Below are 144179 nucleotides of genomic sequence, written 5' to 3' on the forward strand. Positions count from 1 at the left end.
TAAAACAGATGTCACATATTTATTATATTAATATCCCTTATTAACATATATTTATATTTATTTTAACATTAGCACTCATTCCTTGTGAGTTTCATTGTAAAAATAAGTGTTTCGAATTATTGCTATTTGACTCGGATCCGTTAAGTTGAGGTATTTCGAATTATTTGTTGATACAGACAAAATAAAGGAAACCTCTAAAATGATTTCAATATTGGACCTGGAATCATTTATTCATCTTTATTCTTTATATTCAAAATTTATTTTTTTTATAAATCTGCTCATTAATAGAGTTTAAAGAATTAAACGTTGTTAATATGTTACGTTGGATGTTATAATACTCATTCACATTGATTATAATACCATTTGAATGTTATAATACTCACACATTAGCGTCAAATGTAATGCTCCTAGAGTGCATGAAGTTTAGATATACCATATAGGAATAAGATCTTTAATTTATGGATCATATATACTAGATATACAAAAGAAATATATATAGATGAAGTTTACGAGTAAACATTTCAATTTATGAATTCTTCGAAAATATAGATAGAAGAAGGATTCATGTAAAAATGAAAAAAAAAATATTTGAGAAGAAATATAATGAATCTTCAAAGAAAATTACATTTGTAGAGACTCTCATTTGTTTTTCTTTTCAATCATGATATTTAACTAATTTGGCTTCGTACTTACTACAAACTAAAAGGAAGAACAAAGCAAATAACTAATTTAATGGGAAGAATTTGTTCATTAGCAACACAGATCTTGTTGCCTCAGTTAAGTGTTATTCACTATATATTAAAGGCGTAAATGAATCAAACATTTACAAACAAATTTAAACACTACTAAGCTTGTTTTGTTAATCTTCATAACTAAAGTCTATGCACAAATTAAATATATAAAATTAAAATAGAGTAATTTTTTATAATATTAAATTGTTCATAATACATTAAAAATTAAAAAAATTATATAAGTTTTTTGGATTTATAAAGACAATAAAGCTGTTAGTTGAGCTTGATATATACAAGGCTTGATTTCGAATTGGATAAGCTTTTTAATATAAACAAGTTCAAACTTGATGAGATTTAATTTCTTTATTATCAAGTCTGAATCGATAAACATGTAGTTGGAGAAGCTGGAATCCATAAGTGACCTAGAAACAATCTTCAACTTGGCTGTGGAATATCAAAGGCATGTTTATATCAACATTATCACACGAAGTGCATCTTTTCATCATAGCACTAATTAAGCAGCTAACACTACGGATTATTAGTGCCTTCCAAGACGATCGCATTAATTTTAACTTTATAAGTTGGATGAGAAGGGAATTTTCTTCTACTTGATTATCCGTCTCTATAATTTGAGATTAGCCAGATACAATTCTACTCGCTACTAATTAATCTGCTCTGAAATGGAGAAAATGCAAATTAGCAGCTTTTACTCTTCCCTGCTCCTGCTCCTCGTGCTGCTTCATCTTGCTGCAGAAGTGAGACCTCAACTGAGCTCCGATTTCTACGCGCAGAGCTGCCCCAACGTGCTCAAGGTGGTGCGACGCCAAGTGTTGAATGCGGTGAAGACAGAGATGAGGATGACGGCTTCGTTGCTCAGGCTCCACTTCCATGATTGCTTCGTCAATGTCTGCCTCAAATGAACTCCCTTGTTTCTCTTGCACGTCTTCAACTGCTTCAGATAGAGGTTCTTCTCACTGTGCAGGGCTGCGATGGTTCCATTCTTCTCGACGGCAGCGACGGCGAGAAGTTCGCCTTCCCCAACATAAACTCTGCTCGGGGATTCGAGGTCGTCGACGCCATCAAGGCCGCCGTCGAAGACGAGTGCAGTGGAGTCGTCTCTTGCGCGGATATACTCGCCATTGCTGCCAGAGATGCTGTTCTTTTGGTGCCTACTCGATCCTCTGTTTCTGTTCATTTAATTGTGTCTGGTTTTGGTTAATTTGGGGCGTAGCAGAGTGGTGGGCCCTCGTGGAGAGTCCTCCTCGGCCGGAGAGATGGCCTCGTCGCTAACCAATCCGGAGCCAACTCCAACCTTCCGGCTCCGTTCGAAAGCGTCGCCTCCATCGCCCAGAAATTTAAGGACGTCGGCCTCGATTCCATCACCGACGTCGTCGCTTTATCAGGTTAACTATTTCAAGAAGTTGGTGGATTTTAACATGAATCGACTTTATAATTCACTACCGCGTACGTGTTTGTGTTCAGGTGGGCACACGATCGGGCTGGCGCGATGTTTCTTGTTCAGAAACAGGTTCTCCGGCGACGACATGCCGCTGGAATCGAACATGGCGTCGGAGCTGCAGAGCCTCTGCGCACAGAGCAGCGACGGCAACGCGACGGCGGCGCTCGACCGGAACTCGGTGGACGTGTTCGACAAGCATTACTTCACGAATTTGAAAAGAGAAAGGGGGCTGCTGTCGTCGGACCAGCGGCTGTACTCCGGCGATGACGCCACGACCAAGGCGCTGGTGGAGATCTACAGCGACAACGTGGCGCTTTTCTTCGCCGACTTCGCCAACTCCATGATCAGGATGGGGAACTCGAGCCCGCTCACTGGGAGCGCCGGAGAAATACGAAAGAATTGCAGGGTTGTGAACTAAGGCTATGTTGGACGTAATCTGGTAAATGTAATAAATAATGTAATGTAATTATTACATTACTATATTTGGTAATTACATTACTATATTCGGTAAAGGACTTTCGCTTGAGAAAGAGTAATGCATTCAACTCACTGTGTAGCCTTCGTTAGTCACTTAACATATACCAGCTCCGGCTGAGAATAACTCGACACGATTAACTTTTGAGATAACTTGTCCAACTTATCTGGTTGATTGAAATCTTCTTATGCTAACACAAATTCAAATAAAAAAGTCATTATTACCTTTTATCAGCAATTCAGTCTGACTTAATAAAATTTCAATTAACTCAAATCATGTCCGGTTGGCTAAACTCCGTGTTCAAAAATTCAAACCCAACATAGTTTACCCTATTTGTGAGTAGAGAGTTTGCAACTGATTCAACACCTCAATTAACTGGATCAACCCAATTGACTCAGTCTGCTTGAAGATTCCAACTTATTTTGCGTCCGTGCTTAGGTCAAAATCTTTCTACAAGCAATGTTTACACTTATCTAAAAGATGTGAACCTTGAAATTATAATCTTATAATCTCATTGAAAGCTTACTCTCTTCTAGACTTCATCAATTTGCCCGATAATCCATATCTTCAGTACTCCCTACAGAAGCTGCACTTTCATGTCTACCAAGGTTGCACATTAAGAGTCCCTCTGTTTGCCCCCAAAACCATGCTTCACATCTGACGTGGCGGCTATGGGGTTTCGCAGACACTTAGTCAAAAGTCAAGTTGAGTTATAAGCTAAAGAGATCAGCTTAGGTCAAGACAGATATGAGTTGAGGTTAGATTCACCCTGTTCGATCTCACCCAACTTCTCCATCTCAGTCTCATCCAACTCCTCTAGCTCGGTCTCAACCGATTCCTCTAGCTCGGTCTCACTTGATTCTTCCAGCTCGGTTTCACCCGACTCTTCAGCTCAGCCATTCCTAGCTCCCTCAGCTTGGCCCATGCCAAAATCATCCGGATGAAAGTGGGGAACATGTACGCTGAGATACGAGAAGCATGGGGAGTGACCGGGGTAGGGATAAGGGAGCGGGGGTTTTATGTGGTAGCCCCACAACTCGAACGTGGGGTTCGTGCCCCTCAGGCTAGGAGAGGATATAAGAGAAAGCCCGCTTTGGCGGGTGCAAGTACATACACATAAGACACAAACACTCTACTACTTTATAGGGTTTTCTCCTAACCAGCCCTCTTCAAATTTGACGGGGAGTCTTGGCGCAACGATAAAATTATTGCTTTGTGACCAAAAGATCACGAGTTTGAATCTTGGAAATAGCCTTTTGCAAAAAACAGCATAAGATTGCGTACAATGGATCCTTCCCCGAGACGGCCTGACACTGAGACACATGAAAGTTTTCTTACTACATGTCGTGCCTTGAGTTCCACAAGGGATCTTATCGGAACAGCAATACCTGTGCGTTCGCCCATGGCGTGTTTGAGAGTTGTCTATGTTGGAACCCCAAGGTCGTTTTGGTGTGATCAACAAGTTAAGTTAGGTTCTGTGTGTTTCTAATCTTCTGTCTAAGTGTGCAGGACCTTAGGAGCACAGATACTCGAGCGGAAGACGCAGCTAGCGAGAAGGACGGCACGCGGTGCGTCCGAGGGACGAGGTGCTGTGGAAGAGTACCCCAGTGGACGAGAAGGAAACGTGCGGTGGTTCCGAGGGATGAAAGCCGGAGCGGAAGATTGCTCGGGGAGCAAGAGACGCAGCTAGCGAGAAAGTCGGCACGGGGTGCGACTGAGGGACGAAGACTGCGGATGAGTACGCTGGTGGACGAGAAGGAAACACGCAGCGATTCTGAGGGACGAGAAGCTGGAGCGGAAGGCTGCTCGAGAAGACCGGAAGTTGGGTTCGGGTGAGCTCTTTTCCGGATGGCAGAGATCACCCAAGCGAATGGATCCGGAGTAGAAGACTCGGACCGAGGCGAACTGAACCGGAACAGCGGGCCCCGGATGAAAAAGTCAACACCGATTGACTTTAGGCTCCGGGGTGCCCGGACCTGGTTTGTTGACCAGATCGCGTCAAACGCGATCTGAACATTAGGGATAAAGTTTTATCCTCCCAGGGCGCTCGGAACCCCTTCCAGGCGATCCGACCAAGGCTATAAATATAGCCTTGGTCCAGAAGCTTTTCATCAACTCAGTGCATTTTATTTCCAACACTTGTACGCTACTGTTCTAGATTAGCTTCTCTATTTTACGCTTTCACTGCTGTAAGAGGCTTCTCCGCCTAAAGGAGTTTTTAGTGTTTTATCTTCCTTGGATTAATAACCACATCGGTTGTAACCAAGTAAATACTCGTGCCTCTTCCTTTATGCTTTTATTCTACTACTTTGCTTTTATTATGCAAGTGTTAGCTTAAAAAGTTCGAGAAGGGTTGTTTGCTTTTGATTTTGCAGGACTATCCAACAACCCTCCTTCCAGCCGGCCGCAATGGTCCTACAAGTGGTATCAGAGCCAAGACGCCTCAGAAGAACTAACCGTCGTCTGAAGCAACCAAACGATGGCCGGAGCTAGCTAATATCCACCAGCATTCGAGGGGATGTTTTCATCATGGAAGAAACAAATGGAGGTATATCTTAATTCTGATTTTCGTATCTCTTTAATATTGAAATGTGGCTATAAAGAACCAAAGACAACGGATGGAGAAGAACTCGATCTACGTCTCTGGAACAAGAAGCAACGTGACGAATCGATGGCAAACAGACGGGCAGAATTTCATCTTCTAACCATAATACCAAATGAAGATCTAGACAGAATCGGCGAATACAAAAGCGCAAAAGAATTTTGAGAAAAGTTCTTAAAGCTCTACGAAGAACCTTTGAAAGCCGACGACTCAATAGACACCGAGCCACTGACAGAACCAACAGCCGAAGTACATCTCGAGAACACAGAAAACCCTTCTTCACTAAGCATCGATGAATGGGGAGAATCTTCGGATGAAAACAATTCAGCAGGGGAAGAACCAACGACCGACGAGGTAAGTAAGGTACGGCCTCTACCCTCTGAACAATTAGTTCAATTAATCGAAAAATCATCGAAAAAATTTTGCGAATTAAAAATTAAATCATCGAAAGAATTTTTCGGATTAGAAAATCAACTGTCGAACATTTCTTGAAAATTAGAAATATTATCGAAAGAGTTTCTCGAATTGCAAAAAGTTTTGACGAAAGATTTTTGCAAATTACAAAATATTTTGACAAAAGAATTTTGTGTATTGCAAAACTTTTTTTCGAAAGAATTATGCAAACTAGAAATATTGTCGATAACTCTCTTCGAATATTTTTTTGAATTACAAATTACTTTCTCGAAAGAGTTTTGCGAATTAAAAACTAAAAAATCATTAAGTAATAATGAGTTGAAAGAATTTCGAACAATAGCTTGTCGATTGAAGATTCTCAACAAACTAATAATAGAATTGAACATGATACAATTTTCTACATATTTAATACTGTCTGCTTTAAATCTGAAAAATTGTGATCTAAAAAATAATGAAAGATTGAAATGGAAATTTAGATATCTGGTAGTGTCTTGAGAATGAATTTTGTTTAAATAAAAAAATATAATAATAAGTCAAAAGTTGTTTAAGTTAGAAATTTCTGCTTTAAATTGCTTAAATCTTCAAAAGTAATTTTTTAGAAATTTCTCAAATTTTTGTGAAAAATTACTTAACATTTTTTCTAATATTTTTGCTTCTGTGAAAATTATTGTAAAATTTTCAAAGTTCTTAAATTTCTTTAACCCTTAGATTTTTTCTTGAAAACCCCATTTTTTGTGATCAAAGGGGGAGAGAAAAAGTATAAGTCTAGGAGGAGGTAGAAAATTGAAAATTGAATTTTTTAAAAAAAAAAATTAATTTTTTCTATCTTGTTGTCTGTTATGTAATTGTTTAATTTTCATACCTATTATTGACCCTAGCTTAACTTGGGTGATCACATCAAAAAGGGCGAGATTGTTGGAACCCCAAGGTCGTTTTGGTGTGATCAACAAGTTAAGTTAGGTCATGTGTGTTTCTAACCTTTTGTCTAAGTGTGCAGGAGCTTAAGAGCACAGGTACTCGAGCGGAAGACGCAGCTAGCAAGAAGGACGACACGCAGTGCGTCCGAGGGACGAGGTGCTGCGGAAGAGTACCCCGGTGGACGAGAAGGAAGCGTGCGGTGGTTCCGAGGGACGAAAACCGGAGCGGAAGATTGCTCAGGGAGCAAGAGACGCAGCTAGCGAGAAGGTCGGCATGGGGTGCGACTGAGGGACGAAGACTGGGGATGAGTACGCTGGTGGACGAGAAGGAAACACGCAGCGATTCCGAGGGACGAGAAGCCGGAGCGGAAGGCTGCTCGAGAAGACCGGATGTTGGTTTCGGGTGAGCCATTTTCCGGATGGCAGAGATCACCCAAGCGAACGGATCCGGAATAGAAGACCCGGACCGAGGCGAACTGAACCGGAGTAGTAGTCCCCGGATAAAAAAAGTCAACATCGGTTGACTTTAGGCTCCGGGGCGCTCGGAGCAGCCCGGGGCGCCCGGAACCCTTCCGGGCGCCCAGACCTGGTTTGTTGACTAGATAGCGTCAAACGCGATCTGAATGTTGGAGATAAAGTTTTATCCCCCCAGGGCGCCCGGAACCCCTTTTAGGCGCCCCGATCAAGGCTATAAATATAGTCTTGGTCCAGAAGCTTTTTATCAACTCAGTGCATTCCATTTCCAACACTTGTACGCTACTGTTCTAGATTAGCTTCTCTATTTTACTCTTTCACTGCTGTAAGAGGCTTCTCCGCCCGAAGGAGATAATAGTGCTACATTCCTTGGATTAACAACCTCCTTAGTTGTAACCAAGTAAAAACCCTCTGCCTCTTTCTTTCTGCTTTTATTTACTGCTTTAATTTTATACAAGTGTATTGTTGAGAGTTCGAGAAAGGGTTGTCTTATTTTTGCAGGCTATCCAACCCCCCTTCTAGCCGGCCGCAACGGTCCAACAGTCTCCACTCGACACAATATCAAACTCGATTGTGCAAGGATGCAACCGGTTGTAATCGTCGGGGTTGCTTCTTCACCCACAAACCATAAGAAGTACTTCTTACCATGAATCCCTAAGCAACATCAGTTGTCGGGATAGTGCTGCCCTTGCCGCGTTCGTCATCCTCAGGATGCTGGTTATTATATCACGTCTCGAGGGTAAGGTTATCAGACGAAAATTGGACAGCACATACCCTGTAACAATGACAATTGAAATATGGATACATAGTCATAAGATAATACAAGAATAATATATATAGCCCACACTGCTAGATTAACCATACAACGGAAAAAAAAAAAACTAAAAATGTCTAACCTGGACAATAGAGGGATCTACTTGATCCACTCTAGATGTGAAAACAACATAGACTGCCAGATGGCCCGGCTTGACACAACAACCATAAAACTAAACAAAAGACCAACACAAGACAAAAATCCGCACTCAAGTTGATTATTACATGAATATGTTCGAAAAACTAAAATATGAGTAAAAGCAACATCAGAAATAAAACTCTCGATGGGACATGAGATTGGCAGGCTAGATCCTTCAAGCAACTCCTTACAAATATCATCTACCTACTACCTGAAGAAAGAACAAAAATACAACAGGTAGTGAGTCTAAATGAACTCCGCTGGTAATAGAAGATAGTGCATGATAATAACATAAGGAGAGCAAAGGTATACAGGATCAAGAAAATACTTACTACAAAAGTAAATGTGTCACTATAATCGTCTGCTAACTAAAGTATAACTAACAATAATAATTCTCCACTAACTTGCTCAACTAGGTGTGATCAATAAATCAGAAGTACCTACAGTACATCTCAACCTGCATGAACAAATACATGACTAACATTTAACAAGTATATAACAAGCATTGACTGCAAGAAAATGCTCTACCATCAATGGTCTTGTGAGCAGTCAGGGTAAATAAATAGTCACTATTTGTAGGCAAACTCGCTACTACAAATGGTCTTGTGGGCAAATAGGGTAAGTAAGCAATCACTATTTGTGGGCAAACTCGTTATCACGAATGGTCTCGTGGGCAGACATGATATATATACATAGTTGTCTAGCTACGGACCGCACGCGAACTCGCTACCACGAATGGTTTCGTGGGCATTCATATATATATCATGATCGCTGACGACTCTCTCAATTACAAGTGAGAGATAATGGTCAACAGGATATACTAACGGTCGCTAACAACCTTCTCAACCAAGAGTGGGACACAATGGTCGATACAATATAACAACGATTGCGGATGACTCTTTCTCAACTATGAATGAGAGACAATGGTCGGCATGGTATAACAATATAACTATACGTAGAAAGGTCTAACCTCACTAGTGTTTAGGCATGAGTCTAAATAACAAACAAGGTTAAGTAGAATACTCGAGATCCTACACTACGGTATGATCTTACAAATACATAAGTATGAATAAATATCAAACTGGTAACTTAGTTCAATATTCTACAGCTATGCTACGGTATAATATCGCTGGCATAATAGTACGAGCAATAATGGTCATAAAAAGCATGAATAACAATGAAACTGCATGGATATAAAAAAAAAAATCAATATACAAGATTAAGAAATAAAAGATCAAGCTCAAGAAGTAAGAACGAATATAATCAAGGTAAATATAACAACTATCTAAACATAAATCATGCACTAAGATCAAAGTACGAAAGAAACAAGGCAAAAAGTACCTGCCTTTATCTGCAATTCGTATTGCAATAAATCTCACATCAAGATACCCGTTTCAAGATCAGAGTCCCTATTATCTCCAATGGTGGCGGTAATAACCCGTGCCCGCGGATGAAACATCTCAAGGCCAGTGATAAGATGACAGCGTTAGATTTGCGATGTCGCGGACTTGTCTTCGCACTGAGGAGATTGCTGTGAAGGAGGCCACCACTGTCGGCGGCCATAGCCTGTTCTCGTGGAAGAGTCATCGGCGATTAGTATAGGAAGCTGTCAGGTGGTGGTGGCATGGATCGAGGAAACATGAGGCGATCAAGGTGGCGATGAAGGCGACGATCAGCGGTCGGCGACGCCGGTGCCATCGGGTGGTGGAATTAGGAGCCAAGGCACGGCTGAAAAGGGAGCTTGGGTGTTGGTGGAGGTGCATTGGGAGAGGGTGGTGGTGAAGGGTGGATCGGGAGAGGAGAAGGGACATCGATGCTTGCAGCAATTCGGTGGTGCGATGTGGCGTGGTTTGTGGTGTCGAGTTGAGGGAGGATGAGGGAATCAGGTGTGGAATGAGAGAAATTGCACTTTTATATATATAGGTCCTAGTAATTAAACCTTAGGTTAATATTCTCAATCAACTCTCACTAAATAGATATACCAAACAGATTTTCTCCTAAATCAATATATCCGTCTCCTTAAAACGTGTCATATGGATTCCGTTTAAATACAAAAAAAATTCTAGAAAATTTTGTAAAGTTATTTCTCTCGTAACACTTATTAGTTAATTTACCATATCTTACATATTATCTCTAATTAGTGGATTTAATTATAAGTTGTGCATATGAGTGCAAACCAAATCCATTAATTAAAGTGATCTAACTTAAGCTTATTGAATTTCAGGTTATTGTATGTGAGTTCAATGTATAGAACCCTTTAGCTTGATTCGTTATCATCTATGGGCTGATAACGGATTGGTTGCCTATATAAGGGGAGGTTTTCAAGAGTTTAGGGGATCATATCTTGACCTATCTTCTTGTTCCTCATTGACAAGAAACTTCTCGACGCTGTCACCCTAAGCCCCTTGGATGCTCTTTCTAGTTTACATTCATTTCTTCTTCTTCCTCCTCATAATCTTCCAGACAATGTAAAAGATAAGGAGAATAACTCTTCAATCAGGTTCCTTGTCATTTTTTTTTATGCTTATATATTATGTTATGTTTTTGATGAAACTAGATCATGTCTTGTATTTTCTTGATTTGAATTCTTATTTCATTCCTAGAATTCATACAGCTAGTAGAAAATTCAAGTTTTATCAATTGGTATCAGAGTCACGGTTTTATTTCTTTGAATTCCATGGATTAAAGTTAGGATTTTTTTTGTCAATCTTTTATTTTAGCAATTTGATCATCAAATTACTATAATAGAAAACCTAAGAAAAGCTTGGGTTTTCGAGTTTTTTTGCATTTTCATGAAGAACACAAAGAACAGCGAGCGAACCACCACTTCTTCGTCAAAATCGCAACGTTTGATCTAATTTTAGGTCAAAAGCGATGGTGTAATCGATTATCTTGGTCGAGCAATTGATTATCGAGCCTAAAATTGCAAACAGAATCATCGGAAATCGATTGACTTCAGACTTAATTGACTTAATCGATCAGTTGACCCTAATCGATTACGTTAGTTTAGTAATCGATTGGAATGACTGGATTAAATACAGGATTGATTTTAATTGATCAATTTAATCGATTCGATGTACCAATCGATTAATAGCTCAGAATTACAATAAAATAACTTGGAATTGATAAATTTAATCAATTGATATGAATTCAATCAATTAAGATTAAAGTTTAATTGATTAACGGTTGAAAATTGTAATAAAATCGATTGAAATTGATCAATCCTGATTGATGAATCGAATAGAATTAAAGTCCAATCAATTAAAGAGCTATCAATCTTTAATCAACTAATTTCTTTTTAATCGATTGGGATTATTTTTTAATCGATTCAGTTTCCTTATAATCGATTAAACGATTTCTTCGTGAAATAGTAACTTACTGTTACTTCATGTATGTGAATGTATAAAAAACCGATTAACGTTGTTTCAACGTGAGACAGTGCACAAGAAAAAAACAACATGCATTAAATATTTATTTATTTATTTTTAATATAAGAATAATTAAATAGTATTAAATAATACTATTTAATTATAAAACTTAAAAAAATTATAGCATGAACATGTAGTATAAAATAGATTTTCAGATCGATTAGGATAATAGATTAGATCATACCAATCAATTATTATAAGATATCAATTGATTAGTAAGTTTAATTTTAGATTGTTAAAATTAATTAAGTAATTTCTGTTCTAATAAAGTTCCTAAAATTTTCTTGGATCCATCGACACAACGTGTCATTAAGTTGAACTAATATGTTGGCTCAAATGAAAATACCTTAAGTAAGTTTAGTGCATTTTATGTTGATGGACATATATCTATGCTAAAAGTAATCATCTCAAAGGAAGATTACTTTTATACCAAATATATATACAAGGTAGCTTACAACTATGGAACAAAAATATTATTTTGTTTAGATCATATACAAAATATGTCAGCCCAAAGGAACACATTATGTGGCTGATTAATGACATATATGTTGGAACCTTGACGTCCGCTAGAGGGGGGTGAATAGCGGCTCACCCAAATCGTTCGCTTCCTACGTTGTTAGCTTGCGCAGCGGAATAATACAAAAATAAACAAGCTAAACAAAATACAAGACAAGAAAGAATGCAAACCAAGCTACACGATCATTTACGTGGTTCGGAGATAAAGCTCCTACTCCACGGCGTGTCCGTAAGGTGGACGATCCCTATCCGTCGGTGGATTACTCCCCGGAAGACCTCCGGCTAGCTCAAACTGCTTGTGGGTGGAGAAACCTCACCACAAACTAACCAAGACCTCTTGGACACAAGGAAAACTCTTGAGCACTTGTAGACTACTAATTAGACCTTAACCAAGTCTAATTTCATCAACTCAAACCAAGCTCCCAAGCTTTGGTTTTATAGCCCGCGGGTTGAAAACCCCGCCTACCGATCATTGCTAAAACATGCGATCGACCTGTGGAAATTCGGCCACACCTCAACGGCTCGATTTCACACATTCTCGCCGATCGATCGCACCGATCGCTAAAACATGCGATCACATGATCGCTACGAACGCTTGATGGCGCTACAAGATCGCTACGACCTAATTCTTATATTTTACTCCGAGTACAATCTCTCAGCACTCGTTCCTGCCCGACCAACCTAGACCTAGCTTTCTAGCCTCCTCCATCAGCCTTGCGTCCCTCGGATGCCTCCCCATCCTTTACGTCTTGCCTTTTGGAGCTTCCATCGGCCTTGTCATTGTTGTCGGGTCTTCCTTTGCCAAGAGGTCGCGCCTCCGAGACTTCATCCATTGCCAAGTTACACTTGGACTTACGTTGCCAAGACTACATGCTTGGACTTACACCGCCAAGACTCATCCTTGGACTTTCCTCCTTTGCCAAGATCACACTTGGACTTCCTTGTTGTACCTGTATCCTGCACACTCACACTGCATATCAAATACAACAATAAACCTAACTTAAACCTTTGCCCAAACATCAAAACCTAGGGTCACTAGATTGCTCCAACACAACGTGTCATTAAGTTGAACTAATATGTTGGCTCAAATGAAAACACCTTAAGTAAGTTTAGTGCATTTTATGTTGATGGACATATATCTATGCTAAAAGTAATCATCTCAAAGGAAGATTACTTTTATACCAAATATATATACAAGGTAGCTTACAACTATGGAACAAAAATATTATTTTGTTTAGATCATATACAAAATATGTCAGCCCAAAGGAACACATTATGTGGCTGATTAATGACATATAGACCAAAATATAACTTATATAAAGTATTATATTATGCGCACAATGGATCAATTCAAAGAAAGACACATTGTGTGGTCAATTAAAGTTTGAGTTATATCATATAATACCACTAATAAATTATATTTTAATCCACTGAATAAAATGCAATGTTGTATTTGTTATCTCATAAAGAGCACATTTATATGTATTTAAAATTTTATTTTATTTGCATAATTTTATATTATACAGGTTCTTGACTTTAATTAAATTGTGAGTTTAAATAAATTTCTCTCTTTAATTTCAGTGTAATCTGTAGCTGCCAGTATTAATAACATCCCAACATTAATTAGTTTGAATTTTGTTGAATAGAAATAATACGTGATTATAGTTTTAGGCTGCATGGATTTAAACTATGTATTAAGGAACGATCACCCCACATCTTTGACTAGTGAGCAAAGTGTTGAATTTCAGCTGTGGGAGAAATCAAATCGCATGTGTCTGAGTATCATGAGACTTTCTATACCGACACCAATAAAGGGCTCAATAACAAAGGGAAGAGATGCTAGAAGTTTTCTTTACCAACTAGCAGATTGATTCACCACAAATGAAAAGGTTGAGATTATCATACTTCTTACGAAGTTGGTAACCATACGGTACAATTGTAAAGGAAACATAAGGGAATACAAAATGGAGATATCTAATATAACAAAAAAAATCCAAAAGCACTAAAACTCGATATGTCTGAGAATATGTTAGTATATTTCGTCTTAATGTCTCTACTTACACGACTTGCTCTTTTTAAGATATCATATAATACTCAAAAGGAAAAGTAGACATTGAATGAGCTTATTCCTCAATGTGTACAAAAGGAGAGAAGACTAAAGATTGAGACATCTAAGAGTGCTCACTTAGCATCCAGTTCTCAAAGTGCGAGCAAGAAGTGAAAGAAGATCAATAATAAAGAAAAAGAAAAATAAACTCTAGATTCTGGAGGCAATGGTCATAAGGAACACAAGAAGTAGGATAATGAATTTACTTTTTTCCTTTTGCAAGAAGAAATGTCATATGAAGAAATACTGCCTCAAGTAAGCCAATTGACGTATAAAAAAAGGTAAATTTCTCAACTTTGTTAATTAGGAAGTCAATTTAGCGATTGTATCCACTGATACTTTGTGGATAGATACCAATACTACTGCTCACATAAGTATCACTAAATAGGATTGTCTTAAGAGCTAACTTTCTCTTGATAATGAAAGATATATCTATACAGGGAATGGAAAGAAAGCTAAAGTCAAGTCAATTGATGTTTTTAGACTTTGTTTAGAACTAATGTCTTTCTGGATTTAGAAAAATATATTTATTGTATCATTTTTTAGATGAAATTTAATTTCAATTTCTTGTTTAGACAAATCAGGTTATTCTTATTCATTTAGAAATGAAATCTTCGGTATTTTCTTTAAGTTAGTGTTGGTTGGCAATGGTTCTTTGGTTGATAAGTTTTATAAATTGAATACCTTTACTCCTACGGTTGACAACATAATAATACATAATATAGATATGAAATACAAATTGAACGATGAGAATTCTTCTTTGTTGTGGTATAAGCGTTTACGACATATATATCCAAACAACATCTAGAAAGGTTAATGTCATATGGAATTCTCGATTTTCTTGATATGTCAGACTTTGATGTCTGCATAGAGTGTGTTAAGGGGAAGACCACTAACAAAAGGAATAAGAGGCTAGCTGTTGTAGTGACATTTTAGAACTATTACATACGGATATTTGTGGACCATTGCTTAAGGCATCTTAGAATGAACACATATATTGTATTAGCTTCATAGATGACTATTCTAAATTTGACTATTTGTACCTTATTCATAAGAAGTCGCAATCTTTGGACATGTTTAAAATTTTCAAATCCGAAATTGAACTTCAACTAGGAAAGAAAATTAAAGTCATCCAATCCGACCGCGGAGGTGAATATTATGGTCAATATGATGGATCAGGTGAACAACATCCAAGACCTTTTGTGAACTACTTTGTTGAGTGTGGAATTGTGCCTCAATATATTATACCTGGTACACCTAGTCAGAATAGTGTATCTGAGTGTCACAATCGAATCTTGAAAGACATGGTGAGAAGTATGATGACCTTCACTTTTCTATCAAAATCTTTATGGGGTGAGGCACTCAAGACTATAGTTTACTAACTTAATAGAGTACCTAGTAAGATAGTAACTAAAACCTCATTCAAGATGTGGATGGGTAAACAATCTAGCATTAGGTATTTACATGTCTAGGGTTGTCTATATGAGGCTAGACCTAACAAACCTAATAAAAAGAAACTAGACTCAGGAATAGTTAGTTATAATTTTATAGATTACTCTAGGAAATTAAGGGATATAAATTTTATGATCTATCTAATAGACCAGTCTTTAAAATGAGAAACGCCAAATTCATTGAAAACAGTGGGAGTGATAAGGTCAGGGAAGTATATATCTTTTAAGGAATACGTTAGCGATCATCCTATGGTCACTACTAGTGCGATCAGTAGTGATGTGGTTACCATAGCGCACACTATAGGTATCACACATCCAGTGAGTATAGTGAACCAAGATATTCCTGTAACATCTCCAATGTAATTGGAAGAATCTATTACTCAAAGTGAGATATTGCCTTATATTGATGAGCAAAAACTTTAATCACCTCAGATACAAGTGCCTTTAAGCCTTGGTCGAATGTCTCTTTTAATTTATAAGGGATGAAAGACACTTTCCATAGGCAAACTTTTATCTTGACAAATTTACTCCTTATCGTCGATGAAGCCTTATGTGTTATCCAATTGAAAGCGTCTTCCAAGCTCCCGAATGTGCTTTCTATGAACAGTACTCAAAGCACTTCAGGTAATGTTCGTCTGAGACATTTTGTGATCTTTTGTCCTACAAAATGTGTCAGTCCAACATAAACAAAATATACCCTGTAAGATAAAGTTATCACAATAAAAATAAACAGTAATAATTAGTTTCTGTCCTTCTAAGACTAGAAACTAGTCAAAACCTCAATTTAGATTTTTTAAATGGACATAAATTGGACTGACGTCTACTGTCCCTCAATCGGGACGCGTCCTCATTGAATCACTCTCCTCCAGTAACTTACCTTCACTTATCGAGTGTTACCTCCTTGATGTCCAATCTGACCCACTAGGTCTTCTTGCTAGAATCGCACATCCGAATTTCACCTATCGGGAATCGAACATCCTGATCTCCTGTCGGAATCGCACATCCAGACTTTGACCCATCGAGAATTGAACATCCCGACCTCCTGCCAGAATCTCATATCTGGATTTCACCAATCAGGAATCACACATCCCGACTGGACTTCCTGCTTAGTTTCTGATCCTCTTGACCCGTTAAATTAGTCAACCCTGTGCACTCAATAATAAGATTAGATCAACAATATATCTGACTTTAATTTACTTATTATTCATCAAAATCTAAGATTTGATTATTAAAGTCAATTGTACCAACACTTGTAAATCCATCGCTGCTAACTCTGTTGCAGGGCATTCCATAAGGTGAACAACTACTCAATTCCAATCCCCTCCTGGTTTCCAGAAGCACCGGTTGCAACATCTCTCGGGATTCAGTGGCGGCCTATCTTCATCCCTGCCCGTGAATGCAACATCATCCTTTGACTATGACCGAGGGGATATTGAGGGGGCGATCTCCGTTCTTGAATCCTACTGGCAAGATGTTGAAGATGCTGATAGCGATGCAAACTTTGCACACTTGCCCAGGCCAATGCACGAGATCACCATTTCAACTAATGATAGACCAAAGCTTTTGAGTTTTCTGACTTCATTACTTGGTGAACTTGGCCTTAATATTAAAGAAACACGTGCATTAATTCTCAACAAATGATGGTCATTCCTTGGATGTGTTTGTTTGTTGAGGGTTGGCCTTGTGAGGAAACTGAGCAAAAGGATTTGTTACAGAAGGACATTTACATGATGGGGAGATAAATTTGGTCAAAGTCTCATGCAAGGTCTCTTCAAATACAGAGTCCACAGCATGAAGGATATTTTTTTTTGTATTCAGATATCAATAGATAGAATTGATGTGTGCTAAATTGATTTTTAATTTGTTAAGTTTAGAAATAAAGTTGCAATCTTGAAAATTCCTAAACTCCAGTAGCTATTAGTATATTTTACCCAACTAATACTAAATGATCTTTCTCTTAAGTTATCATCTAACACTATTCTAATACAATCTTGAAAATGAGTTCTTTTCAATCTGGAGCACTGATGTAGGAGGATTCGTTTGTTTTTTTTTATTATTTTAGATAAATTATTATTTTTATAATTTTTATGTTTTTTTTAATATTTTAGTTATTTCTTATAATTTCTATTGTTTATAATTTTAGATTTTAAGTCCATTTAATGATTTTAAGATTGTATGTCTGTTATAAATTTTTTTTCCAGTTAGTATTTTTCCATTTAATCTTCTCCTCAATTCTTCTTCTCGTCAGTGAGCAAGATAATCATTATCCTCACATCATATCCATAATAGTTATAAAGCTTGAACACTTATATGAAGTTGAGGGATAAGATCTACGTGATCAACATATTGTTTGATGGTGGTGGCGATATATATTTTATAGTATAATGAAGGGGATAAGACCGAGATAATCTCCAACAACAAGAAATTATACTGCTTGATGATCATCGTGGAAAGGAATCACCACGACGATTGAGATGAGTGCGCTTCCAGAAGGTTACAGTTTATTCACAGAGATCTATATCCCAGTTGGTCACATCCTGCTTCCTTGGACTGTTGCAGTGGTGTATCCTGCATGCTACTGCCTCCTTGACACTTGGGTCCATTATTTATCGCCAGTCCGCCAGCCATTTTTGCTGATATCGGGTGGAATTGCTGGTTGCTTACTAGAGCAGACTTTTAAACAAGTGTATGCAAATGAGTTTCCACTTATGTTGCATACAGATGGCAATTGCTCACAGATAGGGACAGCTACCGTCCCCTTTACATTTTAGTATCTTCATTCCCACTGTTTTCGTCACTGTTGATACTGAGCCTACTGTTATGAATGGTGGTGGAGATTACAGATGCCTTTACTATGCTATTCCTGTAGCAGTTTTTATTATTCGTACGTAGTGTCCTGAACGAGCGAGAAAGTTGTCTATTTAGAGCAAGTGAATCCTCACTCTTTCCAGCTTCCCCCGCCTAAACAGGGTCTCGATCCAGTGCTTCAAGACCTCAACTAGTACCGTTAATTCAGAGAGCTCGTCGAGTGTAAGATTGTAATTTCGAAAGTTCAGTGGGAATTAAGAGGAACATTTTATCCTGAAAATTAACTCTACATGTCTACAAAGATATTAATTGATTGTTTTTGTCCCATACTGGCATGCCAGGGCTTATATAAACGCAGCCATGTTTCTTTTTGGAAGTTGTTATGATTACGCATAAGATGAATCCAAAGGCGTTCACAAGACCAATATCATCAATTTGCTTAATGAGTTGTACATCATCTGCGACGACAGACTGCGACCTAAAAGATGATGGAGCTTCGCTGAACCCTTCAATGGCCGGCACGCTCGTCAGTTGAGCACTGAAAAAACAGAGCGAGAGAAAAAGCTAACGGCGACCGAGCTGATCATGCATGAAAAACGAACTTTCTGCAGGGTTTTACTTTTACCATGAGGTGAATAGCTAGAAACTTGTCTTGTTTCCGGTGATGCCATTACTTTGGCTCATGTGGTGTGGCTCGGGACAGGCAACGGGCGAGCAGCAGCAGCAGGTCTGCACAGTTTGATACACCGACGTTGACGTGATGCGTTTGTCTTGGCATGGGCGAGAGAGGTTCCCTCCTCTCGCCCAGTCCCTTGTCTGCATCAGTGTCAGTGTCATTAATTTATACTAACGCAAGGCGTCAGGAAAACAGAGGGAAGGAGGAGGGAGGTGTCTCTTTCCGGATTCTGCTGGAACGTTGTGGCACTGAAAATGTGGCCATGCTCGATTCATGATGGCTGCCCACTGGAGCGGATACGGTCAACAGATTGCCGTACGCGTTGTCATGAAAACAAGGGGAAAAGAATGCTGTCTGAGTCTCTGTCTTCCCCTAGTCATTTTAAATTTCAGCGTGGCCTCTTTCAGTCACGGAGTTTCTTGGATAATCATTTTTATAAGAAACAGAATTTTCTTAGACCATTTTTATAAATTTATTATTATTATTATTATAATGAAATTATATTTTGGCTTCAAATGTCTACTTTTGTTTTAAGTTGCTGTAAATATCAATGATTTTTACTAATTATTAACTGAATAATTGAAGAGAAGTTTAATTTAAATTAATGTTATTTTATGGGATGTTTATAGATAAAGAAGGATATATATGTAATATTAAATTTTATGATCGAACTATGCTATTTTAAAATTTCATTATTTTCGAAAGGGTATACATGCATGTATTTGCCCCCAAATATTTATTTTTTATTTACAAAAGCCTCCAAGAAATTTTTAATTTTGTCAAAATACCTTTCAAATGTTATAGACCCTAGAAATTGTCTAAGTCATCACATCTAAGATTTTGTAAAGTATTATTTAATAAACAATATATATAAACTCTAGGAACATTGCCATGTATTTTGCAAACGAAAGATAAACAGAATGCATTTTGACAACAAACGCAAGTTTTAGAGGAAAATAAATTCTTTCAAAAAGTAAATTATCTCGTAGTCTCCTTTCCCATAATAAAATTAAACAGTTTATTGTCAATTTATCATATCACTACCATTTTTCTATATCATGTAACAATTCAATTGCACTAACCATATTCCATTACTAGCTAATGCATATTGCTAAAGAGTATTACGTCAAGTTTAGAGATGATTTAAATATAATTAGGCTTTGGCATAGAGGACTTCACGTAATTAAACCTAATTAAAAACAAAGTTTATTTTGTCACTATAGTCAATTTGCCTTCAAGGAATATCAACATCGAAGGAGATTGAAAGACTATATATTTCGAGTGTTTTAGGTTTCAAAACTTCAAGGAGTATGAAAAGCTCTATCAAAGATCCATTTAAGGAGTGCCAAATGGACATTAGGAGTTATATCTTGTGAATTGAGGAAAGTTTGAAATTTTCACTTTTCAATGTTTACTTGTTGGTGTTGTTTTGAAGAATGCATTAGAATTACATTGGACTAACTATCATTTCTCTACCTTTTCAATTTGTATATGTGCCTTAGAATTGCATGCTAATCCCATCTCACCTAAATGTCTTAACATACCCTATGATGACATTCATGCATGGGTATCAAATTAGGGTTCATTATGGAGACTTTAGGACTCATAATTAATAAGACCTTCAAGTCTTAAATCATATATGCTTATATAGACTCCTCCGTGCCACTTGTCTTTTCAGTCATCTTGATTTACCTTCTCTTTATTGGTTTTGAGATGGTTAGCAGGGGTGAGCATATTCACTTTTTTTTTTTTGTCACATGTATACTTATATAGACACACCACACAAATAGTATTGATTAATAATTTTATATCTATATATAGAATGATTTTTGAGCCCATGATCATATAATTGAAAAACACCATTAAAGTAATAAAAATACACAAACCAATAACTTTACCAGTCGACACTTACCATTCCACTTGATTAATAGATGGAAGAAGATTGTCGAATTCAGTTCATCCAGTCAATCAATCAATTAGTGTCGTGATTGGAGCTCGTGGACGGAGATAGTTTGGACGGCGACTGCTTCCTACAAGAATGGCACGTGATTTGGAGAAGCACCGATGCGATCCGCTTCTTCGCACGCTCCCTCAACACGTAGGCGTTCTCCAGCTCCGCCCGCGCCTGCTGCCGGATCCGTTTCGCGTCGGCGAACTCCTTCTCCGCCGCTTCTTCGTCGTCTCTCGCTTCCGCCGCCGCATTAGTGACTCCCGGAGGCCCGATCGATAGCTGCAGCTCCGTGGAGGTCGCCGCTTCTTCGTCGGGCGGGATGGAGACGCGAAGTTCTCGGCGGAGGAAGCTGTTGTAGGAGGTGGCGGGGAGCAGCTGGAGCTCGAGGTTGTGGTGGCGGCGCACGCGGTGGTCGTTCGGAATAATTATTGGCTGCGGCGGCGGCGGCCGCATGAACATCGGAAGAAATGGCGGCGCTGCTGCTGCTTCGTTTGGAGCCACTACGGCGGCGGCGGCGGTGGAGGCGGCGGCGATGGAGAGGGAGAGTGGAGGCCGTGCTGGCGATTGGCTGCTCGGCCGTCCTGCTCGGTTGGCGTCGCACGAATCTTGGTGCTCTATGAAACTCTCTACTCTGCATGCAGTAAATGCATGTGTATTAAGAATCAAAGATCTACCTTTCAATGTTTTGATTAATAACATATGTAAATTCCTGTTTGATCACAACAATATCTTTAAAATCAGAATATTACTTGATTCAATCGATCAAATAAGGAACTGAAAGTAATCATTTCATATATATATAATAGATACTGAAACTTTGATATAAACTAGCTAGTAAAAAAAATGGAAAAGTGTTCTTGTTTCAATTTTCCTTTTAAACTAAGATTTATCAATGATTATATGTCATCTAAAATAACAAAATAGTATATATTAATGTATATTAATTAGTGTCTTGATATTAATATACATGTTATTTTGGAGTTTGTATAATACTTTGGGATTGGAGAAAGGATAGTGGGAAAAAGGGTCTCCAATTAAATTCTGGGATTAATGTGGGCATTTAATGGCATTGCAGAAAATTTTAAGCATGAAAGGAACCAATGAGTATAATTAGAATTGGGAATTGTGTAGCTTGTGGGTGCACATGATCAAATTAATTTGTCAGAATAAATTCATTAATAATGATCTCCATTACAAACTCCATCTGGAAATCTTGACTAGATCTTCCAAAAATCTAGTTAGCATGCCTTCGGTAAGAGACATCCTGTTAAATTAGATCTAGCTTCTTCATATGGGGAATGCATGCATCTATCTTTAATCAAGGATCTAGATCTTCCGTTTTAGTTTTCAAATTGTTTATTGAAAAGGTTGGGAAAAAAATGACTGATTTGGAACGTTTAGAGTGCTCCAAAGAAGAGCAAGATGATGTAGGATTTGCCAGAAATAGAAAGAGAAAAAGATAGATTTTGATTTTGATTTTGATTTTGTTTTTGGAGATTTGAGTGATTAAGAAGGATTGTAAAATGAATAATTAAATGAGTGGCCGGCGTTACTTGTACCTGGAGAAGACGCGGCCGCAGTCGCAGGAGTGGCCGCGGGTGCCGCAGGTCTTGAGGTGGGCCTTGTAGTCGGAGTGGACGGCGTAGGCCTTGCCGCACCGGTCGCAGGCCCACTGTCGGTGGTTGCTGTGCTTCCGGCGGAAGTGCTTCTTGATGCCGACGAGGTCGCCGAGCGCGTGCCGGGGGTCGTGGTGCAGGCAGCTCGCCTCGGGGCACACGAACACCCGCTTGGTATTCCTCCCCGACGCCTCGCCTCCCTGCTGGCGCCGCACCAGCTTCCACGGCACCTTGTGCCGCCGCCGGTGCATCTGCAGGTTCTGCTCCCTCTGGAACCCCTGCCCGCAGATCTCGCACACGTACCGGTCCGCCTCCAGCAGCGTCCGCGGCGACAGCGACACCACCTCCGCGTCCGGATCTGCACTAGTACTCAAACCCCACGTCAGTAACCTGTTCGACGAAATGCCCCTGTGAGTTTTTCCAATTTTTTATGCTATAAGATTCTCATATCCATACCTGGAGTTCCCGCAGGCCTTCTCTTTCTCTTCCCTCCATTGATCTGATCCATAGAAGCTATCGTAGTACTGTTCTTGGGAGGAAGGGCAGCAAACTTGGCAGGGTTGGAAGAGCTTAGCATTTGTGCGCTCTATATTTGGAATTCGGATAATAGATACAAATCCAATGCGTGTTAGAAATTCGGAAATGGGCGAGATATTAAAAAACAGTTGTAGTGGACTAGTGGTGAGGGAATAATAGAAAAGGACTGAGACAGCGGGCGGAGAAAGAGAAAAGAGTTGAGCAAATAAATAGAGTTATGGACAGCAGTTACACAGAGATGGTCTTCCCTTAGGTGAGGTGAGTGAACCAGTCTCAAACACCTAAAGCAGAAGCCTGAAGGCAGCTTTCCAGGGCGTAGCACAGATGGGGAGTGCATGGTTCTGTGACTGAAAGGTCCAAGGGTCGATTCCCGGGGTGTCACTGCCTGGGGTTAACGTCTCCGCTATACACTTTCCACCTGTGTACCTGCATTTACCTCCCTCCATATCCGTGGGACCGGCTCTAGGGGGGCCGCTGATGTGGCGGTTCCACATTTTTCTGAAGGCAGCTTTCCAAAAGCTAGCTCGTCTTCTGCGCCCGTCAATTCGTTCCAGGATTAACAAGAAAGATATAAGTGAATGGAGGATGAGTTATAGGAAGTATAAGGAATTACACCCTGCCAACCTCGCGATTCAACCCACCAATCTCAAGTGATAAATCATCATCCAATTACCATCTCAGTTGAATCCGTGGGGGCTAAAGTTAGAGTGTGAGTGGCAAAAGGCGAAACCCTCGCCCTCAGGGCCCCCGCCGCACCCTGCCCAGGGTCATCACGAGGGAGGTAAATCACGGTAGCTCGGTGGCAAGTACGCAGTGGGCCGAGACTTTTTTGCACAGGGATAGGGAATAAATCCCCGTTGCCCTGCGGACTCGAACCCATGTTCTCAGTGGTAAACTTCCACGCCTTTACCAGCCGAGATAACCCCGTGGGGCGAAAAAAAGTTAGAGTGTGAGTGGCTGTGTGTGGGGAAGAGAGAGAGAGAGAGAGTAAGAGAGGGAGAGAGTGGTCACACAAAGCTTGAAACTTGAGCCCACCAATATCAGAGTTGGGTGGTGGTGACAGCAACATACTCGGCAAGGAAACAAAAACACATACATATAATTTCGTCTCATTATTACTCTGCCCATCAGTTTTAATTATGTTCATGAATAAATATCTGTACTTGGAATTCCAAAGCCATTGAATCCTGCAGCTCAAATTAATCTTACTGGTGTTACTGAGCTAGCTGTTATCAGGCATGGCCCGAGAATCACTACAAGAACAAAATGACAATGGAAACAATCCATCAACACATTGATATATGTTCTGGTTCGGTAAACTTAGAATCTTGTTTAAGGTTATTTTGCAGTATTATTTATTTAGAAAAAGCTGCACAATGACTCACTACGGCAACCAAAATATGGCTGGATTATCTTAACCTTGAGCACTGTTATTTCTCAGCAGAGTTAATAGGACCAGTTGAGAAGCTTTTGGCAGTGATGATTACTGGTAAATACTAGTCGTAGTAGCTTAGTGAAGACTGAAAGGTGGTCCTAATCATTGTTTAGTTAAGAGAACAGGTGACTGGATTAATTAACCCTAGCCAGATACATAGCTGACACAAAAGTTTTCAGCGCACAACATACAATTTGACATCTTTTAATATAAGGAGAATCATGTGGGTGTTTTAGTGATACATTCATTTGCCCCAGTTGAAATCTTGGAGATTCCATTTTGAAGGAAAAGGAAAGAAAATTAGTCGATTCAAGCGGCTTGGTTTTGTACCTAAAATCAAAGTATTCCCCCTAATTAAACAATATCATCTCTAGCAGGTCTCCAGTTCTTCGAATGAGAGGTCTCTTTGAATCATGTTGTTGTTATTATTGTCATTATTATTATTTTCTTATAATTTTCGGTTGAAGCATTTGAGAAAGTTCTGAAGTGTATTTTAGTAATAAAAGAGTTGTATTTAAATACGATAAGGCTTGAAGATAAATTGTAAATTGATTTATCCAACATTAACTTTTGTATTATACTGATTACTCAACTATAAAGTTTGATCTTTTAGAGGCTTAATTTTTGTCCTCTCACTCTCATTTGGAGTCTATCATTCAATGTAGTTGATTTAAGGCTTTGAATGCAATGAGCTGTTGTTGTTTTTGTTTTTTGTTTTTTATTTTTTGTTTACATCTAGAGAAATCATTTTTGAGAGGATTGAAGATACAAAACAACCTAAGAAGTGGAGACTCTTAGCATTGATATCTTTTATTTCATTACATGAAGATCATGCAATTAAATTGAAAAAAAAAATTCACACGTCTTTCCACACTTCAGATGCAATGCTATTTGGTTGTTGTATTTAATAATCAGTCTAATAGTGATCATTTTTGTTGTTGTACATGGATAATTTAATTTCGGATGAAAGTTTCACATATTAAGGATCCTTTAAAACATATTAAGGATCCTTTAATATCAAATATGCATGCCAGTGATTCAATTATAGAGAAGTTTGTCTACACAAATTTTTTTACTTAGTTTAGAAAGTTTATTTTACAGTCAATCAATCCAAATCTAGCAAATGCTCCTTTTTTGCATGATATACATAAAAACTATAAATTAAATAAAGGGATCTATTTACGCTAAATGAAAGTAGCCTGTTAAAATAAATAAAGAAATTAAAAATTATAAGTTAAATAAATGTAAATAAAGATATCTACTAAAATTAATTAAGCGAAAACATATGTAGTTTAATGTGAAAATACATATAAAATAGTTGCACATAACTAAATGGAAAAACCTAATTGAACTAAATGAAGGTGTCACCTATAAACTAATAAAAATTTATATAGAAATATTATTTTAATTAAATTGCTTGAAGTCTTAAGCCTAATATTCACTAGAATTAACTAGAATACAAAGGGTTTCATTCTAGGGGAAATTATAAAAGCCGCTTTATGAATTATCAAAATACATGATAAAATGATGCCATTGGACCTGATTATGGGTGTGATTAGTCTCCTATAGCCATGAACTTTACAAAATATACATAAAAAATTTATTCTCGTTGAAAATGAAGTAGAATTATGACTAATAATCTCAAAATATCTGAATTTTCACCATGTGCTACAATGAATTTTGATTCACTTAATCTTCAAAATCATATGAGATGTGAAGTTTTTATATGTGTTTTATGTCATTGAGCACCGAAAAGCAACAAAATTATGGCTTAACCGGAAGGCATAAAATTATGGTTTAACGAATTATGATGATATGCCATTCAAGTACCCCCAAATGATCTAAAATCACATGAACACAATGATACAATGAGAAATAAAGTCACTTTATAATTTTAAGATCTCTTAGCCATTTGGAAAGCACATAATTATGGCACTAGAAAGAGATGTCGTCATCACAAGTGTTATCAAAATGTACCAGCAATGCACAAGAGAGTGGGAAATAATTAATGGAATATATTGACCCTCACAATATTTAGAACATGATAGATCTGACAAATTAAGGACTCGAACATAAATATAATCCATCTCTCAATCAACAGACATAATTCATGTGTTAAATTCCTTATCTTTCTATCCTTATAAACTAATAATACAAATATTTATTAACATATGTTTATGTTAGTCTTTTGAATTTACTCATTTAATTATTAGACAGTTCTTATTGAACAAACTAGACTTGCAACAGAATTAATCCAATCTGTGTGTAAACAAGAATGTATCAACAATGCAGTCAATTAAAAATTATTTTCAGGGATAAAAGAAATTTAATTAGTGAAATAAACAAATTGCAGGGGATAAAAATTGAATCACACGTGCGAGGCTACTTAGAATTCCATGATTGCTGCACCAAGTGGCCACCCACAATCTCTCCATAATAATATATATCATATATATGCTTTTGCAACTTTCAGATTGCCTTTACGAGTACGAAGTACAAATCCCATGGTATAAAATCAAATCTCATGATGATGCCACAGGATTCGATCCTAATGCATAGACTATTTGTTCAAAGTTTGGTGAGTCGAATGTTAAATGTGGCTTGTGTTACTCGAATGAAAAATAGATAGATAAATAAATAAAATACTATCTTCATGTTAAGACATAGAAACCATGACAAAGTAAGTTGGAGTTAGTGTTCGTATACTAGCAATAGCTGTCACTCAGCATCGTCATATTATAAAGGTGGATCATAATGTAAAAGCAGTGAGTAATGTAAAGAAACATTTCACATCAAACAACTGATGGAGACTGGACTCAGGAGGATAGTTATCGAATTGTTTCTTGAGCCAAACAAAGGAATAAAGCCATCAGCATTTTCCATCAAATGCTCGAGCTTGGATCCCACTTGAGCTCGAGTACTGTTTACTCCACAATGATTCGTTAGGACAGGTCAACAACAAGGTCAAAAGGCAGCTGAAACCATGGCATGGGGATAGTCACTGCCGATGATGCTTCAGTTCCTCTTCCTTTCTCCCTTGGCTATGCCTTTGGTGCTCTCCGGGCTTTACTTTTTGGCTGACAAGTCACTTTAGCTCGAGGGGAAGAGGAACCCTCATTCCATGTGCTCCCATCCCTCTCTCCCCACCCTCTTGGTGCTGCATCACATCACATGAAAGACAAAAAAAAAATGGAACAAAAAGTGATACGAGTTATTCATGCACTCAAAGGTAAAGCAAGTGTGTCAGTAACACTGGAAAGAAATAACTGACTAGAAGAAAAAGTGCCACAAACAGCACAAAAGCAAGTCCATGCTCAGCAAAGACAAGCAAAGGTGCTCTGGAGGAAAATCATAAAGATAAGAGAAGGATCTAAAAAGGATATGTGTCTTTTTGTGGTACATGGTTTCACATAATAATGGTTTCTCTCCTTCACCCACTTTAAGCAAAGGTAAGCCAAATCATTCAAATTGGCATAAAGCTTATGGGGGGTGGGGGCTTTGTTGTCTTGCTTTATGGTTAAGGCCACTTAGAAAAAGGCACAAAAGGAACCAAAACAGCCCATGTGACCCCTGCATGATGTTAAATGCAAAAAGTCAAGACCATGGAATCTTTGCCACGGTTACCACACCCCCCTGTAAATGCCAAGCTGTTAAACTCCTTTTTAGCTTGCAGCAAAGATTTTTAGATACAGAAAGTGAGCACAGGCTGCCTCTTTAAGTAGATTCATTAGTCACATCACAACGAATTGGAATTTGTGCAGTGCAAGCTGCTTCAGATAGCTTTTGCTCATGTTACTTCCAGAAATGTTTAGCCATTGGCCAAGTTGGCGCATGCTTCACATACTTCATCTTAGGATGGAATCTTGTGGCTTTCAAAATGAGTTGCATGTTGAGGCTTGAGAGCTTCTGAAGTGGAACTGAGGATGTGCACTAAATCAAGTTGAGATTGAAGTAATTCAAATCAAGTTAAGAGCTTCATGTTTGTTAATTCCAAGGCTCCGGGGCATGCCAAGTTATCTTAACAGTTAAGGAGAGAATAGCTGCAAAAGTAGGGAGAGAAGGGAAATTATATTCACAATTTCGTCTCTAATTGTCTCTGAATTTAAGAACAAGTGATCAGAAAAGAAGGGGAAAGAAGAGGATTTGTATCATCCCCTGGACAGCAATGAGGTTATCATGAATGCACTTTCATGGAAAAAAGATAGTGGTATGGTGAGATTCTCTCACATAAACTTCTAAGATATTTGATACGGTGATAAAAAGATGCCCGTCCGATATAGGTTAATTGTCTAGGTGAAAGTCAAAGTCAAGGTGGTCAATATCAGGATGTCAAAAGTCTCGTCTACGGAGGTCGAGGGGAGGTCAACTACTAGGGTCGGTCAGACAAACAATGTCTAATCGGCAACAGGCTTAGTCGAGCTGATTGCCCATCTAGCTCGGAACAGTATGATAAAATAGCAAGACGCTCAGTACGGAGCGGCAGAACATCAGGAGACCAGAGCGCTTGTCCGATCAGGAGGCGGCAATCTACTATACCCAATCGCCGTAAAGAAGAACAACCAAGGCCGACTGAGCAGAGGAGTCCCCAACCGAGTGGCTACCCCGCTCGGTCGAGTAGCGGGATCATCATCATATCTCTCAATATCTTTTTGAGAGATAGTGTCGTTGACACAAGGCATTGTCAATAGGCAGATCGTACGACGAAAACTTTTACTATCTTGTCAGGGATATGCACGCCCTGTTAAGGTATGGTGTCAGATACACTTTCCTGACAGATCCTTTCAGAGGGCACATTAGAGAATGTGTCCACGCATCAAGGAGCATGCACGTCGTCCATCAGGACTCTATATAAAGGGGGGTCCATACACCGGCCGAGGTACGCGTTATTTACTATTTGTGCTTGTGCTACTGTTGCTCCATTTTCTTCTACAGTTCCAGTGACTGACTTGGGCATTGGAGAGTCAACACCAGAGATCCCTTCCTTGGCTCGGCACTGACGTTGCTTATTTTGTAGAGTGGGCGCGTTCTATATCCAGTCAACGCAGTAGTCATATCCCCAACCAGTCATCTTTCCATTTTCAGACATGATCAATGTTCATGAAAGAAGAACTTATGCCAACCACTTTCCTACATGAATTTAATGGTGCTCATGTAAACACACAAGAGATAAAAGAAAATGGGTTTGGACAATCCATTAGTGTACCGGGCTGCAGACAAGTTTTGAACAATGGTCGAGATTAGAAGCTTCACAAAAATGTCATCAATGATAAGCCATAAGCAATATGGTGGTTGTCTTCTTGAGATCATTTTCCTTATCCAAAAGGTATATGAATATGAAGCTTCCATGGACATAACCGAGTTGGTATTTAGATAGTATATTGCCATATAAAAGTAGAGATCGAATCCCTAAAGGAACAATCTCTTGGATAATAAAATTCCTCCCATCTAGAAAGACGGCTCAGTCAGCATAATTTATTCCCTTCTTCTAACTGTGGGACCGGTGGTGAAAGACGGTTGCGGTGAGCAAGTCATCTTTCACCGCATGGTACATGAATATGACTATCCATGACAGAACACTGACCAAAGGATGTTTTGCCTGACAGTGCAAGTGTCCTTAACTGAGTAAGCTCTAAACAATACATCTTATACTGATTCAGAGTATGCCAAACCTTTGCACAAGAACCTCCGAGTTGTAAAATTGTTTCTCAAATCAACTTCAGATGTTGATGAACACTACTAAAAAAATGTACCAATATTCAAAACTCGTTTACTCCAAAACATAGCAAGTAGCTTAACCAAAATTTTGTTTTTTTTTATAAAAATAAGATTATGTAGTAGTTCCAACCTGATCTGCTTCACATTATGAACTTTCTAGTTCCTAAACTATTTCTCAGGTCAAATTGGAAATAAAGGAGTAATCCCATTCTAGCACAGCAGGAGCATCCCATTAGAACAAAATAAGATTCTATTTGAGGCTTCGATGAGTAATTAACAATAATTTGTAGCTATATGGATTCCTGTTCTGCCAAGCTCTTTGTTAGAGGACACAAATAACCTTAACAGATGAAAGGTTGAGCTTGATAGAAAGAGTGATGTCAAGGCTGCAGCTCAACTGTAAATACCAATTGATGGTTTTGAAACAGCCATAATCACACTGTACATTGATTGGCAATGTTCTTAGCAGTCAATACTTGAGCAAAACCCAACTGAAGCATACTCATTGCTATTGAATAAACCTCTTCAGATGTTGATTCTTCCTTTGCATACTTTACAGCATCAAGATAGAGTTCACTATATCATACACACTCATCCAATACAAGGCCATTATTGGCATCTTTGGTCCATCTCTTCGATATGTTAACAGTCTAGAAGGGAGCAGACATGAACTGTTAAGTAATAATATCCTCATTGTTGGTGACATTAAACTTGCAGATAACACCATCTTCTATTTTATCAACAAAATAACCGAGTGATTCCACAAATTCCTCCTGAAATACATCAAATATTGTTCTTGTATAAACATCCGCCACTTGTTTCAGCATGTTTGATGGTGCACTCAGAATTGGCCTAGTATATGATGAAGCTAGATCTTCTAATGCCTCCCTTTCATGCAAACCTGCCATAGCTGTTCAAGCAAAGAAGCAAGCGGTGGCAAGGATGTTTTTGTATTGAACTACTCAAAAAATTTGATGAGGCTTTCAGGTTTATGGGTTCCTGAAACTTCTGCAGTAATGCATCTTTTGTCTAATGTCCAACAGAAGTTGCAGTCATGAATTTTCACCAAGGTCGTACTACTTGATTAATGTCAACCAACATGACTCAAATTTATCAGTTGTTCCAGATTCATTGACACCCTTTTCAAATTATTGTTTGAAAGTATTTCGAGACGTATAAATATGAGACAACCTTTCATTGCACTTATGTTAAAGAAAAATTCGATCTTGTCGTAACTCAAGTTAGGTGGACCCTACTGATCCCGGGTGATTGGGCGGGCCCCACTGACCCAGGTGAATCCCACTGATCTCTTTGAGTCACCTTAGGATACTGTCTATACAGGCAGGATTGAATCTTCCTTATTTAAGATTACAAATCATAGCCAAGAAGCCAAACAAATGAAGCTTCCGACTCATCTGTAACTCTATATCTCATTAATAATAATATACTGCCAAAAAACAAACTGTGTCAAAATTAGGAACGTTATTAAATAAAGGATGCTTCAAACAAACGCACATTTCTATGGTATAAAATTATGTTTAACTTAAAATATAATTATGTATTAAAAAATATCTTTTTATTTTTACATTTAGATATAATTGTAATATTTCTTCTTTATATACACACTCTATTCACATAAAAAACACACATTTCCCAATATCTGATTCCTAGTGAACATGCATTTAGATCTTCCGACAATGAATATGCACTAGTTGCATTTCCTTGATATCTGAATTTTGAGTTCTCAGAGTTGGCGTGTTGCCATCAATTTTAAGTTGTTGAACTATGAAAGACGAGACTTGTTTTCTCTCTCCAATTTCTACAAGTCCGTTTTGTTCTGTCAGTGAGAAACTACAGGCATTTCTCATTACCATCCAAGATTGTCACTGAGAAAGATAGAGAGCATCAAAAAGGAAAAAGATTTTCACACTTACCTTTCGATTTCATTTGCAGATAAACAGTTCCAATTTGTCTTCTTAGCTTGGAGAAAAGAAAAGAAAGCACCTTACCTCTATGGAACACTGGTTCTACCTCACAGAACAAATGGATCTTATGGTCACTAGAAATCATTGAGTAAGATGGCCAGAAATGAATATGGTATTAACTTGAAACAAAATAACAGAAACAAGAAGGCTCACTAGAAGATGGCATTGCATTTGTTTTGATTGACATTAATGCCTCTTGGAATAATATTGAACGTCCAAAATAATCAACAAAAGTAGAAGACAAAACATATGTGTATACATAGCACTATGTTTAATCCAAGAAGACAGAGTCCACAACTCTTTATATAATGTCAAGGCACGCACTTTAGGAAGGTAAAATGCAAAAACTAGACAAGCTAAAGTACTCGGAAGCCAGTACCTAACTGAAGACTAGCATAATGTGTACATAGTATGAAAAAGATATATTTCTCCTCAAGTTAGAAAACCTGTCCAGCATAAGATAGCTAAACTAACGATTCTGTTATCATCATAAGTAAATTGATATGTAAAAGCTTCTTTGCTTGAGGATTCTTGACCATTGTTCAAACACTAAAATTGTCTTGCCCATACTGCTAAGGAAAAACCATTCCACAAATAATCCTAAGGGGTGGATACAGTTTTCCTCCATCCTTTCAAGTGTGCAGTGGAAACTACAGAATCCTAATACCTCCCAGCCTTCCAGGCTCCACATTGGAATCCCTCGATCCAAAATTCAAAAATGCCACAAAGTTTCCCTCTTAGAGCTTTTATTATCTGTGCAGCTACAGCACATGAACATATTTTCACTAACAGATTAATGGGGCACTACAATAAAGTTTTGCATGTAGCTGCAAATTAGCAAAACCTTAATAAAGCAGTGTGCAGGTGCAAACCATATATTCATTCTATCCCTTCTAGAGGGGAAAAAAGCTTCTTTAGAACTGTCTTAAAAACCTACTCCCTCCCTCCAGGCAACACATCCAAATCCCTCAATTGAAAATTCAAAAACGCCCCATAGCTTCCTTCTCAGAGCTTTATCCTATGCAGTTATTGCACATGAGCATATTTTCACTAATAGATTCATGAAGCAATACTATAAAGTTTTAAATGAATTCAACAAATTAGCAAAACCTTAATCAAGCTGTGTGCAAGTGCAAACCAGATAATGATTCTGTCCTTTCTAGAGAGAAGAGAAGAAGAAGAAGAAGAAATCTTTAGAATTGTATTAGATGTTCAGTATCCTAGCTATTTATTGAATCTTTATCAAAATAACAGAGCTTCATAGGTAAATAGGAACATTGTTTGCAAAGACAGTAAAGTCCAAAGAGATCATGCAATAATACATATTACCAAGATCTTGAGCAACAATGGGGCTCATAGAATAAAAGACAATTGCTAATCCGAAATGACAAAATAAATGTCATATTCCCAAGGCTTTAAATTTTGATTGGGAAAGAATTTACATTCCTGGTTTAACCAAGATTTCTCTACAAGACCACAATGTGTTCCAACCAAAAACTAAAACCAGCAAACTTAGTCATGATGCATAGTGCCTTCCTCCACATCAACTTGATTAAGAGCCAAAACCACAATTTCATTTAGAAATTGTCAATCCTGGTGCAATAATACAGTTGCAAATAGTGTAAACTCTCACTATATTTATCAAATGGGAGACATCTATGATCTGCCTTAGAAACAATTTCTATTACATGGAGAAAGTTAAGCAATTATACAACCGTATAAAAAAAAAGAAAATAAGGCATAATCACCTACTTCAAAACAAGCAAGTGATTTTACATTATTTGTCATTTTCCATAAACTAGATGCTGCCAGTAGCAAGTGCACAAAGTAAAGACTACCTGCACTTCATAGCAAACATAACTATTATAACTATCATCACGTGGCTACAGGTCAAACAGCAGAAAACACACATATAACAAGAGATATCACAAAGAGGAAGAAGAAAGAGAACTGTTATGCATTAGATGAAAAAGTCATTTAATTAAGACAACATTCTTTTGATTGAAACTACAAGTTTTGTTGAGAAGGAAAGAAACTAAGGTACCCATAACCTGAGTGTTGGAACCCCAATAAACATTTCAGGTTGCTAAAACAGAAACAACGCTCTAGCTATTCCAAAGTACCTTTGCATTGAACAGACAAACATCCACCAAGGAAAGATCCAATGCAAAGGACTGATGAAGCCACCCAACCTTTTAACCGTTACCTGATAGTGACAAACTTATTGGTACCATGTTTGGCCCAAAATGTCCTTAAGTCGATGGGATTAGAAAGGTTGTATCCTTCTCCAGCAAGCTTCTCCAGGACCTTCTTAAATGCACCCTGACTCATTTTTCGACCAGCTATTCGTGCTCCACGCCTCTTGGTATTCATGGGGAGGGGGTGCATTGAAATGCTAGTGGTGCAGCAAGCTGATTGCCACCCTCCAACACCCCACCGGTAGCACTGTTGTGGCTTTCCAGTGCAAGAGCAAACTGGGGTTGGAATCCTTGAAATATCAAAATCAATTCCATTAATGACCATTCCTGTGTTCTTCTTTGCAGCCTTCCCATGTGAAAGTGAGCCATTTGGAACCTCATTGTTTGGCACTGTGACTTTTTTAGGCTTCTTTGATTTTGGAGATTTAGGTTGGCGACCCCTTGACCTTTTCTTTGTAGGAGACTCATTTCTACTACAAATGATCCCCTTAACTGCTGAAACCCTATCATCCTTTGGCTGAGGATCTTGATGCTGAAGCATTTGAAGATTGTGCATGGTGGGAGGTTCAGGAGCGAAGCCAAAAGTAGGGTGGTGCAGGTGACTCATTGGCAAAATGTGAAAGTTTTTGCCATTATCATTACCTTGGTGAAACCATCCATCTCTGACAACATCGTTCTTGCTAACTTCACTGCCATGAGGATTCCATCCGTCTCTCAAAAGTTCGTTCTTGCTAATGTCGCAGCTATGATGATTCCATCCATCTCTCAGAATGTCATTCTTACCGTTGTCAAAATTATGATAATTCCATCCATCTCTCACAAAATCCATTTGGAGTGATGGCTCAGGAGTGGCGCAGTGCCGACGAATAAACCCACTATTTCCCATAAGGGGCTTCACATCGCGCTCCACCACCGAAGGCATGAGCCGAAGACCAAGATTTCCCTTTAAAGAAGGTTCATAGTAGCCCCAATTCCGGATGCCTAATCCATCTTCGTCGTCCATTTGAGCCGATAGAAATGACCAAGGAGGAAGGAGAATGTTAAAAAGGCAGGCCTTTTATAACTTTTTTCGATCAGACATCCGATACATTGCCATCATCTCACGAATGTCATCTTCTGTATAAATCAAACAAAATAGAAATGACCGCTGCCCGGTGAACTAACAATAAGCAAACAAAAAAGCGGCATCTTTGAAGAAACCCACTCGTTGAAACCCGATCGAAAAACATCAAAAAGATTAAAAGATCGATCAGATCCCGACGCAAACAAATCCCAGCCCTGTTCATCCACATGCATACGGAAAGCTTGAAGTTTTAGGTTCCCAAGCCGAGATCTCGCAATGAAGATGCTGAAGCTAGGCAAAATCTAAAATGCAATGGAGGAAAAACAAAAGAGAGAGAGAGAGAGAGAGAAAATGCAGCATAAAGTTTGAGAAAAAAAAACAGTGCAGAAGAGGCGAAAAATTCAAAAACTCACCTGAGATTCAAGAGAGAGAAGACAGGACCGCCCTTGCAACTAGAGAATCTAGGGTTCCTTGCGTGCGGAAAAAATGGGAAAAGGGGCGGAGATGGATTTTTGACGGGTGCTTCCTGGATAAATGGATAATAATGAAGGAAGGAAAGACATTTGAATAGACATAACAGCAAGACAAGTTATACACGTGATTTCATGAGAGAGCCAAAATCAAACAGAAGTTCAAAGGACACTTTTAATTTTCAAAAGTCTCCTGCCATAATACTTACTAATTACAATAGTCTGTTTAATATTCAAGTTATATATATTATAATAATTTTAATTGAAATTAATACCAATTAAATAATCTGTTTACTGAGTAAAAATGTAATCATAATTTAAAAGTATTTATGCACTTATGGGTTGCTATAGATGGTATTTAGTATTTACTCCAATAAATTCTAAGATGAATTCTCCGGGTGTAAAATATTTATATCATTTGTTCTAATAATTTAAAAGCATTTATAATAAAGCATTTTTGTCTTCTTTTAAAATTATAAAATACATTTTTAATATCTTAAAGAAAAAGACAATTGAGAGGAGGGTGACTTTTACGCTAATCTAATTTCTTCTTTTTTTTTTAAGAAATAATTTTTAAATCATATACAGAATAATTATTGTAAATTAAAACTATGGACTATTTGTTATTTATTGCAAGAGTTGAATTTATAAATATAATTTGTATATCTAAGTTTTAGAATAAACTTAATAACTATAAATTATTAATGACGAGATTATTGATAAAGATTTATTTTTATCATTTCTATCCTAAAAAATATATATCTCACAATACACCACGGCGGTTAAAGATAAGAAAATTTATATAAACCATATTTATAAAAAAAGATTAATTAGCTTACTTTAACTTACTGTTATTGTGTTACATTATATTAAAAATTAACATATTAAAAGAAAAAATCATTAATTAAATAGTTGTCCTACTTTGTGCACTGCCACGATATAAAACTTGAAATAAATTTTATTTTATTAATAAATAAAATAAATTTGAGCCTTCACCAATACTTTCCAATTTATCCGATTAGCTGATAGAAATTTTTTATAATTGTGAATCAATTATCGCCTAAGATTAATTGGTCATATAACAAAATAAATTTTATAGTGCTCTTAAAAATATCACATTTGAAAATGACAAATATAAATGTTATTATAAAAAAATGTCAATATCAAATGATATTTTTAATTACCACCATAAAAGCCATTTTAAAAATGAGATACGTCACATTACTGACAAAGGGCACGGAACTGACTCATCTAATAAATTAAATACTTAATATTTAAATTATAATCACAGATTAATTTATAATCAAAAAACACCTGCACATTTGATGTTAACTACAAAATATGATATAATAACATCCAACAAGATAAAACTCTGTGGTTTTTATAGAATAGAACTTATCAATTATTGAATGAGTGTTGATTTTTACGGTAAATTATCTTTTAATATAAATAATCATAGAATCTGTTAATAACTTTTCTTCCATCTTATTTCGAAGAGAAATTTCGTAGCTAAAAATGATCATTCCTTTGTTACAATAGAAACAAGAAGTATTAAAACAAGACGAATCAGATTATCAATTAAATGATAGTACTTTACCTTTTCGATCTACATAATTCAAAAATGATAGAAATATTTTAAAATTTTTCATGATAAATTATATTCAACTTATAATGCTCCAACTGACTTCTCAAATAATTAATTCTTGCTCATTGAAATCACTGGGATAAAATTTCTTTGTAAGATTTCAAATACCATCAACATTAAACAACTTAAAGTTGTCTCGAGATTTCAAAGCAACACTAAGTCTAAGAAGTTTTATAGTCCCATCATTGAATCTGTTATTTAGCTCTTCCACTTGAAAATCTATTATAGCATTAAATATAGTAATGGTGCTCAAATATAATAAAATCTTTTTGCTGACACAAACGTCCTGTAATAAATATATAACAAGGTGGCAAAAGGTGAATATGCTCGTCCTCAGCGCCCTCGCTAACCCGTCCTAGGGCCAACACGGAGGAGGTAAATCACGGGCGGCTACTAGTCTTTGGAATAGTGACTAGCACGTAAGGAAGACATTTACCTCGGCTTTTCCAAGATTCGAACTCCAGACCTCATGGTGACAACACCTCATGCGCTAACCACTAGACCCATCCGAGAGGTCGTAGTAAATGTATAACAAGCATTTATATTTGGTATCTCAATACCATTATTTTCATAAACTAATTGCACAATCATTAAAAGAATATCATTAACCTTCTGCTTTCAAACAATGAAGTAAAGCTTTTGTAGTTGAGATAGGATCCATTGTATTTAATATGTCTAAAGAATTTTCATACAAAGTTCGACAAAACAAATATGTTATCCCCATAATCTTATGCATCAAATATAAAATAAATATGGAATCAAATGATCTGAGCACAATTAAAGAACCAGTAGCTTCCCCACGTATAGAATTCGAAGATGCTTCCTCCACCATGTGCTCCAGCACAACAAACACTGATTTATACATATCAATCGTACTATAAATCAACTCAAAATGAGAACTCCAATGCGTCTTACCAGTTCGCAGCAAAGTACCAATCTGATTAAGGTTAGTACTGTTAGATCGTAAAGTTCGTTAGAGGAGAAGGAGAGGGGGAGGGGGTGAATAGCGATCTTCAAAAATTCATTAGTAATTCGAGTAAGCAACGAAAAATAATAAGCACAATGCTAACAAAACCAATTTTGCTTGGTTCAGAGCCTTTGTCGACTCCTACTCCAAGTCTCGCACGTGAGAGTGCTAACCCAGGAAGACTATATTATGGATGTAAGTATCATGGATGGTTAAAGTGTGTGAGGTCTGATACTGAACTAAATGAAGACACTAATGATATACATTTTAGGAAGTTGCCAAGAGTGGAGTCAAGGGTGGGAAGTGAACACATTGCTTATCCTGGACATAATATGGGAAATTGGAATATACCGTTTATGGTCTGGATATTAGTGATAGTGAACTTAATTCTTTTGTCTATGTACTTATTTTGTTTGTTGGTTGACCTAGTTAAGTAATACTAGTGTTGTAATGTGATAAAGAAATGTAATTATGGATGATGTCGACATTTGTTTTTTTTATTTATGGATGGATATTAGTTTTGTGTTATGCTTATTACTAAACTTGTTGAAGAGATGAAATAGAACCAAGGTCTATCCTTTAAACTTGTGAGGGATTAAACCATAAGAAGAATTAGGCCAAAAATTAGGATACATTTTGGGGAAAATGAAACTTCCATGGAAGAGAAACAAATGAAACACTTTCATAAAAATACACTTTCATAGTTACCAAATTGATTTGTTCATGCAATCAAGTTGATTGATAAACACCAACTTTGAATTTATGAAAACTGATTAGTTTTCAAAAAATGATAGCTAAACAATGTTTTGGATGCACCTTATCAGCGAGACCTTTTGCAGCAAGATCTTGCAGTGTGGTCTCAACATCACCTGGATGTCTTGGTCCACATGGCAACCACATACCCTCACTGGTCATGTAGAAATGTGTGGCATCCTGAGCTTTCCGAACTGGCAACCACATACCTTGTTTACTATCTTCTCAAGTAAACAAAATTTTAAGAGTTTTATTTAATCTTCTTTTGATATTTATCTTCCTTTAACTTTCTTTCTTCTCTTGTGAACAAGCCCTTAGGTAGACTTAGGTGTTAGAGTGTATACTAAAAGCCTAGCTTTTGGTATAAACATTTATCTAGAAATAAGAATCACATTGGTCAAATGTCTACATTTATGATAAATGTAGTTGTTCAATTAATTTATATTGTAGATAACATGGTGTGTGGTGTCACACACAAAGGATCATGTTATCAGTACCTTATAAATTATAAACAGTAGCTCACGACCATAATGGAAAGGAACAAACCATTGGAAGGTCGTAGTGTAATTAGGTATTAGTTTATCTTAACTATATAATTACACTAGTACACTTAGAGTGTATTGAGTAGGACCATTAGAGGTCGTTTCTTTTATACTGACTTTATAAAGAAACAAAGACCTCAGTTATTATGGAAGTGTGTGCTCTTAATCCTAATATAATAACAAGCACATATATTTGATATTTATTTCTTTAATTTATCAATGGGTGAGATTTAGTTCGATGAATCAATAAGCCCGATAAGTTGGGAAATGATATCACTTATAGTGTGTTTTGTTGACTGTAGAAGGAAACTGTGTCCTAGTGATCTAGGTTGAGAATGTCCCCAAGAGGAGCTCATAAGGATTGTCATGTTAAACCCTGCAGGTGGACTTAGTCCGACATGACGATGAAGTTGAGTGGTACTACTCTTGGAGCTAGATATTAATTAAGTGAGTTGTCAGTAACTTACTTAATTAGTGGACATTTGTTATCTTAAACATAGGGAGACTAACACACTCATAATAAGAAGGAGCCCAAAATGTAATTTGGGATTGGTGCGGTAGTTCAATAATAGTTCTTTAGTAGAATGAATTATTATTGATGAAATTAAGTTATGTGTTCGGGGCGAACACGGGATGCTTAATTTCATCGGGAGACCAAAACCAATTCCTCCTCTCGGTCCCTATCGTAGCCTCTTATTTATAGAGTACTATACCCACCTATACCCACTTTCTATACCCACCCAATAGGGGCCGGCCAAGCTAGCTTGGGAACCAAGATTGGGTGGCCGGCCCTAGCTTGAACCCAAGCTAGTGGGGGCCGACCAAATTAAATTAAAAAAGAATTTTAATTTTAATTTTAATTTTTATTATGTGGAATAAATAATTTATTAAAGAGAATTAAAATTAAAATATCTCTCTTGTAAAAGATTTACAAAAGATTAAAGAAAGAGATTAGATCTCTTTCCTTATTTGTAGATTGGTGAGATATTTTATTTTCTCTTTAAAATTATCCACATGTTGATAAAATTAAAATTATAGAAATTTCTTTTTATCAACCATGAAGAGATTTTTAAAGAGAAATTTTATTTTTAAAATTTCTAGAAACAAATTAGGAAGTTTTAATTGTTGATTAAAACTTGTCTAATTTATTTCTTTTGATGTGGCCGACCATTAGAGATTAATTGGGGAAATTTTATTTTATTTTTCTCAATTAAATCATGTCAAGGGAATTAAGGAAATTTTATTGTAATTAAATTTCCTAATTTACCTAGGCCAAGGAATATAAAAGAAGGGGTGAGGGTGCCTTCATGGGTGACAACCTCTATTATTTCTCTCCCTCTTTTATTCCTTGAAGTGGCCGACCATCCTCTTCCTCTCTCCCTCTTTGTGGTGGCCGAAACTCTCAAAGGCTTGGAGCTCTTGTGGCGGCCGGATACTACTTGGAGAAGAAGAAGAAGAAGAAGAAGAAGAAGAAGAAGGAGAGAAAGCTAGCATCTCTTGGAGCTTGGTTGGTGTTCTTCATCCTTGGTAAAGCTTTTTGTGGCCGAACCTAGCTAGGAGGAGAAGAAGGTGGTTGGTGGTTTCTCATCTCGGAAGATCGTTGCCCACACAACGTCCGAGGTTAGAAGAGGAATACGGTAGAAGATCAAGAGGTCTTTCTAGAAGGTATAACTAGTAGTTTTTCCTTTTCCGCATCATACTAGTTATTTATGGAAATAATACCAAATACAAGAGGCTTACGTTCCAGTATTTCGAATATGTTTTTCGAAGTTGTGTTCTTTTGTTTTATTTTTTCCTTGTGATTTGATTGTTCTTTTCGGTTAACCTAAAGTTATTTTAGGAAATTAAATATTAGATTTCTATAAAAGGTTTTGTCTAGTCGGTGGTGGTTGCTCCCATATCCAAGAAGGTCATGTGCCTCGCCACGTCAGTACTGGAAACCAATTATGGAAATTAATATTTAATGGAATTAATAACTTAAGGCGATTTGGGTCGAACGTGTTAAGTTCCGCAGGAGACCCAAGTCAAAACCTAAAAGAACAAATAGATTAAGTTTTGGATCAAACGTGTTAAGTTCCGCAGGCGATCCAAAATTTAATTTAAAAGAACACATGATAGCTAGGAAAAGGTTCAGACCTTTGTACAAAATTTTTATACAGTGGAACCTCTAGGTTTTCCGAGTAGCAACCAATAATTGGTATCAGAGCTAGGGTTTTGCCTCTGTGTATTTGGTATTAGTTTAATTATGCACATGTCATACATAATTTAGGCAGTATAATAGTAGGATGTGCTAACTTTGTGGATGCATGATCCAACTATTATGGCTTTTAGTTATTATGTGTGTGATTGGACCCTTGGACATGTCAAGGGCATTTATATGTGTGTGCATGATTGTATTATAAAATACAGCAGGAGCCTGTATTTAGTTTTATTAGGATTTTATTTTTGATCTAGATACATGTACATTCCTTTTATGGAATATAGGATCAAAAATGTAAAATTCTATTTATGTCGCGGATCGAATCTTGCAAAGCGTGGAACCTTCTAAGGACCAGAGGCGCAATAGGAGCAAGATGGATGCGACAGCTAGACCCGGTGGCGGTGGCCAAATATGGCAGCAGCTTGGGATGACAACACACGGAGGACAACTAAAGATAAAAGTCATAATAGTTGAAAATTAGATTTTCTATTTATTACTTTTATATTATACTGTGTGTGCATGTTGGTTTACATATTTAGTAGGCTAGCATAGTTAAAATTCCTCATTTATAAATAACTAAGTGGGAGAGGGATTTTTAAGTAAATCCCATGGTCTCCATTACTGGTTTGTAAGTGATGCAAACAAGCTTGCGCGTTGGCTCTGAGTGCCTTCCTCCATAACGGATGAGCTTGTTTGCGGATCACTAGAACAGACTTCCATTTTTGGATGACTATAGGAAGTTAATTAAGAGCGTGTGATCTTCCCCAACGGAAGGGGCATAATCTTATTAATGGACTTAGTGTCAAGTAATGGTATACACTTAGACACATTTAATAGTATCCTCCCCAACGGAGTCACTACTATCGCTTGTGTGACCAAAGGGAAACCAACTATTGATTTGTCATAAAACTAGATTGGCAATATAATAAAATTAATAAACCCCTCTTACAAATGTTTGAATTTGTATACGTCCACACTAACGTGGCATACAAGATTCATGGTGTTTGAGGTAATTTTATTTGTCAAAAAGTTATATTGACAAGATAGTCAATGGGTAAAACCCTCCTCTTACAAATGATGAATTTGTATACGTCCACACTAACGTGGCATACAAAATTCATGGTGTTTGAGGTGTTGGTGAATTTAAATAAAATTGTTTGAGGAATCAATGTTATTTTAAATTCAAAGAGTTTTGACCAAATATTTGATCAAAGACATATCAACTATTAATTTTATTCGTCATAAAGTAAAGTAGACGAGATAATAAAATTAATGAATAAAATCTCCTCTTCGATTTTGTATACACAAAATTCATGGAGATTTTAAGGAGTTGATCTTGACCAAATATTTTTGTGATTCTTAGGATGTTTGTCAATCCCTAATAGTCATACTATAGAAAAAGACTTAGTAGTTCCAATTGTAATGATTGAAAATAGGACTTGGACATTAAGGTAGACTGTCTTCTTAGAACTAAGAACAATTTAGGTGTATTTAATTCATTAGTTGAAACATGTCTAGTGGTGTTTGTTGGTGCAATCTTAGGTCAAGGTTGACCTGGTTGACCTGACTCGAGTTGACCTGACTCGAGTTGACCTGACTCGAGTTGTGTTTGATGTTTGACGATGTTTGACGAGAAGAGAGTTGTATTCTTGATGTTTGACGAGAATAGGTGTTTAGGAGATTGTAGGTGCAACCTTAGGTCAAGGTTGACCTGGTTGACCTGATTCGGGAAAAGTCCAAGCAGGGAGCTTGGCACGCGAAAAGTCCAAGTATGGAGACTTGGCACGGGGAAAGTCCAAGTACGGAGACTTGGCACGGGGAAAAGACCAAGCAGGTAGCTTGGCACGCGAAAAGTCCGAGTATGGAAACTTGGCACTGGAAAAGTCCAAGTACGGAGACTTGGCACGGGGAAAAGACCAAGCAGATAGCTTGGCACGCGGAAAGTCCAAGTATGGAGACTTGGCACGGGGAAAGTCCAAGTATGGAGACTTGGCACGGAGAAGTCCAAGCAGGGAGCTTGGCACGAGGGAAAGTCCTAACTGGGATGTTAGGCAGGTGGAAAGTCCTGGTGAGTGAAACCAGCCAGTGGGAAAGTCCTAACTGGGATGTTAGGCAGTGTGGAAAGTCCTGGTGAGTGAAGCCAGGCAGTGGGAAAGTCCTAACTGGGATGTTAGGCAGTTTGGAAGTCCTGGTGAGTTAAGCCGGGCAAGGGAAAATCCAGATGGATCAAGGGTGATCGGACGTCTGGTGTTGGGAAGTCCAAGTAAATCAAGGGAGTGATCGGATACTTGGCACGAAGAGGAAAGTCCAAGTGGGTCAAAGGGATTGACCGGACACTTGGTGGGGAGTCTTAGCAGGTCAAGGGAGTGACCGGATGCTAAGCATGATGTACCAATAGGTCAAGGTTGACCGGATATTGGTTTGGAAGGTTTGGGACTTGGTTTGGGCAAAAACCAAGCTCTGGATCGGTCTGCAGACCGATCCAGTGATACGTTTGTGTATCTGATCGATCTGGTGACCGATCAGATAACAAACAGAAGGCATGCGCAGTTGAGCTTACTGATCGGTCCGGGGACCGATCAGCATGGAGCCTGATCGGTCCGCAAGACCGATCGAGGATCTGACCGATCAGTGACACGACCAGATCTGATCGGTCCGCCGACCGATCGGTGACGATCTTGAGGAGCGAGAACCGCACTCAATAAGCCTGATCGGTCGCCAGATCGATCAGCCTGATCGGTCCCCACGACCGATCAGAGCATGATCAGTAGCTAGCGGAGTTCGGGAGAAAGCGCTGATCGATCTGTGGACCGATCAGGCACACTCCTGATCGGTCTGTGGACCGATCAGGGCACTAGCCGTTGCGACGCAACGGCTAGTTTCTTCGCTGTCTTCTTCGCAGGTATAAAGGGGTCGAGGGCTGCTGCTGCACTTACTTCTTCTTCTTTTCTAGAACTTCTGTTCTTCTGCTGCTGAAGCTTCTGCTTCAACTGAGCTTTGATTGAGCTCGCCTCCGAAGCTTCGCGTGAGCTTCCAGTCGTCGACCAGCTGCTGCGTTTGGGTTGTGAAGTTGCTGCTTCACCTCCAGTCGACAAGAAAGCAAGCAATTGGTAGAGTGCTATTGTATTCATATTGTATTGCTTTTCTTACTGTTCTTGTACTCTTTGTTTGCTGTTGCAAACGTTTGTGGCGAGGTTTCTCCACCCACAAGGAGTATATTGTATTAGCCGGTTCTCCGGGGACTCATCCACCGACGGATTGACTGGACTCGTCCACCTTACGGACACGCCGAGGAGTAGGAGCCCTAATCTCCGAACCTCGTTACATCCTTGTGTTAAGGTTTGGTTTTTCTTCCCTTTCATTTCTGTGTTTATTTTCCGCTGCGCTAACACGTTTTGTAGAAAGAAACGACGATTTGGGGTCGGCTATTCACACCCCCCTCTCTAGCCTCCGTACGAAGGATCCTAACAGTGTTATCTACCAGAACCTGGAGTGTAGATACAAGATGTCATTAATCATGTCTGCAATTCATTGCAGGGTTCCAGGAAACCCGGCAACTAAATGAAAATTAAAACACTGTCCACATGGGCACTATTGTAAAAATGGTAGCTGTTGCAGTGGGAGATGTTTATCTTTTGATAAGAATAAAACATGAATTTTTGAGTAATTGTCTTTACGCACCAAGTTTAGAAAGAACTAGTTTTCAGTTTCTAAACTATTCAAAGAACTTGATATTCTGCCTCTTTTAATAACAAAGTTGTTATTAAGAAAAAGAGGGAAGTTATCTGTTCTGGTACGTTGGTTGGCAATTTATAAATCCAATAACTCTCACGATGCAACAAATGAAAATTAGTAACATATCTTCTAATTTTAAGAGAAAGCAACCTTCGGAAATGAACCATTAATATCTTTGACATCTAAGGCTAGGTTATATTAACTTGAGTAGGATTCATCGGTAGTTGATGAACTTTTGGGTTCATTAGTAGTGGAAATCTTTCCAACCTGCGAGTCTTACTTGGAAGGAAAAATAACCAAGAAGCTTTTAAGTCTAAGGGGTATGGAGTCAAAGATATGTTGAAATTGGTTCATTCTGATTTGTGTGATTCTATGACTATCCAGACAAGAGGTAGTATTGAATATTTCGTCTATTTTATAGACAACTATTCAAGATACAAATAAATTTACTTAATGTACCGTAAGACTAAGTACTTTGATTAGTTCAAATAGTACAAGGCTGATGCGGAGAAATGTTAAAGTAAAAGTCACTATGGTAAGAACGTAGTGGCAAGTACCTCTTGGGAGAATTTAGGAGTCACTTATCAGAAGTAGGGATTCAATCCAAACTAATTGCACCTGGTACACCTCTACAGAATGGTGTAGTAGAAAGAAGGTATAGGACTATTATGGAAATAAGTAGATTGATGATGAGTTATTTTACCAAATTTGTTTTAAGGATATGCTCTAGAAACGGAAGTGAACGTAGTACCTTCCAAAGTCATAACTCTCTACTCATATAGAATTGCTGAATAGGTGTAAGCCTATTTTGAAGCATATTCGGATTCGGGCAATCCAGCACATATGTTAAAGAGAGATAATGATAAGTTGGATAGAAGTTCACTTGTTTGTAAGTTATCCTAGATAAACAAAAAGTAGGTTTATAGTCTTAAAAATCAGAAGGTCATTGTTAGCATCAATGACTGATTTTAAAAGGACTATATAATGAACCACGTGCTCATAAGTAAATTTGTTCTTAAGGAAATAATAAGAGACATGTCTAATCTAGTACCAACTGTACAAGATGAGATACCACAAGAAAACTACAACACGTATCACAAATGATACACAATTGCAGAAAATGTCTTGTCGTAGTGGGAGGGTTGTTAAGCAACCTTAAAAGATTCATGTTTTGGGAGAGTTTTTTGAACTCGATCCCTGAAGGACATGAACTTGATCTCCGGATATATGACGAAGCACTCCAAGATGAATATGCAGCATCTTGGCAAAGAGTAATGAATAATAGAATTAGAATATATGTATTCTAATAAAATCTGGAAGCTTGTAGAACCACCAAGTGGTGTAAAAGCCTTTGGGTGTAAAAGGTCTATAATAGGAAAAGAGGGATAGACAGGAAGGTAGAAACCTTCAAAGCAAGACTTGATGAAAAAGGAAACTTTTTTCACTGGTAGCCATGCTTAATTCTATCCGGATTCTTTTATCTATTTGGCAAGTGGATGTCAAGACAACATTCCTTAATGGAAGTCTTGAAGAAAGCATCCATATAAAGCAACCAGAAGGGTTCATTGCAAAGGGCTAAGAGCATCTTGTGTAAAGCTCAATCAGTCTATGGACTGAGGCAAAGCTTCAAGGTCTTGGAACATCCGGTTTATCAAAGTAATTCAGACCTATGGATTTATTTAGTAACCGGATAAGTCTTGTGTATACAAAAGGTGTGATGGAAGCGTGGTGGTATTTCTTGTACTATACGTAGATAACATTTTTGGTAGTTGGAAACAATATCAAAATGTTGTCAGAAGTAAGGGTATGGTTGTCCAAATAATTCGATATAAATGACTTGGGAGAATGAATATATTCTTGAGATCAAAGTAATAAGGGATCGCAAGAAAAGAATATTTTACTTATCCCAAGCTTCATACAACGGAAAAATCCTTGCTCGTTTTAAAGCATGCAAAACTCCAAGAAAGGTTTCTTACCTTTTCAGGATGGAGTAACTTTATCTAAAGATATGTCTCTGTAGACATCAAAGGAGATAAAGGAAATAAAGGCAGTTCTTTATGCTTCGGCTGTCGGAAGCCTAATGAATACTATGCACGAGATAAGAAATCTGTTTTGCCAAGGGTATAGTTGGCAGATATCAAAGTAACTCTGGACAAGGACAGTGGACTGCAGTAAAGCATATATTGAAGTACCTTAGAGGCACTAGAGATTATATGCTAGCTTACAAGGCAATTAATTTGGTCCTTGTGAGTTGCATGGATTTTGACTTCCAATCGGATAGGGACAATAATAAGTCAACCTCGGGGTTTTGTGTTTACTTTAGGAGCTAAAGTCATAACTATGGAAGAGTGATAAGCATAGGTGTTTTTCTGGACTCCACCATAGAAGCTTAGTATATGGCAAGCCTCTGAGGTAGCTATAAAAGCTGAATGACTCAATAACCTCAAGATAGACTTAGATATGATTTCTGGTTTGTCCAAAGATTATTACAATTTATTGTAATAATATTGGTGCAGTAGCAAACTTGAAGAACCCATAAGTCTATAAAGGCAAGTAAACACAATAGAGCGCAAGTACCACCCAATATGAGAAATCGTATAAATGAGGAGAAGTTGTTGCTGCCTAGAATGCATCAGATGATGACCTATAGATCTTTTCACTAAGGTCCTTAAGGCGAGAGCTTTTGATGGACATGTTGAAGGGTTGAGAATCAGATGTATGACAGCAGATATGGCAGCTTAGTCTTTTAGTATAAGTGGGAGATTGTTAGAGTGTATACTAAAAGCCTAGCTTTTGGTATAAACATTTATCTAGAAATAAGAATCACATTGGTCAAATGTCTACATTTATGATAAATGTAGTTGTTCAATTAATTTATATTGTAGATAACATGGTGTGTGGTGTCATACACAAAGGATCATGTTATCAGTACCTTATAAACAGGAGCTCACGACCATAATGGAAAGGAACAAACCATTGGAAGGTCGTAGTGTAATTAGGTATTAGTTTATCTTAACTATATAATTACACTAGTACACTTAGAGTGTATTGAGTAGGACCATTAGAGGTCGTTTCTTTTATACTGACTTTATAAAGAAACAAAGACCTCAGTTATTATGGAAGTGTGTGCTCTTAATTCTAATATAATAACAAGCACATATATTTGATATTTATTTCTTTAATTTATCAATGGGTGAGATTTAGTTCGATGAATCAATAAGCCCGATAAGTTGGGAAATGATATCATTTATAGTGTGTGTTGTTGATTATAAAAGGAAACTGTGTCCTAGTGATCTAGGTTGAGAATGTCCCCAAGAGGAGCTCATAAGGATTGTCATGTTAAACCCTGCAGGTGGACTTAGTCCGACATGACGATGAAGCTGAGTGGTACTACTCTTGGAGCTAGATATTAATTAAGTGAGTTGTCAGTAACTTACTTAATTAGTGGACATTTGTTATCTTAAACACAGGGAGACTAACACACTCATAATAAGAAGGAGCCCAAAATGTAATTTGGGATTGGTGCGGTAGTTCAATAATTGTTCTTTAGTGGAATGAATTATTATTGATGAAATTAAGTTGTGTGTTCGGGGCGAACACGGGATGCTTAATTTCATCGGGAGACCAAAACCAATTCCTCCTCTCGGTCCCTATCGTAGCATCTTATTTATAGAGTACTATACCCACCTATACCCACTTTCTATACCCACCCAATAGGGGTCGGCCAAGCCCTAAACCAAGCTAGGGCCGGCCTAGGTATAAATTGGGGTGGCCGGCCCTAGCTTGAACCCAAGCTAGTGGGGGCCGACCAAATTAAATTAAAAAAGAATTTTTATTTTTATTTTTATTATGTGGAAGAAATAATTTATTAAAGAGAATTAAAATTAAAATATCTCTCTTGTAAAAGATTTACAAAAGATTAAAGAAAGAGATTAGATCTCTTTCCTTATTTGTAGATTGGTGAGATATTTTATTTTCTCTTTAAAATTATCCACATGTTGATAAAATTAAAATTATAGAAATTTTTTTTTATCAACCATGAAGAGATTTTTAAAGAGAAATTTTATTTTTAAAATTTCTAGAAACAAATTAGGAAGTTTTAATTGTTGATTAAAACTTGTCTAATTTATTTCTTTTGATGTGGCCGACCATTAGAGATTAATTGGGGAAATTTTATTTTATTTTTCTCAATTAAATCATGTCAAGGGAATTAAGGAAATTTTATTGTAATTAAATTTCCTAATTTACCTAGGCCAAGGAATATAAAAGAAGGGGTGAGGGTGCCTTCATGGGTGACAACCTCTATTATTTCTCTCCCTCTTTTATTCCTTGGAGTGGCCGGCCATCCTCTTCCTCTCTCCCTCTTTGTGGTGGCCGAAACTCTCAAAGGCTTGGAGCTCTTGTGGCGGCCAGATACTACTTGGAGAAGAAGAAGAAGAAGAAGAAGGAGAGAAAGCTAGCATCTCTTGGAGATTGGTTGGTGTTCTTCATCCTTGGTAAAGCTTTTTGTGGCCGAACCTAGCTAGGAGGAGAAGAAGGTGGTTGGTGGTTTCTCATCTCGGAAGATCGTTGCCCACACAACGTCCGAGGTTAGAAGAGGAATACGGTAGAAGATCAAGAGGTCTTTCTAGAAGGTATAACTAGTAGTTTTTCCTTTTCCGCATCATACTAGTTATTTATGGAAATAATACCAAATACAAGAGGCTTACGTTCTAGTATTTCGAATATGTTTTTCGAAGTTGTGTTCTTTTGTTTTATTTTTTCCTTGTGATTTGATTGTTCTTTTCGGATTTGATTGTTCTTTTCGGTTAACCTAAAGTTATTTTAGGAAATTAAATATTAGATTTCTATAAAAGGTTTTGTCTAGTCGGTGGTGGTTGCTCCCATATCCAAGAAGGTCATGTGTCTCGCCACGTCAGTACTGGGAACCAATTATGGAAATTAATATTTAATGGAATTAATAACTTAAGGCGATTTGGGTCGAACGTGTTAAGTTCCGCAGGAGACCCAAGTCAAAACCTAAAAGAACAAATAAATTAAGTTTTGGATCAAACGTGTTAAGTTCCACAGGCGATCCAAAATTTAATTTAAAAGAACACATGGTAGCTAGAAAAAGGTTCAGACCTTTGTACAAAATTTTTATACAACGGAACCTCTAGGTTTTCCGAGTAGCAACCAACATTAGGCCAATACACCAAATGTTTAATACATCTCAAAATGAAATCAGACATCTATTTTTTTTTACTATATAAAGATAGATGAGCTTTTTTATAAGTTCTTAAGAAATCAGGAACACTGTCCTAATATGCTAGATAGCATAACTTACCAACAAACCAGATGTACATTAAAATAGAAAATGGGGAACAAAATTACACTACGTAAGTGTAAAAAAAATGAAATAAACAATGAGAAACAAATAAGCAGATTTTTTAAAATGGAAAACAAATATCCTTAGTCTGACCTCTAATGTACTTAAACTGATTAATCCAAAAGGTTCAGACTATGGAATAGATTTGCAATAAGGGTTAGCATAAACCAAAGTCCAAATTCTAAATTCAAGAGGGTGGAAGATAAACTGCATCATTAGAAATCTGTGTCTATGCTCCAGCACATGCTGTCAATATACAATGCAAAAGGCGTTTCCATGCTTACAGTAGTCGTTTCCATGCTCCAGTAGCCATTTCAATCACAGCTTACAGTAGTCGTTTCAATCACAGCTTTTGAAGATGTGAAAACATAATAAACTCTCACAAGCACTATGCCACCTTGCACATATTAAACTCTCTCACAAGCACTAAATAACCATGATATTACACTAACAATTATCTCAACAAATAAAATAACTCAATTACATCTACTAAATCCAACTAAAATACATGGTATCAATTAACAACCACAGCCTCCAAATTGTGACTGCGACTGATACGAGTGTGCATTGGTTGCTCTTAAATTAACATGCATCGACCATGTCATCCTGCTTTTCTGAAGAAAGGTTTTCCACCCCGGGCAAGACAGTTGCAATCTTCCAAAAGAGAGCCTGAAAAAGTATGCATTCTGAAACAGTATGCATTAGAAGTATGCATTCTATACCAAATTCTTTAGAAGTATGCATTAAATACAAAAAAATGCACTAAACCAATTAAACATACAAATAAAGGAACTAGATGAATACTAACCATAGATAATTACATCCTAGCGCATGTTACTAGAATCTGTAACAATAAAGATAATTTATTAATCTCATTTTCTCAATAAACAACAAACCACTATAATTTAACAAATTAAAAATTTGATAGTACCCGCAATAGATCCCAAATCAAGTTCATATGTGTCGTCAAGACTGATATGATTATTATCTTCAATTGATCTGATAATTTACACATTGTCATATACAAAATATAATAAAAATTAACAAATATAATAAAAATGGAAAAATGAATCGACACAAACCCTTGTTGCAAATTGGGACAGTTACGCTTGTCATGTGATACTCCTCGTTGTCCGCATCCACGACAAAGTCTAGAATTTGTTGTAGATTTCTCCTTTGATGATTTTAATCTCTTCCCACATCCCTTAGTTCTTACTACAGAAGGATCAATAATACCAAGGCTCTCATCAATAGATTTTTTTTTTGACTTCTATCACTGCATGTTGTACTAATAGACGTCTCTTGAATTTTATTGTAGATACAATCGAATTGTTCATCCAAGAAGGTTGTCCTTTCATTACTCAAAGATGCATCATCAACTAACACGGGAGCTTTATAGGACAACCTCGAATGTCTTGACATCAAATACCTTTCTGAATCTGGATCATCAATGGCATTTTGCTCCCCTAAAGTATATATTGCTCTAACTTTTACATTTCGTGTCCATCGTTTGAGTATATACGTATCAGGCAAATGAAGCATTTGATTGATATGAAAAAAAAGCTAAAATATGTCTACATGGAATGCCCTCAAACTCAAATTTTGAGCAGCTATACGATATGTAATCCCTCTGTTTATCATGCGTGAGCACTCTTGATTTTGAGGAAGAAGAACTTTAAAATTTCATCACGTGGTAAACCACTGAGGCAACTCCTGTAAATGTCTGTTGCACATAATAACTATGACTCTCGGTGATTTTACTTTGAAACTCCAGCCATTTCTTTTTGGTGTACAGCTTAACCATTTGAGTTTCCATTGGCTAGATTGTATTAACCCTGGGTTGCTCATTCATATCAATATGCTTTGCAACTAACTCATTGTGTCTTTGATGTCTCAATGCTCTATTAAAACGTGTGATAAAATCCATTAATGAGTTCTTATTTGAGACATATTTCTTGAAAAATGCATGTGAGCCTTCAGATCTTTGGCTACTTGACATTCCTGCAGAAAATACATGACTAAAATATGTCGACACCCATCTGTGTCTCAATTCATATATCAAGGACAACAAATCATTTTTCTCTAAGTTAGCATCCTTGATAGTCTCTTCTCATGACTTCTCAAAATCATCAGGTGTTCTAGAATTTACAATGACGTTCTTTAAGCTGTGATAGTGGTTTCGAAAAGTCAAAGGGTCCAATTTATCTGTGAATTTATTCAATATGTGCCACAAACAATATCGATGCACTATTTGAGGGAAAACTTGTGCAATTGCTTTTGTCATAACAGGATCCTGATCAGTGATGATAATGCTTCGTGCTCCTTTAGGCATGACTTCTCAGAACTTTGTAAGCAACCAAACAAAAGACTCAGTTTTCTCATCACTAAGAAACTCGCAACCAAAAAGAATTGTCTGATGATGATGATTAACCCCTACAAATGGTGTCAAAATCAAGTCATATTTGTTGGTATTATATGTCGTATCAAATATAACTAAATCACCAAATACACTGTATGCCTTCCTTGATACATGATCAGCCCAAAAATACCTACTAAATCTGTTATCTGAATCAGTCTCATAATCAAAGGAAAAAGCTGAATTTTTCTCTTGTTCAGATGTAAAAAACTCTATCAGTGTTTCAGCATCAATAACCTTTTATTCATCTCTTAAAATTTTCTCAAAATTTCTAATATCTCTTTCTGTGCAAGCGACTCCCTCAGGCCCTCCATACTTTATCTCCAATATTCGCATTTATTGACGAGTTGGTACATCGGCCTCTGAAAACTGTTTTGTCAATGTTTCCTTTACTGCTGAAATATTACGATGTGAGCGTAGCAAATGCACATTTGATGGAGTCGAGAGTGGATGATTATGGGTTTCTATGAAGTTACTGACAACTCAATTAAGTCCGGCATGTTTCTTGACAAATGCAATATTCGACTTACAACCCGTTCTAACAGCGCCACATGCTCTTTCCCTTGATACATGATCAACTTTTGTATGTTTACTCCACCGCATTAGATCTGTATACCCCTCTTTAAAGCAAACAATTTGTTTCCACGTCACTTTATTTGTTATCTTATTTTTTTTGCTTGTATTTATCCTTGAACTAAATCCAGCTTCTCGTGCATATTGATTATAGAACGAATATGCCTCCTCTAGTGATGAGAATTCTATTTCAATTTTTGGCTTTCTATCATCTGCAACTTGGGAAATAAATTCTTGATCATCAATTGTATTTTTTTTCCATTTCTGAAGCTCCTCGCATTACATTTGACAATATATAAGCAGATAAATAAAAAAAATATAAGTTATTTTTTATAAAGTCAAAATTGCAAATAATTTAATAGAGAAAACGACTAAATTGAATAAGAAGAAATAAATAACCCCTAAAAAACTAGATAAGTCCCTAAAGATGTCCTCTTAGTTAAACACAACGCTCTCGTTTTTCAACTATTTTATTATTTTTATTATTATATTTCTGCTATTTTGTTCATTTAAGATTTGGGATAGGGATTGCAAAACTAAACTAGTTGGTTTAATGAGAACTGCCTAAGGGTGGGTAAACTAATTGTTGAACTCCCAAGGCATGAGCAATTTATCTATCTCTGTTGCATTGCAAAGCTAAACTAGTTAGTCATTCTAAAGCAGTGGAAATATCTACACTACTATGTTGCTTGGGTTCTTTCTCCGCGCACGACGCATGTTTTTTCAACTATTTTGTTTTTTGATATTGTACATTACAAAAGACATAAATAATCAGATATTGTAGTGTACCGTCGAGGAGAACAAATGAAGGGGCGTGAGGTGCGGAAAAACCCTAGCTTCAGCTTGCCGATCAGAAACCCCCCAGCTGTTCCGCAACGAAGGAGGAAGGCGCCTGTGGGGTTATCCTCTTCGGCGGGTGCGTCCCGACGAAGGAGGAAGGGGTGGAAACCCTAGCTTCGGGCAGCGACGACGAAGAATCGCGAGGGGCACGACGAGGGAAGGCGCCTGTGGATTTTTCGACGAAGGCGGAAGGAGGACTCTTTGACGGGTGTGTCGCAACGAAGGAGGAAGGAGGAAGGAGAAAGGAGGAAGCGGGTGCGTCGCGAGGAAGGAGGAAGCGGAAAAAAAAGTTGACGAAGGAGAAATTAGGGCTGGGTAAAAAACTGACGTGGAAAGAAATTAAAAAATTACTGCGGGAAAAAAAAAGTTGACGCGGACCTGCCACGAGGGCAGGTCCGCAGCAGTATGCAAGAATAGTTTCACAGCGGAACGATTATATATATATATATATATATATATATATATTCAAATTTATTTATTTAGTTAAACTAATTATTCAAATTTATATTCAACAAAAGTAAATAAACTCTGGGTCAATCATTCGGTTCTTTTACAATCTACCAATGAGCCAATCCAAATTACGACTTTTAACAGTTGTAATCATTAATAAGTCATAGGGAGGCGTGAATGTATAAGGTAGCTGAAAGCTATAGAGTATTATGTACATGAAGGCTTGTTCTTTCAGCACTACTGTAACCATCTTTCTCAAATAAATGACTTCTTTCCGAGTGAAACCTTTCCGAGAAGAAGCTTCTCAGCGAGTTAAAACTCCTGAGGACCTCAACATTGACAGTGAAGGTTCCTCGCACTGGCCGATGGTCGGAGAGTTTGGACTCGCACCGATCATATCGTTCTTGCTTTATTCCTTCACCATGCCAGAGAATTCTATCACACCTATACAACACCAAAGTTAATGTTACGAAATAACATAATTATGTCATCGCCGTATATAGACTGACCATGCCGGAGCTCGTCTTTTCTCGCCTTTTTGGCCTTGAATGAATCCGTGGTAGTTATCGGAGTTTGGGTAGTATTTATACGTAGGGAAAAATGCTATGCCACCTTCTTGCCAATCTTCAAACGCCCTTCCTTTGGAGACCTCTGCTCTGAGCTGCAAGCATTTGTTTGAAGGTAAAAAGAAAGAAAAATTAGACTTTACTTCAGTGATAACAGAGTAGCAACAATTTCAACCAAGAGTGAGTTACCTAATTAATACCTCATCTTTCTGGAGCAACGTGTTCCACTGTTCATCCTCTACCAAGGATCTCGTCGTGGCCTCAGGCAAAGAAATTCTATAATTCAAATCACCAAACAAGACCACTCGTCTGCAGGCATTCAATACCACAAGAACCAAATTATTGGTTTAGTCGATTTGCAAGTATATATGAAAGAGCTCGAACAAGATGATCAATTTGCTGCCTAGATTAGGGGATCCTAGTTGTGTTTTTATTTCAAAAAGTAATAAAAAAAACTATTTTTCTGAGGGAACTTCACTTCAAATTGCATGATGATGGATGGTTTAAACTTACTCATGATCTAATATCTTTTGTGGCAAATCAAGGGAGGGACCTCGAGGGAAGCTGGTCCTTGAGAGAATCTGCACGGCGTCTGAGTTCCTGTTCATCTTGTCTCCTTCCTTTCCCCCTGAAGCCAGATGACAACACACGAAGCAGAAGCTCGTCTCATGCAAGAAAAACCTCACTGAGATAGCGCCCTGCGTGCGAAAATTGTTGTGTCATGATCTGTCTAAATGAGGAGGCTGAAAGACATGGAATACCTTGTTTCCAAGGCATCCCAAGATGCCACAGCCAATGCAAGAGACCCCTGGGTGGCGAAGGTAGCACTGCAGCTCACGGCGCACCCACACTGACACCAGAACGCCCACCATCTGCTTACTTATAATGCAGCGAAAATCCCTGACAAATCCGCACTTGGAGCTGCCTTCCTTGACCGGGTGCACCTTTTGCCTCTCCCCTGCTTTCCCTTCTCTTCCTCCTTCAAGGCCACATGAAGACCTGTTCAACGTCCTCCTTATCAGCGAGTTCCACTGTACAAGGATCCTCCTCTTCTCCTTGCCCAGCACATTCTTCGCGCTGAGTGGCACGACTTCTTGAAATCTGCAACCAAATTTTAATCAACTTGTTCAGTTAGGATTGCAGTCAGATGAGGAGATATTGACTAAATCAATTCGATTATCACCCCAACACGTAGATATCATAGTAGTTGTTTATGTCCAGCCAATCCTCCAAGTTCACATCCTCTGTAGGCAGAATTCCGCCAACATTCCAAGTGCTAACAAATAGTCTAGAACAACAAGTACTACTGGCATCATCAGAGTGGTCCAAGAAAAATGATTTATACAGAGTTTCTGATCATTTACTTGTATCTCCTGGTGTCTTTTTGAGCACCATATAGCTGCTTTGGGATCACCAGTTGGTCGAAATCGATGAACTCGAACGGTGTCTGGGAGCATGGGATGTCTGTAACAAATGAGTTACCACCGACAGGCCGCCTCAGCAGCTTGTTTGCCACCAATCTAGGCCACATAATCTGCTCATGAGGGCATATATATTGAACCTTTTTGATTGGTTTCGCAACCAAATTGCAGTGGGGAAGAGAGTTGAGTGCCTACCTCTCCTTGGTTTTCTTTCTCTGGCATGATTTGGTGTTTGCAGAAATGACGGAGGCTTGGAGATAAAGCCTACGGCTGTGATCCAGGAGAAAGAAGCTTCAAACTGATGAAAATGGCAATTTAAATAGATAAAACAGAAAGAAAGTCTTCTGAATTATTGAATACTACATGTACACATACATTGCACGCTGATACGGTGCATGATTGTGGGGTCAGTAAGATGATGTGGTTAGGAGTCAAGATCATAAGATGGTCAGAAGTCAAGCTTATGTGGAGGTCAGAAGTCCAGCCTCCGTGGTTGGTCAGAAGTCAAGCTTACGTGGGAGGTCAGAAGTCCAGCCTCCGTGGCTGGTTAGAAGTTAAGCTTACGTGGAGGTTAGAAGTCAAACTTACGTGGCCAGGGTCAAAGTCTCAGCTGACGGGGCGGTCAAAGGAGAGGATCACAAGTCGAACAAAAACCAGCCTCGATAGCAATCAAGAACGGGGCCCACAGGTCAGGCACAGCTGAGGACTGAGCCCCACAAACCACGCAAAGGCTAGGCAAAGAAGGCCTCTGAAGTAGGTCGGGATACAGACCTGTCGTACAGGTCGGGACGTACCAGCCATGAAGTAGGTCGGGATACAGACCTGGCATATAGGTCGGGACGTACAACCCATAGATAATAGTACTAGACGGATGCAAGTCGGGAAACAGACCGGGCTTACAAGTCTGGATGTACAAGTCGTGGATAACAGCGAATAGAAGCAGGCCAGGATACAGACTTGGCGTACAGGTCGGAACATACAAACCATGGATAACAGTAGACGGATGCAGGTCGGGAAACAGACCGGGCTTCCAGGTCAGGATGTACAATCCATGGATAGCAGTAGACGGATGCAGGTCGGGAAACAAACCTAGCTTCCAGGTCGGGATGTACAAGCCATGGATAATAGTAGACGGATGCAGGTCGGGAAACAGACCGGGCGTACATGTCTAGACGTACAAGCCGTGGATAACAGCGAATAGAAGCAGGCCAGGACACAGACTTAGCGTACAGGTCGGAACGTAAAAACCATGGATAACAGTAGACGGATGCAGGTCGGGAAATAAATCGGGCTTCTAGGTCGGGATGTACAATCCATGGATAACAATAGACGGATGCAGGTCGGGAAACAGACCGGGCTTCCAGGTCAGGATGTACAATCCATGGATAGTAATAGACGGATGCAGGTCGGGAAACGAAACAGACCGGGCATACAAGTCGGGACGTACAATCCATGGATAACAGTAGACGGATGCAGGTCGGGAAATAGACATGGCGTACAGGTCTGGACATACAAGCCATGGATAACAGTAGACAGGTGTAGGTCGGGAAATAGACCGGACGTACAGGTCGGGACGTACAAGCCATAGATAACAGTAGACAGATGCAGGTCGAGAAACAGACCTGGTGTACAGATCGGAACGTACATGCCCTGGATAACAGCGGACATAAGCAGGTCGGGGAACAAACCGGTCGTGCAGGTCATAACGTACAATCCATGGATAACAGTAAACAGATGCAGGTCGGGATACAGACGGGTCGTACAGGTCGGAACATACAGGCCAAGGATAACAGCGGACAGAAGCAGGTCAGGATACAGACCGGTCGTGTAGGTCGAAACGTATAAGCTATGGATAGCAGCGGATCGAAGTAGGTCGGGAAACAGACCTAGCGTCCAGGCACTACAGGACAAACAAGCCAGAGAATCGTAACGGCTCGTCAAAGAATGTCAGAGAATAATCAGTGTGTCAGGGAATATGCTAACAGTCGGAGCTCATTCTCCCTTTGGTTCTGTCGTCAGTCTATCAGGAGAAGCCACGTGTCATTCACCACCAGATAAAGTCTGACAGTCGACATTCTCTGACACCCGCCAGGTCCCAGAAACATTCGTTACAGTATAAAAATGGATGCTTTGTCCCTTATGCAAGTACGCTCATTCGTCATTTCTCACTAGTCTTTACTTTTCGTCATTTCTCTGTGCTTTCTGGGGAAAAAGTACCTGACTTGAGCGTCGGAGGGCCTGACCCGGGGACTTTTCCCCTGGTTTATTGTCTTTAACGACTCGTGGGCTCGTCTGAGTGTGTGCAGAGCCGCAGTGTTATCGTCTCGGTCATCTTCCTTCGTCGGCCGCTCGTGCGAGCCTTTCCGGGGGGTGCCAGGTAGATTCGACGCTGCAGCGACTTTCCGTCAACTTCCAGTACACTAAACCCCGCCTCCATCCGACTCAGCTTCCGGACAGAATCACACGCCAATATGCATGCAAACTGATGAGAATCATTTCAGGGAGAAATGAGTCTCCTAAGGAGAGACAAAGGAGGAACCGGGGACCATGTTCATGGTCTCATTCAAGGATGTTGCTCAGCTGCTGTCTTCATGTGGAAAGAACTTTGTTTAAGCTGATCAGATAGTCTTACAGCATAGGGTGGGAGACGACTAGCTCGAATCCTGCAACTTGCTCTTAAATAATCTCTTCAACTTGGGCAAATTTCAAATTAAAAAAAAACTTAAAATTAATAATCGGTGTATCACCTTTGACTAAACGATAGTGAGGTTGTGGTGATGCCAAGTTGTGAGAAGGCGCAACCATGCCTATGCAATCAGAAGCATTGGCCAAGGAGAAGAGAACAGAAGCATTTCATATGTGAATGTATTGAATCTTGTGGATTTAAATCAAGAAGCAGCATATTCCCCCACAACATATCACTTGATGATATCAGGCGAAGATTAACGAAACATGTTGGCCGGTAGAACACCAATTGTCTAGATACATATAATGTTTGAAGAAATTCAGAAGGGTAGATGTCGGTCTATATAAAACACTGTTAAAAAAATATTTCCTACGATCTAGCCGATAAAACTACTGATCTCACACATCCAATAGACCAAATCAATCAGTTATGGTTGAAATATTGCTCAATTGCTTTTATGATTCAAACCGAGGACAAGAGATAAAGATAGATTCACTAGTTAAGTGTCTAGTTGCAAGTGATGATGCAGGAGAAAGAACACTGCGTGAGCTGAGAACTAAGGTTTCCTTTATTTTAACGACTGTCCTTAGTTTGTTCTCGTCTTATCTGTGTGTCTTAAGTGAAATTTGCAGTCGATGCAGCAGGTAAAGAATAATACTAGGGTTGACCTCGAGGTGGTGATATTGTAATGACAATGAACTTCAGCTCGAAGCCTATATGACAATTAGATTAAAGGTTCTATTTGCGTTCGTCAACTTGGAACTTTGTGAGGCAGCATCTCTGACTGTTAAACTGAGTTGCAGAGCCGACAAGCAAATTAGCTACCAATGTTGGAACACTAGAAAATGAAAAGTTGATTAAAAATAAAGCTTCTATCTCTTCATTTACTACAATTAAAGTTGTTTGAATTAAAATTTCTAAAACTGTAAATTCAAGCTACTTCGAGCAGTTTAAATAAATAAAAATAAAAAAAATGAAACATCATTTTAAATATTTTTTAAAATAGAATATTTTTAAAATGATAATATAAATAAGGGACGCATTTTAATTTTGCCTAACTTGGGACATCTATAGTGGAAGGTTTATAACATATAATTTATGCTATAAATCTTTTAATATAAACCCCTCCCCCACTATATAGATAGGGTTTATAGTTTTTTTTTATAAATCTGTATCAAAATCTTGGGACCAGATTTATAAAAAAAAAATAGTGAGGAGAGGATAAAGAGAGAATTTTTTTAAAAAATAAAATTTTTAAAAAAGAGAGATTTTATGATAATAAAAAATGATTTTTAAAAGAAGTAAGATTTTTAATTTTTGGCATGTCATGATGTATAAATTTTTTTAAAAAAGTTTACAACTATTGATGTCATATTTCTCACGACGGGCTAAATTTATCAAACCCAGCCCAATGAGAATGGCGCGCCAGTTTGCCAACGGCTAATAAGATTGAGCAGTCAGCCTCAGCCATGCTATCCCTCGATAACTGTGAGGCGGTTGCTGTAGCTCCTGTACGCTCTCTTTCTCTTCCTCGTCAAAGTTTGGTTGACTAAGTTGATTAAAAAAAAACAAAAAAAGTAATTAAGTGAATTGTTTTGAAAAAAATAATGGTAATTTATCATAGAGTATTTAGATTTATGAATTGATTAAACACCTACTATACTTTGATGTTTATTAAATAATATATTCAATTTTTTATTTTTTTCACTTTACCTCGCAATAATTTATTTATTCTCTTTTCTCTTCTTTATATGCATATAATTTTTTTTCTCTTCTCTCTCTACAATGCATGTATCCTCTTGTCTCTTTCCTCCAATCTTCTCTTTCCTCTTTCTTTAGGAGATATGCATGATGTAAAATATAATATGGGTCTGATATAATTTCATATCAAGTCCACAGGATGAGAGTTTAACGTATTTCTTTCGATAACATTTTAACACATTCGGAGAAGTCGAAATATGCAATGGACGATACCGTTGGATTCCTTGCAGTCTTAGAAATCTATAGGACTTGAAATGAGTCCAATCCGAGGTCTCTAGGTCCATCAGTGGGTTTTAGCCGAGATCTCTAAATCCATCGGTGAGTTTTGGTCAAAACTCATCGATGAACCTAGAGACCTCGGATTAGACTCATTTCATGTCTTATAGATTTCTGAGGCTGCAAGGAGTCCAACGGTGCCGTCCATTGCATATTTCAACTTCTTCGAAGGTGTTAAAATATAGTCAAAAGAATCAACTAAAACAATCCAATGTGGACCTGATATAAACCATGGGCCTGATATGGCTTATATTAGACCCACGTTGGGCCTGATATGGCTCATATCAGGCCCACGTTGGGTCTGATATGGTTCCATATCAGGCCCATTTGGGTTATTTTAGCTGATTTTTTCTATAACATTTTAACACCTCCGGATCAGTCAAAATATGCAATGAACAACACCATTCAATTCCTTGCAACATCAGAAATCCACAGGACTATAAATGAGTGTAATTTGAGATCTCTAGGTTCATCAGTGGATTTTGACCGAACCCCACTGATGGACTTAGAAATCTCAGATTGCACTCATTTCAAGTCCCGTGGATTTATGAGGTTGTAAGGAGTTTAAATATGCTATCCATTATTTATTTCAGTTCCTCGGAGGTGTTATAATATAATAAGAAAGAATCTATAAAAATTTTCACGTTGAACCTTAAACATGTATCAGAAGTTAATTATTTTCCCTTATCAAATCTCGACAACTAGTCAATGCTTATTGACTAGGGTTGTACATCAATTATCAGTCTTCCTGTTCATCTTTTAATAACATATCGATTATTACTTTAACCCGGGATGAAAGTGAACAGATCTATTCTGCTACACAATTTTTTAGCAACACAACTAAAGCAACATTTGCTAAATTAACCTCTCTGCAAAGTGATTAGCATAAAGTAGTTTCGAATTATCTTGACTGCGTTGTGCATGGCATCTAAATTGTTCATTCTAATATCTGATGTTAAAGAAGTAAGACTTGTGTAAAAAGAATAGCGAAAAAAAAAGGAAATCGATATGACCATATAATGACTTTGAGAAGATATAGAGATAGAACAATGTAATGCTATCAATCCAACAGATGAAAGGAAAGAAAATGGATATGATGTTATTGAATTATTCTTTAGACTAACATATTTGGTTCATTTTAGACCCTTTTTTTTTGCTGTCCAAAGTTAGCAGACATAGATGAGGAGCATAAGGTATTGATCCTCTTTCACTAACGAACTTTGAGGAAGAATCATAACACAGTAAATACGTACCAGCAAGGATAAAAATCACAACATAGTAATCGTAGAGATTTTTCCTTATTATATTATAACACCTCCGAGAAGTCGAAATGAACAATGGATAGTATATTTAAACTCCTTGAAACCTCATAAATCCATGAGAACTGAAATGGGTGCAATCTGAGGTCTCTAGGTCCATCAGTGGATTTCGGTCAAAATCCACTGATGGACCTAAAGACCTCAAATTGCATTCATTTTAAGTCCTGTGGACTTCTGAGGTTGCAAGAAATCGAATGGTGCCGTCCATTACATATTTTGAGTTGTCTGAAAGTATTAAAATGTTATAGAAAAATAGCTAAAATAACCCAACGTGGGCTTGATATGGTTAATATCAGACCCACATTGGGCCTGATATGGTTCGTATCAGGCCCAGTGTGGGCCTGATATGGTTCTATATCATGGAACCATATCAGGTCCATATTGGGCTTGATTTATCTCATGGTGGAGATTGTCTTTTAATAATTCTTATTTTTTTTTAGTTTGGTTGAGATTGTTATACCATATTTTGTCAACTTTAGTGGATATGATGTAACAAAGGTTTAATGGGCAGTCAAGTAAATATTCATACCAAGAAAATATGCAATGCCTGCTCCAATTGCTAGTTAGAAAAATTCCAGTGTTACCTGTATGCAATCAGATCTATGACTATCAAACATTCTTTTTCCATCAAACTCATTTTTTAACTATTAAATATTTTTAGGAACCAATTGTGGAATAGAATGTCAAAAAGGTGATTGTAATGCACATACCTTGGAGACTTGATGAAGCACATCATGTCCGTTTGAAGCTCCTCCAAAGGACTGGATCAAATTTTCGAAGAGCACCATCATAAGTGGTAGAGAAACTCCATTCCCCGTGGCACCAAGTAAACCTAACAACATCAAGATGTAATTTTTGAAGTCTGCGAAGGAGAACAATTTGTAAAAGAGCACGGTGAGCGTGCTTTGATTTTGTTTCTTGTCCTTCCGACTCTCTCGCTTGTTTTGTTACTCCCCAGTAAACTTCTGTTACATTATATCGATTAAAGAAAAAAATATGGTATAACAATTTCAGCCAAACTCAAATAAAATAAAAATTATCTAAAAGACAACCTCCACCATGAGATAAATCAGGCCCAACATGGGCTTGATATGGAACTATATTTTAATACATTTAGAGAAGTTGAAATATGCAATGGACGGTACCGTTGGAGTCCTTGTAGCCTCATAAATCTACAGGACATGAAATAAGTCCAATCCAAGGTCTCTAGGTCTATTAATGGATTTTGACCAAAATTTACTGATGGACAGGATTGGACTCATTTCATGTCCTGTAAATTTATGAGGCTGCAAGGAGTCCAACGGTACTGTCCATTGCATATTTCAATTTCTCTAAATATATTAAAATGTTATCAAAAGAAATACCTTAAATTCTAATTTCGTGGACTTGATATGAAATCATATCAAACTCATATTATATACTTTATATGCATATCTCCTAAAGAGAGAGGAAAGAGAAGGTGTTAGGAAAGAGAAAGGAGAAAACATGGAAAGAAATTCTATGCGTAAAAAAGAGAATAGATAAATTATTGAGAGATGGAATAAGAATAATAAAAAATTGAATATGTTATTTGATAAATATCACAGTAGTCTGGTAATTCATAACTGGACGTGCACTTCTTATAAATTTTGGTAAATTATCGAAAAAATAAAGGCGTCCAAGGAAGATATTTCATCCCGCTACAAAGTTCCGGTATAACAGGACCTGGAAAACGTTATGTCTCTCACGTTTCCGGCTTGAGGAGCGGCACAGCGCGATATGCATCGCCCCGTTTATCAATCAAACTCATAACGGCACGAGGGATCGATTTATCTATCGGTTCGGTGCGCAACATTCTGTGACGGGCGTGATCCGGTCGTAGTACCAACTGTGTCACGCAAAAGGGCAACCCAACAATAGTACAACCAGGCAGCGTGTCGCCGTCCCCATCGCCCCGGTTGGCCCCATGCTGCTTCCCCGCTCCATGTGCTCTCAAAACTCTCGCAGCTCTCCCTCCCTCCCTCGCTCTCTCCGCTTATTCTCCATCACCATGCTGCTCCTCGAATCTCCACTCAAACCCTAGAGCTTCCCTGACCATGGACGATTTCCCGCCGCCCCGCCACCCGGCGACACTCCTCGATCTAGTGGTTTGCGCCGCCCTTTTCATTTTCCTCGCCCTAGCGTCCGGCACCACCGTCGCTGAGACGGACCCCGGTGATCTGGCGGCAATGCAGGCTCTCGCCTCCGCTCTGGGCGCCGACCGCGCCCTCTCTTGGTCGCCCTCCTCCGATCCCTGCTCCTCTTGGAGCGGCGTCGTATGCTCCGGCGTCCGTGTCACCGCCATCCAGGTTGGTAATAAGAGCCTCGCCGGGTCACTTCCACCCGACGTACGCAACCTTACTCATCTCGTCCGCCTCGAGCTCCAGCAAAACCGCCTCTCTGGGAAGCTACCTTCGCTAGCGGGGCTATCCTCCTTGCAGTTCCTCCTCCTCCACAGCAACCTCTTCTCCTCCATTCCTGATGACTTCTTCTCCGGGCTGTCTTCTCTCCAGGCCGCTTTCCTTGATGACAATCCCTTCTCCCCTTGGAATCTCCCCGCATCTCTTGGCGATGCCGTTGCTCTTGTGAACTTCTCCGCCAACACCGCTAATGTCACTGGCTCCCTCCCTGACTTCTTCGCTACTTCCTTCCCTGGGCTTGATCACCTTGGCCTTGCCTACAACCTGCTCTCCGGTCCCGTCCCTGCAGCTTTTGTTGGCGCCCCTTTACGTTCGCTCTGGCTCAACAACCAGCAGGGCTCTGTCCGCCTCTCGGGTGGGATCGCCTTTATAGAGAACATGATCGCCCTCGAGGTGCTATGGCTCCAGTCTAACGACTTCTCCGGGCCTCTTCCCGACTTTTCTAGGCTCACTAATTTGGCCATTCTTGAGCTCCGAGATAACCAGTTTTCCGGCACTGTGCCCAGTTCTTTGACTGAGCTCAAGTCGCTGACTAACGTCACCCTCACCAATAACTTGCTGCAGGGCCCTTTGCCAGTCTTCCCTGCTTCTGTGAATCTGGACCTCAAGCCTGAAAGCGAGAGTTTTTGTCTCGCGAAACTAGGGAGGTGCGATGACCTCGTCAATCTCTTGCTTTCTGTCGCCAAAAATTTTGACTACCCGGTTCGTTTTGCACACAACTGGAAGGGGAATGACCCTTGCGGGTGGGAGGGGATCACCTGCGACGCCAATGGCAACATCACTGTGATCAATTTCCAAAAGATGGGCCTGAATGGTACAATCTCACCGGATTTTGGTTTGTTCACCTCGTTGCAGAAGCTGCTGTTATCAAATAACAATCTCACCGGGACAATCCCCTCCACGCTCATCAATTTGTCTGCGCTTAAGGAATTGGACGTGTCCAATAATTCGCTTTGGGGGAAAGTGCCCATATTTAGTCAGAATGTAGTGGTGAGGACTGATGGAAATGTACGTATAGGGAAGGATACTGTTGCTCCTCCAGGATTGCAACCTGGTGCCACTCACAGCGGAAGCAATCCAAACCCAGAAGTCTCTGCTGATGGAAATAGCAGCGGCAGTGAGAAGCCATTTTCTGGGCCTGTAGTTGTTATTGTGGGTTCAGTGATTGCCATGGTTGTTGCCGTCAGCCTTATTGCATTGTCAGGCTTTTGCTATTACAGAAGAAAGCAGCAGAATTTTGGTAGAGTTCAGAGTCCAAACACAACAGTGATACACCCACGATATTCAGGGTCTGATGATTTGGTTAAGATCTCAGTTGTGGATTCAATTGCCAATGGAGGCACAAATGCAAGCGAGTCGTACAGCCAGACGAGTAGTGGTCCTAGTGATGTTCATGTAGTTGACGCAGGAAACATGGTGATCTCGATTCAGGTTCTTAGGAATGTCACCAACAATTTTAGTGAAAAGAACATATTGGGTCGTGGTGGTTTTGGTACAGTCTACAAGGGTGAGCTCCATGATGGTACCAAGATCGCAGTCAAAAGGATGGAAGCTGGCATCCTAGGGACAAAAGGCTTGAATGAGTTTAAATCTGAGATTGCAGTCCTCACCAAAGTTAGGCACCGGAATTTGGTTTCACTTCTTGGTTACTGCTTGGATGGGAACGAAAGGCTCTTGGTCTATGAATACATGCCCCAAGGGACATTGAGTCGACATCTTTTGGACTGGAAGGAAGAAGGGCTAAAGCCTTTGGAATGGAAGAAAAGGCTAAGCATTGCCCTGGATGTGGCAAGAGGTGTGGAGTATTTGCACAATTTGGCACATCAAAGTTTCATCCACAGGGATCTTAAACCTTCAAACATCCTCCTTGGGGATGATATGAAAGCTAAAGTTGCAGATTTTGGCCTTGTACGCCTTGCTCCAGATGGAAAAGGTTGTTCTGTTGAAACAAGGCTAGCTGGTACATTTGGTTATCTTGCTCCAGAATATGCCGGTAGTCCTATTACCCAACTCTGAAATATTATATGATATGAACCTGCATGCTCAGAATTTCCCTTGATCTACTCTGTAATATACAATCCAAATTAGTACCTCAATTCCCTATCTCTCCTACAATTAGTCATGCAACTAGGATGGTTTATAATTTTTGAACTCGGTCTTTATCCTATATTTGTGTTGATATCAATGATTACTGCTAGTATGCAACTAAAATGCTCGTAGTCTTTGAATTATATGTTTATTCTATATTATTGCTATTATTTTCGTTCTAATGTGCTCCTGAAATACTGCACATTAACTAACTTTTTCATTCATCCATTTTTGAGAAGGCTAGTTAAGGAATTTTATGCTTAGTTAAGTAATGCTATATTAGATACTTGTAATTTGGAAAAACTGAATACCATAATCTTATGTTCACAGATACTTGTAATCTAGAATTTTCCTATTTTCTTCCCTTATTGTGTTTGTTGGATCAATATTCTGCATCTGGGTTTCTATCCTACGCACATTTAACTCTAGATATATAATCCTAGTTCATAATGAATTATTTTTGGCTCTCTTTTTGAATTTAATCTCTGTACTCGAATTGGGGGCCAAGTACAATACACCATTCATATAGTATTGATGATAGTTGTATTTAGTTTGAGGTGTAGCAGGACTTACCGTAGAAACTTTCCTATTTCCTAAAAAAAAAGGGTCAGGGACATTCAATGTTACGATGGTAGGATTGACATCCCATCAATCAACAACTTTTAAACATCAATCATAAAAAAGAAAAAAGTAGTTAGAAAAAAAGAGAATTTACCAGAGTTGGATGCAAGTTGAATGCAGTAGGAATTTTGCAACCTATGCATGTGACAGTGGGGGTTGTAACTATAGGCTGTTTATTATTATTATTTTCTGTGAATATTCTTCTATGATAGAGAAATACCTATCAGCCTCTAGTCGCACATAACTAAAAGGGGATATTTGCATTTGTGGTTCGTAATTATGATGTCCAATTTGTTCTGGTCTGGATAAAATTAACAATGGTAGGGGTTACTTGCCTGACTTCCAGGAAGAATTCGATGTTCCAAATACATTGATGGTGAGGTTATCTACAAAAAATAAGGATCAACATGATATTTTTCATGTTAATAATTTCTTAGTGCCTCATCTTTCCGTTTTTAATTCATCTACTGATCATCTATATACATTCTTAGTGACGGGTCGAGTGACGACAAAGGCTGATGTTTTTAGCTTTGGAGTGGTATTGATGGAGATAATCACTGGTAGGAAGGCTCTTGATGAGAACCAGCCAGAGGAGAGTGTGCACTTGGTCACATGGTTTCGAAGGATGCAACTTAACAAGGACACATTCCGGAAGGCCATTGACTCAACGATCCATCTTGATGAGGAGACCTTTGCAAGCATCAGCACAGTTGCAGAGCTAGCTGGTCATTGCTGTGCTAGAGAACCTCACCAAAGGCCAGATACGGGGCACGCAGTCAATGTCCTTTCATCACTTGCGGAACTCTGGAAGCCATCCATTCTGGATTCTGAGGACAGTTACGGAATTGACCTTGACATGTCTCTTCCTCAAGCACTAAAAAAATGGCAGGCATTTGATGACAGCAGTCGTTTTGATGGAGCCACATCATCATTTGTGGCAAGCTTGGACAACACTCAGACCAGCATACCAACAAGACCACCAGGCTTTGCAGATTCCTTTACCTCAGCTGATGGAAGATAAAATTAACAGAAGAGAACTAGAATTATGCAGTTCTGAGCTCTGTTCATTCTTGTGTATTGTTTGGTTTTGTTCATCATCACGTTTCTGTTTTTCCGTCTTGTGAATGTATCTTAAGGCCATCTGAACTTGATTATCATAAAACCTTCTCAGATCACTTCCTGGAGCTTGCCTGCTTTTATGTTTATTAGCAACAGCTAGAGTTGCCGACTTGCAAAATTGCGTTTTCCTCACTCTACCTTTTTATATATGTTTGCATGTAGGCAATTATGCTGGTAAGTTGCAGGTTCTGATCACTTTCCATCTACTCCTTAATAGCTCTAAATTAGCAAGCCTGAAGCCAGCCCTCGCCACGCGGAAAACAGTACAGGGAGTGCTTCAAAAGCGTGACCCGGAGTCTCCTCACGCGGGCATTGCTCGTAGCAATTGTACCAAAAGGTAGTAGAGTACTGCAGGTTGGTGATGAGTATTGCTATCTTTATTTCAAGAATCATGTTGCACATGTAATGTTCTGCGTCTGTTTCCAATTATAATTTTTATTTAGTTTTTAATGCGCCTCATTCGCTCCACTTTTGTATGGATAAAAGCTGGCACTTCCGGTTTCATTTTTTAGGTCAACATTAGCATGGCCAAAGGTAATTCCCTAGAATCAAGAAATCAGATGAGGCAAGAGGTGGACCAGAGGTAATTACAATTAGCTAAGTTTCATTACCGTCATTTAGATTTTAATTATGTTAATTTTTCACATTTAAATATCTAATTATATATATATATTATTGTAATTAAAATTTTCGAAAAAAAAATTAATGATTAAATTCAAAAGCAATTCATACTATTATTATATTATGTTAGATTATTTAGGTCTAGCATCAACTGGAGCATATGTTACTTCTCCTGACCATGTGAAGTGATGCTGGTAGGATGGAAGTGACCTGCCTGAACAATTGGACCAGGCTAGCTCGATTGATTGGTTAGTCAAACTGAACCGATTCTTTGTCGAGTTAAGTCAGCTTCAACTAAAAGCATGTATCAGGAGCATTCTACCGTCCAGTCAAGGAAACAACTTTTCTTTGCGTGAGTTGTCTTGCTGCTCCATCTTTCTTCTACTATGACTTGGTTTGTTTCTACTTTTTTACAATAACGTGGTTGCTTTAGAACGCTTGTTTGATTTTGCAATTAATTTATTGAAAGGGAAACCAACTGGTAGCCTATAACAGCTCCATATTCTCTGAAAATCTGCTAGTTTCCAACTGTATCGTTAATGAAATACCAATAGGTTCCAACAAAATGTGTCAAAGCTAGAACCAATGTAGGGAATTTATGAAACTTGTTAGAAGAGCACATAAGTTTTGAGTTGTCTAAGGGACTTGCAATTATCTGCAATGAAAGAGGAACTAGGCATGGAAAATTAGCAAAAGTAGAGCATAACTATTCATGCAATAAATAAACCATTTGAAGTTTAGTCTTGCACAATCCAGAACATGCTTTTTCTTACACGTTTGCAGTATCACTCAGCTTATTAGATCTTAATTAATCAAGTATTCAAACCTGTTCATTATTTTAATATAATATATGGAAATTCTAGATGTAGCCGCAAATGCTCAAATGGTAGGCATGATTCAATTATTCCAAGTTCACTACCGCCTCTAGAACCTAAAAGTGATCATAGTTCCCTACATTTAATGGCATACATTACCTGTAAAAGGAGAAATAACACCTATAATCTTGTAGCTAAGTTGAACAAGATGACTAATCACTTAATGACTCTATGACCAAGAATCATAGATGTTGACCTCTTAATTCACAAAATGAAAAGTTGAATGGGTTTATATGTATGGAAGAACTTTAAAAATTGCAGTCTCTCTTCCAGATGCCAGTTGGTAGGTAGGAGTTACAAGTCAGCTTCTGGAGATGTTAGACTCAAAAACACATGGATGCACATTATTTTTAATCTTTTCCATATGAACTGTGCGGTATGTTTGATTTGTCAAAGTTCCATACTTTGAATCAACAGTAAATCAATCAACGTTTGGTTTTTGTATTGGTGCTTAGGCTATCAGGTATATGGATTCACCTGATGATTTAGTCTTCTCACACTATCACAGAAGAAAAGGATCATTTACTCTTCTCACAACCCTAATTTGGTAGATTAAGTACATAAACTTTATTTTGATTAACATTAATTTTCTTGCAACTGAACCCATTATCTTATAGCCATGTTTATACGTCGGTCCACTTTCAGATGGAATAGTCACTCTTTTTAACACTAATATATTATTTATCTTAAACATTTGGGCAATTTACATCATAAAATTTTATTTTGATAGAAAACGATTCTAAGCTTTCCAAGTGTGAAAGTTTTAGAGGAAACTATGTGAATATATAATCAACTCCATATGTGAAAGTTCTAGAGAACCACATAATTGTAGTCAACGTTTTTTTTTTCTTTATGGAAATCAGAGCATTAAAAGACTCTCAGTTAACTCTCAGGAGCCACATTAATTAACGCTAGAAACTACATCAAATTCCGCATATGTGAACTCTTGCAGAGATCAAATATCGAAACAAAATAATGTGCCTTGGAATTCAGTGGCCGCACCACGTAGATGCTTGGACTATCACAATTTTGGAATTCAGTTTCTCCCTAGGATGGTTAATTGTCAACATGTTGCTAATTTAAGGTCTAAGTTTTAATCTCGATATATCATCTTCTTCATTCACTATTCTAAGAGTTAATAGTTATTCATAATTTATTTTTTTCATATGATCCTAGGATAAATTGACAAGAATCAGTACAATCATCTTTGCTAATTTGGACTATCACAATCTTGCCCTCGGGAGGTAAAGGGTGTTAAATTGTCATTTAGACATCTACAGTTCAATCCCTAATTATGACGTATTTGTAGAGATTTTTTTCTCTAAATAAAATGTACAATCACATAATACTAGACTTCTGGATAGTCCGCTGTGAATACTTTCTGATTTATCTTGATAGTTGGTAGGAATCTTTTGAGGCTGGATCAATCGTCTCAAATTTGATGTTATCTGATTTATCATTATTTTTTAGACTATCGTAACTTCGGGATGGCCGTCTGGGAGGACGAATTCTCTGATCCATAATTTACAGACCAGAGGATCCACTAAATGTATTCATTAATTTTAATGAACCCTATCTATTTACATATAGAGTCAATTAAAATCAATCAATTAAAATTTATGGATCATTCTCTTATCCTTAAATTATGAACTAGAGGATCCTATCTGATCTGATCTGGGATCGCTTGGGTCCCTTTTGCAGAAATTGGACTATCACAACCTTTACTTCATTGGACTATCACAATCTGCCCGAGTTTTGTGCTGCATGCCAACCACAAAAACAAACTCGTCACGTCTCAAAGCCTGTGACTCGGAATAGATCAAAACATTAAAAAACAAAAAATTAAAAATGATTGAACCAGTAACATCATCGGATCTGGACAATTAATCCAATTCCATAGAAATTTTCGCTAGAAATCAAGATCAAAATAAACATGTTGATTGACGTATCATTAAACCCCTACTTATTATATATATTTATCAATTCATAAATTTTTTAAACCAGATTAATTCTAACAAAATAAATGATAAGTACATAAAAAAAATCTCACGAAAAAAAGTATAGATATATAAATTTAAATTTATGATCTATTATTTTTATTTTTTTATGGATTCATTGAATATTTCACTAAGATTTTTTTCTTTGTGCATATTAACTTTTTATTATATTAATTTAAAATATAATATTTGAAATCCTATGTATGAGAGCAAGTGGCACCAAAACGCTTTAAACGACTCATCAATAAATACTGATCTTAATCTAAATAAGGAATGAATGAACGATACGAAAAGACAGAAGATAATAATAATAATAATAATAATAATACAGGTCAATTTCTCAATGTGAATAGAAGGTAAGTGATGGAACCTTCAACATTTGAATAATTGACGTAAAAAAAAAAACGAGATTAAAAAATAAATAGATCCGTTATCTTAGTGGTCTTCTTAGTATCGGTCTAATGGATATGGAGGGAGATTCATTTAGATACATAGGTCATAGGCGCATGGCGGGGTAAACTCCAGGTCGTCAGTTCCTGAGAATCGTCCTTTGATCAGTATGCCAGAAATACCATGCGCCGACCGGAGGCTGACATCGACATTGCTTTCAATCCAAAGTTCGAAAACAACCAGCCTCAGTAGTATAGTAATTGCCACATAAAATCAGTCTTTACATACCAAACACAAAAGTACGTCGTTTTCACTGCTCAACAAATTAAATTACATCCCCCTAATTAAATTAAGAAATTTGTAGCTGCAGTAGATTTCTAGTCCTCCCGTCCGAAATTTGAGCCAGTTCACCATCTCCAGAACTCGGCTTGTTCTCTATCCTCGATATCATTCTCGGCGCCCCTTTTATCTTTTTCTGTAATGGGTTGTAAGGGGATGAACAATTTGGGAATCAATCAGTAAGTGGGGGACACAACACAAATATTGAAATTCTTGAGAGGTACAGTAGTAAAATAACAAAATTTAGACACAGATTTTCACGTGGGCACTTAAATTGGATCATGTTCCGCATGACTTAACTGATATCAGCTCTCTAGAATTATCCCTCCTAGAGGAGAGGTCGGAAATCAGAAATATCACAGAAGTCAGAAATCAGATGTCAGACATGTTCGGAATACGTATTCCTACCATTTAGTTCATGATCAGTCTGGTGCCCAAAATTACGAAAATAACGGAAATCAGTAATCAGAAATGTTCAGAAGTGAAACAAATTAATTGCAGGGAATAAAAGACCATTGCTTTTAAAAAGATATAGAATTTACATAATAGGTCCACTTACCCTTTCCTTAGAAGTTGCTACAACGGTGACCTCTTCTTCCTTGCACAACACGAATCTGCCGATGTTCCATCTTCTCTTACGATCCAACCTTCCCTCCGATAGGTGTGAGGTTATTTATAGTGGTGGAGGTGAAGATTTGGTCCCCCACTAACCCCACTACTTCCCCCTTTCATTATCCCACCACTCCATTATAGTGGTGGGGGTGAGGATTTGATCATCCATTAATCCCACTACTTTCATCTTCCATTATCCGGCCAGTCTTCACATTTCTCCCTCCTTTTGTGAAGTTTCGTCCTCGAAACTTGGCTTGCCTTAAATCTCAAAAAGATGTGGGTATAGTACATGCATTTCCTCTTCCCGTTCCCAAGTAGCCTCCCTAGTAGTATGGTTGGACCATTGGATTTTAACATACGGAATAGTCTTTCGTCTCAACACCTGATCCTTTGAATCCACGATTCGAATCGGGATCTCTTCATACTTCAGGTTTTTCCTTAAGTTTCCTTGAGTCACTAACGGTTTCGCCTTCAGGATATGACTCGGGTCCCCTACATATCTTCTCAATTGAGAGACATGGAAGACATTATGGATTCTTGATAACGCCGGAGATAAGGCTAGTCTGTATGCTAGGGAACCGACCCTTCTTAAGACTTCAAATGGTCCTACGTATCTAGGACTCAGCTTCCCTGTTTTTCCAAATCTCGCCACACCTTTCATCGGCGATATCTTTATGTGTACTTGCTCATCGATATCAAATTCTAAGGGCCTTCGTTTTGCGTCAGCCCAACTTTTTTGACGATCTTGGGATATCTTTAGTCGCTCTTGAATAATTTCCACCTTACGTACGGTGGCTTGTATAAGCTCGGGTCTCATAAGAGTTTTCTCTCATATTTCGTCCCAATATAAGGGCGATCGACATTTTCGTCCATACAGTGTCTCATACGGTGTCATCCCGATACTGCTGTGGTAGCTATTATTAAAAGAAAACTCAATTAAAGGCAGCAGATCGACCCAATTTAAACTAAAATCTAGTGTGCATGCCCATAGCATATCTTCGAGTGTTTGGATGGTCCTTTCCGTCTGCTCATCCGTTTGTGGATGGTAAGCGGTGTTAAGAGTCACTCTGGAGCCCATTGCTTGTTGGAAGCTTTTCCAAAATCTAGACGCAAATCTTGGATCTCTGTCGGACAAGATACTCACTGGTACTCCGTGTAGTCGCACTACGTTATCCATATAAAAGTTTGCTAGCTTGTAGAGATTACAATTTATGTGGACTGGTATGCAGTGAGCGGACTTGGTGAGTCTGTCCACTATTACCCATATTGCGCCATGACTCTGGCGCGATCTCGGTAACCCTACCATGAAGTCCATTGCGATGTGTTCCCATTTCCATTCTGAAATTTCTAATGGTTGTAAGAGTCCCCCAGGTCGCTAGTGTTCGACCTTCACTTGTTGACACACCAAACACTTAGCTACGAAGTCTGCTACGTCTCTCTTCCTTCCACTCCACCAGAAGCTTTTCTTCAAGTCTCTATACATTTTTGCGCTCCCGGGACGAATCGAGAATTTAGATTTGTGTGCCTCAGATAGTACTTTCTTTCGATGGTTGTCAATATCTGGTACCCATAGTCATTCCCTCATCCAAACTGCGTCATTATAATCTATCTTAAGTTCTAAAGCTTTTCCATCCTGTACTTGGGCTTTGAATCTACTCCAATTAGAGTCTTGGTTCTGGCTCGTTTTGATTCTTTCGCGTATGCACGGTTAGGCTGACACTGAAGTAAGAATCATCTTTCCCAAATTTTTCCGGCTCAAAACATCCGCCACTTTGTTGGCTTTTCCTGGATGGTAACTGATGGTGAGATCGTAATCCTTGAGCAGCTCAATCCATCATCTCTAGCTCATGTTTAGTTCCCTTTAAGTAAATAAATATTTGAGGCTTTGGTGGTTGGCAAAGGTCTCACATTTGACCCCATATAAGTAGTGTCGCCAAATCTTTAAAGCAAAGACTACTGCTGCTAGCTCGAGATCGTGGGTAGGGAAGTTTTTTTCGTATGATTTTAACTGTCTTGATGCATATGAAATCACTCTGCCCTCTTGCATAAGCACGCACCCCAGGTCTCCTTTCGAAGCATCACTATAGATGGTAAAACCCTTGCCTTTGGTGGGTAGAGTCAATATTGGTGTCGACGCTAGTTTTCCTTTCAAGGTCTCGAAGCTCCTCTCACACCTCTCACCCAAATTGAACTTAGAATTTTTCTGGGTGAGTTAGGTTAGAGGTATGGTTATTGAGGAAAATCCTTCGACGAATTTCCTGTAGTAGCCAGCTAATCCTAAGAAGCTTTGTACTTCGGTAATTGTTGTCGGTTGTGGCCATTCTAGTATCGCCTCCACCTTCTTTAGGTCCACTGATACTCCCTCCGCCGATATGATATGACCCAAGTAGGTTACACTTTTTTTGTCAAAATTCACATTTCTTGAACTTGACGTATAATTATTTCTTGCGGAGGTTTTCGAGGGTAAGCTGAAAGTGTTCTATGTGATCTTCTTTACTTGATGAGTAGACGAGGATATCGTCGATGAATACTACTACAAACTTATCTAGGAAGGGTTTGAGGTCACGATTCATAAGGTCCATGAATGCCGTGGGGGCGTTTGTTAAACCGAATGGCATTACCGTGAATTCGTAATGCCCGTATCTCGTTCGGAAAGCAATTTTCGGGACATCTTCTCCTTTGATTTTCAGCTGGTGGTATCCCGACCTCAAGTCAAGCTTGGAATACACTTTAGCTCTTTTGAGTTGGTCGAACATATCATCGATTCTTGGCAGAGGGTATTTGTTCTTGATGGCGTGATCTTATTTACCCCCCTATAATTGATGCACAATCGTGTGTTGCTGTCCTTTTTCTTTACGAACAACACTGGTGCTCCCTATGGTGATGTACTTGGCCTTATCTGCTTCTTATCCAGTAGCTCTTGGAGTTGTTCCATGAGTTCCGCTTAGGCCATTCGGTATGGAGCCTTTGAAATCGGTGTGGCGTTCGACACTAAATTGACCTCGAACTCAATTTCTCGGTCCGAGGGTGCCCCTGGAAGTTCATTTGGAAATTCCCTTACTATCGGTATATCTTCTAGTCTTAGCTCGGAATCTTCCTTGACCTTGCTTAACATTGCAAGGTATACTTCTTCCCCACATTTCATGGCTTTCCAAGTTTGAGAAGTGGATAAGAGGTTTTCCACTCCTTAGCTTTACCATGGAACACGATCTCTTCTTGATCTAGGGTTTGGAATCGAACGGTCTTCGTACAACAGTCCTCCAGTGTGTGGGTTTTTGCTAGCCAATAGTACATTTGTCGGAGCGGTGAGTCCTCTAATTTTGTCTTGGGCCTCTCGCAATTCTTCTAGGGCATCTTTGAGTTGTTTCTCTACAGCGCGTTGATAAAAGGCAAGTCGTGTTACGTCTGCTCGGAGGTGGTCGGTTAATTCCTTAAATCTGGTCTTTACTTGTCGTTCGCATGCTAAGGCCATTTTCAATTCCTCGATCTCTCTCTTTCTAACTGCCTAGTTGCATTGGTTGTATTGGCCATCGTCCTATACCCTATACAGTCAGGAAATTTCTTCACCTAGGTTGCCCAATGGTTCGATTGTTAATGTATTCTACATCTATCTATATATATATATACCTATAAAGCTTTGGAATTTTATCCAAAATTTGAAAGACAGCAAAATATATACATAACAGTACAACTTGAATGTTTATCGGATGTTATGTACGATCAACACACAATTAGGAATAAATTTCATAAAATTACATGAATAGAGAGAAACAAAATTGCTAACGACAAGTAGATAAAATTTTATAACATAACGTGAAAATAGGTAAGTTGCTAAAAGGTCAAAATTTGATCACGTGAACATGCAGATAGGAGTTCGATAATTTCAAAAATCAATAAGGGTCCACTTAATGTCTAACAGATGGTAAAATTATTAAGAATGACCAGGCATATTCTTAACCCCTTGGATCTTTCTGTACGAGGAGTTAATGGTAACTCGACCAAGGGATAAACTATCATCTAACACCTCAGGCCTAATGGTGTAATAACTCTTCCACGTATCCCTTGAGTTTAAGAGTGGACCGACATCGACGTTTTGAGCTAGCCCCTAATTTAGCAATCAATATAGAACTTGGCTCTGATACCACTAAAATGTCACACCCCACGATCGGGACCGACCAGGGGCTGACATCGGCGTTGCTTTCAACCCAAAGTTCAAAAACAACCAACCTCAGTAGTATAGTAATTGTCACATAAAATTAGTCTTTACATACCTAACACAAAAGTACACCGTTTCACTGCTCAACAAATTAAATTACATCTTCCTAACTAAATTAAAAAATTCGTAGCTGCAGCAGGTTTCTAGTCCTCCTGTCCGAAATTTGAATCGGTTCACCATCCCCAGAACTCGGTTTATTTTCTGCCCTCAATCTCATTCTCGACGCCCCTTTCATCTTTATCTGTAATGGGTTGTAAGGGGTGAGCGATTTGGGAATCACTCAGTAAGTGAGGGACACAACACAAATATTGAAATTCTTGAGAGGCAGTAGTAAAATAACAGAATTTAGACACAAATTTTCACGTGGGTACTTAAATTGGATCATGTTCCGCATGACTTAATTGATATCAACCCTCTAGAATTATCCCTCCTAGAGGAGAGGTCGGAGATCAGAAATATACCAGAAGTCAAAAATCAGATGTCAGATATGTTCGGAATACGTATTCCTACCATTTAGTTCATGATCAGCCTAGTGCCCAAAATTATGAAAATAACTGAAATCAGTAATCAGAAATGTTCAGAAGTGAAACAAATTAATTGTAGGGAATAAAAGGTCATTGCTTTTAAAAAAAATACAGAATTTGCATAATAGGTCCACTTATCCTTTCCTTGGAAGTTGCTACAGCGGTCAGCAATGACCTCTTCTTCCTTGCACAACACGAATCTGCCGAGGTTCCGTCTTCTCTTACGATCCAACCTTCTCTCCGATAGGTGTGAGGTTATTTTATAGTGGTGGGGGTGAAGATTTGGTCCCCCACTAACCCCACTACTTCCACCTTCCATTATCCTATCACTCCATTATAGCGGTGGGGGTGAGGATTTGATCCCCTACTAACCCCACTATTTTCACCTTCCATTATCTGGTCAGTCAACATAGTGGCCAATTTTTTTTATTTACCCAAATGAGAACCCTAGTTTTAAAATTATCAAAAAAGAATATTAAAAATAATGTTATTCCCTTCCTATCATTACTGCCAACCTCCTAAATCCCCTCTCTCTCACTCGTTGTTTTCCAATATATCCCCTCTCTCCAAAATTAAAAAGAGTTTGATATTTTCTCATATCAGGCCCAGCGTGACTTTAATATTTTCTCGCATAAGACCCAGCGTGGGTCTGATATGGTCCTATATCAAGTTCAGTGTCGGTCTAATATTTTCTCACATCAGGTTCATCGTGAGTCTGATATGATCCAATATTAAATCCTGAACTTAATATTTTTGTATATAAGATCCACCAGGAGATACATTAGAAAATAGAGAGGAGATTTACGTGATTGATAAAAGGGATAGGAAAAAAATAATATTAATTCTAAATAATTTTTAAAATAAGATTTTTTCTTTTAATAAATAAAGAACATGACCGTTACTTTTACATGGAAAAAAACCGTTCAACCTTAGCTTAGTATTAAATATATATGTACATTTAAATTTATTTATTTAATTTAATAATTTATGCAATATTATTTATTTACTTGACTTTGTGCAAAACAAATATGGATAACGTCTTACTTTTAAATTAGTAGACACGGCTTTTTATCTATAAAGGTAGAATTCTAAAATTATTAAATATAGTTTTAAAATTATCACATCGTATACCCCTTCTTATTTTATCCGTATTAATCAACTAATGTTTTTTTATCAATCGGAATCGATTTCGCTTTATACCGAGATAATTAAATTTTAAGTAAATCAGCAAATACTTTACTCTATGTTTTTAAAAAATAAATTTAGATAAAATTAATTGATGGATCACAGATGTCAAGACATGAAATTAATTTATATATATTTGATTATCTCTTCTAAATATATTCATATCCTCAAATGACATTTGATATATTAGTCAATTTTATTTCAAATTAGTTGATGGACCAAATGACCTTAGATTGAAACTAGTTCATCTATCTCGTCTGATTATATTCATGCTCTCGAATATCAATATGACTTAATATATTAATAGCAATGATTTTTTGAACATGAATATATTTAAAAAATTTAATCCATATTAAAAAAATTCCACTGATAGACCAAACTGCATCAAATTAATATGAAACTAGATCCAATATATTTGGCTAGTTCCTTTGATTAAATTCATACTCTTAAATATCAATTTGACCGAATATATTAACAGTAATAATTTTTTGAACACAAATTAAAAATTTCAAATATACTTGTGTTCAAAAAAATCATTGCTCTCAATATATTTGGTCAAATTGACGTTTGATGGCATAGATATAATCAAGAGAGGTAGTTAAACACATATAAACTGACTTTATATCAATTTGAGATCATTTGGTTCATCAATCGATTTTGGACAAAATCAACTAATGGATCAAATGATCTTGGATTGACATAAAATTAATTTCTATATATTTGTGTATTATATCCATGTTCTCAAACTTTAATTTGACTCGATATATTAATTGAGAGCAATAATTTGTTTAAACATAAAAATATTTAAAAAATTTAACCCGTATTCAAAAAATCTAGTTGATGGATCAAATAATTTTAGATTAATATAAAACTAGATCCTATGCTTTCGGCTCGATTTAATTCTCCTGATTATATTCTCAAATATCAATTTGACCTAAAATATTAAAAACAATGATTTTTTAAATATAAATATAAATTTTCATTTAACTAAAAATTAAATTTAAAAATAATTATTCATCAAACACTCTAACTTTATCTTCTATTAACTTTTAACTTCTATTTCTAAACCCTCAATATTTTAACAGTCATTAATTTTAAAATAGTCTTTCTAAAAATCACTTTTAAATTTTAAAAAAAAAAACTCTACCCAAAACTCAGCCTAATTGCGTTTTAACAGTTGTTCACGCCATCTTAAAGTGAACTACTGAAGTGAATTACCACATGTAACTCATGAAAATTATTTAATGGGCGAGAATAATAAAGCCGACCGGCCCAGCGGTCCACTGTCAACCGGGTCAATTTTCTGGCTTATTTATATGACACGTCGAGCTATGAATATTAGGCCACTGGGAACGTGCTCTTTCTCACCGTTTCTTCCCCGCGGTTTAATGGTTCAAACTTCAACGGTCAACATTCAAATCAACGACAGGCCTTTCTCTTTCAACAAGCCAAAATTATATAAACACTCCATAATTACCTCCATTTCTCCCACTACTCTACTTAAATCTAGCCAATAATTCAATTCAATTCAATTCCGATCCTGATTCATTGATAGATTTGGCTCGATCATGGCCATGCCATGGAGGAGGAGTTGCCGCAAGCCCAAGGCCAAGCCGGCGGCCGATACGCCGCCTTCGAAGGTCCCGGAGATTGCCATCTCGCCGCACTTCCGGTGCCCGATATCACTTGAACTGATGAAAGATCCGGTGACGGCGTCCACCGGCATCACCTACGACCGGCAGTCGATCGAGACGTGGCTCGAGCTGGGGCACGCCACGTGCCCGGTCACCAAACAGGAGCTCCGCTCCGACGTGCTCCTCCCCAACGTCGCCCTCACCCGGATGATTCAGTCCTGGTGCGAGGCACACAGCGCCCTCGGCGTGGAGCGCATCCCCACGCCGAAGGTCCCGCTCTCCGTGGCGCAGGCAGAGGAGATCCTCTCTGGGCTCGCCGACGCCGGCTGCAGGCGCGACGCCGGGAGGTGCGGAGAGCTGGCGAGGAGGGTGAGGACCCTCGCGCGGGAGAGCGAGCGGAGCCGGCGGTGCCTCGAGACCAGCGGCGCGGGAAGGGCTTTGGCGGCAAGTTTTTCGGCGTTTTCGGCGGAGTATTTTGAATTCCCAGAGCTTTTGGAGGGAGTGTTGGCGGCAATGGCAGCGGTGGGCGCAGCGGCGGTGGACGCGGAGGCGGCTTCGTTTCTCGCTGCGCCGGAGTCCTTGAACGTCCTCGTGGAGATGCTGAGGCACGGCAGCCTGGCCGCGCGCTTCAATGCGGCGGTCGCGGTGAAGTCTCTGCTGGCCGCGTCGAGCAGGGCGACTTCGGAACTGGTGTCGGCGACCGAGGGGATGGTGGAGGCGCTGGCAAAACTCGTGCGGGAGCCGATCTCGCAGCAGGCGATGAAGGCGGCGCTGGCGGCGATCTACTACATGGTGAGCGAGGACGAGAGGGCGGCGGAGATGGCGGTGGAGCAGGGAATAGTGCCGGCGCTGGTGGAGTTGCTGGCCGAGCCGGAGAGGGCGATGTGCGAGAAGGCGCTCGCCGTGCTGGACGGGTTGCTGTGCTGCGAGCGAGGCAGGGAGGCGGCGTGCGGGCACGCGCTGGCGGTGCCGGCCCTAGTTAAGAGGATGTTCCGGGTGTCGGAGGCGGCGACGGAGCTGGCGGTGTCGGCGCTGTGGAAGCTGTGCGGGGATTGCCGGAGGTGCTCGAGGGAGGCGCTGCAAGTGGGGGCGTTCCAGAAGCTGCTGCTGCTGCTGCAGATCGGCTGCGGCGAGAAGACAAAGGAGAGAGCAACGCAGCTGCTCAAATCGCTAAGTGGACATTGTTCAGGGAAACAGCATATCGACTGTGTTGATACCGTGGATTTTAAGGGAGTTATCAAACACGTCTAATCATATCACTAAGATGTTCTTACAAAGATCTTTTAAAAAATAATTATTAGGTTAAAATCCTCTCAATTCAATATTATGTTTAGCTCCATGGATGGATACTACAGATACAGATACAGATGGTATTCACATAAATATTTAATATAATAGATTTTAAAGTTAATTTTCAACCTATATAAATATATTTTATTGAATATATGATCTCTACTAATACGGTGTTAGGATCGAAGTTAAAAAGATTAGTTGATGTGAGATTAACAAGGTCACATGACTCGATCGAATAGTCCAATCGATTAAACCTTTTGTCTAATAGAATTCTAAGTCATCTCAGTTCAATTCAGAACCTAGTCTAATTGATCGGATCTTTTATCCAATCGGATCCCGAGTCCTCCCGGCTCGATGAAATCCCAAGCCATCTCAATTCAATTCAGAATTGAGTCCTCTTGGTCTGATGAAGATACTAGTTGTACAGTTCGATCGGACTTCTTATCCGAGCGGATAAGGACTCCGAATCCTTAAGATGGTCAACGTTCCTTAACCGACTCGATGTTGTCCGAGAATGAGGTCTGACCGGACATTAGAGGGGATTCTATTGACCTATCAGCCTAATGATTTAATATTTCTTTTTGACATTTTATATAACTGTTGTCCGAGAATCAAAAGAGTATTTTCTATGAGGAAGGTTATACCATACAAAGTACAAAAATGTTGGATCTATTTTAGAAAAATTATCAAAATGTTAAAATAGTTGGCCCTTTTTTGGAAAGATGTTGATGTATATGCACAGAGGAAAACTAATACTACATAAGGAGTCTCCTTCTAAAAATGCATGTACTCAAGGTTAAGCATTGATTGTTCACTACTCATTTATACTATTCATCGCATTCCATATTCTCCCTACCACTTGCCCTAATTTGAGGGTCGAAATATCTATGCGAGAGACCACTCTCTAGCCCAACTGCTAATGTTTTATTTCCTCTACGTTCATTTTTGATACACAGGACCACTCAATGCACCTTTCTTTAGTTCGAGTCTTCCCACTCAATATCAAAAGATTCAAAACCACCTCACCAATGCATTATCTTGCTCACTTTCAGTTTAAAAATATCTTTTGTATAAAAGACCGTTAAGTTAGAATAAATATTTCAGTGATTTACCTCCTTTTAAAATATCTAGAGCCGAACGATTCGAATGTTTTATGGTTTTTTTTAAACAATTTGAACCGTCTGGAAGCAAAAGAGGCGATCGATTATTTTCATTAGGCCAGCTCACACGCATGCATGGATTTCTTCTATGAAGCCAGTCCATGCAGATTTGACGTTGAACACGTGACGGTTGACTGTAGGAATTGCAAGCTCCCAATAACTATTTGGGCGGTTGGGAACTTGAAAGGGATCGATCAATCGATCGATCGGAACGAAGACGAAGATGTCAACTGATTAAATCGTAGAGGCAAAATGTGTTTTGTCTCTGTTTTATTAATTTCGCAAATAATATTTTTCATTGTATTGTATGAAATAATTTTTTAAAACGCGTAGGGTAAGGATCTGCTTGCTTCAATGGATAATTTGACGGGGCTGGCCGGGCAGACTGGTAGAGTTAGACAGTTCGGACAGGGCAGCTCGGTCGAACAGGTTCTAAGATTAGGCGAGCAAGCTAATTCGGCTATTTGGTTGGTGCATGCGATTGCGAGCAAGCTAAACAAAGCTGGTACGTAGTTCTTAGTCGAGTTGGGTGGATCAATGTGTCAGATGGTCGAGTCACTTTAAGTAGATTGACTAGACAAAGTAATTAATAGCAATTCGATTGGTTGGGTTAGTTCGACCGGTTAAACTAGTTGAACATATTGAGGGCTAAAAGAGATAAGCCATTTATCCATCTATTTTTATATTTTTTAAAACTAAATAAATAAATAAAATAAATAAGGGAAGAGGAATTTTTAGATAAGGGGGGCGAAGAAAAGTATATTAACGAGAATAGGACAATGAAAAAAATAATAATTATTGGTCAAAATATTTATTTTTTTATTTATTTTTTATTGACTATAAGTCTATAATTATACATTGCATATTGCTAAGAAAGTCGGTCATCGAAACCCTAAATCGTGCAAGAAACCAAAAAAACAAAAAACAAATGAGTGGTCTCCCAATACGGAGTTGGATCATTTAGTTACTGGCACATCAAGGGACGTCACTGTGGATTGGACATGAGTTAAATCAGCTGCATTCAACATCTCACTCCAAGTAGAGGCTAAAGCTCACTAATAGTAATTCCACAGTCGTCGTCCGGCGTTGAACGACGACTTCCACTCATGGACTTGGGCTCCGCGAGCGACTCAAGTTAATTTAATTTGGATAAAAATCAAGAGCATTTTTTTTCTAAATTACCACGTCAGCCCTACTTTAATTTTTTTTTTATCAAAAAAAAAACATCTCACTCCATCACACAATCGTCCTTAAATATACTGTCCAAACTCCTGATAAAGTCAGTGAAAAATACTCTTTCAAATGAAGGTTAGAGCAGTTTACAATTTACATGCGTTCGGAGAATACTGAATAGTGTATTATATCATTTTCATGATTACAAAATAAAATAAAAATTGACGCTCCAGTAATTTGTACCCATTTAATTTCCCTATAATTATCTTGTTCGTCGTGTTTGACCAAAACTAGCGTATGGCATCCGTGCAAGAGCTGTCACCGAGTATATGGGCTAATCCATCTAAACAGACGTCGGCGTTGATTTGACAAGTCAGGAACGATATCGACACGAGACTGACTCATGTGGTGGCTCGATCGATACGTTTTATGCCTCCGCGACTTGGATTTTTTTTTTTTTTTTTTTGGTAATTGCATCCAATCCAATGCGTCTACGTTGGGACTCACTTTCTTGCTTGTGAATGGATCGTGTACGCCTTGAGCACCGGAGGTGAAAAAGATTCGGCTGTCAATTATATGCATGACAACACAAACCTAGATTGGCAAGATATATATGTTCAATAAATTTATCTAGTCAGAAAATCTGACTGAAATTTATCTACTCAGAAAATCTGGCTGTTAATTAATATATATATATATATATATATATATATATATATATATATATATATATATATAAAAAGATAATATTATTAAAATATTTTTAATAATAACTTATAAAATATATCTTGATATTTTGATTGTCAGATTCTAGCCCTTAAGTATCGTCCATATATGTTATGAAAACTTGAATAGTTGCTTAAAAATCTTGAAATATATTGAGAATTGTGAAGGGCTGACCTACACAAATACAATAACAACAATAATTAAATTTTATTATTCTACTAAATAAGGTTGACCATATAGATTCTTTTATACGATTTCGCTCGCCTGCGGTTTTCTCCCTGCGGTTTGGTGCGGCTATGATGAGCTGGACACGCCACGTAAGCAAAAAAAATATAAAAGGAAAAATCACTACCGCAGCCGCGATCTCTCCGCTTCTCCCCGCGGTTGCAGCTGATCTTCACGAGACGCTGGCGGATCACCCTCGGCCGGATCACAACCGGATTCCGGCCGAATCGCGGCCGGATTCCGGCCAGATGGCGGCCGGATTCCAGCCGTTTCGTGGCCAAAATCTGACGAAAACGCTAGCAGACATAGCGCTACCGATTCTTTTCTGATCGGTCTACAGACCGATCAGGAGGTTCCCTGATCGGACTGGTGACCGATCAGGAAGGCATGTTCGCAGCGGTCCGCACGGCTTTGTCCGCAGCGTCCGGTCGCGACCGGATTCCGGCCGGATCGCGACTGGATTCCGGCCGCCATCTGGCCGGAATCCGGCCGCGATCCGACCGACGGTGGCCGGGCGTCCAGTGGAAGGTCGGCAGTCGGTGGTTTGGCGAGGTCGGCGAAGAAGACGAGAAGAGAGATGATGCCACGTTTTTTTTTTTTTTTGGCTTTGACGTGGAATGTCAAATCATCTCTACTGCACCAAACTGCAAGAATTGCACCGCAGGAGAACATTTCTCTTCTTTTATATGCTATATTTTTTATTATGTCATCATCTATATTTAAATAAATTTTATCTTATTTTAAATATGTATCAGAGTTTTTCTCAATAGATGCAATTTCAATTTTTTCTCTAATATTTTTATTTCTTTTCTGTCCATCCTTGTATATTCACACATCTACCTTAACATCCTCATCTCTGCAACTTTCACTTCCTGTTCATGTGCTCGAGTTATAGTTCAACATTCAGTTTCATATAACATAATATGTTTACTATGATTTTGTAAAAAAATTTACAATCATATAAAACATCTAACGTTTTTCTCCATTAAATCATCTTGCTTATATTTTGTATAAGATATCTCTCTCAATTCTTCTATCGTTTTGTAAAAAAAATCTTAAATATTTAAAGCTGTCAATTCAAGTCAACTCGTCATTTTCTATCTTAACAATTGCCCCATTACATTTAATATTGTTAAAATTAAATTTCATATATTCTGTGTTTATTCTACTAAGCCTAAAATTTTTCCCTTCTAATATTTCCTGCCAAGATTCTAGTTTAGCATTTACTCTTTCACGTGTTTCATCTACCAAAATAACTCAAACAATATCATTTACAAACAATATGCACTATGGTACTGTCTTAAATGTGTGCAGTGAGTTCACTCATAATTAGTATAAAAGGATAGAGACTTAAAGTTGATGTAACCCTATCTTTATTAGAAATATTTTAATTGCCCCGCCTGAAATTTTTTACTCTGGTTGTTACATATCTATACATATTCTTAATTAGTTCAATATATATTACGCCAACCTCTCTTTTTCTAGAATTCTCTAAATAATTTCTTTTCATAACTTTATAATAATTTTTTAAAATCAATAAATATCATATGCAAATCTTATTTTTCTTCCCGATATTTTTCAATTAGTTATCTAAAAAAATATATAACTTCTATTACCGACTTTTCAAACATAAATACAAATTAATTTTTATCACCATGATCTCATTCCTTAATTTTTTTTTATTATTTTTTTAAAAAATTATAATATGACTCATTAATTTAATACTTTTATAATTTATATAATTTTTTATATCTCTTGTTCTTATATAAGGAACTAGTATTAAAATACACAAATACATCACTAAAATAATTGAGCATTTTTTTTTATATTTTCATGGGATATAGAAAACAGTATATTTCAGACAGAGAGGTCATCAAAAACATTTAAATAGAAAGACATATACATTAACAAGTGATAGCTAAATCACATAAATAATTGATGTTAGCAAGTGTTTCCAAACACGGGCTGAAATTGAATTGGTAAATCTTTTCATTCTTGATTTAACCATCTGACCTTGACTGAGCATCTGGTAAATTCTTCAACTTTCTCTGAAATGATTTGGGACTACTAATTTAAAAGAGAGAATTATTATTTATATGGACCAGGTGTATTGCTTTCACAAATGTACTCGAGCCCATAACTAAAATAATTTAGAAACAGCAAGTAGCCTTGCAATATCCTCCCCTGCTCCAAGGTCCGAGTCATTGTTCTTGAGAGAGAATTTACAAAATAGGTTTGATGTAATTAACGTTTGAGCTGCCTTATTGTCAATTGAAGAGTTGCACAAGAACTGAAATGGCCAAACTATCTGATATTCCCACGGGATCATGGATTGAATCAAATGGGAGTCGCGCCAGAGTCAGAGAGAGACTACATAATCATAATAATATTGATCATTAGATTTTTCTCAGACAACTTTATTCTGCACAAATACATAGAAACATTGCACATCATGAGATGATCATAAAGTTAGAAAAATCTCACCGTGAAGCTCTTCAGCAGGCTCGGTGGCACTGGTGGGAGTTCATCCTTCTTGTTCTCTAGCTTGGAGATAGACGTTAAGTCAAAGCTGTCAACAAGAAGTCATGTCACCAATTCGATTAGGAAGCGTGGACAATTTGAGAATAAGGGTGTAGATTGTTCCAGATCAAAGTGAAAGTAAAAAATCGCATTTCACAATATTGCATATGTAGCTACCAAGTCATCCACTAGAGATCACTAAGTCCCAGAAACTGCAGAACAATCAATTAGTTGCACAAACTGGGGAGCATGTGAATCACAGAAGATTACATGGGCGGATATAGTAAATAAGATAGTGAATCAAAACAAGTTAGAAAGTTCAAGCAGCTAGACCCAACTAAATCTTGTAGTTGGTCGTTTCAATACAATCATACATGATGTTAGTAAATGAATCCAACGACTAGTGAAAAGATGCCTAGTATTATTTGACCAGTAATTATTTCCAAATTGCTGACTACAGTTATACTAGCAATCTATGCAATCACAAATAATAGATGGGCAATGCAGAAGAGAAATATTCCTTTCAGCTTGATTATAAACTTAGGGCACAACCATGAGATTGGCAGACTTAACATGACTATGGAAGATATATCTGGAAATAATGTCTGAATGTGATTCTTTCTAACTAACAAGCCATTTAAATTTGAATAACTGACTTAAATGTGCAACCAAAGGTTACCAACTATTAGACAAGAACAGTTATCCAATCAATCAATAGCATCAGAAATTAGACAAAAGTGCATATTTTCATATCTTAGAATATTGGGACTCCAGAAATTTCAGCTTCTTGTTCTGCAAGATTGAAGCATTAGACAAAGGGATGTATTGCACCTTCCCTATCTCAATTAAGATTCAACATTTGAATAGCTATATTTTCGAGAGTATATTTTTCACTTCATGGCACGATTTGAATTATACTAGCAAATACTTAAAAAGGAATATTCCGTGTCTTGTACATTAATCTCAAGAAGCGTAAAGATTTATCTATGCAACAAAAAGATAGATGGCAAAGTTATCAAGTAACAACTGCATGTGCATATAATCTAGCAAAGTAGGTAACTTTTATGTATCTTGCTCAACTTCCAGAGTGAGCACAAGTATGCACACATGACTCGTGCACATGGTAAGCACTAATATGCCATTGTCACAGAAGTAAATAAAGAACAGCATCAAGTAAATAAAAATTACAGAATATTCATATGAACTCATGCAGGACATCTAACAATTATATAAACAAACACCAGTCACCTGCCATTGGAAGGATTTGGTGATTCTAGAATCTTCTCCAAGTACATGTTTTCTTTTAGACAGTCAAACTTGGAAGCCGCCTAGAATTTAAATAAAATAGTAAAAAAAATTCACAACTACATCAAATTCTATTTGGAAATGCAATATAGCAAGCTAGCAAATGGCAAATACAAGTTTAAAAATTCAAAGAGATATACAGAAATTGATGGAAGAGCAGAAGAATGCACTTGCAAATTTTTCTAATAACGAAGTGGTTCCACAGCAAAACTCTAGTTTTTAAGATTCTACGTCAAACTCTTCATACCCATTCGAGATGTGACACTCTCACACTGCCACTCTGAGTTCACACACTGACACCCAGATTGATCATATAGAAAAGATTTGGAAAAAAACAGTACCTAAATTTGTACCTCTGTAACAACCAATCTATTGAGCTTTACTCTTGCAAATATAAGAGAAAGCAATTTAAAAATCAATTAGCACAATAGTTAAAGAAGTTTCACCAGACTTGATTATTCATGTTCTGTGATGGAAAGGTTAAAAATGATATCCGGCAAATGTTCAGATGCTTCCCACAAGGAATCCTTTTTGCAAAAGATGTCTCCCAGTAATCATCTCAAGGAGATTAGTGAATTAGATGGCTTAACATACCTATTCTTCATTCTGAATAACTTTGGTCCACAAAGATAATACAGAGGTGAAAAAAAACTAAAGAGTTTTGCACTATCAAAGGTACTAGATTAGAAAAAATTGATGAATCAATGCTTGCTAATTGACACTACAATAGAAATAATAACTAAAGGTAATTCCGATAACCTAAGAGAAATAAGAGGTATTGTTCATCAACTCAAATTGAAGAAACACAATACAGAGGGTGACATAAGGATAACTGAGACCAGAGAAGGGTTAGCAGTAGGCAATGAATGATAATTTTTTTATTATTTTAATTAGGATCTGATAAAAAATTAAAATTGTGGCCTCATGACCCCAAAATCATGGACCTAGGATATAATTTTAGTGTGTAAAAATAGACGTGTGATGGTCAAGAGATTTAGATATTTACAATAAAACAAATGTTTCTCCTAAAATGCTTACAGTAAAGTACCAATTTTCATCTTCTATAATCTCCAAAAAGATGATTTAAAGAATAGGTCATCATGTGTACTCAGGAAAGAGTTCCAGAAGCCATTTATTTTGCCATGAGATAAGTTGGCGTATACTTGTCTCATATGATTTGCTCCAAGCAAAAAAATTCAAAAGTTTCAGTTTGCTAAGTTTGCAAGTTTCTTATGTCACTCTTGTGATATGCAATTTGATTTTGTCAATTATCATCTGGTGAGAAGGGAACATAGTATAGCGACACACTTTATCTAATATGATCAGAAGCCGAAAGGAAAATTTTAAATACGTACAAAAAAAATATATCAATTTCTTTGCCTACCTTTGTATCTTGCTTGTTATAGGTATGCCCCGTATCTTCTTCAGAAAAAAATTCAAAAAGTTCAAGTGTTCCATCTCTACCAAATTCCTGAAAAATTTAGGGTTACATTAACTTCCATTGATTATGTGAGTAATAGACAACAGAATTATAGATTGATCCAGACAGATAACTTACCCTATTCAACCCTCCATTCACTAGCAAATTTGTGACTGAGGAGCCCTCATCAGCATCTTCATTATGATATGAAAATAAAGGACGGAAATCCATTTCTTGGAATGAGCTGGATGGGTATTGGGATGGAGATTTGATTGTCAATTGTTGCTCTGAATAAGAAAAGGCATCTATCTGAGCCTATTAAAAACAATTTTAGACTTTCAATGTTTGTTATGGTTGTGCTAACACATGTATCTAAGCATATGAAAATTGTTATTATTACAAACATCTAAATTGCTGTGTTGTTCTTTGTCAATATGAAATATTATGTTATGGTAACAAGAATATATATAAAAAAATGGAATATCAAACAATAAATTGATAGATCAATTTTGGGTCAATGAAGAAAAGTAATCCACATAAACATTCACAAAGATAATCAGTGGCTATAATCTAAGTCTGTTTGATTGAATCAGTATTTCAACTTCTCTTTAAGGAACTGGTCAAAGCTACATTCAAAAAACAAAGAGTTTTGAAGGTCTGAGAGAGTTTAATGTACGATATTAGTATATGAACTTCATTGCATTATCATACCCATATAATTAACTACACATTCAGCAGCAGCATTACTAACTGTCCTTTCTTGAAAAGGCTACTTAAACGCATTCGTGCGACTAGTATCACAAAAATTAGCGGGCAACAAGATATTAGCACTGACACCAACAACACTGTCATAGAAAGAGAAATCATACAAAGATCTTTCAATACTGTTACGATCACTCACGACAAGGTTCCTCTTAAGATGATTGATGACAAAGGAATGGTTTCATGTTTATTTACGAAATAAAATTAGCTTAGCCAGTCTAGTACTCTAGGTTGCACTCTATTAGGATTTAGGAAACCGCAAGACTCGTCCCATGATGTACAAAGTTACCTGAAGAAGTCAAAATACATTTTTAGTTATGATATAAAAAGACAAGTCCGAAAAGAACGTGAGATTTGTGAATAATGGATTTTACTTTGGAGGTAGAGTGCATTGCAGCTTTCTTAGCAAATCGAACGCATAAATCAGCCGATCAACTTATTGGCACCATCTAATTTCTTTGGATTTTCCACCAAACACATTATATTTCCGAATGTTACAAACAATACTTGGGGTAATTCTAATCCAAAATAGAACTTGCATAGCGCATTAATTTCCAGATGTGCAGATAGCGAGTGAGTGAAATATTTTTTACTTTGGCCGATTGGATCCTCTTAGAGATTTCTGAAAGCTTTCCCCGCTCCTCAACTACCTGAGAAGCACAGAAATAAGGACAGCATGAACAAATCTGCAAATAGATGGCACTGCGAGGTCAGAAGGAAGAAAGAAAGAGAGGGGAGAGGGAACCCGTAGGGAGATGGTGTCGAAGATACGATCGGAAGTGCGTTGGAGGTCGAGAAGCGTTCCGACGAGCTGCCTGTAGCTCTCCACGACGTAGCTCTCGCGCTTCCGGTTCCCTTCCTCCTCCGACACCCGCAGCATCTCTCTCTCCCTCTCTCTCTCTCTCTTCCCCGATTGGACCAAGAGAAATTGGAAATGGGCTGTAAAACTCACGAACAAAAGAGGCCATTAATGGGCTGAGTTGTTTTTTGGAAACTATAGTGTAGCAAAGAGAGAAGAAAAGACCATTTGAGGAGGCAGGATCTCTTGGACTAATTTTTGTGATTCAGGAGATATGTTATTCGTATTTATGGTCGTGATCTAATTGTAAATAGTTACAATCTCTTCTTGGATTCATCGTCCCCATCATATTATAGTTTTTGTTCGAAGAGGGCGATCGGAGGTCGCTCGGAGGACACCCTCGTTCACGCCCAGTAACCTGGCCACTTATCTACCATCAGAGGCCTTCAGGCAGCCTCCGGCCGCCCACTCCAAACAAAAACTTTAACCTGGTGAGAACGGTAACCCCAAGAAGGGATCACAACTATTTGCGATCGGATCGCGACCGCGATCCGATATTAAATGCGAATGACATATCCCCTGTACCATAAAAAAGTGATACAGGAGATCTGTGCTCTCATTTAAGTAAGTTAAAATTTTCATCCCGGATATCCCCAAACTCGTAATTCATCAATCATTAGACATGTAGAATCTCTACCAGGTTTTTTATTTCGTATATATATTTTTTTTTTGATATTCTAACAGATAAAAATTATAATTAAAAAAATAGAATAACAATAATAATTTACTATAATTTCATAACAACAAAGCTTGCTTGATAGCATCACATTCTATGACCCTGTCGAGCCCGTTGCAATATGTTAATTGTAGCCCTGTCATCTCCTTTGGGCTAGTAGCCCCATCTTATTGACATTCTATTAATATCACTCATTCATGTCAGTCGAGGGGAGTTGAGGAGATATTTTATCCATAATAAGTCGGAGGACCATACTTATGTGGTTTCGGCGTAGAAACTTAGATTGGTTTCATTTGTTCATTATAGTGATGATTGTTTATATCACGTACATCTTCAATAAGCTTGAGAGGTTACTCCGTTAAGATTGTGTCAGGTTGAGTGTGGTTAGATAGAAAAATATCTTTTATTATCATCGTTTGAAGTTCAACCTAGTAAATTTCTCTGACTTTTTTCGATGATTGATTGAAACATTTTTAATTGGGACGGAGGATGTCAACACACGTTGAGTTTATTACATCTCAACATCTTTTGTCACTATCTCAAATCTATTTTAAAATTGATGGATCTCTATTCATAATTTTTCAGAGGGACGATATTTACTTATATATAAAATGACTTAATCTGATAATCTCAAACTATTGACCTAATAAGTAGTTGATTACCAATTTATTCTGAGTTCTTTTGAGACGTCGCTAGTGCTTACACAAGCTGAGCTAGTTTCGAATACTCGAGTGTCAGTCGCCTAGTGCTCCGAGTATCGAGTCAATGAAAATGATGCCGAAGGCTTGGGACGGGCGTCAAACAAATCTTGAGTCTGAGTCCGAGTGGGTTGCGTGAGGAGCATCTATAGGATTGAAACAAGCAACTTTTAAAATCTTTTCAGAAACAGAGTATGCAGCGGAAAACTTAAAATACGAATTATACAGAGAAAAAAAACACTTTTATTTTTACTTGGTTTGTAGTACTAGGACTACTACTCCAAGGCCCACTATTTCTTGAATCATTTTAATTGAGCAATCCACTAATTTATCTCCCAAAGAACATTTGGACAGAGAAGTCGAATACAGGAATAAAGAAATTTTAATACACTATACTTTCTTATACAATAACAATAATATACAATTTAAATTGTTATACCAATATCGAAAAGTAGAGGATGAAGAAGAGTATCGTTGTTGAAGCAGCGTTTTAGTATAGTAATGATGTTTATGAAGCGTGGAGCACTTAGAAGAAGAATAATAAATGATTATTTAAGCTACTGGTCGAATCTTGCTTTTATACTACATCCGAGGCACCTCGAATGACCTAGGGTGCCTCAAGTGAAACTCATCCAATTCGATGCAATCTCTTGTCTTCATAAATTTTCTGGTCTAGGGTGCATCCAGATAACCTAAGGCGCCTCCAGATAATCTAGGACGCCTCCAAATAACCTAGGGCACTTTCAGACCACACAATGCACCTCTCAATCTCTTAGGATGATTTTTCACTCTAAGTTCCTTGTGTACCTCTCAATCTCTTAGGATGATTTTTCACTCTAAGTTCCTGTAAAATATGTTAGTCAAAATAAAAAAATTACTTAGAGTTAGCACAAATGTATAATTATGAATTAGACCATATCTTACCAAATCAGAATCTAGTCTTATTCTCAATTTAGATTTTTAAGTTGAATCTAATTGACACTCGTTCTCACTGGATCTCTCTTTTTTAATTGCTTACCTTACTTATCATTTGCATAATGACTTTACTTACGTCTAATCTCCTGATCCAACAAATCTTTCTGTCATGTCTCATTTGAATTTCAGTTAATTGTCTTATCTTGCTAACACAATTTAACATTCTGTGAAATATTTGATCATCTATGATCTATTTGAGTTTTTTGTTAGTTAATTAGTCTTTTTGACCTAATTAGATTTCAATTTGATGTTTAGTCCTCTAGACCTATCAAATTCTTCAAACATATTAGATCACAAGCAGATTTAGAACTTCTAACATCAAAACCTTCTAGTACTTTTGCACCAACAACATCGTCCGAAGAATAAAAAAGTCAAATCCTGCAGTGAGTCAGCCTTGTAAAATAGATTTATCCTCTCCGCCGACGTTAAAAGATTAGGGCATCCGCAATCGTAAACCTTTCAAAGAGGTTTATGTTCTGTCATATTATTGTCACATCAAAAGTTAAAAACCTTACTTCTTTTAAAAATCACTCTCTATTATCATAAAACCTCTCTTTTTTAAAAAAACTCCGATCCACTTCTTTTAAAATCCTCTCTCTATTCTCTCTCTACTATTTTTTTTTATAAACCTGATCCCAAGATTTTGATATAAGTTTATAAAAAAAACTATAAACCCCACTTATGTAGTGGGAGAGGGATTTATATTGAGAGGTTTATAGTATAAATTGCATGCTATAAACTTCCTACTACAGATGTCTTTATACTTGAACGTCTATTTTTTTCAAAATATAATGATAAAATCATGAATACAATCTAACATAGATTGACATGGCAAATTAAACATATATATATATCTAAATGCTATCACTCATATCTATCAAATAAAAAATTACATGATCAAACGAAAGAGAAAGAAATAAGGGAGTGAAGAAGGAAATCTTTCTCTTCTCTGCTTCGATCTTTCTTTTCTGGTTATGCACGAAGAATTAATATTGCTTCTTCTGCATTGTTTCCGGGATCTAGCTTAGAAGTATCTTGCTCATGTATCACCACTACGTACGTGGATGAGAACATGCTCAGGCATGTGTCACGTATGCATGCAAAGCAACAACACGATGTGGTGGTATTCATGCAAAGCAACAACACGTTCAAAGCAACATGTGCAACGTGGGTGAATTCATGCAAAGCAACCACATGTTCAAATGGCATACATGCAAAGTCCAACATCCTTTGCAAAGCCCAATAGCATTGCCACGTGCACTATGAGCACATACATGCAGGTCAAAAGAGATGTCTAACAAATTTTGATTGATCGAGATATATCATGTCCTGATCAGTCGGATGCATGCAATATCCTTCCTATAATAAAAAAAATTAATTAAATTTATTTATATTAACTAAGAAATGGAAGAGATTTATCTAGATCCGTTATTTTAACGGTCCTTTTAGTATTGACTCTATGAATATGGAGAGAAGTTTATGTAGCTACACAGACCATAGACACATGGCGGGATAAATCCGAAATCGTTAGGAGATTTATGTCCCTTAAGAATTAATTTTTCATTGTCTAATCAACTGAGCATCTCACCGATCATGGGAACACAACAGCGTTCACCCAAAAATACATTTAGGATTGTACAATTTGAACCCTAAATTCGCACCTTCACTCTTAATGTTACTTTGTGAAATTAATAATCCATATTTTCATTCATATTTTTCTAGCCCATATCATCAAAATGAAAAAAAAATAATAAAAAATTACATGTAGAAACTTCTTCTCTTAAAGATTTCTCTTAAAACTTATTTTATATAAATAAATTATTTTCTAAAAAAAAAAAATAGACCGTAGTTTGACTTTAGTGTAATGAAATGAATTAGTGACAAAGGTAAAAAAGTTTACCAAAGTACATATCAAGTATGATTACTCATATATTTTAACATTTATTTTCATCATTTATAATAGTTTTTTTTTTTTTTTGTACTTTAGTCTTCTCTTTCCTTGATAGTTATTCCTTTTAGGATTGATATATCATTTAACTCTATTATTCTCAAGTAATAATTTGCTTGAGATATTAACCTAAGTTTTTTTTAATAAATGTTATGCTAATTCCAAAGAAAGGCCATAGCATGAAAGATGCATACAAATATCAGCATTCAAATCAACATGTAGCATATAGCATAGAGGATAACGAATATATATATATATATTTAAAAAGTAAATTATAAAAGGTAAATTAATTTTTAAGAAAACTTGTAGAAATAGCGGAGCATTAATTTTTTGAATGTATATTCGGTGATGAATATTGAATGATGGCTGCACTGGGTTTCAAATTCTAGCTTCATACCGAGCCATCCCACCGTCAGGCTCGTATGAATTGCACACGTGGATAGAAGATACCCTTGGCATTTAAATATCACTCAAAGTAAAACATGTTTTACAGTTGAGCAAATGATCCTTACAAAGCTAGATGTTTAATCACCTGCAGCAGGTTTTTGTACCAATTCTTTATACATAAACATTACTACCCTTCTCGGCTAGCAATTGTTTCGGGCTATTCTTGGCTCTCAGGTTACATCCCGATTGGTTCTGCAAGAGAAGCATCGCTGCGTGAATGATCAAAATTTCGCATAGGAACAGAAAAGGATCCTTTTGTAAGAGTTGGGTCTTGTGAAACGAAACGAAAATGCAACAGCGTGAACTAGTTCAAGGCCTGTGTAAACCCTATACCCTAAACACAAATGTAAGTGCAACCAATGAGAATGCATGACACACATCCAAAAGTACCACGTTGGCATCCCTCGAAAAGAAGTGAAAAACACAAGAGATTACAATACTCTGGCATCTTGCAAAACGCCAAATAACAAGGATACACCAGGCTATACAAACAAATAAGGCATATTGTCCCCCCAAAATAACAGGTCATGGAGTTAGCAAACAATAAACCCAAGCATCACTGGCAAAAGCTAACCATAGATAAAATCGGCTGCAAATAGAGCTCATTCAGTAGGCAGCTACCTAACACTGAAGCAAGGTCGTCTGGTGCTGGGTTCAGTCTAAAAGGAAACAAAGTAGACAAGGAGGGAAATTTACCATGGACGAAGTAGCCTGATGCAGAATCTCTTCTAGATACTTTACGACCTTGTATTTCGTTGTCAAAGATTGCGCATCAATCCACTTCTTGGGACAGTCCTGGAATTGGAACATAATTGCTTAAACCAAAAAGGTAACATAGCACACAGTAACTCCAATTTTTAGTCTAAAACACTAATTCATCACACACTGAAGAATGCAAGTTGCGTTTATATTTCAATATCGTGTCCAAATTAAAATAAACAGATAGCTAAATAAATCAACATGCTTAAGAAAAATTATTGCTATATATATACACAGTGTGACAATTGTCATAAGAAGCCCGTGTCTGATCTGAGATGGACAATTCTTAAGAGAATGAAGATTAAAAAAACACCTAATACCAGCTCAATAATAATTTGCAATAACCGTTTAGAGAAAACAGTCTGATACAGGTAATTGACATAATTTACTATCATCAACAAACCGTGTCAATCCCCATGACCCAGAGTTTGCATAATTGCCATATTATAACACCAAGAGGCAAATTAAATGAACCAACCACGTGCTACGTTTTTTAGCATCTCAATGATCAAAGGAAGATATACAAGTGACAAGAAAAACCAAACAAAAAAATTAAATGTGGTTGCATCTTAAAGGGGATCAACAGCAACTAATTATCTAACTTATATTTTCCAAAAACGAAAATATGATTTCAAGTACTTCTTTTAAAAAGTCCATATTAGGAATGAGTAATATCTATTTGATGGAAATTGAATATTGGAAAGCTATGAAGTTTTGTTGTTGGAGTTAGTTCTCCAACTAATGCCTCAAGCATGATAAAAAAAACTACCCCAAAACCAGTATTGGTCAATCTGTCAACATTTTCAAATTCCAGTCAATTTATTGCAATCAGAACTTATACATTGTGTATGCCACGGAGGGGTTATACACACTATCAGAGCGTATAAATCCACAAAAAGGGCATTTTCTGGGTCAAAATTGCTAAGGATTATTAAGTAAAATGGAGGATCAGGCTGGTAAAAATGCCACATCATGACCTTGCTTAATTTGCATTAATGAGAAGAGTAACTTGAGTGGGAGTAAAATTGTGAAACTTAATCAAAATTGATGCTGAAAAAAAACAATGCCGATAATGTAACCTAGATTCCTCAAAATATTTTGAGGTGTTTTGGAGCTCCACTTGTAAGTCTTTCATCATAGGAATGACCCAATTTGTTTTACAGGGATAGTCAAGCTTATAAAAGATTATGCAGGAAATACACTTTTTTTTAGTTGGCACTAGGTATCCATTCCTTTGAACCGACTAATCCTGGGACGACTATCCAGCCCTACAGAAATTTCCCACCGGCCAGCAGGATAAATCAGGAGACACTTGTGGTGCTCTATCTAGACGACCTACTTTCTTAGTCCCACTATCCAATGGAGAGAAAATTTCCTACAATTCTCCGTAGCTAAGTCTCGACCATCAGGAAATACACTCATGGAATAAGTATTCTTATCTTTGATTGCAACAATAAACTTGAAAAAGGGAATAACTATTCCTAATAAGGAATCACAACTAATGCTCCAGGAGAGCTGATCTCATGGATGGGTCAGATGAGCCAAAGCATTGGATGGGCCATCAATCTTGGATGCGCTGATGGGTTGGATTGACCTACCAGTCAAACTGGTTGGGCCAATGAGCTGGTCTAGTAGAGCACAAGGGCCAGTAAATGTCAGACGGCTAAATAGAGTGAGTGCACCTGGACTTGTTGGGCAAGGCAGGACAAGCGAGTCAAATGGGTCAATCAATCAGGAAACCAATCATGTTGGATAGACTAGTCAAACTGGAAGGATGAAATGAGGCAATTAACTTACTCACGCCGGATGAGCAAGGTAGATCGACTGCACAGAACTAGGCAGTTGTGCGAGTTAGATGAGTCATACAAAATATTTCATGAATATTGTTATGAAAATTATTCTTTTTTTATTCTGTATAACATTTCTAAGAACTAAAAATAATTATTGCCATGGACCAAATTAAGATTTTATTCCTATCCTAATTTTTTTTCTATTCTATAGGAATAGTTATTTGATTCCTCTTCTATTTCATTTTGTAAACCAATCACGCCATCAAGGAATAGGATCTTAGCCATACAAATTATTGGATATAATTCTTCACCCTATTTTTCATGAGGTTAGGTTGTCAGATGACGTGAGGGGCCTTCACCACTCAAGTAACTTGACAAGCAAAGGGTGGTATAAGAGCTCATCTATAAGTGACACATCACAACAACAGAATCTGATGCAAAATAATCTCGCATTGCTGTTGACGTGGTTGGCACTACGGGTACTGATACCGGTATCAATTGATCAAAAAAACTAATTTCATCATATCAAATTGGTAGGAACAGGTGAGAGTGAACCATAGTAAGATAAATAGTGTAAATAAAAAAAAAGAAAATTATTTAATGTTTTAAATCCTTAAGGTATTCCATGAAAATATATCCTTTTTATTAAATGTGTCATCATGTAATTCACTAACCTTTCAATGGAATGAATGCTTTCCTTTTCTCACTGTTGGGACTACACCCCACTGCTCTTCAATAGTAGTATATTTATTTTCTTTTCAAATTACTTCGTCCATAAGCATTAGAATTACTGTTGCACTAACTTGCATGTGCTGTGTCATAACTATTTAACCAACTAATAAAGTATCATATTTAATTATTCTTAATCCAAGGGTACACATCCAGGAATTCTTCTTTATTTTAATTAACTGGTCATCATGGTCATGGTATCTTCATCAATATCTCCATGTTCGATTATGGATTCCAGGTGTGTAAAACTTCATTTAAGAATTTTTCTTATAGATATATTTAACTATTTTTTCTTACTGTTAAAATTAGATTTCATATAATCATTTTACTTCAATTTGAAATTCTTAGGTTTTAAAGTTTTTTACCCTAATTCTAGCTACAAGTTTATTCTGTTAATATTCTCGTCAATCATAATCATAGTTCGTAGGATCGTGATCCTACACAAGATGGATTTGGGATCAAGATTGGATAGAGATCGAATCATACGATCCTACCGAAAATCCTTGAAATTTTATGGTACATGATTAATAATTAGAAAAAAAAATATCTAAAAAGGTCATTTGCATATAAATAGATTACTAATTTGCATAAACATGCAACCGTCGACACTGGATACCACAGATGTCGTTATCATCTAATGCATAACAGAGAATTTTTCAAGATGGGAAATCACCAAACGTTGAGAATTCTTCTCTTGGTTTGAGAGTATTAACTCAAATAAAGATAATGTCATAACAACAACTAAACAATTGTTTAAATAATCCCAAAACTCTCTCAAAATACAAAAGATGAAAATAACCTTAATATAAAGGCTAAAATTCAGCCTCCAAAAATGCTTTAAATGATATTTTTTGGAGGGTGTTACACCATATAACGAATGTAGATCTATGAACGATCTTCGATTTGATATCTTAAAGGTCCCGTGGTTCAACCCGAGTCAAAAGTTAATAGTCTCTCAAAGCTTAACTGATCCTGCTCTGATATCCCGCTCTGATCCCACTGCAAAAATGATCCCAAACATTCCTGGATCATTTGCAATTTCTCAATCATAGGATCTGTGATCCTACGATCCAGATTGCAATCCTGCAAACTATGATCAGAACACTATCCCCAGCATATGGCAAATGGCAAGGAGGATTATCTTGGACATGGGCCACAAGGCTAGTAAATTTCAATTAGAACTAGTTGAAGATGATATAAGCCAATAACAGACCCTTATGGAAGTCTTAAGGGTAATAGAAAAAATTGTTGAACACCCCATGGAACTATCACTTTTTAATTACATTATCATACATGTATTTATCACATGAACATAAATGTTATATATTTGCTATTTTTCTAAAACCGCCATAATAACTTTTCCAGAGATTTCATGAGATTTCCTAAATTAATAAAATCATGCGTCATTCTTCTTTTCTCTATATTTCTTTGTCAATTATCGTGTTACATATATAATATTCATAATTAATATTATGAGCATAAAAGTAAATGGATTTCTTTTTAAAAAAACATTTGTTATATCTCATATCCAACCCCAACTACCTTTTCTTAAAGTTTCAAAATGACTTGTAAACTTAATTCTTTTACAGGTAATACAAAACCATAATTCAGATTTTGTTCCTATAAATTGGTACTGATTTTTTCATCATTTATCATACATCTTAACCGTACTAAACTATTATATTCATTGAATCATCGATTTTTAGTTATATGACAAAGCTACAACAATAACTTAAAGAGCAAGATTAGAATGTAATAAGAAATTAGCTTAGCAAACAGATCATGAAAAATCATATATGAAAACTACCAAATAGTTATACCTTCCAGGCGGCATTTGAGAGCTTGCAGATGGACCCTTGGTACCACCAACACCAAGCCGTTTTGACTTGTTATCCTGTTCTTTTTCCACCCGCATAGCAGCCACCTCTTTCTCCATTGCAGCTACTTCCCTTCTCATCTTTTTTGCCTCCACTTCCATTGCTTTAGTCAATGTATCAACTTTCTTGGCCAGCATCTGATTTGCAAATTAAAGATGAGCAGGAGATTGGATGACTTCATAGCAGAAATTTGATACAAGAGGGCATTAACCTCAATGGCGTCGTCCTTGTCCTTTAAGCTTTGGTCCTTCTCGTAGCATGCTTTCCTTAATGTAATTACTTCCTTCTGTAACATATCATACAATAGTCCGGAGACACAATCTTCTGACTCAGCATTAGTAAGCTCACAGGTTTTCTCAGATGGGGTTTCCTTCCACCTATCAGGTGAGAGAGTATCTCCAGTTGCATCAGACGATCTATTTAGAGACACTCTTGTTCCATTCCCAATGGCTTTGCTACGCTCCAATGATCTTGTCCCACCATCAAATGACTTTGATGCCCCTTTGGCATGTTTCAGTACCATGCTACTAGAAACAGAAGATCTCATCTGAAAAGATGGTCTCTTAGATAGGAAGCCGTTAACACTCTTTGGATTATTCTCAGCTCCACCAAGGGATTGGCGACGTAAAGGACCATTACTTACACTCTTCCCCTCTACGCTGGCACGAACTGTACCATTCCCTGACATTCTCAATCCCTCTTCCAGAACCTTAAGCCTCAATTGGAACTTCTCCTGAAATACCAAAAGATTTTCAATCACATAACTTGTCTCACCAATAAAAAAAATGGGCAAAGAACATAATAACATGTCAAATGTTAGGCATCCAAAGATAGACATTTTACTTTCAATTGAGCTTCAGATCTTGCAGTCCGTTCTGCTATAGCAAACTTATCTCGAAGTTGCTGCATTTCTCCCTGTAAAATGTTTGTGGCAATTTTTTTTAGAAGTAATATAGAAAGATGGGCATGTAAAAGGAATCTAAAGAAAGAGTATACAATCTAGAAAACAAGAAATATCTCCAACATATCGTCTGCACTTGAACAAAATCAAGTAATAACTAAAACCAACCTGCATGAATCTACGCTCCTCGAGCCATTGTTTAACAGGCATTACTTTGTCACTAGCATCCTTCCAATCATTGGCCACTACCACAGCAACCCTATTAGCTGAAACCTTTGCCCGAGAGAGTTCCCGGTCAAGTGTTTTCATTTCTTCCTGAATAAATAAATAAGAGAATGATGTGAGGAGAATTACCAACTATGCCATAATGAATTAAAAGAGACCACAACTTTTAGGAGAATGATCATATTGATTGTGGTAAAGCTAGACGCATTACACTCATTTCCAGAACTTTCCGTTGGTAATCTCTAACAGCATTTGCCGTTGCACCACCAGCAAGAACAGCCTCCTCTAGTTCTCGCACTGTTTGGCCAAGCTTTTCAACCTCTGCAACCTTCTGTCGATGCATTTTATCCATAATCTTGTTCTCCTCCTGAAGAATAAAAATGAATTTTTAATAGCACCAAGCACCAAAGAATTTTAGCCCAAAGAGTGTTTCATAAATGAATACCTGACATATCTCAATCTGTTTCATTAACTCCTGATTCTTGTTTTGAAGGTCATCTACCATGGCAGCCTTGGCTAAAGCAATTTGTACAGTCCTTTCTGCTTCCAATAATGCAGCTTCTTTTGATTTAGTGAGTCGATCTAATGCCCTGTTGTCATCCTGTAACTTTGCAATCTGCAAAAGAGAAAAACACTCGAGGTACCACAACACAGAGGGGGTGTATTCAATAGTTTACACTCTTTCTACCAATATATTTAGAAAGTTAAAAGGTTCATAATGAACAAAACATGTGTTTGTAAACTAGCAGAAGTATTAACCTCAATCTACAAGGAGACAAAAAAACTGATAGATATGGCAACAGCTTCTGAAATAACTAAGCATTACAAACCCAAATGGTTAACGTGATACCTTTAAACAATTTGGCTCAGGGAAAAAGTTAGTAATTGGGTGCTAAAAATATTAAATGCAACTAGTCCAAGTAAAAAAAAAAAAGGAATAGACAACATCTAAATGCATAGAGAATTAAATCGGTGGTACATAAATTACAGCAAAAACCATTCATTGAACATTTACCTTAGTTTAACACTAACTGGAAATCTAACACAACTCTCCTCCTTTATCCGGGCTTGGGACCGGCCATAAATGACAGCAAAAATAAATAAGAAAAAAAAAGGGAAATACCCCACTGAAAATTTTAAACCAATTGAGTTTCTTATAAACTTAAGAGAAAACGGTGATTATTTAGTGAGTCTGACTTGTCATTATTCAATTTTTAGGTGCAACATTGTGTCCAAGAAAAAGTGACAGACTAAAGTTTTGCAGGAGCAAAGTTTCAAAGCAACACCTCTTGTCGTGCTATCCTCAATTCTGCCTCAAGGGGTGCAAGAATCGCTTCAATAGGAGGCATATCATCATCTTTTTGAGCTGCATGGACCCTTCTAAGAGTTGCCTCGGCAGCAAACTGAGCAGCCAATGCTGCTCTCTTTTCATCATTTATCTTCTTAATTTCAAGATTCTGCATGGTTACTTCCCATCAACATTTTTACATTATAGAATCTTATATCAGAATAAGAAAGAAAATAGAGAATCTGAATTCTGCAAGTACTCTGTTTTCTAGAAGTGATTCAGTTAGCTTGAGCTTCTCGTCCATCTTGTTCAATTCATCTGTTAGCTGACAGTTGAGAAAGGAGTCAGAATGCTCTCATTGGTATCATCATAACCTTCTATTTACTTATGCAAAAATGGAAAAATAAAAATAAAAATAAAGTAACAAGAGAAATAAATGCAACAACTTGGAGGGAAAACAAACCCTTTGATAATATGCAAAGACATAGTTATGCACGTTTAAATTAATAGAAGTATAGATTATAAATGTTCTGTTAAAAAAACTAATTTAACACATTTCCATCACTATGAAATCCTTATTCATAGATCCAAACACATTAGCTTCAATAAAACCAATATTAGCATGCCATTTTTAGAATCTCGAAGCACCTTCATTATTTTATTTTTTTTTTTACTAAAGGCAAAAATATTTTTTGTCTTGTAGATTTCCAACAAAAAAGATAGTGATGAAGACAACCAAGGTGTATAAAGTGTAGAAGAAGAAACAAAAAATAATAAGGCATCCACCAACCTAAATTTGATTCAAAAAAATTCACTACCTGCTGCAAGTTAATAAACTAAAATAAAATAAAAAAGAGCAATTCGGTCGAACACTCCGTAGTGATATTCACTTTGCACCAACTATCAATCTGACATGAAAAACATGAAGTGATATTTACTTTGCACTAACTATCAATCTGACATGTAAAATGTGAGGATCAGAGAGAGGAAAAATCATCCTTTTGAATGGGATTGCAACATAAAGCCTTGATCACCCATGAGGATTGCATAGGAAGGACGAAGGATACTAGGGAGAGATGAGGTTTAATTATTCCATCATGTTGTTTAGTTTGGAATATGAATTTTTTTAGTGTTGTTTATTACTTTGTTTAATTGGGCGGAAGACTAGAAGGATTGAAATTTTAAAATAACAACAATACCCTTAACATGGTGAATTCTGGACAGAATAATTTCAGGTGTAGTGTTGCCAAAAAGGAATGAGTAGTGTAGTTGTTGGCATGATAGCTGATGGCTAATGTGGGGAAAAAAAAGCATTTATGACAAGATTATAGTATATTTTTTTCCATAGGCTAGGAACAATATAGTCATTCGACAATTTAAGAATTTCCCATCCAAAATGCTGGCCACATTTGGCGAAAATTGAGCTAAGAAAAACTTGGACCATTTGACACCGTTGTTTTCCAGAAGTTTTTCCACCTAAGTAAACGACCAAAAAAAGCTCTTAGCAATTGTTTTATATCTATTCCTTATCCATCCTCACAATTTCCCATGAAAAAAAACAAGCCTATAGCTTTGAAATCCAAAACTAGAATCTGGTTGTACTATAGGACTAAAAATAGTAATTTTCCTTATCAATTTTATAGCAATAATAAAAGGATGAATTAAAAACAAATCTAGGAAACTATTCCAACAAAAAAAAGGAAGGATTATGAAAGATAGATGGTTATTATGAAGGCAGAAAAAACCAACGACAGAGCAGGAATTAAATCGATCTACTGACCTCTTCCACAGCCTTCTCTCTAGCACGTTCGGACAGCCGTAGAGCCTTGATCTCTGCCTGTGCTTCGGACAACTCTCGATCTTTGTCTGTGAACCCCCACCAGAAGTAACCAGCTTACATATATACAAAATTCAAACAAATCAATCGGAGAGAAACACGCATAAAACTGCATTCCACCTCTCAATTCATTCTCGAGCCTATTGAGTTCGACTTTCACCGGATCTGAGCCATGGAGAAGATTAAAGAACTCCTCCATGTCCAAGTTGGGCTTCATTGAAGCCCTACGCCTCAAAGCAGATGATGCCCTCCCTTCACCCTTGAATGACGCAGACGCCGTCAGAACCGACGCCGTCTGCGGCGGGGCATTCGCCCCGACAGCGCCCACATAGATCCTCTCCCCATCGTCGTCGTACAGATCTGACATCCTGGATCTGATTGTCTCACATTCAAAAACCCAGTTCAAGAATAAATAAAGGAAAAAATGGGCATGCGATCTCAATGCCGATCCAAGGAACTAGGGCGCTTCCTCCGCTTCCTTCTCGACCAAGAGATATTCCGAGAGCTTCGATCGCGGTGGAAAGGAACCCTAGTTCTGTTATCTTCCACCAATCGCCCTCGACCCGAAGTAATGCGTGATTTGGGGTGTATTTAGTAGGATACAGTGAAAGCAACACTGAATTGCCACAATTGTACTAAGCGAAAGTTATCAATTACCATATGCAAATTAACGAAATAGCGGATTTGAAAGCGGTCTCAACGAGCTGGAATTAGTGGTGTCGTTACCGCAGTGGGTGTGGAGCGCACTGCAGTCGCAGACGTAGCTGGAAAAAGTGTCGGGGTAAAGTTACCGTTGTCCGCCTGTGCCTTTCTAAAGATTTAACTCCCGATTTTTTTTTTTAAAAAAAAATGAGAAACAAAATAATGGTTTCTTAAAGACGGTGTTAGAATATTTAACGTTAAAGACCTTGCAATTTATTTATTAACAAAGTAGGACCTCAAGCTTTTTCTAGAAAGAGATATAATAAAAGTCCTTGAATCTATCATTTTGATTTATTTTCTTATATTGTCCTTTAATTTGTTCTTTTATGTGGTTTGCGTACTCAGATAAATTTTAAAATTAATTCTCAAGGGCTGCTGTGCTACTTTCATAATTTATCTACCTCTATTTTATACTATAGGCAAATTGTCTTAAACTCCTTATGCAAAACTTTAGTTTTACCGTCAGTCCTTATATGAAAGAATAGAAGGTATCATCTGTCCAAAAAATATTATAATTCCTCCCAAATTTAGCATCCTTTATATTTAAATCTAATACACTATCTATACACATAATTTTTAGATACATAATAAAATATAGATACAAGAAATATATAATGAAGTATAGTTCTTAATAAATTTAGCATCATTCCTAATTCTTGTGCACACTTTTTTTTATATACATGGCAAAATATAGGTACAAACCATCCATAGTGAAGTATAATTCCTCTTAAATTCAGTATCATTTAAACTAAAATCTAATATATTTTCTATCGAATTGAACACTATCGGCATCATCTATATTGATCCTGTCGGAAATCTGATAAGATGGAACTGTTGGTGTGACGTGGCTAAAATGTTGACCGTATCTCCATGACCCGGATGGTGAGTTGTCTTCTGTGTTGACCAAGTTGTCAGAGACCTCTGGTCAACAGTACCTGTAGCTAGTGATCGAGTTGCTCCGGTATCTGGTACCTCGATGCTTGAGGCGGGTCACACGAATATATAAGCAACCGAATAATAGTAGAACAATAAAATAAATATAGGATGAGTACAGTGACGTACCCTAGTCCCATGGGGCGCCCTCGGATGGATCGGGTGAGCTGGTTACGATACTGATCGAGTCGTCATGATCCGGAAGGGTAGATGAAAGTGTCAGCTGAGGAGCCGGATCTGCCTACTTAGAGCCGAGCGTGACCTGGATTCGAAAAACGACATGCCGACCGAGAGATAATAGCGGCACGTAGGCCGAGAGATGATGTCGACATGCATGACAGAAGATGACATCGACACGCAGGCTGGGATATAATATCGACACGCGGGCTGAAACACCACAAGGCGCGTAGGCCGAAACACAACCATGGGATGCACTACAATTGTAGCTCGGGATATGACACGCAAACTGAATCGACACAGAGGTCAGAACACAACAGTGACACAGAATCGACAGTGAGGTGAAGCCGCCGCGTGGACTGCCAACACATGGATTGTCGACACGTGGAGGTTGCCGACAAGAGAGGCTGCGGCACGCGTGGTGGCTGCAAGCTCCTGCGTCGGCATTGAAAAGGAGGAGGATGATGCGACGGCTGGGCAAAAAGGGCGTGCCAGCATTGCCCGGTGTCGGCAGTCGTCGGTGAATGACGAAGGTAGCGAAGTGGCTCACCGAGAGTGGCATCGGCGGCGGCGGCTGGAGGTGGTGTCGGCGGTTGCTAGGGGCAGCGAGTGAGGCGATGACGAGGGGGAGTTGGCGGTGTGCATGAGCAGGGAGAAGGGTAAGGAGAGTTCAGCGGTGGTCGTCGCCAGCGAACCTCACTTGGTGGTGGTGACGACGAGAGATGAAGGAGAAAGCTCTCTTCCTCCCCTTGTCCGTGGTGGCGGCAACGGAGACCAAAAACGAAGCCCCCCTTTCAACCATGAACAGTGCCTCTCTTTAAAACCCCTAAACCCTCAAAATGTGAAATGACCAAAATATCCTTCTCTTCCCCCCTAATTACTCCTAAGTTCCTAGGCTGCATCTGCATCACAAGTCTCCTCTTTAAGTCTAGTTGAAGGAGGCGCGAGCCCGACTGACTAGATAATCTGTCGTAAAGCCTGAATTGCTCTCGATATTAGAGTCAAATCACTGAACCCGTCGTATAATGCCTCACGAGCAGTCGCTATAGTAATGGTGGTATGCGAGAGATGGTAGTGATGCCGAGCGAACTACGAAAAATAATACCAAGTCGATAACCGAACCGATGTCGAGCGAACGGCAAAACGTCAAGCGAGCGACGAGTAAAATGATAGTCAACCGAGAGACACGTGGGATGCCGAGTAGACCGAGCGAATGAACAAGCGATGCCGACCGGACGACCGAGAAAATGTCGACTAGTAAATCGTAAAATATTGACCAGACCATCTAGAGAATGTCGAGCATTCGATCTAATAGTTCAAGCGTGTGGTTGAGCGGACGACTGAGCGATACCGGTCGGACGACTACGAGAGTGCTGATCGAGCGGCACAGTGAATGCCGATTGGGCGATTGTAAAATGTTGGCCCGACAATCGAGTAGTACTGAGTGGGATGATGCCAAGTGGGAGAGGATCGCGAGAGCGAAAAGCATGATGTCAGTGTCCCGAGTGGGTGTGAGGCTCATGCTATCGAGGGGCATGGAACCCGCAGGATACCCTGGTCTAAGACTAGTGAAGATACTTCGGTCCTAGATCGGTGGCGATACACTAGTTCGAGATCAGTGGAGATACTCCTAGCTAAGATTATTGGAGATAGCTCGACCCCACACGGGGGAGATGGATGCTCTGATAAGCTGGTATATGACTAGTGGAGACTGCTCGACTCCGAACGGGGGAGATATGAGATCCGATATGCTGCTCTGTGATCAATGAAGACCGCTCGAGCCCAAACGGGGGAGATAAGGGAATCCGCTAAGCTGGTCCGAGACCAGTGAAGATCACTCGACTCCAAATGGGAGAGATAAGGGAATTTGCTGAGTTGGTCTGAGACCAGTGAAGACCTTTCAACCCCGAATAGGGGAGATACGAGATTTGATATGATGGTCCGTGACCAGTGATGACCGCTTGACCTCGAAAGGGGGAGATATGAGATCTGATGAGCTGGTCCGTGACTAGTGAAGACCGCTCGACCCTGAACGGGGGAGATATGTGATCCGATGAGCTAGTCCGAGACCAGTGAAGATCGCTCGACCCCAAACGAGGGAGATAGATGCTCAGATAAGCTGGTCTCTGATTAGTGAAAATCGCTAAACCCCGAACGGGGGAGATAGATGCTTTGATAAGCTGGTCTCCGGCCAGTGAAAATTGCTCGACCCCGAATGGGGGAGGTACAGGTTTAAGGTCGTCACTAGATCGTCAGTGGAGACAAGGGTTTAAGGTCGTCGCTCGATCGTTGGTGGAAACAAGGGTTTATAGTCGTCGCTCGACTTCTAGAGCCCGTGGCTCTAATATAACTCAAACCCGATCGATCGACACGGGAGTCTCTGACTCAAAGATTTATAGTCGTCGCTCGATTTCTAGGGCCCATAACTCTAATATAACTCAAACCCGGCTGATCGACACAAGAGTCTTTGACTCAAGAGTTTATAGTCGTCGCTCGACTTCTAGGGTTTATAGTCACCGCTCGACTTCTAGAGCTCGTGGCTTTGATATAACTTAAACCTGACCGATCGACACGGGAGTCTCTGACTCAAGGGTTTATAGTCGTCGCTCGACTTCTAGAGCTTGTGGCTTTAATATAACTTAAACCCGGCCGATTAACATGGGAGTCTTAGACTTAAGGACTTCTAGGGCTCATGGCTCACCGGGAGTGGCATCGGCTGCTGGAGGCGTCGGCGACTGCTGGAAGTGGTGTCGGCGGCTGCTAGGGGCAGCGAGGGAGGCGATGACAAGGGGGAGTTGGCGGTGTGCGTGAGCAGGGAGAAGGGGAAGGAGAGTTCAGCGGTAGTCATCGCCAGCGGTAGTCATCGCCAGCGGACCTCACTTGGTGGTGGTGACGGTGAGAGATGAAGGAGAAAGCTCTCTTCCTCCTCTTGTCCGTGGTGGCGGTGCCGGAGACCAAAAATGAAGCCCCCCTTTCAACCATTAACAGTGCCTCTCTTTAAAACCCTTAAACTCTCAAAATGTGAAATGACCAAAATACCCTTCTCTTCCTCCCTAATTACTCCTAAGTTCCTAGGCTGCATCCACATCATATATATATATATAGATGAATGCGTAGTATATACAAATATGTACATAATCTACTTTATTAGGTACAAAATATTTGAAATCAAGTATATATATAGTTTAATTGGGTATAATTATATAAAATTATGCACATGTAGTGAATGAAGTGAGTTAGTGTGGATTAGAGACTTGAAACAAATATTTTCTAACATCGGGACCAACGACAAATTAAAACTTTGTATGGAGATTTTAGGATAATTTACCATTATACTAAACATTTGGAGAGTAATATCACTTTTATTTCATTAGTTTGTTCTTTTATATAATACTAGTATTTCACCCGTGCGATGCACGGACGTTATTTTTTCCAAAGAGATACAGAGATGGATAGATGCGGTTTTGATTTTTCCCTAAGAATCAATGTGAGATATAAATGGATTGATGGTATCGATATGTAGAAGAATCGAAATAGATGAATTGATATGTTGTAATATGAAATGAATAAGAAGGAGAAAGTTATAGCAAAAATTGAAAATGAAAGGTGAGGAAAGAATGGTAAAGAAGTAATAAAGATTAAGGTGATGAGAAGAAAGGAGGCATATGGTATAAATTAAGTTATGCATGTGAAAAAGTATGAACATATACGTACTTTTTTTCTTAAAAATTAATTTTTTTTATAAGATATTAAACTGATACGACTAAAATTAGGTACAAAGGATATATTCTTAATAAATAAAATAGTAAGATTAAATAGTAAAAGAACGAGAAAATAAAATAATAACCCATTCAAAAATATTTATTTAATTATTTAAACCTCTCTGGCCGATTAGGTTTGCGGCACACTCCGATCTTGCGATTAGGTTTAAACCTCTCTGTCTGAAGGGAATGTGAATCACAAATTGAATCTATTTTCGAACAACTTGCTCAAATTGGCAAGTACGAGAAGTTGTCTGCAATGATCAAGATTCTGGACAAGGACTTCACCGCCAACACTCGCCTAATTATAGGAAGATCGCAGGCCGTGTTATTCTGTTCTTTGTTCGTGCTTTTGAATTAGAAAATTGACAGTTTGAGACTGGAAAGGTTTGCTTCTTCGTTGAACTATATCATCTACCATTCTTCTACTCTTAGCAAGGCTGATTGATAGGGTTTGCAGGAGTTGCAATTGGATTACCAACAGAAGCTCCAAATTACCTTAATGTAGTTCGAAGTCCGTAGGCCTCTGTTCGTTTTCAGCATAAGGGCTTCATTAAACGCAACTGAGGTATTTGCAATTGCTGAAGCTGCACTGATGATCTGCATGATCCTGCAGGGCATGTTGGTTGCAGCTGGCATTGACTATGAATGCCTAAACAATTCCTGTTTCATTTTTGGATCCATATTTCATACATTAGAACTCCAGATATTTGAATGATAATTTGATTAGGGTTGCAATTCGAGATGGGAATCCTCAACGACTTACCTCGACCGAGGATGTCTATCCGCCCATTTTGTAGCTGGGCATGGATTGCAGATGAATTGCGCGCTCTATCTAGGTTTGCCTAGTCTCCCTGCTTAGTATCTATATGAAAATACATTTCTAATTATTGCAGTAAAGGCAATTGCTATCAATTTTGTATCTACACATACAAAGTTGCACTTGATTTGCATGATCCTGCATGGGATATTGGTCCTATTCTCCAAGCTAACATTGACTATGATTCCCTATACATTTCCTTCTTTTGTTCTTCATTCATATGGAAAAATCTGAAGAATATAAACTAATTTGCTTGTCACTAGGTACATGATTACTTTTTAACGTTAGATGCTTGTATCTTATTTCCTTCTCATTTCTCTTCTTTCGATATTGCCCCCTTTGATTCTGTTTAGTAAATCACTCTATGTTTTGTTTTCCTAAAAAGGATCCTTCGTGGTGCATGTAACAACTAAAATCCACACTAACTTGGAAGTTTAATGGCAATGGAAGATTTCATTAATTAATTATAATTTGTGCATGAGAAAAGAAAAGAAATTACAGTGTACCATATAGACAAAGGACTTATATCTCTTGTCCATATTATCTGTCATTATTATTTCCTATCGTTATCTTCTGTTTCATTTCTATAACAACAACTTTCAGCCAATGCTACTTTCACTCTGCAATACCTTGGGTTATACATTGTGTTTTAGTTGAGCCTAGCTTTAAGTGATTACAAAGATGATGTTCATTTGTTAACCTTTTATTTCAGGACATAAATGGAACTAGATCATGCAGATGATGTCTACATTTACTGATAAATCTCTTATGTAGTTCCTAGCCATTTTGTTTTTCCGTTTTACCCAAATATTAGGAAATAATCACCCCAATTTCTTCATCCCTTTATGGGAGAAGACATAAATGTTCCTTATTCAGCTTGTGAGGCAATGTATAATGTGTTAGTGCCTAAGCTAGGTTTTGGCAGAGTTCGTTCAGCAAGTGCATTGGGTTTTATTTGTTAGGTTGTAAGAGGAGGTTTTCTCGTGTACTTAATCAGGTATTTCATGCACGTGTAAGCTTTTGGCTCATTCAACTCCCGATGTACAATATGCTGCTCAACTTCTTAACAGACTAGTTCAGGTTAAGAACTTTTTTCTTGTGAGATAAAAAATTTAATATTGGAAGTGTTCCTATCCGAAAGCGTGAAATTGGAAAGTCGGGGATGTGGCGGCTCTGCTGATTGGATGAAGACCTCACTCCTCTCTGTAAAACAAAATCAAATCAGGGAAGGGATCTCTGGCGTTGGCCATCCGATGCTCAAGTTAGAAATAGAAAAAGAGAGTGAAAATACTAAGAACAAAGATTAATCTTGCCTTTATTCATACCTATCATACTCTTTTATACCTATCTTAGTGACCCTTCATATTTCCTGTTTAATGATATTAATTTGCAAATAGAAGGTATCTTTGTTTTGGCTTCTCCGCATTCAATGATAGATGGAGTGTTCTCTTTTGTTTTCTCTTTCCCTTATTAAGTATCTGTTTTTCCTCTTTTATTATATCAGTTCATTATTCACTGTCGATGGCGACGGATGGCCTGCTCGGCCCTCTCTCTTGCCAATCGGCTTATGTATCCCCCTCTCGCTCAGGCGACGCGGTTAAGCCACGTTGATCGTCTTGACTTTGACCTCCACCGTGATCGTTAACCCGTGCCAAGTGGGCTCCTCCTTACCGTCGTATCACAAGCCTCCCCTTCAAGTCTAGTCGAAGGAGGATGTAAGCCCGATTGACTGGACAAGATGTGTCGCCGACGACTCTAAAGCCCGAGCGGCCTTCATGCTCCAGTTTTCGATTGGTGGCAAGCTCATGTCGCTCGCCCCTCTTTCGCGGGGTTATTGCTCGGCCCAAATCTTCGAAGCGAAAAGGTGCATAGGTCGTTCGGATATGTGATGATCACATGTCCATGTCTGATCAGAACGACGAACGATTATACCTGGTGACAATTTTCTCCTGCTTGCTCTTCATGCCCCTCGGTCGAGCGCGGTCCTGGCTGATGTCATTTGAATTTCTCGAAGACTGTGTAAATCCTCGATAATCATGGCGGAGCACGCGACCATACCTTTTTTAATTAAGTGCCTTAAATGCTGCCTCGTGACCGAAGGACATGTGTCCCATACTACCGCCACGTGCTTGATGTGATAGGCGGATATCTGTTTATGCCGTGACGTGCGCCTTTTCAAATTCAACGGCTGGATCTGCTTCTAGGTTTTCGTAACTCCAAATCGGATGGCTGAGGTCGCGAGGTTTATAAACCTCGCGTGCACCGCCGTCTTCCCCACTTTGCATCTTTGTCTTTGAGTCCTCATATTCGAGCTTCCCTACGACGCTATGTGCTTCTCCCTTTCCGATGATCTTTTTAGTAAGCTCCCTTCAATCGAATCCTTTCGCTGTTCATAGCGTCCTCTCTTTCAATCGAATTTCATTGTTTCTTGTCGACCTTCATTTTCGATGGCAATCTCCTCACAACCTCCCGTCTTTGTTCCTGGACTCTAGTACACGTTCATCGAGTTTAGGTTCGACGGAGGCGACACTGAGAATTGAGAGCCGCTTTTGAAATTCCCTTTGATTATCAAATCGGCCTTCCTTCGGCTTTCGACCGCCCGAACAAGCCGCCTCCGGGTTTTGTATGCTTCTTTAGGGACCAATTTATCCCGATTTGCGGTTCCCGATCCACCCTTTCATCTCTATCATTTGTAAATATTTTCGTATTTCTCTCCATCAACTAGTGATGAACTCCTTTCGGCTGCTGTGCAGGGTCGTCGTTCTATTCCGCCTGCACGACATTGCTCTTACTCCTAGGCTCTTCTACTATTTTTATTATCCCAAATTGTTCAAGTTAGGGACTTTTTTCTTCCAAGCTCGAGTGAGCCTAGTCTTTTTTGATAAGATGTCGTCCTCCAACAACCATTAGAACGAGTGGAAATTCTTCATGAGATGCACTGATCATTCGAGCGATAATTGTCAATTATACAATCCATCGAACTTTTGTTGATAAAGGAAGCTCGGTGAAAATCATATACAAGAAGACATTCGATCAGTTGCAAATCGACCGGAGCGAACTACTGCCGATGACAACCCCGCTCTACAGTTTCACAGGCAACGAAATGTTACCAATCGGTCAGATCAAGCTGGCTATCTCACTCAGCGAGGAGCCCTTGAAGAGGACAATGATCATAAACTTCATTATAGTAGATGCACCGTCGGCCTACAATGTTATATTAGGCCGACCAACCCTCAACGAGTTCCTGGTGGTAGTGTCCACCTACTGCTAGAAGATTAAGTTCTCGGTGGACGACAAGGTGGGAGAAGTCAAAGTTGACTAGCGTCATGAGGAAGTTAGTGACACAAACTTCTAAAAGAGTATGATAAGACGTATATGTGGGTTCCACTGTCGGCCAACCCTAGGTCGTTCGGTCGGGACGTCACCAGCTCGACCGCATAGAATGGAGCGATCAACCTGTTCTTCACTTAGCCTTACTGTTGTCGGAGAGGCATATTGCGTCTGATCGGCGAGGGCAGTGGACCGGATAATTTAGTATTTGGCTCTTAACCTCGGCAATAAGAGCCAAGGATGTCTGCTTGGATGGTTTGGTCGACCTTTTACATCCGACTAGCTCTAATGGTCCGCTTAGCCAACTTTGTCTGACCCGCACTCTGCATTCTCGTAGTCCACATTTCAATGCATGAAACACATCCCAATTGTGTCAACCCACTAGGTTAGAGACTTAAATCCGTCTCCTAACCACTTTGCACATTTGATAACTCATCTACCATGAGTCCCAGAGACTCTTTCTAACCTTAGTAATCTTAATCTTAGTCACCTCCCTTGGTGACTCATCCACTATGGCTACACCCACATGGTGTACCATAGGTAACACTTAACCTACAAACTTGATTTTCTTAACCTTAGACACTTTGTCTTTGGTTAATTTCTTCTTGCCTTTCACCTTGGACACCTCATTCTTGCCATAATTATATGACACCCTTGCATATTCCTTCTTATTGGTCTTAGATGACTCTCCCTTGTTCTTTGTCACACATTCCTTACCAATGTCACGTGTCACCCTAGCACTTGACCTCCACTTGGCATAGGAGGGACCCAATTTGACACTTTTGGATTTTTGACCACCTAAACATATGTCAAGTCCTCTAAATCCAATAATGAACTTATCTAGAGTTTTCTCCATTTCTTCAAGTCTTACCTTCAAGACTTGAATTTCTAATTCTAGGGTTCTAACCCTTGAATCAACATATCCACCTTGGACATCCCTAGACTTACTCACCTTCCTAGGCATATGTCTCCCCTTCGTAGGATTTATATTTAGGTTTTCACCCACTTTCCTTCCCTTAAGCAAAGTAGTTTGAGTTTTATTAGGTCTACCCTTACTAGATTTAGCATGAATATGTCTCCTAGGGTTATCACCTACATTAACCATATTCCTATCATTGTATCTAAATTCATGATTATACTTGGGTAAATAATCTACATTATTTCTAACAAACATATAAGAATTAGAGCTTGGATTAAACTTTAAAATAGGGATTACCATCCCTTTTACCTTTGAAGCTCCTCCTTGACTTGAGCTCCTCTTCTTTTTCCATTTCTTCAAGTGCGCCAATTTCTTGAGCTCTCCTCTTCTTGGGTACTTTGTGTGGTAGTGACCCCACTCACCACATATAAAGCACCTAATGTGTTTCTTCTTCTTCTTCTTCTTCCTACAACTCACATTAGTTTCTAAATTAACTTTAGTGAGTTTAGGGTTTACCTCCTTTACCTTCCTGAGCGAATGATACCTACCTACTCTTGTAGTGCCCCATCTTACCACACTCAAAGCATTTGATGTGGTCCTTTGTGCTTTTCTTAGTAGTTGAGGTGGAGAGTTGAGCTTCCAAGATCTCCTCTTCCTTGGATTGCTCTTCTTCCTCTTCATTTGAAGATGTAGATGATTCTACTTCTTCCTCCCTTGAAGATATGGATGATGATATAGGGGTCATTAGTGTGTGTATATATATGATGATATTGGAAGAAATAAGCGGCGTCATTGTTATTCAACCTCATTTTAGCTTATTCAAAGGTAAGAACTCAAAATTCGGTGCGTTTAAGTATAACTTTTTTCATATATTGATCACTGTACTAATGGTTAGTAATTATTCGTGATTTAGCTTCTCCGAATTGGCCCAGAGATGAGTTTGCGAGGGTGCTGGGTGAACGAATAGTCTTTTGCCATATTATTCAAAGGTAAGAATGTCCTCAGGACTATGATGCAGCGGTAAGGGCGCTATATGTAAGGATTTTTTTTTTTAAATAAGATTTGCAATTAAAGATTGTTGGGTTTTTGGATCGCAGTCATCTAGATTTGATGTTACCCAACCTTGTTACTTTTTTTTAAAAATTATTGGAAGGCAAGAACAATTTGTTAATAGTTTATTTCGATTTGTATTTTTTTAAAAAAACTTAAACCTTTTAAAATATTGTTTAAAGGAGTAAGGTTTGGCGCAGAGCACCGCTTTAAAGAATTATTCTGGGATAAAGACACTGAGTGGGACTCCCATCCGATTATAAAATTGTAATTAAATCATGATCTTAGCGAATTAACGATGATAAAATATAAGGAACATATTTTTTCCCCTGAAATATGGGTAAAAAAACTACTTGAAGATTGGAAAAGGTCGGTCACTGAATGTAGAAGCATGTCGAAATTTGTTCTCTATTTTCAATAAAGTTTTTCTTCGCTATTTTATTTTGCTTCATCTATTTTACTTGTGCTTTTGATTATGCAAATAATTTCTACAAGTCACTTGAAATTTAAAACTTTTTATAAAGAAAAATAAATTTCCTCTCATAAATAATTTGGATTTATCCGGCACTAAGATGGTCAGAGGGAGATCTACCGATGGAGAAATGAGGATATTGACTACCATCATTTGATCCTGCACCAAGACAATTGGAGGGAGATTCATCGTCTTCTCGATCATATGGAGAATCAAGAAACTTGAAAACGGTTAGAATTACGTTGGGATATTTCAGCGTTGTCACTTTGACGCCCAAGTAAAAATTAGAGAGGTAAAGAATATAGGCAACAAGTAGTAAAGTTCTCGAGAATAAGCATGTCGTTTACCTCTCCTCGTTGACCCCTTTTTATATTCCTCATTGGTGGCCGTTTGCTGTATTAATGTATGATTTTTATGATCATCTGACTTTTGACTTTCTCTTATATTAATGATTATCTGATAGTTTAATTTTTGACCTTCTTTTATATTAATGGTCATCTGATGACTTTTAACTTTTTCTTGTATTATATTAATAATGATTTTTGAACTTGTTTTGTATTGTACTATCAATGATCCTTCTCCAAGGACATTCATACCTTCCTATATTATTGTGATGGTTCACTGTCTGCAATGTATTGATGATAGATGCTTCGAGATATTTTAATTATGTATAATTTGAGGACTTTTGGTTACTTTGGTTTGAGATAAGGGGAAATGAACTTCATAAGCATTATATAATCAACCGGAAAATCATATATATGATTTTGGTGTTTACCGGTCGGGTGGCCCAAGGGCTACACCCGTGTGGTGTCCGGTCCTTCGAATGAGATACACTCTTGCCTAGTGCCTGGTTCATGCGACGACCAGTTGAGAATAACATTGCCCTTGGCGTCTTGCTCAAGTGACGTCCTGACAGGCACGATCGATCGACAGTGTTAGCCGGAGTAGCCCCACAAATACCTCCCTGATCGGCATGATTCGAGTTAGTCTTACTTAACCGAATTATCCTTGACCAACTTTTATCTTAAGTAGATATCTTGATCAAGTGAAGGACACGTGGAGCTCTACCATTCCTCCACAGGATGGCCAAAGATTTTCATTTTCTTTGGTTTTTTTTTTACTTGTGTTCTCTTTATTGTTATTAATATTGTAATAAGTAGATCAACACCGAGAGAGATGATGGTGAGTTTATTTTCTATTATGGTTTTCATTTTCTTTATTGTTGTTCTTCTTGGTAAGAAAATTCTGAATAAATAGATAATTTCTAAGAAATAGAATAGAGATCTGTATATAAAATATTAATTATTATATTTTTTTGCAAGCAATGAAATTTGTAACTATTTTAACATAGTATATTTTACCCTCATTAACTATAAAAAAATTTCCCCTTCATTCTTGTGTGTCTCGGCCAATACATGAAAAGTATCACTAGAATGAAATTTAATTTAAATTTAGTTTCGGAGATAATTTTATTAAGTTATCAATATTTTAACACATAAAATCTATGCTGACAAAAAATAAAGGGAGCGTTTTTCCATCTAAATCATGGTCTGTTTTATTTTGTTTATTAAAAAAACATAACTAGATGTCTAAAATTCAAAAAGGCCTTCATCCTTTCCTTTGAACCACGTGCTTCAACACCTTCCCCGATCATTTTCACTCCCAGATTTCGTCAGAATAATCCAACTTGTGGGACCTCCCCTTATCAAATTCGTCACTGCGTTCCTTCCTTCAGTAGTTTCTTCTGACAGTGAGTTCCGTTTTCCTTATAGTCACACATAAAAGACTAACCTTTGACTACTGATGCAGAGGATAGTGAGTTCCGTTTTCCTTGTAGTCACACATAAAAGACTAACCTTTGACTAGTGATGCAGAGGATACACTTATTCCTCTCAATTGACTAATAAAATCAAAGATCACGGGTGCATCAATTTCACGTTGTGATCCTATCTGGGAATATGGTTTTGGTGTTAATTAGAAGAAGACTCTGTATTATCTTATAAGACTATTAGTATCGGGTCAGGGAAGGAGCGTTCAGTGTTAACTCTGCGACACTCAAGTCAGTGATCCAAGTATCAATTGTAGTCATTATAATTCTAGTTATTTCATGATGAAGAAATAGGCAAAATCTGCTAGATAAAGTTGAAAGATCGAAAGAATTTAGATATTTCTATAATAATATATTCATTTTGGGTCAAGTTCTCATTACCTCATGTAAATGGAAATATCTTTTTCTTATAAACTCATAATCTTTCTTATGTATTTCCCCTATTTTGTTCAAGATTTCACATACATTGTTCGATCTTGGATTATAGCTCTGACTCGTGCTTCTTCCGACGGTTAGTCCGGTGAAGAACGACCTTATTCTGATACCAATTAAAGGATCGAAAGAATTTAGATATCTTCATAATGGTATGATATTATCCACTATGGTCCTAAGTCCTCATGGTTTTGCTCTTGGGCTCTACGCAAAAGGTCTCATACCAATGAAGATATCTTTTTCTTATAAACCCATGATTTTTTCCATATATTTTCAATATGGAACTATGTTTATAATCTTAATTACAATCCCAACAAAAGCACCAGTGCTAGTTTGGAAACTAAGAGCATTTACTTATGAATGCGTTATAATTATATCAAAAATGATGTGATCAGCAATTGGATTGGTAACATTGTAGGAGTCTTAATGAGTTAATTATATATGTATATTGGAGTTGTATGCCTATAGGAGTTTTAATGGTGGTAAAAGATGAATACGTTCGTTCCTAGTGCCCTCGTCAATCCGTCTGAGGGTTAATACAGAGGATGTAAATCACGGACGGCTACTAGTCTTTGGAATAGTGACTAACACTCGGTTTTACTGAGATTCGAACTCTAAACCTTATGGTGGCAACATCTCCTATACGAGTCTTAATGTAGTATACTATAGGAGTCTTAATGTGTTAATTATGTATATTGTAGTTGTTTTGCAGATCTACTATGAAATGATTGGAAATGTAATGATAGATGCTCGTTCAACTAGAAAATATTACCACTGTAATCTCATAAACTTCTTACAATAAATTGATACTAAATAATTTTCCAATGTAAAATAAAGAAAACCTCATAAGGCGGATAGTATTTTGGAAATGTTGTTCTTATCATGTATTGTAGTGTGCCTGTGGATCAAATTGCCCTAGAGTGGAGGCTGCTCTATGGAAGGATATTCAAAATAGTAGCAATTCTTTTAGAAAAGAGTGACCCAGGTCTTGCTGTGGAATATGGGCAAATCTCTGAAGCATACAAGTAAGTCCTTCTAGGCTAATGGCTTTCTTATGTAGTCTCATTGCCAATGGTTATTTCAAACTCATGCAATTTTCTTGTTGGCAATACTTTACTTTGAATGCAGCCATTTGCATCTTGACTTGTTTCTTTTCTACCTTTATATTAGATGTTGCGACCTACATTTTTTTATGCTTATTGCTTGATTATGCTCATAACTATCCAGATATAAATTACAGTAGCATTCATTCATAGAAAATGTTTGATAGCTGTACGTTGGCCAACAATATTGGTATGTTAATGTTTTGAATTTTTATGCTTTTCATTGTATTAAATAACTCAATGATGAATGACTTAGAAGGGATATAGGTTGTCTATTATGATAAATCATGAGCTAATAGAAAAGTTGGATTAAGAAAAACCTCTTATGAAATAGATACTAGTAATCATAGGTCAATTCAGCCTTGGCCTAATATGGCATCATCTCTGAAGAAATCAAATATGTTTGATTACATATTGGCTTGTTGTTTGACCTAACATACACTATCCATATTTTAATTAATCTGCATAGAGTGGTTGTCAGTAATCCAGTTATGTTGCTAGATGAAATTGATAAGACAGGTTCTAATGTCCGAGGATCCAGCATCCGCATTGTTGGAAGTTCTTAATCCAGAATAAAATAAAACTTTTAATGATCAGTATCCTCAATTATGCTACTTGCTGAATTTCTATTCTGTACAACTTTCCTACAAGCTGGAAGGATACATTTAGTAACATACTATTGAAATGAGTGTCTTTTCAATTCTCATGCATGTTAATCTAATTATTTCTTAATTATTTTATTGTAAAATTTCTTTAACTTGTTTTTAGTTATTTGAATGTTCCTTTTGATCTATCAAAGGTAATTTTTGTTACAACTGCAAATAGAATTCAACCTATTCCTCCTCCCCTCTTAGATCGAATGGAAGTCATTGAGTTTCTTGGCTATACACCTGAAGAAAAACTAAAGATAGTTCTCAAGCATCTTATACCATGAGTCTTAAGAGCAGCATGGAATAAGCTCTCAGTTCCTTCAAATTCCTGAGGTATATTTTCATCAAATTTAGTTTTGTTAGATTAGAAACAAACTTCTTCGGATACTGAAATTTTTATTAAGGTATCTAGTATGAAAGTTTTAACAATTTTAGGCATAAAAATGTTTTTGTTCAGTAGAAATCAAACTATTCAACAGTTCCTTTTATAGTTTGGATCTTCTTTGGTTGTATATGACAAAGATGATACTACTAGTAATTCCACATTAAAAATTCTAATTTTTCTTTATGTTCACTAGTATAATTCTAATTATGTAAAAACAAGTCATTTGAACACTTACATAACTTTTTTAATCATTTAGAATGTACATAGAATTTAAAATCATGTGCCAATTTGCAAATATGTATGCCATCGGTAGAGATAAAATGCTTAGTTTGTTCATGAAGATAGAAAACTTGAGCATGCCTATTTATTTGTAGATTATGTAAATATGTGATTAGAGGTCAGATAAAATTTGGCATGAATAAATGCTTATGTGTGTGTATAATAATATTATTTAATGACTAATTTGTGTCTATTTCACAAAAGTTCCTATATGATTCACAAAGTTTTAACATTTAATCAGTCCATATATCTAGAATATCACACATGACTTGTAGTTGTCCATGCACCATGCTCCATGCTCCTTGTTAGTCTGATTCAAAGATATATTAGAGAAGTTGGTGTTCGTAATCTTAAAAGGAACTTAGCTGCTCTGGCTATTAATTCAGTACCTATTAGGTTTGTGCATTGGATGATGTGTGTGTGACTAGCTTATTATAATGCATATATACATGTCTATAATACTTGGTTATTAATTAGTATTAAAAAAATATCATAAATATATTTCAAGATCAGAAATGTGGAATCAAAAGTGAAACCTTAAATTAAGACAAAATAGAAGTCACATTATTTTTTTAGGTATGTTGGCAATAAGTCTACAAGGATAAAATTGATTTGGTGTTTATCACATGAACATTATCACTTAATTATACCATGTCTTTGTACTAATTAATTAATACTAATCAGTATGTTTGTTTCTTATGTAATCAATTTCAATTTGAATTCTATTGATAAATTTATCTTTCACAAGTAATGAAGCCAGCAATGATGATAGTGACTTGAGTATTTAATTTCTTTGCTTTTCTTTGTTTTAATCTGGTAAATTTCCCTACTTTTCATGCCATAATTCAGTTAATTATTACCTTTTGAATATACAGAATTATCATTTATGAATATGGAAAAATTTTGTGAATTTGTAAAGTTTATTAGATAAATATTGTGAATATTCATTATAACTTTTCTCTGTATATTAGACTACATATTTGATGAGTAAGAAATTTAGGTATTGAAATTCTGTTTGTATCTTCTTAATGTTTCTTAAGAAAGATATAAATATATCCTCTTTACCCCAACTATATATAGATTCAAGTCCAAAAATTAAACCCAAGTTAAATAAATATTGATTTCATATATGATGAATGACTTGATCTGAATATTAAACCAAGGTTGAATGAATATTGATTTCAGATAGGAAGATGATGCATGACTTGCTTTGATGATTTAAGATTTGAATCCATGTGTTGCTTTGCTTATATGTAGTTTCAAACATTTGTGTTTCCCTAATAAAGAACATTTGTCTATAAGTTTCCTCATGAATGTTAACAGCATAATGAGTACTAATAAACTATTGAATGTAATAGATTTTACTTCTCATAACACTAAAGAGGCAATAAGAAGTAGCATGAGTACCAAATATTGAAACAGTTGTGACATCTCCCAAATGTTAGATGGAAGTGCAAAGCTTTTATTTTGATTCATAAATTGATGCTAATTGTTAGAAGGAACAAATGATGCCTTGGGGACAATTCATTGAAGCTGAAGCTTATTCTCGATTGACTCTATTTGCTTTGCAGGATTCAGTCCCTTGGCGCATACATGGGCACAGTTCATGATGGTGTGGCAACGGTACAACTTGAACTTATCATTTATGGCATCCAGACGCTCATTAGGTATTTTCACTCATGTATTGAAATTAAACTCTTTTGAATATGCGTACAACACTACATATATGATGTGTTGTAATCTATAAGTGCTTTGTTTATGATAAACTTTTGGTGTAGTGATTGAGCATCGATCTGATGTGTAGTTGTTTTGCTACAAGTATTGTACATATATATTTGTAATTAAGAAGTCATCATTTAAAATGGGATGATATAAGTTTGTACCTTATATTGTTATAGTGTACTTGTATATATGTTTTATGTAATTTTTTGATATTGTTGTATAATATATAATAAAAGCACAAGACTGGTAAATTATTATATAGACAATGGTTTATTATTCTCTAGTATGTATTAAAAAATGATAATGGTCAAAAACATAACGGTTAAATTGATAATGATTTTATTCTTTTCAATACAAATGATAATAGACTGTTGGTTAAGATCTAAAAAAAATCGTGTTAAATCAAGGCGTTGAGCAAGATAGGTTGTTGAAAGGCAATAGTTATAAACAGTTGTCTTATCAATTGAAATATAATAGTGGAAAATCATTATCGAAAATCGTTGTAAATTGACGCCTTGAGAAAGATAGGACGCTCAAAAATAATAGTTATAAATCATTGTCTTTTCACTTAAAGTATAATAATGAAAAATCGTTGTAAAAGGTCTAAAAAATACGTTGTAAATCGACGCGTTAAGAAAGATAGGACCCTCAAAAGATAACGGTTAAAAACCATCATATTTTCCTTAAAATTACAACAGTTAAAAACCGTTGTCCTTTGAGGGTCCTATCTTTCTCAATGCATCGATTTACAATAGATTTTTTTGACCTTTTACGATGGTTTTTCACCATTATCTTTTAACAATTTTATTGTAGTGAAAGTACAATTTGCTTGCAGGACATTCTTTGTTGCCGGCGGTACAAACTTTCAAAAGAGTACTATAAGACGTGTATGTGGGTCTCGTTGTCGATCGACTGGGGGTCGTTCAGTCGGGACGTCACCAACTCGGTCGTACTAAATGAAGTTATCAGTCTGTTCTTCACTTGGCCTTACTATTGTCGGAGAGGCGTATTGCGTTTGATCTGATCTAAGGTCTAATCGGGCAGGGCGGTGGACCGGATATCTTAGTATTTGACTTTTAACCTTGGTTGCAAGTGCGGAGGACAATCGCTCAGACGGTCCGATCGGCCTTTTATGTTCAACCGACTCAGATGTCCCACTCGACTAATTTGCCTGATCCACACTCCGCAATCTCGTAGTCCACTCGACCCTGTGATTTTGAATGATTGACTTTGATTTCCACATTAGCTGATTTTTACTACTTTGACCCACTTTTAGAGGCGTATTGCGTCTGATCGGACCTAATTAGGTCTAATCGACCAGGGCGGTGAATCGGATATCTTAGTATTTGACTCTTAACTTTGGTTGCAAGTGCGGAGGACAACCGCTCAGACGGTCCGATCAGCCTTTTATGTTCAACCTACTTTGATGTCCCACTTGGCTAACTTTGTCTGATCCGCACTCCACGGTCTCGTAGTCCACCCGACTCTATGATTTTGACTAATTGATTTTGATCACCACATCAATCAATTTTTACTACTTTGACCCACTTTTAAAGTGCCATCTTTATCACCATATCATATAGATTCGGATCATTAATTGAACCGTCTATTAAAATTCATCTGCACTTTCAAAATTTATTCTGATTTCAGAATTAATAGACTCAAAGAGTTGAATATCTATTTTTTTAAAAAAAAAATATTGCACAATTTTGCTAATTCCTCTTCCTAAGACCATGCAAGTGATATTGCTAAGTTGCTCATGTCAATTCCATTCATATTGTCATACTCAATAGCGCTCAATGGTAGTGCGCTAAATTAGCTGTCCTTCCGTTGATGTCCTATCCAATCATTCCCCTGAAACCTAGCTGTCCTGTCTCCTCTCACATTAGCAAGCATTCAGTAGCCTTGTTCCCAAAAGATTATTAGCCAGTGATCGGAAAGCCAAGCATACAAATTCTCAAGCAATAAATTATAGTAGAAGTTTTATATAGCAGCTTATATTATTTTCTCAAACTTTTCTCTGATACAATCTACTCTCCTACTTTTAACTAGCTTGATCCATACAAACAGGGTGCCCCCTCGCGTCGACAGGATCGAAGTATGTTTATTTAAGTCACTCGATGGCTGATATATTGCGGAGAAGTATATAAATTACTGATAAATTAGATAGATAGGTCAGGCAGCGACGACGGCTATCTTCATGCCGGCCTGGCAGTGGCCGGCGATGCTGCAGATGAAGTAGTTGCTGCCTCTGGCGAGGGTGATGCGGTCGCTGCCGGAGGCGTAAGTCCGGGAGCCGCGCGGCGCCGAGCAGCCGTTGTAACCGGCCGCGCTCACCGCCACCACGTTGTGCACCGAGGGGCTGTACCTGAACACTGCGCGGAATGCACCTCTCATACATAAACAATCGTCTTTAACAAGAAAATTAACTCGGCATGCATTAAGTTTACGAGTGATGCGTGCTCAGCTTACCGAGGACGTCGCCGGCGCGGAAGCGCTTCCCGCGGGTCCAGCTGGCCGTGTTGAAGGTCCAGCCGCCGCTGTCGCCGACGGTGTAGGTAGCTGCGTCGGCAGCGTGAGCAAGGAGGAGACAGAGTAGTAAGGCCAGCCCGAGGGCGGCGGTAGCTCGGCTGGCACTGCCACTTCCCTGAGCCATGCGTCTCCTAAAGATCGACTTCTACTGGAAGAGGGAATTGAGACGTATACTCGACTTTGTTGGATGAAAGTGAGAAGCAAAGGGTGGATTATATAGAACGAAGGGAAGGGAATGGTCAGATAGAGGTGGTGGGGTGGGGAAGAAAGGTTAATGGAGTTAGAATGGAAATTGCAGCGAGAAGTCGTTGAGGGTGTTAAATTTTACTGAGGCCTGTCGGTGGAGGATTTGCACTAACTGCAATTGAAATCGACCAACCACTCGCCTACCCCCACCGAGCTCACTCTCTTACCCCTCTCACGGAATTCATTACTCGGACGAGAGAGTCAGAGCAGTCTCTGTTTTCTGTTCTCTGCCGAGCACCAAAGTCATTGGTGCCCTTAAACTGGAATCCTACCGGCTGATCAACCGATTAAATGGGAAGGCGTTTTAGTCTGCTATTTTGGCTTTTTCCTAGCTTCTTTTGACCACGGCGCGCGCCTCAAAACAATCGAACAGCTGCCGTGAAAGCAGACTTTACGCGAAATTGTGTGGAACTCCCCTGACAATTGCACTCTGCTTTTTTGAGGTAATGGGACGGAAAGCTCGATCGGTTATTCTGCTTAATTTGCGCCTGAAACAGACAGCCCCAACATCACCTTCTTCCTTTTGCTATTTAATTCACACTCCATTTTCAACGTACGTGATGTGGGATGAAATCTGCATGATCTCATTCGATTGCCTAATTTCCACTCTGGCTTTCAATTTCTCACGGAGTTTCGTTAATTCTCTGATTTGTTCCTGGTCAAAACTTTCTTAATTAATTACCAATTGTCGCTGAAAGTATATTATTGGATCAATATAATTCACATAGTTTTATGATGGTATATTGTTCATTTGGTCTGTGTCACTTCACCTCCTTTATTAAAGTTATCTATATGGCTAACTATGACTCTGTTATATTTGTTGGATTATATTGTCTATTTTATATCTAAGTTATCATGGATTTATTTTGAACTTTGCCTCATATCAATAAATATATCTTTCATTTTATAAGTCATAATTTTTTTTTGCTGAAAAAAAATTATAATTGATAAATAAATTCAATTTGCATCACACCCAGACTTTGTGGAAGGATGATGTTTTACCCTTGGGATAAAATTTACTAAGTTCAGCTTTTGTTAGTTGGATCAAAATTAAAAGGGTGGTAAAATAGAGAAGATGGATTGCGATGGACACTTGAATTACATCTTAATTATTCTTATTTATGAGGATCTAGACTGTCACCGGAAGACTGGAAAGCAATTAATTCGCTTTAAGAGAGAGGGAGTTTTCTTCCCGTAATTCAACCTTTTCCTTATTTATGTCAATTTTGCAAGTTTTTCTTTAGCATTTTAAAACTTTCTTGTTCAGTGTTTTTGTTTGAGATCATCGGAGAATGAGCCCCCGTGAGCTATCCCGGATATTGATGAAGTCGTGGTGATTAGGAGAAAGGTGAGAAGAAGATCTTCACCAAGCACGGCAGGAAAGGCCGGATCCTCTGAAGAGTATGTGAGTAGTAAAAGAGTAATAGAGAGGATTAGAATAGAGGCAAGAAGTGCTTTAGCTTTTCCACTTTGACATTCAAGTCAGTCTCCAATGGAAGAGAAATAGAGAAATATAGTAAAATGTTAAAATACAGGAAGAGACGTATGCACCTATATATGCACATATGTGTGTGTACTTTGGCCTGCGAGGGTGAACTCCTTTTTATAAGATGAAAAAGTGGGTTGTCATATCCACGACTGCGAGATGGAGTAGTGTACTTCTGACAATTTGTGATCTCGATAAAGAGAGTGCCCCATTATTGCATCAGAGGGTCACATTATCCATATCTAATATTGTAGGTTGGTGTAAGCCCTAAGAGTCATTTAAGAGTTGATTGACTTATGACATATTATAACATATTTTATTAATAAAAGACAATGATTATTATATTTACTTTAAATCTATGCTAGATGAATAAGTATAATAATGTCCTAGGATAGCAGCTTCTAGTCTACAACATATCAATTTGTTGAATTAATAGTAGGAGTTTGTAGATATATATAGACACTACTCTTAACTATTCCTGATCAAATATTAATATGTAAAAACAATATTAATGTGTTGAGATTAACATATAGGTCAATTGATGATTTAATCTCACAAGTCATGGATATGAGATATTAAGTTGACACATGCGTATATATTAGAAAATATGTACTGAATTAATCCGCCATGAGATATTTTATGGATCGTTATATGAGTGTCATAGACATTCTCATAGTGACTATTGATATGAATAATCCTTAAACTTGAAGTCACTATGATTCCCTACATAAGAAGTTGTGTACTTTGGTATCGATAAATGTCACTTGTAACAAGGTGAACTATAAAGTCAATTACTGATATACAATAAATTATGTGGAGGGATATGAGTGATGTAGATAAGATCAATCCCTTCCATATGACAGAAGTGATATTCGTGGCTCCCTTGATTAAGTATGACACAAGAATGCATGACTATGCTTAAATTAGTCAATATGAGATATTGAGATTATTTGATTGAGTGTGTCTACTTAGGAATCAAGAAACACAAAGATTGATAAGAGAATGATACGATTTATGTCTCATTGATCAATTTAGATATCAAGGATAGAAGGACCAAGTCATATAAGATAATAGACACAGAAAGGTTAGGTCGGATCTGGACATTCTCATCACTTGGGTAGCAATGATGCATTGCTAGATATCACTCATTATTTATGTATCTAAGATGGTTTTAAATAATTGTCAATATTACGAGAGCCTATTGGGTTACACACAAAGAACATGTTAATTTAGAGATAGATTTAATTTAGTTTAACTAAATTATTATGGGCCTTGATCCCGTCCGGAGGCTGAGTCAGACGGAGGCTGGTCGCGGTGGCCTGGTTGTTGACGGGAAGTCGCAGGTGATTCGGCTCCCACGGGTGGCTGACGCTGCTGCAGGACCCTGCGCACACTCAGACGATCTCCCCCTTCACGTTAGAGACCGAAACCCAGGGAAAAAGTCCCCGGATCAGGCCCTCCGACGCTTAAGTCAGGTCCTCTTTCCCCAGAAAAAAAGCAGAGAGAAGAAGAAAAAAAAACAGTTGTGGAAAAAAGTGACGAGGGAGTGTGTGCGTACCAGCATACGAGGGATTTCTCGCCTTTTATGCCTCCTCCTTTTGGAACCTGCCATCCTGTCAGAAAAAACGTTAGACGCTGGACTTTGTCGCCTCCTTCCGGACACCCGTCGTACTGCCATTTGTTGTGCAAGCATCTTTTCGTTTTGGAACATCCGCCTTCGTACATGGATTTTGTCTTGTAGTGGGGGAGAGCTGGCAGGCTACTACTGGTTATGAGAGCATCTTTTCGTTTTAGGAATCTCCGCTTTCGCCCGCAGTGTTGATATGTAATGACTCTCTTCGGCGGACCGTTGAGATTCTCCGCACTCGTGCTACTTAGCTCTTCCGATCCATTGTGTCCTGCATCGGCCTACACCCGTGGTTCGCATTTCCGGGCCTCCAACTCGCAGACCTGCAGCCCTAGCTGTCTAGACACAGCTACGCCGATCTTCAACCTGCATCCTGCGCTTTGTATTTCCTGGCCCTCAACCGCAGGTCTGTAGCTTGGGCTGCTTCTGATCAGCTCTGCCGCTTCCGACCTATTGGCCTATACTTCCAGTTCTTTGAATCACAGGCCTATAGATCGGACTTCCTCGGGACAGCCCTGCCGATGCCGACTTGTATCCTGCGCTTTGTACTTCCTGGCCCTCAACCGCAGGTTTGTAGCTTGGGCTGCTTTTGATCAGCTCTGCCGCTTCCGACCCATTGGCATATACTTCCAGTTCTTTGAATTGCAGGCCTATAGATCGGACTTCCTCGGGATAGCCCTGCCAATGCCGACTTGTATCCTGCGCTTTGTACTTCATGGCCCTCAACCGCAGGTCTGTAGCTTGGGCTGCTTCGCCGGCCCGACCTCTGACTATCATACCTGCTTGCCTTTAACCGCCCCGTCAGCCTGACCATTGACTGCCACATCACCTTGACTATTGACCACCACGTCCTCTTGACTTTTGACCGCCATATAGCCTTGACTGCCACATCTTCATGACTTTTGACCGCCACATCCTCTTGACTTTTGACCGCCATATGGCCTTGACCCTTCTCCCCTTTCCTTCTGGGGGCCTCCATCACCAACCGTATCACAAGCCTTCCCCACAAGTCTAGTCGAAGGAGGACGACAGTCTGACTGACTAGACCTCCGCACATTTCTGTGACCTCGGCATATCCCTATGATCTCAGCGTATCTCTGGTTATCTACCTCAGCGTATCTCTATGACCTCAGCATATCTTTGCGCGCCCTGCTTCCTGCCTCAGGCGTCAACTTTTGTGTCGCGTCGCTTGGGATGCCATGCCTCATTTATTGCGTCGCCAGTCGGCTCGGGCATCGTTCCCACGCCTCTGTTTTGACCTGGCCACCCGCCTTCTTTATAAATAGCCTCACGGCCACTTCTTTACTCTATCCTTCTTCATTCCTGCTTCCCTACTTTTCCTTTGCCAACCCACGTTCCGCCAGCTTCTTCTCCCCGAGATGCATTCTCCTTCCTCTGACGAAGTTGACCAACCGCCCTCCCAAACGCTGGTAAATCAGCTCACCTCGCTACTTGTCGCGAGAGAACGCGAATTGGAGCGCGTGTCCCAGGATCGGAATCGCCAGAAGGCTGCCCTGCGTTCCATGGAAGACCAGTATCGCCTTGCAAAGTACTGCGTGGATGTGGAGAAGACGAGGAAGGAGCAGTGCCAGGCTAGCCTGCAACGTCAACTTGGTCTCCAGGAACAGTTGCGTCGAGAGCATGAAAAGGAGCTCTCCCTCCTCCGCGCGGGCCTCGAGGATAAGCAACGCACTATCACTCAGCAGCAAGCGGTCATTAGATCTTTACGCGCGGAGCTGGCTCGAGCTGTGAACGCCCCTGAATCTCCCGACAGGTCTTCACGCGGCATTGCTCATTCCCCAGGGCCAATTCCTTCCCCGAGTCAAAGCCGGCCTGGGGAATAGTTGTCGCAGTGACTCCTTTATCAGGAGGCGTTTCTGCCTGCGGCCTTGGCTGTATCCCTCTCTTGCTGACCTGCGCTGCTACGCTTGTAGATCCGTCCCCTTTTGGCCAAGTTTTTCCTGCTCAATTTTCATCTAGCAAGTATTTTTTTTAGAAGCTGGCCCGTATGTAAGAGCCCAGAATTGCTTCATGATTCCTTTTCATGTATGAATTTTGGATAGTAAAACTGATATAAAGCTTAAAAACTGTAGTAGACGTGAAAAACCTGACTTCGTAGTTGATACGGTTAGTGATGGAGGGGCCCAAGAGGAAAGGATTAGAAAAGTCCAGGCTATGTGGCGGTCAAAAGTTACGAGGAGGTGGCGGTCAATAGTCATGGCGACTTGGTGTTAAAAAAGGGCAGGCTGACAGGGCAGTCAGGGCTCAACAAAGTGCAAGACGCAAGTCGAGGTCGACAGAGCTGAGCAGAGGCCAAGAACTGGAGGTACAGGCCAACGAGTCAGAATCGGCAGAGCTGAGCGGAGTCAGCCCGAGCTACAGATCTGCGGTGGAGGGCTAGGAAGTACAAAGTGCAGGACGCAAGTTGAGGGCGACAGAGCTAAGCAGAGGTCAAGAACTGGAAGTATAAGCCAACGGGCCGGGAGCGGCAGAGCTGATCAGAAGCAGCCCGAGCTACAGACCTGCGGTGGAGGGCCAGAAAGTACAAAGCGCAGGATGTAGGGTGAAGATCAGCATAGCTAGGTCTAGACAGTTAGGGCTGCAGGTTTACGAGTTGGAGGCCTGGAAGTGCGAACCACTGGTGCAGGCTGGTGCGCAGACACAATGAATCGGAGGAGCTAAGTGATAAGGAAGCGGAGAATCCCAACGGCCCGTCAGTGGTAATCATTACATACTAACAATGCGGGTGAAGACGAAGGTTCCTGAAACGAAAAGATGCCCTCATAGCCAGTAGTAGCCTGCCAGCTGTCCCTCATTACAGGACAAAACCCAAGTGCGAAGGCGGAGGTTCCTAACAGAAAGATGCTCTCACAAACAAATAGCAACGCGACAGGTGTCCTAGGCTAGCGGACAAAGCCGGACGTCCAACGTTTTCTGACAGGAGGACGCATAAAAGGGAGAAATCCCTCGTATGCAGGTACGCGCACACATTCCCTCGTCACTTTTTTCCACAACTGTTTTCCTTTTCTTCTTCTGTCTGCTTTTTTCTGGGGAAAAAGGACCTGACTTGAGCATCGGAGGGCCTGATCCGGGGACTTTTTCCCTGGGTTTTAGTCTCTAACGTGAGAGGGGGGATGGTCTGAGTGTGCGCAGGGTCCTGCAGCCGCAGCAGCCACCCGTGGGGAGCCTGCACCGCCCGCGACTTTCCGTCAACGCCCAATCCACCGCGGCCGGCCTTCGTCCGACTCAGCCTCCGGACGGGATCAGTAGTTAATATCGACGCTGTAGGAGTAGGGCAGATGGCCTCTCGCATCCTTTGCCCTGCGCATTTGCTGTATATTTGCAATTTGCGTAAAATAAAGCCAGATGTAGCTGACCTGATTATAGAAAACGCTCCGCTCAAGGTGAGGCATATCCCTCAGAAAGGTAATCAGGTATAGGCACCGAGCTCGCTTATGATTTTCGCAGAGGAGTTGATTTTTGATCCCCGCATGGGGGCCGACCTGAAAGGTCGTTGGGCGTGAGGACAGAGCTCACTTTCTATTCTCGCATGGGAGCCGACCTAAAAGGTCGTTGGGCGTGAGAGCAGAGCTCACTTATAACTCGCACTGAGGCGAGAGTCTGGGACTACCGACCTAAAAAGGTCGTTGGGCGTGAGCACAAGGCTCACTTATAATTCTCGCATGGGAGCCGACCTGAAAGGTCGTTGGGCGTGAGAGCAGAGCTCACTTATAACTCGCACTGAGGCGAGAGTCTGGGGCTACCGACCTAAAAGGTCGTTGGGCGTGAGCACAGGGCTCACTTATAATTCTCGCATGGGAGCCGACCTGAAAGGTCGTTGGGCGTGAGAGCAGAGCTCACTTATAACTCGCACTGAGGCGAGAGTCTGGGACTACCGACCTAAAAGGTCGTTGGGCGTGAGCACAGGGCTCACTTATAATTCTCGCATGGGAGCCGACCTGAAAGGTCGTTGGGCGTGAGAGCAGAGCTCACTTATAACTTGCACTGAGGCGAGAGTCTGGGACTACCGACCTAAAAGGTCGTTGGGCGTGAGCACAGGACTCACTTATAATTCTCGCATGGGAGCCGACCTGAAAGGTCGTTGGGCGTGAGAGCAGAGCTCACTTATAACTCGCACTGAGGCGAGAGTCTGGGACTACCGACCTAAAAGGTCGTTGGGCGTGAGCACAAGGCTCACTTTTAATTCTCGCATGGGAGCCGACCTGAAAGGTCGTTGGGCGTGAGAGCAGAGCTCACTTATAACTCGCACTGGGGCGAGAGTCTGGGACTACCGACCTAAAAGGTCGTTGGGCGTGAGCACGAGGCTCACTTTTAATTCTCGCATGGGAGCCGACCTGAAAGGTCGTTGGGCGTGAGAGCAGAGCTCACTTATAACTCGCACTGAGGCGAGAGTCTGGGACTACCGACCTAAAAGGTCGTTGGGCGTGAGCACAAGGCTCACTTATAATTCTCGCATGGGAGCCCGAAGGTCGTTGGGCGTGAGAGCAGAGCTCACTTATAACTCGCACCGAGGCGAGAGTCTGGGACTACCGACCTAAAAGGTCGTTGGGCGTGAGCACAGGGCTCACTTATAATTCTCGCATGGGAGCCGACCTGAAAGGTCGCTGGGCGTGAGAGCAGAGCTCACTTATAACTCACACTGAGGCGAGAGTCTGGGACTACCGACCTAAAAGGTCGTTGGGCGTGAGCACATGGCTCACTTATAATTCTCGCATGGGAGCCGACCTGAAAGGTCGTTGGGCGTGAGAGCAGAGCTCATTTATAACTCGCACTGAGGCGAGAGTCTGGATACTCCGGTCCGAGACCGGTGGCGATGGAACTGGTCCGAGACCAGTAATAACCCCCAAACGGCAAAGGCCTAGATGCATCACTCTTCTTCGCCTCCCTCCGTGCCGCCTACGCCGGCCTCATTGCTTTAGTTAATCTGGTCGTTATTGCTAGCTTTGGGCGTACTCATTTGTGTCGCGTTTCTTCCTGCAATTGCGTTACGCACAGTATAGAATTAAGAATGGAAGAGGGAGCATAAAAACCCTTATTCAACCCCTGGGCCACAGTGCCTTTGCATCCTATGATGACCCCTCAATTCCCGCTACGCGCCCGGTCAGCTGCTCGGATCAGGGCTACCTACGCAGAGCTGCTTGCTCGGTCGAGGAACATCCCCGCAGACCTGCTTGCTACTTTTCTGGCCTGACAATCGCTTCTGCTGCCCCGTCTTACCTACGACCCTTTTGAATTGCTTGGCTTCTGCAGCTTCATGAAACTTCCCGCCTAGCCTCCAGCCTTTCACAAAGAATGCTTCTTTTTTGAGGCCACGCCCTTTCATGATTACCTTGCCTTGTCGACCTTTAATGCATTCCTTCTCGCGATGACACCTGTCCGGCGCCTTTACTGCGCACGCCCCCTGACGCCAGCATCTGACCCCCTTTTGCACCCTTCGGCGCTTATTTCCCATCCGACGGCGTTGAGGCACGTTACCCCAGAAAGATACTCGGCTCGATTCTCGATGTTCCCTAGAAATGAATGGGCTTTATAAACCCTAAAGGCAGTCCGCTCTTCTTACTTCGACGCTTCGCTATCCTCCTCCTCTCGTCTGTGGCCGTTTCTGGCAGTGCAACTCCTCGTCTTCCTGCTTGCGCCTGACCTGTGCCCCTTCTTATCTTCATCCCCCTCGCCTGCTTGCTCCTCACAGCCATGGATGGTAAGGACCCCCTCTGGTATTCACATTACATCTCTGATTTGGACCATCACGACCTGTCTTCACTGCAATCCAACTTGGGGCTAAACGCCACATATGAGCTTCGCCTTCCCATGACAGATGAGCATCCCTCTTCTCCTCCCGAAGGGTTTATCACAGTCTTTAAGGATCAGGTCGTAGGCGGTCTTCGCTTCCCTTTACATCCTTTTCTCTCTGAATTGAGTCAGTATTGCGGGATTGGTATCTCTCAGTTTGCCCCCAATGTATTCCGAGCGGTCTGCGGAACCATCATCTTGTGCCGCATCTATCAAATTCCCTTGACTGCTAGACTGTTCCATCACTTCTATTCTTTCCGGCGAGCTGAGGCAGGGATATTCAATATTCAGGCCAAGCCGGGCCATAGGTTTTTTGGTGACCTACCTTCTTCCAATAAAGGCTGGAGGTCTCGCTTTTTCTTCCTTAAGCCCCCTGTCCCCTTAGCCGGGCCTTCCCAATGGCACCCCCTCCTCGCATCGGACTTCCCTTCGCATGTCCATGAACTTGTCTGCTCCGCTGCTATGGATAAGCTAAAAGGTGTCGTTGTTCGCCTGTCTGCGCTGATGCTGGAAGGCATCCTGCATGTTTTTGGCCTTAGTCCTGTCCCTACCGAAATTGGAGCTCCTTTTGGTAAGTCATCATCTTTTCGTATACTGCTCTTCGCTAACTGAGGTGCTTTTTCTTCTTATTTTTGCAGTGCCCGCAATCCTCCGTTCCTTCGCCAGCCAAGAGACGCCCGCGGTGGCCGTTCTACAAACTCTGAATGAGGTGCTAACACAGGGTCTACCTTCTGCTCCCGCCGTCGCCGGTTTACAACTTTCGGAACCCCGGACTTCTGAGGCAGAGGACGCCCCGATGCTTATTGAGCCACCAGCTCTCAGCCTTGCAGACTCAGCCCTACCCCGCATCGCTGATCAACCTGCGGCCGAGCCATCGCCCGCAGAGCCAGTGTCCTCTCTCCCGCCAACTATGAAGCTGCGCCTTATGCGCAAGGGCAAGAGAACAACCCCAGCCGCCGCAACTTCTCCTCCACCTCTCCGCCGTCAACGCGTAGTGAGCATTTCTTCCCCCCCAGGTCCTCGGATACGAGCTCGGTTCAAGAGGCAAGCTTGGTCCAGGAGAAGGCCTCTGGTCCGGAGGTGGCAGACCCACCGTTGGACCTGACTGCTCCGGCGCCAATCCAGAGTATGTTACCTGCCCCGCCTTCGTCCTCCGGCGATCAGCCCCCGTACTTACTGATGCCCTCCGCGTCTCCTCCTCTCGCGCCTCCGAGCTCGGCCATGCCGACCCCGAACCTGCCCTCGACAGACCCAGCCTTCGAAGCGTTATGGAGGCTCCCCTCGGAGACCGATCCGGCCTGCACGCCTGCTGCCGACTCATCGCCTATCTTCGGTAGGGTCAACTTCAATGGGGACCTGGCCATCTCCTGGCAATCAGCCAGTCAGTAATTCTGGGAGAGCAGTTCTCCTTTGGAGGAGTTTGATCAAATTGCTCGCTCCCTGGTAGCGGTAAGCTCCTTTTCTTCTTTTTCCTGGCATCCATGTGTTTCTATAACCTCCTTCCTCTTCTTTCGGCCACTGGCAGACCTGCTCCGCGAGTCTGAGCGTCGTGCAACGAGCGACCGAGCTTCAGCGAGAGAACGCGGCGCTCAAGGCACGTCATCAGGAACTTGAGCACCCTGCGACTTCCTCAGCTCCTCCGGAGTCTTCTCCTAGAAGCTTGGATGCTTACCTGCGTGCCGTCGGGGAGTCGGCGGCCTCTGCTCGGGTCATTTCCCATGCTGCCTTCGATAAACTTCAACAGCTGGAGGCGGCTTTGGAGACAAGTGAGTCTTCCTTAGCTTCCGAAATGGATCGTCATCAGGCGACAGTTTCTGAGCTGAAGGCCAAAAAGGCAGAGCTGCTTTCCCAATCAGAGGAGTTGACGCTTCTGCGGCAAAGTCAGGAGCTCTTGCAAATGAGGCTGGCCGATGCCCAGGCCCTAACTAGTGCTGTCGCTAGCCGGGAAGCAACCATGCAGACACAATGGGAAGCTTGCCAAGCCACTCTCCAATCCTTGCGAGCGGAGTTGTTGAAGGCCCAGGAAGCAGTGTCTCAAGGCCAGGGCGATTTAACCGTGGTGCGAGCCGAGGCTGTGGCGAACCAAAACAGTTTGGAGGAATACCGGGCTGGCGAGTCAGAGCGGCTGAAGACGTACAGACTGGCCTACGTCCGCTCTTCCTTTTTCCTCCATAAGCTGGGGCGATGGATGGTCCTGGTACTCTGCCATGGGGCCGCTAGTGGGGTCAGACAGGCCTTTGAGCAAGGCTTCCTACGCTCGGCACCTCCCGCCACGTTCTTGGACACAGCTCGCCTGACCAGGGAATTACCGCAGGACACCTTCCCTTCTTTTGAAGCGGATGAGGGACTTTTCCTCTTGGAGGCTCCTCCACCTGCGGCCGATCCATCTCTCGGGGATATCTCTGCCCAGGCCCCTTCCGTTGCTGCCTCTGACACGTCTGCTGATCCTGCATCTCCCGACACAACACCAGCCGACCCCGAGCTCCTTCCTTCGACTTCCGTTGACTCAGTGCCTTCTCCCCCGGATGTAGTATGATGAGTGATGTACTGCCATATTCTCCTTCTATGTGTTGACGCCGAACCTTTTGTGATTGTATTTATTGCTATGGTCGTTCTGAACTTCGGAAAATTATCTCGCTTCCCTTTTATACATCCTTAGCTTGTTTCTTTCTTTAGTAGGTCGTCCGTGATTTTAGTAGATCTATGCTAACCTGCTCGCCCTTGCTCATTTTGCTCGCCTTGTTCGGCCACGTAGCTCTTCCTCCGATAGCTGCCTTTGTACCTAGCCCGGCCCGGGCCAACTCTTGCCTCGCATGTCCCTGAAGCCTGCTGACCTGCACTGCCTGTCTCTCTACTGGCTCTTTCGTACACTTTTGTATTGGTTGGAGCGACTCCTTTAGGAGACGCTTCGTATTTCGAGCCCTCGCCTTTCCCATAATGCCCTCTGGTTATATTTTCGGGGCTCATCACAGAGCGCTCCCTACCTGCCTCCGCCCCTGCATCCACCGTCCGTTGCGGACTTACGAAAATATCCTTCCTCCACCATACCTATAAGTATCTTCTTCCTCTCTCCCTTTTGTTATGATTCACCATCGCCACGAAGTACTCAAACGTTGCCGCCGCCGACTGCTCGTTTCTGAGACTGCGCCGCGCTTCTTCTTTTTTCTCCAAGCTTCCCCTTTTCGTCTGTTCCTTCTGTCGCCTGAGATAATCTTCCTTGCAATGGCTTCTCCTTCTTGGGCTTCCTTGCTAGCGGAGCATTTCCCAGGCGCTTCAACTTTCGCTGAGTTAGATTGGGATGACCTACGGTACACTTACGAAATCCCTACTAGCTTTCGCCCCATCATTCCTACTGGTGTGAACTTGTACTTCGATCCTCCGCCGGGTTCTTGTACTTTCTTTACTGAGCAATTCGTATCTGGCCTTCATCTACCCCCGCATCCTTTTTTGTCCGGAGTGTGCCACTACTTTAAGATTCCCTTAGGTTAGCTAACCCCCAATTCCATAAAGATTTTATGTGGCTTTGTAGTACTCTGCGAAGTTTGTGAGGTTTCCTGGTCAGCTCCTTCCATCGAGATGGCGGCTAGAAATTGATCTCCTCTTCTTCCTTTCTCTTCTCTCCTCCTCCACTCTACTGGCCACAACCGCCACCGCCGCAGCACAATTTCCTTCAAACCATTATAAATTCCCACCCAAGACGGCGCCGGCGAACCCCTTCTGTCCTGGCGCGAAGGCTGCGGCGTGCGTGGCTGTCCTCCTCAGCGACGTGGTGCCTGGTGGTCGAGGCCGTTCGTGTTGAGTGCCTCCTTTTTGATCACTTTCCCTGTGAGAATGACCTCTCGTGTTGACGCCTTCAGCTGAGGTTCTGCATCGTGCGTCAAAGGTTCTGCCTCTGCCCCTCGATGACCTGGAGATAATGCGGCGCGGTCGGGCAATCTTGGACAGGAGGCTACTTCCTCATCTTGGATCCGCTTCCTTCGGGGCAGCGACTCAGCCTGCACCCAGCCCTACCTCACACGTCGCTTCTCCTTCGCCTGCCTTCTCGAGCCGAGGTCGGGGCCGTGACCAAGCTGCTCGCCCAGCCAGACGTGTCTCCCGAGGAGCCTTGCGGGCATCCGGACGCGGTTGCGCAGCTCTTCATCGTGCAGGTCCGAGCTCATCCGGCCGGGGCGCCACAGACAGGGCTGCGGCCGCCTCTTCACAGGGTCAACCTCGCTCTGATGACTCTGACTCTGATAACCAGCCCCTACTTCACAGGCAGCGCCGAAGACTAGGTCTGACTTCACTGACACTTGATTCTGTTCCTTATACTACCACATTGCCCCCTCTCTGCTGTCGTGACTGGCTATGACATCCCTTCTCTCTTCATTTTTGTTTCCTTTATCTGGCAGCCTCTCCCAACCCTTACAGGGGAAGACCAGCTGCCTTGCGCTCCGCCCCCGTTCCTGCAGAGGAAGACAGCCCAAGCGATCCTCTGAACCTCGCGCCAACAGAGCCCGTTCTCGAACCTCCTTCTGCTCCTCCTGGTGCTGACGCCGGCCCTTCTCAACCTTCCTCCTCCGCTCGCCATCGTTACAGGACCACCATCCCCTCCGAAGCTGCTCTAGCTCGGCGGCCCGACGCCCCCACGAGCCTTCTGATGATGAAAGGCTGCCTCGGTAGTTTGTGGGCAGAGAGTATGGATCAAATGGGTGACGCATCTCCATTAGCCCAGATGGACAGGTTCTCGAAGTCCTGGGCTAAAGTAAGTACTCTTCACCTTATACTGGGTAGTGGTTGGCCTTAACTGAGGGCTATATCTTTCCTCCAGACTCATGCAGAATCCCTAGTGCTGAACCAATCTTTCCACACCCTCCATCATGAAAGCAAGGAACTTCAGGAGAGAGTCTCCGAATTAGAGTTGCAATTGAACGATCCCGCCCAAGCCAGTTATGCTTTACGAGCGGAGATTCAGGCCCTAACCAATCAGACTGACCGACAGAAACGGTCCCTGATACAGGTGAAGGATGAGCTCCGAGCTATGAGGGAGGAGAGAGCTGCATCTGAGGCAGGGTATCAGCAGCAACTTGCCCACCAAGCTCAGGAAATACAATCCAAGAATACTCTTCTGCAGGACAAGAACAATAAACTGAAGGTCCAGGCGACACAGTTGGAGACTCAAGCAGCTGAATTGAGGTCGCTGAAAGCAGAACTGTCACAGTCCCGAGCGGCGTTAACTGGAGTATCCACCGCCTTAACCGTCTATCAAGAAGGAGAGGAGGCACGTTGCCTGCGAAGCCGAATGTCGTATCTGAATTCTCCCGAATTTCTATCCCAGGCTGGGGCACGCTTTGCTACGACCGTGCCATATACGGCGGCTGGAGTTATCAGGCAACTGCACGCACAGGGCTTCTTGAGCTCTATCCCCCCAGCAGACTTCTTGAATCACGACCAAATCATTCAAGGCTTTCCGGATGAGATTTTTGCTCCTTTCAAATGATCTGTACTAGCCACTTAAACTGGAAAATTGTTACATGTACACATGTCTTTTCGAGTTTTCACTTAACTGTCCTACTGTCTCCACGCCCTTCGTCTGATCCGGCCTACGTCCACAGAGCCAGCCCCCTCAAACTCGATAGGGTTGTAGGTAGTTAGCACTCCAAGGTCGATCCAGCTTCCTTCCTTGAGCGTCCTGCAAATAATAGGCTCCTGATGCCAATTTCTTGATAACTTTGTACGGTCCGTCCCATCGAGGAGCCAACTTCGTCACTTCCCCTAAGGGCTTTATCTGCTTCCAAACGAGATCTCCTTCTCCGAAGAATCGGGGGGTCACCCTTCTATTATAGTTCTGCCTCATTCTCTGTCTATAGGCCTCCAACCTGGCCGCTGTTTGTTCACGGATTTCGCTGATAAAATCTAGCTCAGCCATCCGTCGCTCCGCGTTCCCTTCATCGTACATCATTCTTCTCACGGACGGTATCCCGACCTCCAGAGGCACCACTGCTTCATTGCCATACACTAAATGGAAAGGTGTCAGACCTGTACTTTCTCGGGGTGTCGTACGATAGGCTCATAAGATGCTTGGCAGCTCGTCCACCCAACTGCCTCCCGTGTGATCCAGCTTGACTTTGAGCCCCCGCACTATTTCCCGATTGACTACCTCTGTCTGACCATTGCTTTGCGGA

General features: G+C 39.2%; 9 protein-coding genes and 1 long non-coding RNA gene across 14 annotated transcripts; 3 read left to right on the top strand and 7 right to left on the bottom strand.

Annotated features, from left to right (window-relative positions):
- The first annotated feature begins 1333 nt into the window (after positions 1–1333).
- LOC122024256 (peroxidase N-like) lies at positions 1334–2702 on the top strand. Its single transcript, XM_042582834.1, has 4 exons — positions 1334–1636; positions 1714–1896; positions 1966–2134; positions 2214–2702. The coding sequence occupies exons 1-4, from the start codon at positions 1412–1414 to the stop codon at positions 2606–2608; spliced, it is 972 nt and encodes a 323-aa protein (XP_042438768.1). The 5' UTR covers positions 1334–1411; the 3' UTR covers positions 2609–2702.
- Positions 2703–20800: 18098 nt separating this feature from the next.
- LOC122025610 (protein indeterminate-domain 14-like) lies at positions 20801–23972 on the bottom strand. Of its 3 annotated transcripts, none has more exons than XM_042584443.1 (3): positions 23034–23972; positions 22521–22935; positions 20801–21592 (listed from the first exon to the last, which is right to left on the bottom strand). In XM_042584443.1, the coding sequence occupies exons 1-3, from the start codon at positions 23152–23154 to the stop codon at positions 20983–20985; spliced, it is 1146 nt and encodes a 381-aa protein (XP_042440377.1). In that variant the 5' UTR covers positions 23155–23972; the 3' UTR covers positions 20801–20982. The 3 variants fall into 3 exon arrangements, with proteins under 3 accessions (XP_042440377.1, XP_042440380.1, XP_042440378.1); XM_042584446.1 differs by having other exon boundaries at positions 22521–22967; positions 23034–23299; XM_042584444.1 differs by having other exon boundaries at positions 22521–22940; positions 23034–23168.
- A 10207-nt stretch (positions 23973–34179) lies between these two features.
- On the bottom strand, positions 34180–36084 carry LOC122025043 (protein Barley B recombinant-like). 2 transcript variants are annotated; one of them, XM_042583798.1, is made up of 2 exons: positions 35924–36084; positions 34180–35563 (listed from the first exon to the last, which is right to left on the bottom strand). In XM_042583798.1, exon 2 carries the CDS (start codon positions 35448–35450, stop codon positions 34452–34454), a length of 999 nt encoding a protein of 332 aa, XP_042439732.1. In that variant the 5' UTR covers positions 35451–35563; positions 35924–36084; the 3' UTR covers positions 34180–34451. The 2 variants fall into 2 exon arrangements, with proteins under 2 accessions (XP_042439732.1, XP_042439733.1); XM_042583799.1 differs by lacking the exon at positions 35924–36084 and adding an exon at positions 35652–35800.
- Positions 36085–51612: 15528 nt separating this feature from the next.
- Positions 51613–55325, bottom strand: LOC122024672. 2 transcript variants are annotated; one of them, XR_006123495.1, is made up of 4 exons: positions 52273–55325; positions 52122–52189; positions 51999–52034; positions 51613–51876 (listed from the first exon to the last, which is right to left on the bottom strand). It is a non-coding gene; the product is annotated as an uncharacterized LOC122024672 (long non-coding RNA). The 2 variants fall into 2 exon arrangements; XR_006123494.1 differs by having other exon boundaries at positions 52122–55325.
- A 322-nt stretch (positions 55326–55647) lies between these two features.
- Positions 55648–57678, bottom strand: LOC122025341 (type IV inositol polyphosphate 5-phosphatase 9-like). Its single transcript, XM_042584140.1, has 8 exons — positions 57652–57678; positions 57400–57569; positions 57219–57323; positions 56797–57136; positions 56549–56733; positions 56236–56344; positions 55979–56130; positions 55648–55913 (listed from the first exon to the last, which is right to left on the bottom strand). The coding sequence occupies exons 1-8, from the start codon at positions 57676–57678 to the stop codon at positions 55667–55669; spliced, it is 1335 nt and encodes a 444-aa protein (XP_042440074.1). The 3' UTR covers positions 55648–55666.
- A 7775-nt stretch (positions 57679–65453) lies between these two features.
- LOC122024713 (receptor protein kinase TMK1-like) lies at positions 65454–69820 on the top strand. Its single transcript, XM_042583384.1, has 2 exons — positions 65454–67929; positions 69137–69820. The coding sequence occupies exons 1-2, from the start codon at positions 65574–65576 to the stop codon at positions 69664–69666; spliced, it is 2886 nt and encodes a 961-aa protein (XP_042439318.1). The 5' UTR covers positions 65454–65573; the 3' UTR covers positions 69667–69820.
- Positions 69821–82002: 12182 nt separating this feature from the next.
- Positions 82003–83528, top strand: LOC122024159 (U-box domain-containing protein 21-like). The gene has a single exon (XM_042582715.1). It carries the CDS (start codon positions 82092–82094, stop codon positions 83406–83408), a length of 1317 nt encoding a protein of 438 aa, XP_042438649.1. The 5' UTR covers positions 82003–82091; the 3' UTR covers positions 83409–83528.
- A 5106-nt stretch (positions 83529–88634) lies between these two features.
- On the bottom strand, positions 88635–93678 carry LOC122024885. Its single transcript, XM_042583609.1, has 7 exons — positions 93487–93678; positions 93335–93391; positions 92118–92294; positions 91944–92030; positions 90503–90582; positions 89219–89303; positions 88635–89104 (listed from the first exon to the last, which is right to left on the bottom strand). The coding sequence occupies exons 1-7, from the start codon at positions 93619–93621 to the stop codon at positions 89072–89074; spliced, it is 654 nt and encodes a 217-aa protein (XP_042439543.1). The 5' UTR covers positions 93622–93678; the 3' UTR covers positions 88635–89071.
- A 5026-nt stretch (positions 93679–98704) lies between these two features.
- LOC122023479 (microtubule-associated protein 70-1-like) lies at positions 98705–108386 on the bottom strand. Its single transcript, XM_042581602.1, has 11 exons — positions 107871–108386; positions 107694–107779; positions 106173–106238; positions 105912–106082; positions 105071–105241; positions 104837–104992; positions 104569–104715; positions 104343–104414; positions 103711–104232; positions 103443–103636; positions 98705–99139 (listed from the first exon to the last, which is right to left on the bottom strand). The coding sequence occupies exons 1-11, from the start codon at positions 108115–108117 to the stop codon at positions 99103–99105; spliced, it is 1869 nt and encodes a 622-aa protein (XP_042437536.1). The 5' UTR covers positions 108118–108386; the 3' UTR covers positions 98705–99102.
- Positions 108387–128282: 19896 nt separating this feature from the next.
- Positions 128283–129052, bottom strand: LOC122024043 (chemocyanin-like). The gene is made up of 2 exons (XM_042582547.1): positions 128786–129052; positions 128283–128688 (listed from the first exon to the last, which is right to left on the bottom strand). Exons 1-2 carry the CDS (start codon positions 128967–128969, stop codon positions 128489–128491), a joined length of 384 nt encoding a protein of 127 aa, XP_042438481.1. The 5' UTR covers positions 128970–129052; the 3' UTR covers positions 128283–128488.
- Between the last annotated feature and the right edge of the window lie 15127 nt (positions 129053–144179).

This window comes from Zingiber officinale, chromosome 9B (genome assembly GCF_018446385.1).
Source record: "Zingiber officinale cultivar Zhangliang chromosome 9B, Zo_v1.1, whole genome shotgun sequence".
NCBI lineage: Eukaryota > Viridiplantae > Streptophyta > Magnoliopsida > Zingiberales > Zingiberaceae > Zingiber > Zingiber officinale.

Bases quoted from the DNA above. Each gene is read 5' to 3' on its own strand.
- LOC122024713 (XM_042583384.1), top strand. From the start codon at position 65,574: ATGGACGATTTCCCGCCGCCCCGCCACCCGGCGACACTCCTCGATCTA. The intron at 67,930-69,136 runs GTAGTCCTATTA...ATACATTCTTAG, and splicing joins TCTTGCTCCAGAATATGCCG to TGACGGGTCGAGTGACGACA.
- LOC122024159 (XM_042582715.1), top strand. From the start codon at position 82,092: ATGGCCATGCCATGGAGGAGGAGTTGCCGCAAGCCCAAGGCCAAGCCG.
- LOC122024885 (XM_042583609.1), bottom strand. From the start codon at position 93,621: ATGCTGCGGGTGTCGGAGGAGGAAGGGAACCGGAAGCGCGAGAGCTAC. The intron at 89,304-90,502 runs GTGACTGGTGTT...TCTTGTTGACAG, and splicing joins CCAAATCCTTCCAATGGCAG to CTTTGACTTAACGTCTATCT. The intron at 89,105-89,218 runs GTGAGATTTTTC...ATGATTATGTAG, and splicing joins GCCTGCTGAAGAGCTTCACG to TCTCTCTCTGACTCTGGCGC.
- LOC122025043 (XM_042583798.1), bottom strand. From the start codon at position 35,450: ATGGACGACGAAGATGGATTAGGCATCCGGAATTGGGGCTACTATGAA.
- LOC122025341 (XM_042584140.1), bottom strand. From the start codon at position 57,678: ATGCCAGAGAAAGAAAACCAAGGAGAG. The intron at 57,324-57,399 runs GTAAATGATCAG...TTGTTGTTCTAG, and splicing joins AAAGACACCAGGAGATACAA to ACTATTTGTTAGCACTTGGA. The intron at 56,131-56,235 runs GTATTAATTAGG...AAATGCTTGCAG, and splicing joins CGTTGCTCCAGAAAGATGAG to CTCAGAGCAGAGGTCTCCAA.
- LOC122024043 (XM_042582547.1), bottom strand. From the start codon at position 128,969: ATGGCTCAGGGAAGTGGCAGTGCCAGCCGAGCTACCGCCGCCCTCGGG. The intron at 128,689-128,785 runs GTAAGCTGAGCA...CATTCCGCGCAG, and splicing joins CCGCGCCGGCGACGTCCTCG to TGTTCAGGTACAGCCCCTCG.
- LOC122024256 (XM_042582834.1), top strand. From the start codon at position 1,412: ATGGAGAAAATGCAAATTAGCAGCTTTTACTCTTCCCTGCTCCTGCTC. The intron at 1,897-1,965 runs GTGCCTACTCGA...GGGGCGTAGCAG, and splicing joins CCAGAGATGCTGTTCTTTTG to AGTGGTGGGCCCTCGTGGAG. The intron at 2,135-2,213 runs GTTAACTATTTC...GTTTGTGTTCAG, and splicing joins CGACGTCGTCGCTTTATCAG to GTGGGCACACGATCGGGCTG.
- LOC122023479 (XM_042581602.1), bottom strand. From the start codon at position 108,117: ATGTCAGATCTGTACGACGACGATGGGGAGAGGATCTATGTGGGCGCT. The intron at 105,242-105,911 runs GTGTTGCTTTGA...TCTCTTTTGCAG, and splicing joins TGAGGATAGCACGACAAGAG to ATTGCAAAGTTACAGGATGA. The intron at 104,233-104,342 runs GTAAAATGTCTA...TTGGTATTTCAG, and splicing joins GATCTGAAGCTCAATTGAAA to GAGAAGTTCCAATTGAGGCT.
- LOC122025610 (XM_042584443.1), bottom strand. From the start codon at position 23,154: ATGCTAAGCTCTTCCAACCCTGCCAAGTTTGCTGCCCTTCCTCCCAAG. The intron at 22,936-23,033 runs GTATGGATATGA...GTACTAGTGCAG, and splicing joins AAGGCCTGCGGGAACTCCAG to ATCCGGACGCGGAGGTGGTG. The intron at 21,593-22,520 runs GTACAAGTAACG...TACTGCATGCAG, and splicing joins TGCGGCCGCGTCTTCTCCAG to AGTAGAGAGTTTCATAGAGC.